At 47.2% G+C, this 104,625-nt stretch overlaps 4 protein-coding genes and 1 long non-coding RNA gene across 10 annotated transcripts in view; 4 read left to right on the top strand and 1 right to left on the bottom strand.

Annotated features, from left to right (window-relative positions):
- UNC13B (unc-13 homolog B) overlaps positions 1 to 6,622 on the top strand; it is a 121,150-nt gene extending 114,528 nt beyond the window's left edge. For 2 of the 3 annotated variants that reach the window (XM_053448412.1, XM_053448422.1), the window contains 9 exons: positions 1,279 to 1,367; positions 1,678 to 1,830; positions 2,272 to 2,395; positions 2,634 to 2,690; positions 3,133 to 3,213; positions 3,291 to 3,438; positions 5,283 to 5,375; positions 5,529 to 5,688; positions 5,913 to 6,622. In XM_053448412.1, the coding sequence (XP_053304387.1) occupies positions 1,279 to 1,367; positions 1,678 to 1,830; positions 2,272 to 2,395; positions 2,634 to 2,690; positions 3,133 to 3,213; positions 3,291 to 3,438; positions 5,283 to 5,375; positions 5,529 to 5,688; positions 5,913 to 6,198 (1,191 nt within the window). In that variant the 3' untranslated portion in view covers positions 6,199 to 6,622. Of the gene's footprint in view, positions 1 to 1,278; positions 1,368 to 1,677; positions 1,831 to 2,271; positions 2,396 to 2,633; positions 2,691 to 3,132; positions 3,214 to 3,290; positions 3,439 to 4,120; positions 4,178 to 5,282; positions 5,376 to 5,528; positions 5,689 to 5,912 lie in introns of all 3 variants that reach the window. The other variant, XM_053448431.1, reaches the window with a different exon arrangement.
- A 4,820-nt stretch (positions 6,623 to 11,442) lies between these two features.
- On the top strand, positions 11,443 to 53,294 carry LOC128466980 (phospholipid-transporting ATPase ID-like). Of its 2 annotated transcripts, XM_053448470.1 has the most exons (29): positions 13,466 to 13,539; positions 13,616 to 13,666; positions 23,201 to 23,279; positions 31,672 to 31,730; positions 33,525 to 33,638; positions 34,268 to 34,366; positions 35,178 to 35,239; positions 36,676 to 36,748; positions 37,034 to 37,104; positions 37,218 to 37,300; positions 38,851 to 39,009; positions 39,405 to 39,493; positions 39,860 to 40,056; positions 40,280 to 40,488; positions 40,683 to 40,726; positions 40,845 to 41,010; positions 41,458 to 41,646; positions 42,075 to 42,190; positions 42,355 to 42,519; positions 43,737 to 43,848; positions 44,839 to 44,944; positions 45,368 to 45,521; positions 45,926 to 46,109; positions 46,664 to 46,887; positions 47,948 to 48,031; positions 48,188 to 48,433; positions 48,643 to 48,781; positions 49,358 to 49,488; positions 52,540 to 53,294. In XM_053448470.1, the coding sequence occupies exons 3-29, from the start codon at positions 23,237 to 23,239 to the stop codon at positions 52,759 to 52,761; spliced, it is 3,540 nt and encodes a 1,179-aa protein (XP_053304445.1). In that variant the 5' UTR covers positions 13,466 to 13,539; positions 13,616 to 13,666; positions 23,201 to 23,236; the 3' UTR covers positions 52,762 to 53,294. The 2 variants fall into 2 exon arrangements, with proteins under 2 accessions (XP_053304454.1, XP_053304445.1); XM_053448479.1 differs by lacking the exons at positions 13,466 to 13,539; positions 13,616 to 13,666 and adding an exon at positions 11,443 to 11,547.
- A 6,185-nt stretch (positions 53,295 to 59,479) lies between these two features.
- On the top strand, positions 59,480 to 89,623 carry RUSC2 (RUN and SH3 domain containing 2). Of its 3 annotated transcripts, none has more exons than XM_053448444.1 (12): positions 59,480 to 59,671; positions 65,310 to 67,298; positions 79,258 to 80,052; positions 82,580 to 82,768; positions 83,522 to 83,656; positions 83,746 to 83,822; positions 85,589 to 85,763; positions 85,884 to 85,989; positions 86,201 to 86,247; positions 86,552 to 87,407; positions 87,914 to 88,069; positions 89,013 to 89,623. In XM_053448444.1, the coding sequence occupies exons 2-12, from the start codon at positions 65,393 to 65,395 to the stop codon at positions 89,161 to 89,163; spliced, it is 4,593 nt and encodes a 1,530-aa protein (XP_053304419.1). In that variant the 5' UTR covers positions 59,480 to 59,671; positions 65,310 to 65,392; the 3' UTR covers positions 89,164 to 89,623. The 3 variants fall into 3 exon arrangements, with proteins under 3 accessions (XP_053304419.1, XP_053304435.1, XP_053304427.1); XM_053448452.1 differs by lacking the exon at positions 59,480 to 59,671 and adding an exon at positions 64,425 to 64,568; XM_053448460.1 differs by lacking the exon at positions 82,580 to 82,768.
- Positions 89,624 to 91,146: 1,523 nt separating this feature from the next.
- LOC128467160 (uncharacterized) lies at positions 91,147 to 91,978 on the top strand. The gene is made up of 2 exons (XR_008345688.1): positions 91,147 to 91,190; positions 91,295 to 91,978. It is a non-coding gene; the product is annotated as an uncharacterized LOC128467160 (long non-coding RNA).
- Positions 91,979 to 93,344: 1,366 nt separating this feature from the next.
- Positions 93,345 to 101,614, bottom strand: FAM166B (family with sequence similarity 166 member B). Its single transcript, XM_053448648.1, has 6 exons — positions 101,468 to 101,614; positions 97,603 to 97,835; positions 96,347 to 96,522; positions 95,454 to 95,592; positions 95,023 to 95,241; positions 93,345 to 94,000 (listed from the first exon to the last, which is right to left on the bottom strand). The coding sequence occupies exons 1-6, from the start codon at positions 101,533 to 101,535 to the stop codon at positions 93,912 to 93,914; spliced, it is 924 nt and encodes a 307-aa protein (XP_053304623.1). The 5' UTR covers positions 101,536 to 101,614; the 3' UTR covers positions 93,345 to 93,911.
- Between the last annotated feature and the right edge of the window lie 3,011 nt (positions 101,615 to 104,625).

The raw sequence follows: 104,625 nt of genomic DNA on the forward strand, positions 1-104,625 counted from the left end.
GCCGTGGCCCCTCGCTCTTTCATGGTCTTTACCTTAACAGATGAATCGCGGAGCTATAACGGCCCCTCTCCGTTGTGTTCCTCTTTTCCTTCTGGCCCCGGCGCGCAGGTTGAAGTCAAAGCTGCCCTCGCGCCTCTCATGCTTCTGAGTAAAAATAAACCTCCCCGCGGGGAGCCGGCTTTCTTTATTTGGAAACGGAGATGCAATGTTCTGCTCCGGAGCTCGTTATTTTACCAGCGGGGGGCGCCTTTCACTTGGGTCAAACGTATGAATTTGCGTTCCTATAGAGGAGACGCCGGCACGGTTGGATGCTGCCGGTGCACCGGTGGGCGTTAAGGGACGCCGACGACCAGACGTTTGGATGATGAGCCTACAAAGGCCATTCCGGGTCAGCCTGGAACGCCACCAGCTCACCGGAGGCCATTATTCTTTCTCCAGGGATTGGCCTCGGTCTCCAGCCTGACCCCTCGTAAAGTCTATCGATGAATCGCGCTGACGCTAAACAGACCGAGGGGGCAATTCTATCGCATCCAACGGGGCTTTTAAGAAGAACGGGGCTTTATTTTAAAGCAGGAACGTTCCTGGTGCCCCACCTGCTGCTTACTATTTCTGCCGGACCCCAAATGATGACCCCGTCTCGTTACTTTGGGGTTATAGCGCCTGTAACAATAGGAATGTAAAACAAAGTATTAAGTAACCTCCAATCATACACGGCGGCGCATGCTGTGGAAGCTTTAATGCGCATGAAACGTTTGTCTCGAATCCTGATTCTTTATACAGACCGCAAAGCAGAACCCAAGTCTGTGCTCGTTGGCCACGTCTGTATAGTCTGTGCTCGTTGGCCGGGCCGGGTCTGTATAGTCTGTGCTCATTGGCCGGGCCGGGTCTGTATAGTCTGTGCTCGTTGGCCGGGCCGGGTCTGTATAGTCTGTGCTCATTGGCCGGGCCGGGTCTGTATAGTCTGTGCTCATTGGCCGGGCCGGGTCTGCATAGTCTGTGCTCGTTGGCCGGGTCTGTATAGTCTGTGCTCTTGGGCCACGCCACGTCTGTATCGTCTGCTCGTTGGCCAGGCCGGGTCTGTATCGTCTGTGCTCATTGGCCAGGCCGGGTCTGTATAGTCTGCTCATTGGCCGGGCCGGGTCTGTATAGTCTGTGCTCATTGGCCAGGCCGAGTCTGTATAGTCTGTGCTCGTTGGCCGGGCCGGGTCTGTATCGTCTGTGCTCATTGGCCGGGCTGTGTGGCGGGGGTTCTCACCGCGTGTCGCTTTCTCTTTCCAGTTGGATCCTGAAGCCAGCGACACGTTGAAGGAGCTCCAGGTGAAACTCAACAATGTGTTGGACGAACTGAGCACCGTGTTTGGGAACAGGTGAGTGCAAGAGTGAGTGAGGGCTCAGCTTAAGTAACCTACGAGTGAGTGGGTACTCACCTGGCCTGAGCAACCAGTGAGTGGGAGTCTCTGACCCCTAGTCCTGGCTCTCGGTAATATTTCTGTGAGACCACAAGGGCCACAGGGTGCCCTGAAAGCTCAGAAGGTGCTGAATATCCATGCGCAGACCCGAGGCTTCGTACGGGCGCTGTGATGCGGTCTCTGAAAGGTTTCTTTTCAGGCGTCTCTGTAACGTTTGAGTCGGTGACGCTCTCCGTGTCTCTCCCTGTCTCTCCCTGTCTCTCCGTAGCTTCCAGTTCCGCATCGACGAATGCATTAAACAAATGTCCGAGATCCTGGGCCACGTGAAGGGGACGGGGAACGTGGCGGCCAACGCGAGGAACACCGTGGCGCAGGATGCAGACAACGTCTTACGGCCGCTTATGGACTTCCTGGATGGGAAGTGAGTGAGAGAAGGGTCTGCGACCGGGACATTTCACCGCCTCCCCGGTCACTCATTGAGCGGCCACCGCAAGCCTATAGTGCCTACTCCATCTCACCATGCACTCTCGTATATGACAGTCTGCTACAGAGCAGCACTCGCTCCGTAGCCCTCCGTGCCCCCCTCTTCCCCTCCGCACGCCCGCTCTTCCCCTCCGTAGCCCTCCGTGCCCCCCCTCTTCCCCTCTGCGCGCCCGCTCTTCCCCTCCGTAGCCCTCCGCGCGCCCGCTCTTGCCCTCCGTGCGCCCGCTCTTCCCCTCCGTAGCCCTCCACGCACCCGCTCTTTGGATTTGGAGGCCGTGTTCCGTGTTTTCCTGTTCTTCTGTAATTGCCCCGTGATGTGATGGAATGACACGTGGGGTGAAATCGTGGCATGTAGCGGTTTTTGTTGGTGTCTCGGCAGCCTGACGCTCTTCGCCACGGTGTGTGAGAAGACTGTGCTGAAGCGCGTCCTGAAGGAGCTCTGGAGGGTGGTCATGAACACCATGGAGAAGATGATCGTTCTGCCTCCACTCACGGACCAGTCGGTGAGTGTGCGCTGCCGGTAGTGTAACCACGCTTATTAACGCGGCCTGGCGAGTGTCCTTTAGTGCGTCTCCCGGGCATCCCATTGATGCTAGTTTTGGTAAAAGGAGAGATTTCCAGCGTTTGCTCGGACGCTCTGCCTGTCGTTATAGAGCTTGACAGGCAGTTATAGAGCTCTGCTCCTCTCCCCGTAATGTCTGTAATGTCTTTTCTCTCTCTTTTTCCGCCCCGTGTTCTCAGGGGACGCAGCTGATTTTCACGGCGGCGAAGGAGCTGGGGCAGTTATCCAAGCTGAAGGTGAGTCCCCGCGGGTCGTCCCCTGCTTAGCGTGTCCTCCCTGTGCGCGTGAATCTCACCCGGCGCCGCCGTTCCTCGTTCACGACAGCGGGGGAGGTGTCAGGCGTGTACGTGGCGTGTACCCTGTATGTCGTCTGTCGTTTATCACACGCACAGAACGAGTATTTATCCGTTGGGTTACGAAGCGCCTGGCACAGTCTAGAAAATAAATCAAAGATTGAAACGCGCAGATCGGAAAGAAGCTCCGTAGCCGTTGAACGCCAATCCCCATCATCCTGCCAGAGGATTGTGTGACTTGTAGTTCCGGAAACAGAATGTGAAGCAGAGCCATAGAAACGCGTTATCCCGTACGGTTTATAAGTCGCCGGCGCGCACGCGCCTGCCGTCCCTCCGTTCTGCCAGTTCTTGGGGTGCTGATGGCTGATTCTGATTGGGCTTTCAGGATCACATGGTGCGAGAGGAGACCCGGAGCCTGACCCCGAAGCAGTGTGCCGTCATGGACCTGGCGCTGGACACCATCAAGGTACGTGGCGCGGCGGGCGGGAAGGACCTGGCTGTTGGCGTCCGTTCTGTCTGACGGGACTCGCTGTCTTCTTCCAGCAATACTTCCACGCCGGCGGCAGCGGCCTCAAGAAAGCCTTCCTGGAGAAAAGCCCCGAGCTGCAGTCTCTGCGCTACGCGCTGTCTCTCTACACGCAGACCACGGACACTCTCATCAAAACCTTCGTGCAGACGCAGACCGCGCAGGGTGAGTTACGGCTCCCCCTAGAGGCAGGCGGCACTGCCAGGGCAATGTGTGCCCCACCGCCGGCTTTTCCTATAACCGAGCGGGGCGTTTAGAAGAATAATGGGGTTCATTTACCCCGTTTAATTTATAAAGCCGTTTCCTGCTGTTTCTATACACATTATCGGGGCTTTTCAGGCAGTAGAACCCTGCGATCCCCTCATACCCCGCAAACATTCTGACCTCCTAGAAAAGAGGGATACGGACGCCCTATGAATTGTTTTATTATAATCTCCACACTCTAAAGTGTCAGGAAGTGACATCACTTGCGATATCTGTGTTACCTGGCAGGAAGTGATGTCACTTGCGATATCTGTGTTACCTGGCAGGAAGTGATGTCACTTGCGATATCTGTGTTACCTGGCAGGAAGTGATGTCACATGCGGTATTTGTGTTACCTGGCAGGAAGTGATGTCACTTGTGATATCTGTGTTACCTGGCAGGAAGTGATGTCACTTGCGATATCTGTGTTACCTGGCAGGAAGTGATGTCACTTGCGGTATCTGTTACCTGGCAGGAAGCGATGTCACTTATGATTACTGTCTGATGTGGCAGGAAGTGATATAATTTGTGCCGTCTGTCTCCTCCTGTTTGTAATTCTTTCTTCCTTTCTCCCCGCCTGCTCTCTGTTGGTTTCTTGGCTCAGTGTATTATGGGAAGGGTATTAGATATACAGCTAATGAGGACATTCTTCCCGACGTGGGTACGTTATATAGCGCTGCTTAGCTAGTACGGACCCTGCCCCCCCCACCTGTTACCCATGCGCAGCCAGCCGAGCAGAAACCCCACACGCTGGTGACATCGGAAAACAGGGCACTTTAGAAAAATAACCCTTTATACGCATTTTAAAATGTAATGAAAAGTATCTATTTTTATTTATCTTTATTTTATCTTTATTTTATCTTTATCTATCATTCGTGTGACGCGTAATTCCGCAATTTATCTATTTAAACTTATAGCTAAACATATATATTCTGCACTCAGCTTCGTCTCCGCCCCTGTATAATGTATAGATAAATCAGCGAGCCGGCCCCCTGTATAATGTATAGATAAATTAGTGACCGGCCCCTGTATAATGTATAGATAAATCAGTGACCGGCCCCTGTATAATGTATAGATAAATCAGCGAGCCGGCCCCCTGTATAATGTATAGATAAATTAGTGACCGGCCCCTGTATAATGTATGGATAAATCAGTGACCGGCCCCCCTGTATAATGTATAGATAAATCAGCGAGCCGGCCCCCTGTATAATGTATAGATAAATCAGTGACCGGCCCCCTGTATAATGTATAGATAAATCAGCGAGCCGGCCCCCTGTATAATGTATAGATAAATCAGTGACCGGCCCCCTGTATAATGTATAGATAAATCAGCGAGCCGGCCCCCTGTATAATGTATAGATAAATCAGTGACCGGCCCCTGTATAATGTATAGATAAATCAGTGACCGGCCCCCTGTATAATGTATAGATAAATCAGTGACCGGCCCCTGTATAATGTATAGATAAATCAGTGACCGGCCCCTGTATAATGTATAAATAAATCAGTGACCGCCCCCCTGTATAATGTATAGATAAATCAGCGAGCCGGCCCCCTGTATAATGTATAGATAAATCAGTGACCGGCCCCTGTATAATGTATAGATAAATCAGTGACCGGCCCCCTGTATAATGTATAGATAAATCAGTGACCGGCCCCTGTATAATGTATAGATAAATCAGTTTCTCCCGGTGTTGTCCCGGCCCCCTCGGCCCTCTCTGTGCGTAGCGGTGATTTGCTCTGTGGGTAAGCGGCTCTTTGTGCCCCAGGCTCCGGCGTGGAGGATCCCGTGGGTGAAGTCTCCATACAGATAGACCTCTTCACCCACCCCGGAACCGGCGAGCAGAAGGTGACCGTGAAAGGTGAGACTCGCTGCCGCGCGGCCACTAGAGGGCGCCGGCGCCACACGCACTCTTATTCTATACGCTTCGCTCGTTAACCGCTTTAATTGTCTGCCTCGTTACCGTCTTCCTTTTTCCCGCCATGTGATTGGTTCGTTCGGCTCGTTGTCACAGTGGTGGCGGCCAATGACCTGAAGTGGCAGACGACCGGCATGTTCCGGCCCTTCGTGGAGGTCACCATGATCGGCCCCCACATGAGCGACAAGAAGAGGAGGTTCACCACCAAATCGAAGAGCAACAACTGGGCTCCGAAGTACAACGAGACGTTCCACTTGTGAGTGAGGGGGGGGCTCGGTGCCACGTAACACTCAGTGAGACGGATAGATTGCAAGCTCCTAGCGCCAAATGTTCTGTGTTAATATTAATTGTTCAGAGGCCCCGGTAGAATCTGTACACACACAATATATATATATACGGTAAATGTTTCCGGCCCTGCGCGGCCCCCGCTTCATCTTTTGGCTGTAACCCTTTATTCCCCGTTCTTTTTTTCCTCCCCAGTATTTTAGGGAACGAGGACGGGCCGGAGTGTTACGAGCTGCAGGTCTGTGTCAAGGACTATTGCTTCGCCCGCGAGGATCACGTGCTGGGCATCGCCGTCATGCAGCTCCGCGACATTGCAGAGAAGGGCAGCTGCGCATGCTGGTGCCCCCTGGGCCGGCGGATCCACATGGACGAGACGGGCCTCACCGTGCTGCGGATTCTCTCCCAGAGGACCAACGACGAGGTGGCCCGAGAGTTCGTCAAACTCAAATCCGAGACGCGCTCCGCGGAGGAGGGGAGCTGAGCGGCCCCCGCGCCGAAACCAGAGGGGCCACGAGGAACGGAACGCCATCGCGGGATCGTCACGGAAACCGGTGAAGGCCGGTGTGGAAAAGGAGGATTTCCGTTGTGTATATAAATTATTTATAAGGAAAGCGGCCGGTGATGGAGGCCGAGGAGTCGTCTCTCGGAAGGACCCGGAAGCTTCTGGATCTCGTTTCTCTCCCTCTTCAGAAATAAGCTGACGCTCGGCGGCTCTCGCTGGATTTATGATATTTACGGCCACGCGAGGCCCCCGTTCACCAAGCCGAGGGCCGCTGCCAGTGAATTATATAACGGGGGTCCGCACCGCGACTGGATAACGTTTCGCTGACACGTTTATTTACGTTATTTTCAGAAAAAGATGCTTTTAACGATGTTTTAATTATTTTTTTAAATATGGAAATGTCATAAAAGGAAAAAAAAAAAAAAAAGGCTTCGTCGGTCGCGCGTGATTTTACGTTCGTGGGGTCCCCGGGGGCCACATGGTAGCTGCCGATACCCGGCTCTGCTTCACTGCGGACAACCTGACCGGGGTCCCTCTGCCCTTGTGGGGGTCCCTCTGCCCTTGTGGGGGGTATTCTTTAGTCCTGATGCCAGTATATGCCCCCCTCCATGTGCCATAATCTGCCTGCGTGACTTGTGTTCCCCTCCCCCACACTTTTTTGGGGAAATGTTGAATTTTCGATACTTTATTTTTTGCACTACGTGGGGGGATTCCTGCCCTCCGCCCCGGGAAATGGGTAGAACAATATTTTTATGATTTCCCCCCCTGGGGCATGTGGTGGGATCTGCCCCGGACGCGGGCATCTTGTGTGTTGGTGCAGCTGGACGATCCTGTGAGAGCCGAATGTATCATACAGGAGGATATAATGTGTCTGTTTTCCGGAATGTGCCATCGTTACGCAATAGTTTATCCCGTAATAAATGATCAGATAACCGCGCGGCGTCTCTGTCACTCTGTCAACTCAAGACTCCACGCCCAGAAAAATGCCTGTTGGCAGCTACTGCAGGTGCCCGGCTCTCAGGTTTAATTATCAAGATTAACATTAAAAGGGATCTCAATACCTCCGACTCGGGGAGAGAGACGAGGGGATGAGGAGAGGAGAGGAGAGGGGAGAGGGGAGGGGAGGAGAGGGGACGGGGAGAGACATTTCAATACATAAAGGACAGGAGGGAAGTTTAACTTAAAGGAGGAGAAAAGTTACAACAAGAGAGCGGAATCAAACACTAGAGAGTCAGAGACAGAGATGGAATGGGAGGGAGTTTTACTTTACTGAAGGGGTGGTGGATAAATGGAGCAGCCTCCCAGTAGAAGTGGTAGAGGGTAATACAGTGAGGGGATTAAACATGCATGGGATAGACATACGGCTCCTGAATCTAAGAGGAGACCGACGACTGATTAAGGTTTGGGTCTTTACAGCAGGAGAAACGGTGACTAGACGGGGGCCGGATGGGGCCGGATGGGGCAGGCTCTGGAATTCTGAAGGTCAGATTTTGGGCCCCCGCTCGAGTGTGGATGGGATTCAGGGATTGGGGCGGAATGTCGCTGACCGCCGGCTCAGTGTATAAAAGTCTCCAGATTGCGATGAGAATGGCCTGCTGAGGTTAGAATTTTACCACCTCTGCTGTGAAGCAGATGTTCCCTCTCTACTTTTTAATGCTTATAAAGCAGGGAGATCATCCATAACGTACTGGGAGCGAAAACACAGCTGGCAGTCTTATATATGATCAGTGGGGGGGGTTAACTCTAGACTGTGTGACCCCCTCAGATCATGACGGAGTCAATATGTTTAGAGCTAAAATACTCATTTTTATATATTTTCTGTATCTGACCCAGAAAGAGTCTCCCCGTCGGCTTCCGGCAGTAAAGTGACGATGAAAGAGCGGATAAGTAAATGGGGAGGAATAATACAGATCCTGAGCACAGGTTGAGGTGGCTTTATTATAAAATAGACAAAAATATCCAAACGCTAAAATAGTCAAAAATGAAGTGGGTGGAGCCTGGCCGATGAGCCCCTCCCCAAAGTGCTCTTAAAAACGTGATACTTTGGACACGAGCCGGCCCTGTATTCTAAAAACACCCAATGAGTGTAAAGCCCCCGAAAGGTCACCGAGTTTGGGGTCCCCACAATATTCCTCACCGAGGGGTAGAATCTTTATTAATATTAACAGCTGGGGCCCTGCAAACATGCGGTCGGGATCCAGTACTGGGTCATCACATGCCTGATACTGAGTGAAGTCACCTGAATTCAAGCAGGGATCCCAGCTGTGATATAGCAGGGAGAAAAGCACCAGTCGGGATTCTCAGATATCATTAAATCAGAGGATCTGCCCCATTCACCCCGAGACCCTGAGAATCTGCCCCAATCACCCCGAGACCCTGAGAATCTGCCCCATTCACCCCAAGACCCTGAGAATCTGCCCATTCACCACCGAGACCCTGAGAATCTGCCCCATTCACGCCGAGACTCAGAGAACCTGCCCCATTCACCCCGAGACCCAGAGAATCTGCCCCATTCACCCCGAGACCCAGAGAATCTGCCCCATTCACCCCGAGACCCTAAGAATCTCGCCATTCACCCCAAGACCCTGAGAATCTGCCCCATTCACCACCGAGACCCTGAGAATCTGCCCCATTCACGCCGAGACTCAGAGAACCTGCCCCATTCACCCCGAGACCCTGAGAATCTCCCCATTCACCCCGAGAATCTGCCCCATTCACCCCGAGACCCAGAGAACCTGCCCCATTCACCCCGAGACCCTAAGAATCTCGCCATTCACCCCGAGACCCTAAGAATCTCGCCATTCACCCCGAGACCCTGAGAATCTGCCCCAATCACCCTGATACCCTGAGAATCTCCCCCATTCACCCCGAGACCCTGAGAATCTGCCCCATTCACCCCAAGACCCTGAGAATCTGCCCATTCACCACCGAGACCCTGAGAATCTGCCCCATTCACGCCGAGACTCAGAGAACCTGCCCCATTCACCCCGAGACCCAGAGAATCTGCCCCATTCACCCCGAGACCCTAAGAATCTCGCCATTCACCCCGAGACCCTGAGAATCTCCCCATTCACCCCGAGATCCTGAGAATCTGCCCCATTCACCCCGAGACCCTGAGAATCTGCCCCATTCACCCCGAGAATCTGCCCCATTCACCCTGAGACCCAGAGAATCTGCCCCATTCACCCCGAGACCCTGAGAATCTCCCCATTCCCCCCGAGAATCTGCCCCAATCACCCTGATACCCTGAGAATCTCCCCCATTCACCCCGAGACCCTGAGAATCTCTCCCATTCACCCCGAGACTCTGAGAATCTGCCCCATTCACCCCGAGATCCTGAGAATCTGCCCCATTCACCCCGAGACCCTGAGAATCTGCCCCATTCACCCCGAGAATCTGCCCCATTCACCCTGAGACCCAGAGAATCTGCCCCATTCACCCCGAGACCCTGAGAATCTCCCCATTCCCCCCGAGAATCTGCCCCAATCACCCTGATACCCTGAGAATCTCCCCCATTCACCCCGAGACCCTGAGAATCTCTCCCATTCACCCCGAGACCCTGAGAATCTGCCCCATTCACCACGGAGACCCTGAGAATCTCCCCATTCACCACGGAGACCCTGAGAATCTCCCCATTCACCACCGAGACCCTGAGAATCTGCCCAATCACCCCGAGACCCTGAGAATCTGCCCAATCACCCCGAGACCCTGAGAATCTGCCCCATTCCCCCCGAGATCCTGAGAATCTCCCCATTCACCCCGAGAATCTGCCCCATTCACCCCGAGATCCTGAGAATCTCCCCCATTCACCACCGAGACCCTGAGAATCTGCCCCATTCACCCCAAGACCCTGAGAATCTCCCCCATTCACCACCGAGACCCTGAGAATCTGCCCCAATCACCCCGAGACCCTGAGAATCTGCCCAATCACCCCGAGACCCTGAGAATCTGCCCCAATCACCCCGAGACCCTGAGAATCTCACCCATTCACTCTGATACCCTGAGAATCTGCCCCATTCACCCCGAGACCCTGAGAATCTCCCCCATTCACCCTGAGAATCTGCCCCATTCACCCCAAGACCCTGAGAATCTGCCCCATTCACCACCGAGGCCCTGAGAATCTCCCCATTCACCCCGAGAATCTGCCCCAATCACCCTGATACCCTGAGAATCTCTCCCATTCACCCCGAGACTCAGAGAACCTGCCCCATTCACCCCGAGACCCTGAGAATCTGCCCCATTCACCCCGAGACCCAGAGAATCTGCCCCATTCACCCCGAGACTCAGAGAACCTGCCCCATTCACCCCCAGACCCTGAGAATCTGGTTGGCGGCTCTGTAAGCCTCGCCGGTGAATCCGCACGTGGAGTAAGATTGACGCGGAAGGAAACGTATATTTTGAGGGTGGATTTTTGGGCCGTAATTTAACAGCTGAAACGGACCAATAACAAGAGCCTCGGCCCCCTCCCGGAGTGCTACTCACTACTCATATACAGCGGATTGCTACTCACTACTCGTCTACAGCGGAGTGCTACTCACTACTCGTATACAGCGGAGTGCTACTCACTACTCGTATACAGCGGGCGCTCGGGAAGGCAGAGGAACCTGCCCGGCGTGTTACCTGCCTCCCTGTGTTTTGGGTTTCCAAGGAGAGACAGGAAGCCGGGGCGGAGACGTCTGTACCCCCTCTGGGGCTGAAGGGGTTAACGGTGCATCAGGTGGCAGCGCCCCCCCTCCTGCGCCCACCGCAGGCTTTGTCCCCCCTGTGGAGGCGAAACTCAATGCCTGCCGTAAAAGAGTCCAAAGGCCGGCTTCCTCTATTGACTCAGTGCTACCCTGCCCCATCCCTGCCTCCGCACCGCCCGCTCTCACTCGCCCAATGAGCTGACACTCGGCCTGCTGTCTGCCTGTCCTCGGCGTGTCACTCGCCCCATCCCTGCCTCCGCACCGCCCGCTCTCACTCGCCCCGTGAGCTGACACTCGGCCTGCTGTCTGCCTGTCCTCGGCGTGTCACTCGCCCCATCCCTGCCTCCGCACCGCCCGCTCTCACTCGCCCCGTGAGCTGACACTCGGCCTGCTGTCTGCCTGTCACTCACCCCAGGAGCTGACACTCGGCCTGCTGTCTGCCTGTCCTCGGCGTGTCACTCGCCCCATCCCTGCCTCTGCACCGCCCGCAGTCTGCCTGTCACTCGCCCCGTGAGCCGACACTCAGCCTGCTGTCTGCCTGTCACTCGCCCCAGGAGCTGACACTCAGGTCCGAGGACTATGCGCTGTGATCGGGACTGATGTGGATTTTGTGGTTTGGAGGAAGTGACTCCGGAGCCGGCAGGTAAGATTTTCCTAATCATTCCACAAGAGCGGCAAATCTGGGCCAAAGAGCTGACATTCTAACACGTGCGACAGCTCACCCGCTGAGAAGAAGTATTTTGGATTTGAGCCCAATTGCCCCAAATTTTAGCAGTATCTCCGGGGGGGGGGGTATTACGTGTATTTATGACCTGGCAACGCTGCTCAAAGGGTTAATAAGGCCTGGCTTGTCCCTGTTGCCCCTGGCTGGCAGGTTTAATTGCCCCGGGATAGTGAGAGTGACCCCTTTGGGCTGAGAATGCAGCGGGCGAGCGGGCGGCCCCCACAGGGGTATTTATTGTTATCAGCCCTTCTGGGGGGGGTAGATAATAATGATCCATTTACAGAGATACAGGAGGCCCGAGGAGCTAACAATCTAAACCCTGACCCGGCCATTAACCAATACGTTTACCGGCAGCTTAATAAGCACTTCGAGGGCCGTGGTCCGGGGGGCCGGAGGGGGGTCACGCCGAGCTGTAAGTATCAGGTGCCTTAGTGCATTTATTACGTTTATCGGGTGTTATTACCATGGAAACACAGCTTATGCCCCCCCCCCCGGTGCGGGGGAGTCAGCGGGGGTTCGTTGATTGTTTGTATAGCGCCGTCATACTCCGCAGCGATGTACGTTTTCTCCACGTTTTCAGATGGAACTTTATCAGCGGGGAGCGGCCGGCGGACTTTGATTCCCCGCTGCGGATCCACGTGGCACCGATTCGCTAAATCTAATGCAATGTGTAACCGAGAGGGAACAGCCTCCCAGCAGAAGTGGTAGCGGTAGTTTTATGAAGGAAGCCCCATCCGGCCCCCGTCTAGTCGCCGTTTCTCCTGCTGTAACGACTCAAACCTTAATCAGTCGTTGGTCTCGTCTTAGATTCAGGAGCCGTATGTCTATCCCATGCATGTTTAATACCCTCACTGTATTACCCTCTACCACTTCTGCTGGGAAGCTGTTCCACTTATCCACCTCTTGGAACGTTTCTCGTGCACGTTGTTGAACTCTCTATGGGTTGAAGCGTCTCGCCGGTGGCAGCCGGTGGGTCGGCTGGGAGTCCGCGTGGGGCGGTTGTGGTCTTGGTGCCTCTTATTAAAGTCATGTAAGGTTAGGAAACCTCAGAGGTCTCTTTGTGTGAGGAGGAAGTGGACGGCCGGGCAGAGCCGCCCCGGCACCGGCTATAAAGCCTTTTCCAGCCCCACTGCACACAACTAGCCACTGGCTACTGATCTACCAACCATATCAGTCTCTGGGAATCCAGGCCACTTGGCAGCTATGAAGTAAAGACTCCCATCCTCTGTGCTGGCGGGCCTGTTCCTTATTCCTCCCCACCATGAGTGCGACCCTGAAGCCAGAAGTCAAGGATCTGTGGGAGAGACCATTAAACAAGCCACAGAGTGGGAGTGTCCGTGGGGAGACGGGAGTGTGAGCTCCGCGAGTAGGAGTGGCCGTGGGGAGACGGGAGTGGGGGCTCCGTGAGTAGGAGTGGCCGTGGGGAGACGGGAGTGGGGGCTCCGTGAGTGGGAGTGGCCGTGGGGAGACGGGAGTGGGGGCTCCGTGAGTAGGAGTGGCCGTGGGGAGACGGGAGTGGGGGCTCCGTGAGTGGGAGTGGCCGTGAGGAGACGGGAGTGGGGGCTCCGTGAGTGGGAGTGGCCGTGGGAGGGGAGGGTCTGTTAGTTTCTGCTGTTTGTAAAGTTGAAGCCGCTCGTGTTCAACAGCAGAAAACCCACTCACTGGCCGAGGAGCTGACACTCACACTCCCTGCCCCCTGACCGAGGAGCTGACACTCACACTCCCTGCCCCCAGACCGAGGAGCTGACACTCACACTCCCTGGCCCCTGACCGAGGAGCTGACACTCACACTCCCTGCTCCCTGACCGAGGAGCTGACACTCACACTCCCTGCTCCCTGACCGAGGAGCTGACACTCACACTCCCTGCTCCCTGACCGAGGAGCTGACACTCACACTCCCTGACCGAGGAGCTGACACTCACACTCCCTGCCCCCTGACCGAGGAGCTGACACTCCCTGGCCCCTGACCGAGGAGCTGACACTCACACTCCCTGCTGGCTATGGCCAGGCAGCCCTGCGGAGGTGAGCGCTATACCGGGTGAGTACAGGGGCAGATGCTCCGGGGTAGTTGTTACAGGGAAGGCTGTCAGGGCAGGTCAGGCATTGGGGTTTGTATTATTAGCATTGTTTTATAAAGGGGCTTCATATGCCGTGGCGCTGTGCAGGACATGACAGAAAGAAGATGTCCTGGGGGCCCTGCGCACAGGAGCTTACACTCTAGAGAGCGGGGGACTCCCCGGCACAGAGGGGGCAGTCGTCATGGTAACGGGAACTTTCCAGCCAATCGCAGGAGAAGTGCAGCTCTGTGTGCATCGCCCAAAGGGTTAATGCTGAGCTCTGTGTGTTATACCCTGTATCATCCCGCGTCACCGGGTATTAATACCCCTACTTATTACCGGGTATTTGTACCCGTATAGCACGGTGTTATTACCCGGTGCCCGGTATTTATACCCGTATAGCGCAGCGTTTATTACCCGGTATTTATACCCGTATAGCACGGTGTTATTACCCGGTATTAATACCCGCATAGCATGGTGTTATTACCCGGTATTTATACCCGTATCACGTGGTGTTATTACCCGGTATTAATACCCGTATAGCACGGTGTTATTACCCGGTATTTATACCTGCATAGCGCGGTTACCCGGTATTTATACCCGCATAGCGCGGTGTTATTACCCGGTATAAATACCCGTATAGCACGGTGTTATTACCCGGTATTAATACCCGTATAGCATGGTGCTATTACCCAGTATTTATACCCATATAGCACGGTGTTATTACCCGGTATTAATACCCGCATAGCATGGTGTTATTACCCGGTATTTATACCCGCATAGCGCGGTGTTATTACCCGGTATTTATACCCGCATAGCGCGGTGTTATTACCCGGTATTTATACCCGCATAGCGCGGTTACCCGGTATTTATACCCGCATAGCGCGGTGTTATTACCCGGTATATATATACCTGTATAGCATGGTGTTATTACCCGGTATATATACCCGTATAGCACGGTGTTATTACCCGGTATTTATACCCGCATAGCACGGTGTTACTACCCGGTATTTATACCCCAATAGCACGGCGTTATGACCCAGTGCCCGGTATTTATACCCATATAGCGCAGCATTTATTACCCGGTATATTTACCCGTATAGCACGGTGTTATTACCCGGTATTTATACCCGCATAGTGCGGTGTTATTACACGGTATTTATACCCGTATCACGTGGTGTTATTACCCGGTATTTATACCCGCATAGTGCGGTGTTATTACCCGGTATTTATACCCGCATAGACCGGTGTTATTACCCGGCATATATACCCGTATAGCACGGTGTTATTACACAGTATTTATACACGTATCACGTGGTGTTATTACCTGGTATTTATACCCGCATAGCACGGTGTTATTACACGGTATTTATACCCGCATAGACCGGTGTTATTACCCGGCATATATACCCGTATAGCACGGTGTTATTACACAGTATTTATACACGTATCACGTGGTGTTATTAGCTGGTATTTATACCCGTATCACGTGGTGTTATTACCCGGTATTTATACCCGCATAGCACGGTGTTATTACCCGGTATTTATACCCGTATAGCACGGTGTTATTACACAGTATTTATACACGTATCACGTGGTGTTATTACCTGGTATTTATACCCGCATAGCACGGTGTTATTACACGGTATTTATACCCGCATAGACCGGTGTTATTACCCGGCATATATACCCGTATAGCACGGTGTTATTACACAGTATTTATACACGTATCACGTGGTGTTATTAGCTGGTATTTATACCCGCATAGCACGGTGTTATTACACGGTACCTGGTATTTATACCTGTATAGCACGGTGTGTGTTAGCATGTATGCACGTGTGTTAGTGTGCCTGTGTTGGAGTGTATGCGTGTGTTAGCGTGTTAGAATGTGTGTGTTAGCGTGTGGCATTCCAGGGGGCGTCTGGTTATTCCGGAGTTGCCGCTCCTGTTTCTGGGGGGCCGCCGTCCGGAGAGAAAGCAGAGCGGGGGCGGAGCTTCCAGGTCCAAATGTTAAGCTGTTAACCCTTTGTGTGCTGCGGGCGGGCAATTGGCCAGCGGGCCGGATACTTGGAGTTCTGTCCTCACTGGGGCCAAAAGAGTTAACAGTGTGACAGAGGATCTGCATGACATCATCGCTTAATAGGTTAATATGACTTCGCCAGGAGCCGGAGGGAGTTTAACCAGCAGAGCTGCTCTGTACACTGCAGACTCCCATCAATCTGAGCAATAAGTGCATAACCCCCCCATGTGTGCCCCCCCCACACCTTAACTTCCTGCCCTCAGGATCCGCAGGATTATTCCTCCCCGCTAACTTATCTCTCCCCTATTGTTAGGTTGCTGATTGTTTCAGGCAGCCGTTGTAAGTGGTGGGGGAGGGGAACAGGGAATCTATTATTATCACTATTGGTTTATGGCGCTATCATACGCCAGAGCGCCGTACAACGGGAAACCGCACAGAAACACGTGATCTCACCGTGACATCACGCCGGCCGCCTCACCTGGCGGGCTTCATCTACGCGTTAAGTTATGCTTAGTTTCAATTCCAGGTCATGGACGCTTGGCATGTTATTAGCATGTTTTTAATGTGTTATAAGCATGTTAGTGTTTTATTAGCTTGTTAGTGTTTTATTAGCGTGTTAGTGTGTTAGCATGTTATTACTGTGTTATTGGCGTGTTATTAGCATGTTATTAGCGTGTGATAGTCTCTGTTATTGTATATATGTGGGGAAAGTGACCTCATAAACAAAAAATTGTCACAGCGAGTGTGAAGAGAAGCGTTTCCTGTCTGGAGGGCCGAGCGCCAGGATCAGGGAGGAAGTGAGTGTCGGCGGAGTGAGGCGTTCGTTCAGGTGGGGAAATAACGTGATGTCACGCGGCCCTAAAGCTCTCCTAAAGCGCTTAAAGTCCGGGGGCCACTAGGGGCCAAGATGCTTGCGCAGGAAAATGGCGCCAGTGCGGACTGCCGGGGGAGGGGAGCTCTCAGGATACCTGGGAACTTTTGGGCTCCAGCTACCCGGAACCTACCCTCATGGGACATGGCCAGGACTACCCACGTCGGTGGCCCCCGCTGATATCAGGGGCGGACCTGCGGAAGTCAGTGACATGGCGGGAAACACCCCATTTAAAGGGGGAAATGGGCGGGGAGTGGGGCGTGTCCGGAGGGTTCCCCGGGTAAAAGAGCGTCTCTTGGCTGCAGAGTCCCTTTAAAGGTGTCGATCTACTTAATCGATATTCTAAATATATGGCAACAGCCTATCAGTGCAGGCTTTTCTGCCACATGACTGACTGGAACATAGGATCCGGCTCCTCATTGGTTCAGCTCGGAGGGGTTATAAAAAAAAAAACCCTAAATGATTTCTCTGTTGTGTCCGATTCACCTTCGGGTTCCTGCTTTTCATAAAATTATTACAATTGTATTTTTTTTTGTTTATAAAACTGGTTACTTTGTTGCAAAGAGACTGCTGAGGTTCCTGTAGAGTTTGGTAAACGTGAAGAGAATAACTTATTATGAACCATAATGGTCGCCCCCGTAATATAAAGTTTTCAGGCAGCTGCATATCAGCCATTTGTATGATTCTCGCTCTGTTATCTGACCCCCGATCTACTAAACACCCCGACTCCTTATCATACTGCCTGTGGGGGGCAATAGAATGGCTCAGTCTTAATCACCCAGTCTATGGAGGAACAGACTTCATTAGCACTGTATACAGCACTGGGGGTTATATTACTGTATACAGCACTGGGGGGTTATATTACTGTATACAGCACTGGGGGGTTATATTACTGTATACAGCGCTGGGGGTTATATTACTGTATACAGTGCTGGGGGTTATATTACTGTATACAGCGCTGGGGGTTATATTACTGTATACAGCGCTGGGGGGTTATATTACTGTATACAGCGCTGGGGGGTTATATTACTGTATACAGCGCTGGGGGTTATATTACTGTATACAGCGCTGGGGGTTATATTACTGTATACAGCGCTGGGGGTTATATTACTGTATACAGCCCTGGGGGTTATATTACTGTATACAGCGCTGGGGGGTTATATTACTGTATATAGCGCTGGGGGGGTTATATTACTGTATACAGCGCTGGGGGGTTATATTACTGTATACAGCGCCGGGGGGTTATATTACTGTATACAGCGCTGGGGGTTATATTACTGTATACAGCGCTGGGGGTTATATTACTGTATACAGCACTGGGGGGTTATATTACTGTATACAGCGCTGGGGGGTTATATTACTGTATACAGCGCTGGGGGTTATATTACTGTATATAGCGCTGGGGGTTATATTACTGTATACAGCGCTGGGGGTTATATTACTGTATACAGCGCTGGGGGTTATATTACTGTATACAGTGCTGGGGGGTTATATTACTGTATACAGCGCTGGGGGTTATATTACTGTATACAGTGCTGGGGGGGTTATATTCCTGTATACAGCGCTGGGGGGTTATATTACTGTATATAGCGCTGGGGGGGTTATATTACTGTATACAGCGCTGGGGGTTATATTACTGTATACAGCGCTGGGGGGTTATATTACTGTATACAGTGCTGGGGGTTATATTACTGTATACAGCGCTGGGGGTTATATTACTGTATACAGCGTTGAGGGTTATATTACTGTATACAGTGCTGGGGGTTATATTACTGTATACAGCGCTGGGGGTTATATTACTGTATACAGCGTTGAGGGTTATATTACTGTATACAGCGCTGGAGGGTTATATTACTGTATACAGGGCTGGGGGTTATATTACTGTATACAGCGCTGGGGGTTATATTACTGTATGCAGTGCTGGGGGGTTATATTACTGTATACAGTGCTGGGGGTTATATTACTGTATACAGCGCTGGGGGTTATATTACTGTATACAGCGCTGGGGGTTATATTACTGTATACAGCACTGGGGGTTATATTACTGTATACAGTGCTGGGGGTTATATTACTGTATACAGCGCTGGGGGGTTATATTACTGTATACAGTGCTGGGGGGTTATATTACTGTATACAGCGCTGGGGGTTATATTACTGTATATACAGCGCTGGGGGTTATATTACTGTATACAGAGCTGGGGGGTTATATTACTGTATACAGCGCTGGGGGTTATATTACTGTATACAGCGCTGGGGGGTTATATTACTGTATACAGTGCTGGGGGTTATATTACTGTATACAGCGCTGGGGGGTTATATTACTGTATACAGCGCTGGGGGTTATATTACTGTATACAGCGCTGGGGGTTATATTACTGTATACAGCGCTGGGGGTTATATTACTGTATACAGCGCTGGGGGTTATATTACTGTATACAGCACTGGGGGTTATATTACTGTATACAGTGCTGGGGGTTATATTACTGTATACAGCGCTGGGGGGTTATATTACTGTATACAGTGCTGGGGGGTTATATTACTGTATACAGCGCTGGGGGTTATATTACTGTATACAGCACTGGGGGTTATATTACTGTATACAGAGCTGGGGGTTATATTACTGTATACAGCGCTGGGGGGTTATATTACTGTATATAGCGCTGGGGGGGTATATTACTGTATACAGCGCTGGGCGGATGTTTTCAGGGGAAGGAAATCTGGAGCGAGAAACAAAAAACAAACAGGAGAGAAAACGGGTGCTGAAGGTCGTCTCGGCCCAGGAACAGGGATCCTCTGCCCAGCGGCGGCCGCTGCCTCGGGACATGATCTGAATATTTTCGGGATTCCCTAATAAACATATAAGAAAACTTTTAGATATCGCGTTCTGCTTCATTACGTCTGAAGAAAGGACCTCTGAGGTCTTGAAAGTGAATGCAATGTTATGTCTTCTCTTGGCCCATTATTATCTTTTATTGGTGGCCCCCGCGGACAGGGATTGCCCCCCTGGCAGATTTTCTCGGTGACATTCTTACTGGGAATCCGTACTCAGACTGGTTTCCTGTAGGACTCGCTCCAGACCGCTACACCCTCAGAAACCGAATAGCACATCTGGGCTTGAATGGAAGATCGGGGGAGGGGGTGTCATCCAGACAGAGCAATACTTATTCCATAGGGTGGGGAAGGAGAACTGGGGAGGAATAATTACCAACCATCCTATTTTACTTTACTCTAAAAAAAACAAATAAGTCTACAGAGGAAAAGCGAGATCCGAGAGTAACAGTAATACCCCGAGCGCTGTATACAGCATAACCCCCAGCTCTGTATACATCATAACCCTTAGCGCTGTATACAGTAATATAACCCCCCAGCGCTGTATACAGTAATATAACCCCCAGCGCTGTATACAGTAATAACTCCCCAGCGCTGTATACAGTAATATAACCCCCCAGCGCTGTATACAGTAATAACCCCCAGCGCTGTATACAGTAATATAACCCCCAGCGCTGTATACAGTAATATAACCCCCAGCGCTGTATACAGTAATATAACCCCCCAGCGCTGTATACAGTAATATAACCCCAGCGCTGTATACAGTAATATAACCCCCCAGCGCTGTATACAGTAATATAACCCCCCCGCACTGTATACAGTAATATAACCCCCAGCGCTGTATACAGTAATATAACCCCCCCGCACTGTATACAGTAATATAACCCCCAGCGCTGTATACAGTAATATAACCCCCCAGCGCTGTATACAGTGATATAACCCCCAGCGCTGTATACAGTGATATAACCCCCAGCGCTGTATACAGTGATATAACCCCCAGCGCTGTATACAGTAATATAACCCCCCAGCGCTGTATACAGTAATATAACCCCCAGCGCTGTATACAGTAATATAACCCCCCAGCGCTGTATACAGTAATATAACCCCCAGCGCTGTATACAGTAATATAACCCCCAGCGCTGTATACAGTGATATAACCCCCAGCACTGTATACAGTAATATAACCCCCCAGCACTGTATACAGTAATATAACCCCCCAGCGCTGTATACAGTAATATAACCCCCCAGCGCTGTATACAGTAATATAACCCCCCAGCGCTGTATACAGTAATATAACCCCCAGCTCTGTATACAGTAATATAACCCCCAGCGCTGTATACAGTAATATAACCCCCCAGCGCTGTATACAGTAATATAACCCCCAGCGCTGTATACAGTAATATAACCCCCAGCGCTGTATACAGTAATATAACCCCCCAGCGCTGTATACAGTAATATAACCCCCAGCGCTGTATACAGTAATATAACCCCCCAGCGCTGTATACAGTAATATAACCCCCCAGCGCTGTATACAGTAATATAACCCCCAGCGCTGTATACAGTAATATAACCCCCAGCGTTGTATACAGTAATATAACCCCCAGCGCTGTATACAGTAATATAACCCCCAGCGCTGTATACAGTAATATAACCCCCTCGGCGCTGTATACAGTAATATAACCCCCAGCGCTGTATACAGTAATATAACCCCCAGCGCTGTATACAGTAATATAACCCCCAGCGCTGTATACAGTAATATCACCCCCCAGCACTGTATACAGTAATATAACCCCCAGCGCTGTATACAGTAATATAACCCCCCCAGCGCTGTATACAGTAATATAACCCCCAGCGCTGTATACAGTATAAGGGCTGCTCTGTATAAGTTCGGGGGTCTCGTGTAGGTTATGTTAGGGTATAAATCTCGGGGGTCTCGTATGCTCCCCGTGTGTCGGGAATCTCCTCCGTTATAGTTGCGTTCCGCGGTTGGTGGTCCCGTTAGTTTTGTATCCGGTGAAAGTATCTGCGAGGCGTCCGTGGATAGGCATGATGGGAGTTTTCCCGTATAAATGGGCGGCCGAGCGTCTCCGGCAGTCTGATGGTTTTGGAGAAGCTGGGATGGGAGGAATAATCCTGCGCATCCTGATTTATTTAGTGAATCTTTAGTAAAATGTCGGATTTGGGCAGATTCGCTGCTCCATCTACCCCCCAAGTGTGTTTTTACCCCCCAAGTGTGTTTTTACCCCGGCGTTCTGATGAAATAATTATCCCTGAGCGGCAGGAAATGTGGTAAGCGTCCGTCCGGCTGCCTGAAGGAGAGAGCGGCTGGGGCGAGACGCCGAGGAGCGAGCGTGAGTCATCGGAGCGACACGTAATCAGATCAGCGTGGCTGGGAGCGGCGTGACTGGGGGGCGAGACTCGGGACTACACGGAAAATGACATCATATTAGCATTTAATTTTACTTCCAGCGGCTTTGAGGGATTTGCCCAAAAGCTGACAATCGGGTGACTTCATTGCTTAGGAATCCGTTTATATAAAACCTCTACCCGTTGTACTGCGCTGCGGAATATGATGGCGCCATATAAATCAATAAATTATTATCTATCTGGAAGCCGCTACAACAAAATCTAAATTTCAATGGATCGTTGTGTGCAGACCGGATTCTGCCGCCCAGCAGGGCTGGGATTTTCGTAAAATATTTTCTGTTCTTTACATTCTTCTGATATTTCAATTCTAAAACTTTTCATTTTTTTGGCATTAAAAAACCCAAGAAATAGGTCTTCTTAACCCACCTACTTTGCATGTCTCAGGAGCAGCCTTCTTAATTCCCTGCTTATTATTCCTCCCCATTAAGTTGTTTCTCCCCTTTTGTTAAATTTGCTGAAGGTGGTAGATAAGTGGAACAGCCTCCCAGCAGAGGTGGTAGAGGGTAATACAGTGGGGGTATTAAACATGCATGGGATAGACATACGGATCCTGAATCTAAGACGAGACCAACAACTGATTGAGGTTTGAGTCTTTACAGCAGGAGAAACGGGGAGACTAGACGAGGGCCGGATGGGGCCGATCTGCCGGCGGGTCCCTTTATACCTAATAGTAACTTATATTTCCAAAATAATCTCTATTTGCTGTTATTTATTGTTTTTATATAGCGCCGTCACATTCCGCATAATGCAAAAGTTATCTGAATTTTAGGAAAAAAACATATTTAACCCCTTAGGGACAGCGGGTTGTCTTTAAATCCCATAAAGGGCAATGCATTGTGAGCGCGTACATGTCGTAAAGGGGTTAAGAGGAGCTGTAACAACGAACGGTTAAGTAATAGTTTCTGCCCGCATCACTTAACCCTTACGTAGCTGACACACAGACCACCAGCGTTTCTGGAGCAGTCGCCACGGAAACCTTTAACCCTTTATACAGCGTTCTTCTGGAACGCGACCCTTTGGCGGTTTCGTTATTTTCCCTTTTTTTTTGATTATAAGCGCGTTTCTGGTTACTTTGCGACTCTTTGCGGGACTTTAAAGGGTTAACCGGGTTCCGAGTCTCTGTTTAGAATGAAATGAGCAGCCTGCGCTCGGCAGCCTCGGGGCCGGCACGGGGGGGGGAATTACTGCGGGAAGGAAGCAACCAATGAAACGACTGCAACTCCCAGCATGCGCAGCCGGTCTCCGGGCGAGGTGCGGCGTTACGATGTGGTGGTCTGCCGGCTGCTGAGGGTGCTGTGGGTGGGAGGGGGATTTAAAGAGACCGGCTCTCCCGTTGCCAGTCCTGACGTCTCTCTGTTTTGTCCCCAGGATTCTCATGGGATTGTAGCCTCAGACTCCTCCGCGATGCCTCTGTTTGGGTTAAACTGTGGCAAGAAAAAGCAGGAAGGTAAGTGTTAAAATAAATGCCCCACCCCCCCGTCTAGTCGCCCGTTTCTCCTGCTGTAAAGACGTCTCTCGATGGTCTCGTCTTAGATTCAGGAGCCGTATGTCTATCCCATGCATGTTTAATCCCCTCACTGTATTACCCTCTACCGCTTCTGCTGGGAGACTGTTCCACTTATCCACCACCACACCTGTGGAGAATTGGTTTGTCTCATCTAAAGTGTCGGCTCTTCCATCGCCGAGACGCCCCCGGGGTGCATCGTGATGATATAGCAGAAGAACGCGTCGGTCACATTCTAAACGGCGTCCGCCGCGCCTCGTCGTCTGGTTCCTCTTTGAGATAAAAAATGAAACTATTTATTTATTTATTTTTTGTATGTTTTCTGCCGAGTTTCCGCTGCAGCGAAAGTCCTGGAAACCCTCTGAATGCCGAGCGGAACGCTCTAAAAATATTAACCCCTTAATAGCCCATCAGGGAGACCCCGATGCAGCGGCTCACTAATGGTTCTAATAACGCTCTTGTCAGGAGGTGAAGCTATTCTCAATGAAATCACCTGTATTCAAGCAGGAATTCCAACTGTGTAATAACACGGAGAAAAGAGCCAATCGGAAGGCTCGGAATCATCCAATATGAGGGTATCGCAGGGCTCTACTGCCCTAAAAGCCCCGATAATGTGTATAGAAACAACAGGGAACGGCTTTATAAATTAAACCGGGTAAATAAAACTCATTATTCTTCTTCTAAATGCCCCCCCTCAGTTACACCAATAGCTACCAACAGGCCACAGTCCCACAAAAAGTCCTGATAAAGCCTCACCCACCCTCCGCTTTGGTTTGGATGTCGGGGTCTGTTACAGGGTCACCGTACCCAAGGCTGGGTCCCCCTGTTTGAGGGCTGAGGAATCACCAGTCAGTCCCTCATACGGATCGCACTCAGCTCTCCACGGATCAGTCAGACCACCATTCACAGTAAAACAAGAACTTTATTTACAAACACACAGAACTTTATATATAATCTCAATGCAATGTGCACCGAACCCAACCCCCAATCCCATCACTCACATCCCCTCACAAATCCCATCAGTATACAGGGGATGTATCAGGTGAGGGGATTAAGGGATACAATGGTTTCCCCCACCTGTGTTATCCCCCCTGTAGTGCGGGGGCCGGCGGGGCAGACAGGGCTGTGCTGGCTGATTAAGAGCCCCAGCCAGGTTATAGGATCGTCTCTTTGAAGGCCGGAGCTGCAGCCACATTCAGTCTCTGGGCCGGTAACACAATAATACACAATAAAATATATTACCGGGTCACGGGATACGGAACCGGACACAAAAGCGCTCCGTGACCCGGCTAAACTTCATATGACACATGAGCCAGCTAGCCTGGCCCTGTCACAGGGTCGCTGCGGGTTCTTATGATCCAGAGGGTCCCGATAAGAGCGTCCCGGCGGCTCCCGGAGACTCCCCCCCTCTGGTAATGAAGCGATGCGGATTTACCCATCCGGGGGTCCTTCTTCAGGTCGCCGGCGGACCGCCACACATCCGAAGCCCCCTCCAGCGGCAAATTTACTAAAACTGCTGCTTCTGCTGCCCATAACGGGATTGCACACAGATGGCAGACCCCCCCCCCATCCAGGTAATATTCACAATCCCATCCCGCAGAAACTGATACTGAAAGCAATTAACCATTTGTGTGCATCCACAGTACAATAAAACTGTCAAGAGTCGCAGGATTTTTACCCCAGTCTCGGTGGGGTAGGTGGAAGTGAATGGGGCAGATTCTCGGGGTCACGCAGTGTGGAGCCGACTCCTTCATATTCTGATTTAATTATATCTGAGCGTCCTGATCGATCACCCGGACTCTCTGACTAATGAAATTCTGTGGAGGATCGGACTTCATTAACATCACCATAAAGCATCAGCTCAGTGTGGGGTTTGAGCCGGGAAACTCACCCAAAATATCTCATGACTGACAACAATGGTGGCTTCGGGGGGGGGGGGTTATATTACTGTATACAGTGCTGGGGTTATATTACTGTATACAGCGCTGGGGGTTATATTACTGTATACAGCACTGGGGGGTTATATTACTGTATACAGCGCTGGGGGTATATTACTGTATACAGCGCTGGGGGTATATTACTGTATACAGCGCTGGGGGTTATATTACTGTATACAGCACTGGGGGGTTATATTACTGTATACAGTGCTGGGGTTATATTACTGTATACAGCGCTGGGGGTTATATTACTGTATACAGCGCTGGGGGGTTATATTACTGTATACAGTGCTGGGGGGTTATATTACTGTATACAGCTGGGGGTTATATTACTGTATACAGTGCTGAGGGGGGTTATTACTGTATATACAGTGCTGGGGGTTATATTACTGTATATAGTGCTGGGGGTTATATTACTGTATACAGCGCTGGGGGGTTATATTACTATATACAGCGCTGGGGGGTTATATTACTGTGTACAGCGCTGGGGTTATATTACTGTATACAGCGCTGGGGGTTATATTACTGTATACAGCGCTGGGGGGTTATATTACTGTATACAGCACTGGGGGGTTATATTACTGTATACAGCGCTGGGGGGTTATATTACTGTATACAGTGCTGGGGTTATATTACTGTATACAGCGCTGGGGGTTATATTACTGTATACAGCGCTGGGGGTTATATTACTGTATACAGCACTGGGGGGGTTATATTACTGTATACAGCGCTGGGGGTATATTACTGTATACAGCGCTGGGGGTTATATTACTGTATACAGCACTGGGGGGTTATATTACTGTATACAGTGCTGGGGTTATATTACTGTATACAGCGCTGGGGGTTATATTACTGTATACAGTGCTGGGGGGTGATATTACTGTATACAGTGCTGGGGGGGTTATTACTGTATACAGTGCTGGGGGGGTTATTACTGTATATACAGTGCTGGGGGGGTTATTACTGTATATACAGTGCTGGGGGTTATATTACTGTATACAGCGCTGGGGGTTATATTACTGTATACAGCGCTGGGGGGTTATATTACTGTATACAGCGCTGGGGGGTTATATTACTGTATACAGTGCTGGGGGTTATTACTTTATACAGCGCTGGGGGGTTATATTACTGTATACAGCGCTGGGGGGTTATATTACTGTATACAGCGCTGGGGTTATATTACTGTATACAGCGCTGGGGGGTTATATTACTGTATACAGCGCTGGGGGGTTATATTACTGTATACAGCGCTGGGGGGGTTATATTACTGTATACAGCACTGGGGGTTATTACTGTATACAGCACTGGGGGTTATATTACTGTATACAGCGCTGGGTGTTATATTACTGTATACATCGCTGGGGGGTTATATTACTGTATACAGCGCTGGGGGGTTATATTACTGTATACAGCGCTGGGGGGTTATATTACTGTATACAGCGTTGGGGGGTTATATTACTGTATACAGCACTGGGGGTTATTACTGTATACAGTGCTGGGGGTTATATTACTGTATACAGCACTGGGGGTTATATTACTGTATACAGCGCTGGGGGTTATATTACTGTATACAGCGCTGGGGGGTTATATTACTGTATACAGCGCTGGGGGGTTATATTACTGTATACAGCATTGGGGGGTTATATTACTGTATACAGCACTGGGGGTTATATTACTGTATACAGCGCTGGGGGTTATATTACTGTATACAGCGCTGGGGGGGTTATATTACTGTATACAGCGCTGGGGGGTTATATTACTGTATACAGCGCTGGGGGGGTTATATTACTGTATACAGCGCTGGGGGTTATTACTGTATACAGCGCTGGGGTTATATTACTGTATACAGCGCTGGGGGTTATATTACTGTATACAGCGCTGGGGGTTATATTACTGTATACAGCGCTGGGGGGTTATATTACTGTATACAGCGCTGGGGTTATATTACTGTATACAGCGCGGGGGGTTATATTACTGTATACAGCGCTGGGGGTTATATTACTGTATACAGCGCTGGGGGTTATATTACTGTATACAGTGCTGGGGGGTTATATTACTGTATACAGCGCTGGGGGGTTATATTACTGTATACAGCGCTGGGGGGTTATATTACTGTATACAGTGCTGGGGGGTTATATTACTGTATACAGTGCTGGGGGGTTATATTACTGTATACAGCGCTGGGGGTTATATTACTGTATACAGTGCTGGGGGGTTATATTATTGTATACAGCGCTGGGGGTTATATTACTGTATACAGCGCTAGGGGTTATATTACTGTATACAGCACTGGGGGTTATATTACTGTATACAGCGCTGGGGGTTATATTACTGTATACAGCGCTGGGGTTATATTACTGTATACAGCGCTGGGGGGTTATATTACTGTATACAGCGCTGGGGGGTTATATTACTGTATACAGCGCTGGGGGTTATATTACTGTATACAGCGCTGGGGGGTTATATTACTGTATACAGCGCGGGGGGTATATTACTGTATACAGCACTGGGGGGTTATATTACTGTATACAGCGCTGGGGGGTTATATTACTGTATACAGCGCTGGGGTTATATTACTGTATACAGCGCTGGGGGTTATATTACTGTATACAGCGCTGGGGGGTTATATTACTGTATACAGCACTGGGGGGTATTAATGTATACAGCTATATGAAGGGTTAAACGTGGATGTGGTTGGGGATAGAGTGGGGTTAGGCTCTCTCCACCAAATGTATCGGTTTGTCTTAGTCTGTCAGTTCTTGTCTTGTCGGACCCCTTGAATTTATGTATTGTAACAAGCGCTGCGTAAACTGTTGGCGCTATATAAATAAAGGATAATAATAATAATAATAATAATTTAATGGGTGTGGAGGCGTTTTAGGGGTTAATCGTTCAGTGAGAGGGTTCCTGTTATCAGCGGAGGAGGAAGCTGTGTGCGCAGCGCAGATGGCCGGGTATTTACATGGCTGAAGTGGCCGTTTCCAAGGCCTGATATAAATGCGGGGAGCGGTTTAAATATTTACACGATGCTTTCTGTTTCTCCATCTATGGGAAAACCCGATTCCCCGACCCGTTTCCTGCATTCGTGTCGTGTTTGGGCAGCGTGTTCCACCAAGGGGTTAAAAAAAAAAAAAAAAGCATTATTATTTGAACCTTGCAAGAAATGTCCCAATCTGTGCCAGTTTTACATGGATTGACATGGAAGGGAGTTTTACTTTACTGAGAGGGTGATAGATGAGTGGAACAGCCTCCCAGCAGAAGTGGTAGAGACTGATACAGGCATGGGTGGGGCACAGAGGAATGAGGGGCATCAGGGATTTGGAGAGGGACTGGTCAAACTAAACAGGGACACTTGGGATGTAATTGCCGGAATCTGCAGGGATTAAGGTAATTTTTATTGTGAAGCCCCCTCCCCTCCCCCACAGGGCAGCCGGAGCCCAGGAATAACCGAGCCAAAAAAACGGCACAAAAATAGAAAGACTTCGGAAAGAACAGCGCGTCCCCCCCCCCCCCCGAACGCCTCTCAGACGGGCCATTTTAGGGTTTCTTATTTTTTTAATCAATCGAACGTATGGCAGCGCTGAACTGGTTAATACGTATTATTAATACATTGTAACGCTTCGCTGCCTTACTGGCTGAAATACACCAACTCCCAGTAATAAAAGTCAGAAGCATACAGTTTGGGAGGAAAGCGGATCCCCACCAGCTTTTTATTCTTTTTACCCCAGTTGCAGTTTTTTTGCCCCGTAATATAAAGTTTTCAGGCAGCTGCATATCAGCCGTTTGTATGATTCTCGCTCTGTTATCTGAAACAATAGAATTGCTCGGTCTTAATTACCAGCCGGACTCTCTGACTAATGAACTTCTATGGAGCAACGGACTTCATTAGCATCGCCATAAAGCATCAGCTGATCTGTTCTGCAGGAGAAGCTGCCTGGGGTCAGTCCTTCATAACGCAGATGAAGCTGCAGCTCGCCTGCAGACTGCTGATTTAGTAAATAAAGCCCCATGTATTTTAGTAAATTACACAGACAGGGAACACCTGCAGAGATAAACGGTGTAAACTCAGCCTTTTGTGCCGATAGCGAAGTCATTAATATATAACTTTATTAACCCTTAAAATACATCATACAGAGCGCCAGGCGGCCGTTCAACCCCCCCCCCTCCCTTCCATGTCAGCCGTAAAGAGATCTAACAAACAACATGGAACAAGAGACCGGAATCTAACAGTAGAGGGTCAGAGGTTTAAATGGAAGTAAAGGTCGTTTTTTTTACTGAGAGGGTGGTAGATAAGTGGAACAGCCCCCCAGCAGAGTTTGTAGAGGGTAATACAGTGAGTAGTAAACATGCATGGGATAGACATACAGCTCCTGAATCTAAGACGAGACCAACGACTGATTAAGGTTGGAGTCTTTACAGCAGGAGAGACGGGGGCCGGATGGGGCCGATCTGCTGGGGGGGTTCTGGGTTTTCAATCTGATTGAATATAATGTGTTTTATGGACGTAAGGCTTTCTGTGACATTCTTATCACCCGACGACCTTCTGTCTCAGCTGCTGAAGCCACAATCTCGGTTTTGTGAACTTTTACCCCTTGCGTTAAGTAGTGTTTGTTTTAGAGAGATCCGTCGCCCAGAAATGGCTTCATTGTTAACGTCCTCAGAATGACTTCAGAAAACAAACAGCCGGCTCCACGTTTCTTTTTATTAACAATTAGAGTTTCTGGTTTATGCGGCTGGCAGAACCTCAGCTGACAGCCGTCCAGCCAAGTGCCGCTCTACAGAAACCGGCCCCTGTATAACATATAGATAAATAAATGAGCCGGCCCCTGTATAATGTATAGATAAATCATAGAGCCGGCCCCCTGTATAATGTATAGATAAATCAGTGATCCGGCCCCTGTATAATGTATAGATAAATCAGTGAGCCGGCCCCTGTATAATGTATAGATAAATCAGTGACCGGCCCCTGTATAATGTATAGATAAATCAGTGAGCCGGCCCCTGTATAATGTATAGATAAATCAGTGAGCCGGCCCCTGTATAATGTATAGATAAATCAGTGAGCCGGCCCCCTGTATAATGTATAGATAAATCAGTGAGCCGGCCCCTGTATAATGTATAGATAAATCAGTGAGCCGGCCCCTGTATAATGTATAGATAAATCAGTGAGCCGGCCCCCTGTATAATGTATAGATAAATCAGTGAGCCGGCCCCCTGTATAATGTATAGATAAATCAGTGAGCCGGCCCCTGTATAATGTATAGATAAATCAGTGACCGGCCCCCTGTATAATGTATAGATAAATCAGTGACTGGCACCCTGTATAATGTATAGATAAATCAGTGACCGGCCCCCTGTATAATGTATAGATAAATCAGTGAGCCGGCCCCTGTATAATGTATAGATAAATCAGTGAGCCGGCCCCTGTATAATGTATAGATAAATCAGTGAGCCGGCCCCCTGTATAATGTATAGATAAATCAGTGAGCCGGCCCCCTGTATAATGTATAGATAAATCAGTGAGCCGGCCCCTGTATAATGTATAGATAAATCAGTGACCGGCCCCCTGTATAATGTATAGATAAATCAGTGACTGGCACCCTGTATAATGTATAGATAAATCAGTGACCGGCCCCCTGTATAATGTATAGATAAATCAGCGAGCCGGCCCCCTGTATAATGTATGTTAAATCAGCGAGCCGGCCCCCTGTATAATGTATAGATAAATCAGTGAGCCGGCCCCTGTATAATGTATAGATAAATCAGTGAGCCGGCCCCTGTATAATGTATAGATAAATCAGTGAGCCGGCCCCCTGTATAATGTATAGATAAATCAGTGACCGGCCCCCTGTATAATGTATAGATAAATCAGTGACTGGCACCCTGTATAATGTATAGATAAATCAGTGACCGGCCCCCTGAATAATGTATAGTTAAATCAGTGAGCCGGCCCCTTTTATAATGTATAGATAAATCAGTGAGCCGGCCCCTGTATAATGTATAGATAAATCAGTGACCGGCCCCCTGTATAATGTATAGATAAATCAGTGAGCCGGCCCCCTGTATAATGTATAGATAAATCAGTGACCGGCCCCTGTATAATGTATAGATAAATCAGCGACCGGCCCCCTGTATAATGTATAGATAAGTCAGTGACCGGCCCCTGTATAATGTATAGATAAATCAGTGAGCCGGCCCCCTGTGTAATGTGTAGATAAATCAGTGAGCCGGCCCCCTGTATATGCTAAAGAAGTCTGTTCCTCCATAGACTTTCATTAGTCAGAGAGTCCTAATGGATGATTAAGACCGAGCCATTCTATTAAATGAATGGAAAATTAACTAAAAAAAGAAGGTGTTTTTCTCCCATAAATTAACTTTCCGTTTTTTCTCCCCCACAGAGAAAGAGAGGCGTCTGCGAGCGAACGACCGGGAGTTTAACTTGAAGTTTAAGTATGCGGTAAGATGCCTAACGCTGGGGGGGAATAATAATTAATAATAGTAATCAGAGGAGCAGTGAAACCGTTTAACCCCATCAGGGATTCATATTGACACAGGGGCCACAGTATAGACAAACCACTGATCCGGTAAGGGGCCCGGCCACGAGGTTCAAGCAAAGGCATGCTGCAGGGGATAAAACCCCGCCCTGGCCACACCCCAACCACACCCCAACCACACCCCCTAAAACCAAAAGGGTTCCTTCTCTACCCCTTTGAATTGTTGCTTCCCGGATCATTTATCTTTGGTTTCAAATCCAATAAATACTCCGGATCATGGGGGGCGGAGTTGTGGCACGCCTTACTCCCCGCCCCCTTCCTCGAGCCGCTTTAAGTTGGACCTCCCACCTGGAGCCTGGATGATGTTCCCAGTTATGACATCATTTTTATCTTTATGTCGTCATGGAGGTGGGAATTGTAAATACCTTTTTGATTATACATTTCTAAGCTGACTGGCCAGCACAATGTATAGGTGAGAACACGCCCTCTAGAAAGCGGTGACCGGTGCACTTTAACCCGCTCCACATCAAATCTATCCAATGCCGGTAAAGGTCGTTGTCGATCTCTGGTTACCACGACAGCCGATACTTTACTGCTCCGCATATCTATATCAGGCTCATTGATTATATAACGATGGGTTAACCACCCCCACGGGGTAGGCAGGACGGGCGTAGATGACTCATAAAGCGGATTATTTGGTTCATCCGACTAATGGCAGGTTTAGGAGCAAAAAATGTGCCAGGTATTCATGGACCTGGCACGTGCCTGCGCGGAATGCCATTCATTTCAATGGGAGCGCTTCCTTGTCAGTGATTGGCTGCAGAGCTGGCCTTAAGTGTTCTGGTGCCCTGTGCGGACTACTCCTCTGGCGCCCCCCATCCCAAAAAAAAAGAAAAAAAATCTTGTAACAAACAAGATTTGTTTGTTTTTAACTTTATTTAACATGGAGGATGTTAAATAAAGTTTTTTTAACTTTATTTAAAATCCTCCATGTTAAATAAAGTTAAAAACAAACAAAACCGCTGTACGTCGCGCCCTCAGATTGTGTCCGTCCCGCAGATATACGCTTTCATTTATCTCACATCTTTGAAACAATGTATATTAAATGACACATAAAGTTCTATCTTTTAAGGCCTGTCCATGACGTCCCTTTAAAGCAGCCAATCAGAGCCGTCCTTAGGGGTGTGCGGACGCACAGGGCGCCATGGCAGCAGGGGCGCCTGCCCGGGACTTAAATTAAAACATGGGGTTTTTTTTAAACTTTATTTAAAATTCTTCACGTTAAATAAAGCTTTACAAAAAAAAACGATGCTTTAATTTAAGTCCTGAGCAGGCGCCCCTGTTGCCATGGCGCCCTGTGCGGCCGCACACCCCTAAGGCCGGCTCTGATTGGCTGCTTTAAAGGGACGTCATGGACAGGCCTTAAAAGATAGAACTTTATGTGTCATTTAATATACATTGTTTCAAAGATGTGAGATAAATGAAAGCGTATATCTGCGGGACGGACACAATCTGAGGGCGCGACGTACAGCGGTAACGAGAACGTACAGCATGCGCAACGTACAGTGGTAACGAGGACGTACAGCGGTAACGAGGATGTACAGCGGTAACGAGAACGTACAGCATGCGCGACGTACAACGGTAACGAGAATGTACAGCATGCACGACGTACAGCGGTAACGAGGACGTACAGCATGCGCAACGTACAGCGGTAACGAGAACGTACAGTGGTAACGAGGACCTCTTTTGTTTTACAGACAAACGCAATCAAGACCTCGAAGTATAACGTCTTCACGTTCCTGCCGCTGAATCTGTTCGAGCAGTTCCAGCGCGTGGCCAACGCTTACTTCGTGTTCCTGCTGATCCTGCAGGTAAAGCGTCAAACTGCGGTGGCCGGGGTGGAATAAGGCCCCCGGGGGCCCCTAAACACATTCATTATCGGCACTATCACAGCATGCCACCGCCTTGGGAGGGGGCTGGTGCTAGCCCCAAATGCAATGTCGACAGACCGCCCACTGACATCAGGGGGACCGCCCAACGACTATAGGGGACCGCCCACTGACATGAGGGTACCACCCACTAATGTCAGCAGGACTGCCCACCGACCTCAGGAGACCGGCAACCGACATCAGGGGACCGCCCGCCGACATTGGGAAAACCATTTAAAAATTAGAGTCGTAAGAAAATAGGAGAAAAATTATTGGAAAAAAATATTTTCCCATTAAAAATTAGAAATATTTATTTTTTCTAGGCCTCTTATCCCCTATGATGCCCCCCCCACCAGAAATACGACTTTTCAGTAGAAATATTTTTCAACATTTTCCCCTAATATGGCTTCTCTGGTAGAAAGAAGACGTTTCATTGGAAATATTTTTTTCCAATTTGTTTTTTTTCTATTTCATTATGAAATGGCGTATTTTCCAATGAAGATGAAATTATAAAACTAAACATCCCGGGGTTGAAGTCCTTTCATCTGCTTTCTTCGTTCTTTCCTCCACAGCTGATTCCCCAGGTCTCCTCGCTCTCGTGGTTCACTACCGTCGTCCCCCTGGTCCTGGTGCTGACTGTATCTGCCGTGAAGGATGCCACCGATGACTTTGTAAGTGGCCAGATCCCCTCGGTACTACATTCTATGAGCCTCTGTGATCAGGTCTCCTCTGCTCTCCTGCCTGCCCCCTGCTGGTCATCCCCGTAACTTTCCTTCTTTCTTCGGATTCTCTCTTTTTCTGCAGCGCTCCTCCTGCCCGATTCTCTCGCTGCTCCCGCGCATGTGATTTATTAAAGGGGTAGGTCGAACGCCACCTCGGCTTCTATCAAATCACGCCAAACAAACTCATCTCATCCTGCCAAGACCCCCCGATCTGGCGTTTGCCATAACGCAATGACCCTCTTCACCCTACATTAACCCTACCATTACCTGGGGCATGATCAGCGAGGGGCAAGTCTTTAGCTGAGGTTCCAAGAAAGCCAGAAGCGCCCCCTCCAGTAGTTAAGTTACCAATTCCATGACCCTCAGCCAGCTCTGGGGCATTTGCATTTCCTAGACCAGCTAGATGGTCTTCTCTGCTCTCATGAGAAGAGCTTCACTATTATTATTATTATTATATTATTATTTATTATTTTATTATTATATTATTATGTATTATTATTATATTATTATTTATTTATTATTTTATTATTGTATTATTATTATATTATTATTTATTTTATTATTATATTATTATTTATTATTATTATATTATTATTATTAGAATTATTATTATTGTCATTATTATTTTTTATTTCTATAGCCCCACCAATTTCCGCAGCTTTTCTTACAGTCCCTACATTCAAAGGTTCTGAGCTTACAATCTAGATATCATGAATCTGTCGCTGTGATGTTTGTAAACGAACGGCTTTTCTTGTTCCAGTATCGGCACAAAAGCGACAATCAGGTCAACAACAGAACGGTGCAGGTGCTCAGCAAAGGACAGTAAGTGTCAGACAGCGGAAGAAACGCATCCGGATCATTCCGGGCTACATGTATGAAGAATAACGCTGCATTGTCTGACTGTACATGTTCTGTGTATGAACTCAGCGCTGTATATATAGCGCCGGCAGATTCCGTAGCGCTGTTACATTACATTTATTTATATAGCGCCGGCAGATGCCGTAGCAATGTTACATTACATTTATTTATATAGCGCCGGCAGATTCCGTAGCGCCGTTACATTACATTTATTTATATAGCGCCGGCAGATTCCGTAGCGATGTTACATTACATTTATTTATATAGCGCCGGCAGATTCCGTAGCGCTGTTACATTACATTTATTTATATAGCGCCAGCAGATTCCGTAGCGCTGTTACATTACATTTATTTATATAGCGCCAGCAGATTCCGTAGCGCTGTTACATTACATTTATTTATATAGCGCCGGCAGATTCCGTAGCGCTGTTACATTACATTTATTTATATAGCGCCGGCAGATTCTGTAGCGCTGTTACATTACATTTATTTATATAGCGCCGGCAGATGCCGTAGCGATGTTATATTACATTTATTTATATAGCGCCGGCAGATTCCGTAGCGCCGTTACATTACATTTATTTATATAGTGCCGGCAGATTCCGTAGCGCTGTTACATTACATTTATTTATATAGCGCCGGCAGATTCCGTAGCGCTGTTACATTACATTTATTTATATAGCGCCGGCAGATTCCGTAGCGCCGTTACATTACATTTATTTATATAGCGCCGGCAGATTCCGTAGCGCTCTTACATTACATTTATTTATATAGCGCCGGCAGATTCCGTAGTGCTGTTACATTACATTTATTTATATAGCGCCGGCAGATTCCGTAGCGCCGTTACATTACATTTATTTATATAGCGCCGGCAGATTCCGTAGCGCTGTTACATTACATTTATTTATATAGCGCCGGCAGATTCCGTAGTGCTGTTACATTACATTTATTTATATAGCGCCGGCAGATTCCGATCGATGAAAGAAGCCATATTGTTAGAGAAGCCATCTATAGGGGGCAGATCACCAGGATAGGACATCATATCCCAATACACCGCCGCACAGAACAGCCGCACAGAACCGCCGCACAGTGCGCAAATATAGGGACTGTCCCACAAAAAACAGGACCGTCTGGAGGCATGCGGCCCAACCATCGTGCCCCCTGTAGTCGCTAACTTATGGTGGAGAAGAAACTTGAATTTTATTGTCACCGAGGCGGGACGGTCGGCTGCGTTTTGTCCGAATTCATTCAGATAAAACCCGTTTTCTGAGAATACAGAATTTAATATTTTTTTCTTTAAAATGATCACAAAAGGCTGTTTTTTCAGAAATATTCTGTGTGGCTGGAAGGTTTAGGGGACAGAAATTGTCGATCGCTTTAGTTCTGCCTAATATTTTGCAGGTTCACCAATGAGAAATGGATGAATATCCAAGTCGGCGATATTATAAAACTGGAGAATAATAATTTTGTAACGGTGAGTTAAACGCCGTCTGGGGATATAGTAATAGAGTAATACCTACCCCATGCATGTTTAAATCCCCTCACTGTATGAACCTCTACCACTTCTGCTGGGAATCTGTTCCACTCATCTACTACTCTCTCGGTAAAGTAAAACATCCTTGCATTACATCTCAGCCTCTGATCCTCCCATCCTCCGATTCTAACATTTCGATTGGTGTGAGATATGATGCCCTCGGTTGTTTGTGTTATTTTGCCCCACGTGGGGTGTTTTTGTTTAAATGGCTCTATATGTTTTCAGGCAGATCTTCTGTTGCTGTCCAGCAGTGAACCCAACAGCTTGATCTACATAGAAACCGCGGAGCTTGACGGGTAACTTTCTCTTTTATTATTTGTCTGGAATCGGAGGCCCTGATGCTTTGTATCAGGTGAGCCACCATTCCCCCGAAGAGCTTACAATCTAAAAGATGCAATTTTCCCCCCAGGGAAACCAACTTGAAGGTGAAACAATCGCTGACAATTACAGGAGATCTGGGCGAGAACTTACAGCAGCTTTCACAATTTGATGGTAGGTTTACAACGGCGAAACAAAACCTTCAATAGAGTAACATATATATATAGTATTAGAGTAACATACAGTATATACGGAGTAACAGAGTAATATATATCCAGAGTAATAGAGTAACATATATGCAGAGTAACATAGTAACATATATACATAGTATTAGAGTAACATACAGTATATAGATAGTAATAGAGTAACATACAGTATATATATATATATATATATATATAGTAACAGAGTAACATATATACATAGTATTAGAGTAACATACAGTATATAGATAGTAATAGAGTAACATACAGTGTATATATATATATATATATATATATATATAGTAACAGAGTAACATATATACATAGTATTAGAGGAACATACAGTATATACAGAGTAACAGAGTAACATATATACATAGTATTAGAGTAACCTATATACAGAGTAACAGAGTAGCATACAGTATATACAGAGTAACAGTGTAATATATATACAGAGTAACAGAGTAAGATATATACAGAGTAATATATATATATATATATATATATATATATATATATATATACAAAGTAACATATATACATAGTATTAGAGTAACATAGATCCAGAGTAACATACAGTGTTTACAGAGTAATATATGTATATATATAGAGAGAGAGTAACAGAGTAAGATATATACAGAGTAACAGAGTAAGATATATACAGAGTAACAGAGTAATATATATCCAGAGTAACATATATACATAGTATTAGAGTAACATACATTATATACAGAGTAACATATATATATATAGAGTAACAGAATTATATATACAGAGTAACATACAGTATATACAGAGTAACAGAGTAATATATATACAGAGTAACATATATACATAGTATTAGAGTAACATATATATACATAGTAACAGAGTAACATACAGAATATACAGAGTAACAGAGTAATATATATCCAGAGTAACAGAGTAACATATATACATAGTATTAGAGTAACATACAGTATATATATATATATAGTAATAGAGTAACATACAGTATATACAGAGTAACAGAGTAATATATATCCAGAGTAACAGAGTAATATATATACATAGTATTAGAGTAACATACAGTATATATATAGTAACAGAGTAGCATATATACATAGTATTAGAGTAACATACAGTATATATATAGTAACAGAGTAGCATATATACATAGTATTAGAGTAACATACAGTATATATATAGTAACAGAGTAGCATATATACATAGTATTAGAGTAACATACAGTATATATATAGTAACAGAGTAGCATATATACATAGTATTAGAGTAACATACAGTATATATATATAGTAATAGAGTAACATACAGTATATACAGAGTAGCATATATACATAGTATTAGAGTTACATACAGTATATAGTATTAGAGTAACATACAGTATATATAGTATCAGAGTTATATATATATCTGCCTGCCCAGTTGGTGACATTGTAGCGTTGTATCGGTATTCTGATGACTGACGGGGGTATTAATGTCAGGTAACGTTACTGGTGACACTCGCTCTGCATCATGTAGGGGAAGTCGTCTGTGAAGCTCCCAATAACAAGCTGGACGCATTTACTGGGACGCTGACCTACCAAGGAGAGAAATACGCTCTGGACAACGGGAAGATCCTGCTGCGCGGCTGCACCCTGAGGAACACCGAGTGGTGCTTCGGGATGGTCATCTTCGCAGGTCAGGAGAACATTCAGCCTCGAATAACCAGAGTGACATGCGACGGAGCGCCGTCCAAGGATGTTTGTGACACCTTTTAGCAGTAAAATGTAGGACTTTCGAGGTCTCATTGGTCCCTTTTTCAGATGTAACAATTTGTGTAAGGCCTAGAGAGCTCATGAGACTCCTCTATGAACATCGGTCACTAATAATGGAGCAGCAAAGAGATATCCTTCTCTGTGTTCCACATCTTGGTGGGAAGATTAATGTCGCTGGGGTGATGATGATACTCGGAGAATCTCTTATAAGGCGTGAGGAGGGACGGAGCACGAAATACGAGTGATTGTGTTGTAGTGGATACACGGCTGCTACCACCCACCGATCCATTCACCATCCCGCCTGTGCTTCCCTCGTAGGGCCCGACACCAAACTGATGCAGAACAGTGGAAGGACCACGTTAAAAAGAACGAGCATCGACCGGCTCATGAATCTCCTTGTTCTGTGGGTATGTCTGAGCAAACAGGGGGCAGTTATAAGACCTTCTGGTCCTACATCAGCGCCTGACCTCACAACCGGCTGCATGGGCACAAATTCCCACAGAAACGCCCCAAAATCTTGTGGAAAGCCTTCCCAGAAGAGTGGAGGCCAACGTCGTATCAAGGCCCATGGTTTTGGAACAGGGAGCCCGAGCAGCTCACATAGGTGTGATGGTCAGGTGTCCGGATACTTTTGGCCACATAGTGTATGTTCTTATATTACATTCCGAGCTCTTTGTCCAGAAATGACCTTTTTTTTTTCTTCAGAAAATATGACATTTTCATCTCTCTCTCTTTTTATCAACATTCTCAGCTTCTATGTTCTGCTTTTGTAGATATTTGTGTTCTTGGCTGCCATGTGCATTATTCTGGCCATCGGGAACGGCATCTGGGAATCTAAGCAGGGATACTACTTCCAGGTCTACCTCCCGTGGCAACAAGACGTCCACAACGCGGCCTTCTCAGGGTTCCTCATGTTCTGGTCGTATGTCATTATCCTGAACACGGTGGTGCCGATCTCCCTCTACGTCAGGTGAGTCTGGTATTCACGGGGCTATCCTTTCGTTTAGGAGCGCACCGGGAAGGGTGTTTGGGGCAATAATCAGTAGTCGTAGGGGCAGGATTGTGCCAACAACTTCTATGATATATTCACTAACCAGGTAGTTTGCAGAAGAGATGAAAATGACTTTAAAGGTTTTTTTTCCTCCCCAGTACTTCTGACTGTGCTTTTGCCTCCTCTTTGATTATCTCACCAGTGTTGAAATCATACGGCTTGGAAACAGCTACTATATCAATTGGGACCGCAAGATGTATTACCCCAAGAAGGACACCCCGGCAGAAGCTCGTACCACCACCCTCAACGAGGAGCTGGGCCAAATCAAGTACATCTTCTCCGATAAGACCGGGACCCTCACCCAAAACATCATGACCTTCAATAAATGTTCTATTAACGGAAACTCTTACGGTGTGTCTCCCGAAGCTAAATATTACTCTTTTGGATGGGACCCCCCCCCGTTTCCGTGGGTCCTTATCACATACGTGTCCATTGCACGCGTTATAACCCGCGCTGAGTCTCCGGTAACCCAGCTGCCATTGGCAATCACACGCTACTCCTCACCGTCCACGCTAATTCCCACTCTCCCCTCTCTGCTCTTTCAGGGGAGGTGTTTGATTATGCCGGGAATCGGCTGGAGATTAACGAGGTAGGTGACAAGAATGGAGAAAAAGTAAACATTTTCAGAAAGATTAAAGTTATGGGAGTAATGTAATATTTTTACATATTGTATATATATTTTTATTTATTATTTTCTCTCTTGCCAGCATACGGAAAAAGTGGATTTCTCCTACAACCCGCTGGCCGACCCAAAGTTCGCCTTTCACGATCATCGCCTGGTCGAGTCGGTGAAAATCGGGGATCCGTCTACTCAGGAGTTCTTCCGCCTCCTCGCCCTGTGCCATACGGCTATGTCGGAGGAGAAGAAGCCAGGTAGGCGCGGAGTAGACGATGCTGAAAGTACCTGGCTATAAAAGTGAAGGGTAGTTTGTCAAAGGCCCAAGCGGGAATTTACTGTACGATGGATACTTTGTGTCAAATAAATAATATGAAGTGGCCCTAAGCGGAAAGATGTTCAGGGGGCGCCTCTCTAACCATGATGAAAAGAATAAACATCCATGAAATAAGTGAGGAGTATCCAATGACGGGGCCCTTAGACCAATGGTGGCCCTAGGTAGCTGTTAACCTATGTCTATGGTAGCATTGCCTCTCTGAATAGTATCTTATTGGGGGCATTTGTGCAGAGGTACAGTTCCCCATTACCCTCCCATGGAGGTGACCCTGTCCTGCTGACCCTGTCCTGCTGACCCTGTCCTGCTGACCCTGTCCTGCTGACCCTGTCCTGCTGTCCTGCTGACCCGTCCTGTCCTCCCGTCTCAGGTGAGCTGGTGTATCAAGCTCAGTCTCCCGATGAAGGCGCTCTCGTCACGGCTGCCAGGAACTTTGGCTTCGTGTTTCGTTCCCGTACCCCGGAAACAATCACTCTGGTGGAAATGGGGGAGACCAAGGTGTACGAGCTTCTGGCTATCTTGGATTTCAACAATGAGCGCAAGAGGATGTCTGTGATCGGTGAGCTACGTGGGATGGGGAAAACCAACATTCATCTGGATAGAGTGTCAGCTTCTGCGGGCCGTGGCCCATCTTTCTTTAAAGCTTCTGAAAATGTTGATGGATCTAAAATGTAGCTAATTTTGGTTATAGAATATCATCTGGTGGCCCAGTTGGCCAGGGCTCTAGAGAAGCCAAGCCAAGGGGTGGCCAAGCCAGCTTCAGGTTGAAAAACCATTAGAATGCTCGTAAAGACTAAAATATTGAAGCGCAGGATGACTTTGAGCTGGCTGAGGCTCCTCTAGGTTTGCTGTTCCAGGCCAAGCAAGTCCTTTGGACTGCGGCCCATGCTGGGTAACCCAACAATGGCCCATCGTGTGTAATGAGTCGTCGTGGTGTGTTATGACGCGTTATAATCTATAACGTTATCCCGTTCCTGCCGTTCCCAGTGAGGAGCCCGGATGGACGTCTCACGCTGTACTGTAAAGGAGCAGACACTATTGTGTACGAGCTTCTGGACCGGTCGAGCGAGGACCTCAAGGAAGTGACCACCGAGCATCTGAATGTAAGTGCGGCTTCAGTGTCCCCGGCCTGTCCGGACAGCGGCTGACCCACCAGACCGCGGGAAAGACGCCTCGTTCTTCCTCTAAAGCCCTCTCTATATCGAGGACAAAAATAAAGAATTAAAACATTTCCAAACGCGGTGTGACTGTTGCTCTCGCTCGGCAGGAGTTTGCCGGAGACGGCCTGCGCACCCTGGTCCTCGCGTACAAAGACCTGGACAAGCAATACTTTGCGGACTGGAGGAAACGTTACCACGAGGCGAGCACGTCCCTGGAGGACCGCGAGGAGAAGCTGGGGGAGCTGTACGAGGAGATCGAAACAGACCTAAAGGTTCGTATCCAATGCCTATTCATTGTTCCGACCTAATCGGGACAGTTGGCTACTATATAGAATGTATAGAATGGTGTTTGTTGAGCAGAAAAGGTCTCGGGTGAATGGGGCAGATTCCTTCATATTCTCCTCTCGTTTAATGATATCTCAGCGTCCCAACTGGTGCTTTTCTCTCTGCTATATCACAACTGGAATCCCTGCTTGAATACAGGTGACTCCATTCAGAACATCTTCACCTCCTGACCCGTCACGGTTTCCATAGAAGCATTTGGTTGCCACCATTAGCGAGTCACAGCGATGGGGTCTGTGTGATGGGATATTAAAGGGTTAATATTAGCATTCCCAGGACTGGATCATTTATAAGGTTCTTTGGCCGACCATGCAGTTCCAGTCCAGGTGTGATGGGAGTAGTAGAGTAGATTATACCCCCTGCTGTTAAAGGGCAGTTAAGTGGTAAAAAGGGGGTAACTTTCAGCAGCTCCCGGGTTTTACGTCATTTCTGTCTGTCTCGCCAGACGATGTAACTTGAGGACCTGGGAATTGGTTGCCATGGTTTCAATGATCCAGAAAGGTTATTGGCTTCCTAAGAGACCTAAACCAAAGGGGGATGGCGCGACCCCCAGGGGCTCTCGGCTGTCCGTGGAGTTTGTCTTGCAGATGACTTCCAGATAACACCGGGGGTCCCTTAACGGGATAAGACATATAATCCGCCGCCCCCCACCCCCGCCGCGTCCTCAAACCCGGAGTCTCTCTCCCCCGTCTATGCTGTATATTTAGACTTTTTTTTTTAATTTAAAAAAAGACTATTTTCCCACAGACTTTTTATATCACACATTACACGGAGGTGGCCAGGACTCCAGAACAGAGCAGACCCCCCCCCGATCCGTTCCTCTCTAGATGGAGTCTCTCTCTCTGTTACTTTGTAAATTATTTTACAATCTAGAACCGCAGGGTCCTATGTACCGTAAGGAAGTTTTACTTCGCTGAGCAGGTGGTGGATAAGTGGAACAGCCTCCCAGCAGAAGTGGTAGAGGCCAATACAGTGAGGGGATTTAATAAACGTTGCATCTTCATCGCCTCCTATGCGATCGCGTTGTCGGATTTAAAGGTCCCTCTCTTCTGTTTCCTGGTCCCCCGAGTTATTAAACGCCCCTCATATAACTATTGAAGATTCTGTAAATCCGGTTTAATGGAAGATTCTCTCTGTGTTTGTGAAGTTACTCGGAGCTTCTGCTATAGAAGACAAGCTGCAGGACGGAGTCCCCCAAACCATCGAGACTCTGACCAAGGCCAACATTAAGATATGGGTCCTGACAGGAGACAAGCAAGGTGAGACGCCACTGCATGCTGTGTAAATACACAGACACTCACTCACTCATACACACTCATACACACTTACTTACTCACACACTCACTCATACACACTTACTTACTCACACACACACTCATACACACTTACTTACTCACACACTCATACACACACTCACACACACTCTCATACACACCCACACACACTTTGGATGTACAAGGGTTTTCGAACCATCAATTAGCCTTTTAAACTTAAACTTGGATCAGCAAAAAAAAAGTGCCAATGGAACACAGGAGTGATGGGAGTGATAAAGGGCCATTGGAACACGGGAGTGATGGGAGTGATAAAGGGCCATTGGAACACAGGAGTGATGGGAGTGATAAAGGGCCATTGGAACACAGGAGTGATGTGAGTGATAAAGGGCCATTGGAACACAGGAGTGATGGGAGTGATAAAGGGCCATTGGAACACAGGAGTGATGGGAGTGATAAAGGGCCATTGGAACCCAGGAGTGATGGGAGTGATAAAGGGCCATTGGAACCCAGGAGTGATGGGAGTGATAAAGGGCCATTGGAACACAGGAGTGATGGGAGTGATAAAGGGCCATTGGAACACAGGAGTGATGGGAGTGATAAAGGGCCATTGGAACACAGGAGTGATGGGAGTGATAAAGGGCCATTGGAACCCAGGAGTGATGGGAGTGATAAAGGGCCATTGGAACACAGGAGTGATGGGAGTGATAAAGGGTCTCTGTACGCCTATGAAGAGATTCCATTCCAGCGACAATAGTCATTAACACCGTTAACCCTGTCTGCGCTGGATTTCTGATCCATTTCATGTTATTTTAATGGACAAAATCTGATTTTCTTTCAAAAACAAGGAAATTTCTAAGTGACCCTAAAGTTGTAATTTAGGTCAAAAAAGAAGCTACACGTCTATGAAGTTCACCCTCGCTGTTGATACCCCGGTGAATTTGGGGAATCGTCTCATTAACCGATCTCTTTTCCCAGAAACGGCAGAGAACATCGGATACTCGTGTAATATGCTGCAGGACGAGATGAAGGAGGTTTTCATCATTAGAGGTTGCAGTTCTGCGGAGGTGCTGGAGGAGCTCAGGTAATAAATGCCGGCATATAACTCAGGGGCAGCAGATGCAAATCACGGGTAGAGATATGACATCATCAGCGTGAAAATAGTGTCATATAACATGCATAACCCTGATTGGCAGGTGAACTGTCTCTTCGAGAGGCTCTTTGTGTTACTAATGGAGCGAGTAAGACCTCTCCGGTCCTACATTCCTTTATGGAACCTTCTCTGCTAGCTGAAGAAGTCCTTAGTACATAGCATTCAATATCATGTGTTATATACGAATTGCTACGTCCTGTCTACCCTTTGTACAGCGCTGCGGAATCTGATGGCGCTATATAAAACAATAAATAATGATAATAAACCAGGAATGGGGAGGTGGGCTTGCTTTGGTAGGAGAAACTTTCCTCCCTGCTCTTTAGGTCTCGCAATAACCGATGTGGTCTTTCATAGATCTGCCAGGAGGAAGATGAACCCAGAATCGTTTTCGGACAACAACGACGTTAACATTCAGATCAAAAAAGGTTCGAAGAAGACCCAAGTTATTCCGGACGATGACGTAAAAGGAGGAGACACCTACGGAATTATCATCAACGGTCACAGTCTGGTAGGTAGATACCTCAACGTTCTATGGTTTTTGGTCATTCAGAAGACTTTGTAGGTGGAGGACATAAAAAAACGGATGGGTCGTGGTCCGGAATTGAAGGTATGATTACCAGATAGGGAAAGAACAGGTATGGGAAATGCAGGGTATGGGCAGTAAGGGTTGAGCTACGAATCCTTTGTACTACTTGTGGTTTATGAAGGATCGGGGTCATGATGTCCACGTCGTCCGAGATTTTCATTAGACAAGGTGGACATTATGACCCTGATGGACAAACTAAATGGGACAGGTGGTTCTTACCGGCCATTGAGTTATCTGTTTCTATGGCTCAGGGGTTTGGTCGGTTGGGTTTCGGTGCTGATTGTCCCCGCTGTTGCCCGCTGATTTTTACCACCTTGACCCAACAGGCTTATGCCCTGGAGGAGAAAATGGAGGTTGAGCTGCTAAGGACGGCTTGCATGTGCCAGGCTGTGATCTGCTGCCGGGTGACCCCTCTGCAGAAGGCTCAGGTGGTGCAGCTGGTGAAGAAGTATAAGAAGGCAGTGACCTTGGCCATCGGAGACGGAGCCAACGACGTCAGCATGATCAAGAGTAGGTCCCGGTGGAATGTTCCAAGCGGGATATGTCGGGGGAAAGGGGGAGCGCGGGGGTAATATTTTGTGGTTAATGGCTCTAGGCACAACATGGCATTTACAAGTATTCATCTTGTTAGACAGAAATTTGTTGAACTTGCCCCTAAAAGAACTAAATGCTGGAGAAGGGTCCTCTTTATGGGGGGGGGGGCAAAGGAGTGGGTGCCCTGGGTCCAGGCTTCCCATAGGGACCCATGGCAGTTGTATCTTGGGCCTCCAACAGTCAAGATAGTCTAGAGGTCACTGCATCCCCGACACAGACCTAAATTATAAGCCCACCATATATGTATACCGTAGGAGCGGTCATCCTAACTTCCTGTTCTTACATGATTATTTCTCCCCAATACACTGATCTTCCCATTGGTGGAAGCAGACATGGAATTATTATTTTTTTTTAGACATAAAAGGTACGTTAGCATAATATTTTTGTTACACGTTTGGATTATGTTTGCGTTCAAGAGTTGTCTTTACAATACAGGCTAGGCTGAGGAGCTAACAATCTTTCCTTTGCAGCGGCACACATCGGCGTTGGGATCAGCGGGCAGGAAGGCATGCAGGCCGTCCTTTCCAGTGACTTCTCCTTCGCTCAGTTCCGGTACCTGCAGCGCCTCCTGCTGGTCCATGGCCGCTGGTCCTACATCCGCATGTGCAGGTTCCTGCGCTACTTCTTCTACAAGAACTTCACCTTCACTCTGGTCCATTTCTGGTACGGCTTCTTCTGCGGATTCTCTGCCCAGGTGAGTGAGTGCGAGCTCTGTGCCAAGGACAGGTGCTGGTGGACACTCGGTGAGTGTGAGAGGCAGTGATCTCCTGTACTGACAGGGGACAGCTGTTTTTGTGGTCCGGTGCTGCCACCTAGTGCCTGTTGTGGGCCCCAGCGTGCGGTTCTGTGATGTCCTGGTCCATGGACAGGTGGAGAGACATGAGGGAGGTTCCCGTCCTCATGGAGGGATTGTGATGCGTCTGACTCCATTCTGAAGTTCTGATGTCCCCATGTTGTGGTTCTGATGACCGGGCCGTGGTTGTAATGTTCTGGCATGTACTCCCCCACTGGGTGCTTCTGGTGCCTCCTGGTGTTTGGTAGTTTTGATGTCACGCAGTGCTGTTCTGATGTCACGCAGTGCTGTTCTGATGTCACGCAGTGCTGTTCTCATGTTCTGATGTCACGCAGTGCTGTTCTGATGTCACGCAGCGCTGCTCTCATGTTATGCTGTTCTGTTCTTATGTTCCTTTGTGTGATTCTGATGTCACGCAGTGCTGTTCTGATGCCACGCAGCGCTGTTCCCATGTTTTGTCTTGTGATTCTGATGTCATGCAGTGCTGTTCTCTTGTTCTGATGTCACACAGTGCTGTTCTGATGTTACGCTGTGCTGTTCTTATGTTCTGTTGTGTGATTCTGATGTCACGCAGTGCTGTTCTCATGTTCTGATGTCACACAGTTCTGTTCTGATGTCACGCAGTGCTGTTCCCATGTTACGCTGTGCTGTTCTTATGTTCCGTTGTGTGATTCTGATGTCACGCAGTGCTGTTCTGATGCCACGCAGTGCTGTTCCCATGTTTTGTCTTGTGATTCTGATGTCATGCAGTGCTGTTCTCATGTTCTGATGTCACACAGTGCTGTTCTGATGTTACGCTGTGCTGTTCTTATGTTCTGTTGTGTGATTCTGATGTCACGCAGTGCTGTTCTCATGTTCTGATGTCACGCAGTGCTGTTCTCATGTTCTGATGTCACGCGGTGTTCTCCCGTTGTGTGGTTCGGTACTAATGAACATGTCCTTCCTGTTTTTATGATCACAGACCGTTTATGACGAATGGTTTATCACGCTCTATAATCTGGTTTATACCTCGCTGCCCGTCCTTGGAATGAGTCTCTTTGACCAGGTAAATTCTGCGATGACCCCTTAGACACGAATCTCCCCTTATTCCCTCACTTCTATTCATTAACATTTAATACATATTGTAATATATCTTTTGTGTTAGAAAGAGAATCCTTAACCCTTCGTGTGCCCACGCCCCGATCTCTCTGTGTCTCCCCAGGACGTCGATGACCGCTGGAGCATGGAGTACCCGCAGCTGTATGACCCGGGACAGAGAAACCGCTACTTTAACATTAAGGAGTTTGTGAAATGCGTGATCCACGGGGTGTACAGCTCCCTCATACTGTTCTTTGTGCCGTACGGCGCCCTCTACGACACGGTGAGGGATGACGGGAAGGCCATCTCCGACTACCAGTCCTTCGCTCTGATGGCCCAGACCTGCCTCGTGCTGGTTGTATCTGCCCAGGTATGGCATCTAGTACTGAACAGGTTAATTTCACCCCATCCATGGCCATTAAAATTGATGCCATATGTGAGATTTTTATCTCATAGATAAGCCCCCCCAGCTTGATGATGGGTAATGCGTGATAGGAGTTGTAGTTGCTGTCCCTCGCCTCTCCTTCTTCTAGCCCTTACATTCTTGATTGTTCTAATCACCCCGTCTTTATGTTCTAGATCGGCCTGGACACGGGCTACTGGACGGCTGTGAACCAGTTCTTCATCTGGGGCAGTATGGCCGTGTACTTTGCCATCACGTTCACCATGTACAGCGACGGGATGTACTTAATATTCACCGCCTCCTTCCCGTTTATAGGTGAGCAGACACCACTTTCTATATTCTGCCCATTGTGAAGAAGACTTTCCAGCTAGAAAAGAGACCTCCGAGGCCTTGAATGCGCATGTGACTTCACATCTTCCCCTATGAACACTGGTCCACTAAGCGGTGTCACAAATAGTCAGTGCTGCCTGACCCAGGGCAACACGTCTAAGCTGCCCCTCAGGACCTACCTTTCCAGCCGCCATCTTTGTTTTGGGATGCGCATAGTGTAAATGGGCCGGTTTCAAGGGAGATCATTTGCCCCAGAGGAGCTGGACCCCCCACCTCCCTCCGGACCTGCCACCCTAGGCCAATCCGGACTTAAACCCAAAGTGGTGTCTTCGCAGCCCAGCCGGTGTTTCTGGGTAAATTCTGGTGTCTGTATATGATCGTCCAGGAGCCACGGGATTCTCTGTATGAGAGCTTTGGGTACATACGGAGAGGATGGTAGATAAATTGAGCAGCCTCCCAGCGGAGTTGGTAGAGACTAATACAGGGAACTCAAACATTCATGGGGTAGGCATACGGCTCCCAAGATAAGACCAATTATTTCCGTGCTTTTTGTTTTGCAAGGAACGGCCCGAAATACTCTGAATCAGCCCAGTATCTGGCTGGCCATCTTCCTGACCACGGTGCTCTGCGTCCTACCGGTGATCGCCTACAGATTCCTGAGGTCGCAGCTGAAGCCCACGTTCAGCGACAAGGTAACCGCTTACTGATTCATACGTCAAACCGGGTCACATGGAGTCTGGAGGGTTTAGTAACTAAGTGCATCATAACTCGTTTTGTTGGGGTTAAGGTATATGGTTGGGGTTTTTGAGGGTTGGGGTTGAGTTTTGGGGTATATGGTTGGGGTTTTTGAGGGTTGGGTTATATGGTTGGGGCTTTTGAGGGTTAGGTTTGATGTTTGGGGTATATGGTTGGGGCTTTTGAGGGTTAGGGTTGAGGTTTGGGGTATATGGTTGGGGCTTTTGAGGGTTAGGGTTGAGGTTTGGGGTATATGGTTGGGGTTTTTGAGGGTTGGGTTATATGGTTGGGGTTTTTGAGGGTTGGGGTTGAGTTTTGGGGTATATGGTTGGGGTTTTTGAGGGTTAGGTTTGAGGGTTGGGTTATATGGTTGGGGTTTTTGAGGGTTGGGGTTGAGTTTTGGGGTATATGGTTGGGGCTTTTGAGGGTTGGGGTTGAGTTTTGGGGTATATGGTTGGGGTTTTTGAGGGCTGAGTTATATGGTTGGGGTTTTTGAGGGTTGGGGTTGAGTTTTGGGGTATATGGTTGGGGCTTTTGAGGGTTAGGGTTGAGGTTTGGGGTATAGGGTTGGTATAATCTACCTTTCGCACGCACCTGATATCAGCCACATGGCAAAAACACCTATTTTCCTATAAATGCTACAGCACCCCCGCACCGTAACCCCCCCTACAGAATGCCTGGATTTTCTAGAATGTTGTCGGCACTCGTGGTGTCTGCGCTGTGAAGTGCGTCGGGCGGATCAGCCAACATTCTAACGATAAGGAGAAGCAAACATAACTATTTAATCATCTCTGGGGGTAACTAGCAAGAAAAAACAACTCCTGATACACACCCCGCACTCATACTCACTGCGCACTCACAGATTCCACACTAACTCACCACACACATCCCATACTCACTCATCTCACACACCCCGCACTCACAATCCTCGCACTCACAGATACCATACTAACACGCCCACACTCATACTAACATATCCCATACTCACAATAACACACCCACACTCACAGATCTCACACTAACTCACCCCACACTCACATATCTCATACTCGTGCTAACAAACACACCCCACACATCCCAAACTCATAACAATCCACACTCAAACATCCCACACTCACAATAATTCAATTCAGACTCACAATAACATACTCCACACTCACACTCAGATACCATACTCACACACACTCACAGATACCATACTCAGAGATACCATACTTACACTAACACACTTACATTCACAGATACCATACTCACAGAAAAAGAAAAAAAAACAAAAAAAAAACCAACTCCTGCTAACCTCAGCCGCGCATGAATCCGCTGGGTCTCGTGTCTGTGCTCTACCTGTATGTCTGTCTGGCTGTGAGCCTGGTAGCGGATCTCATGGCTGGCCGGGGGGGGGGGACATACTGCCTTCTATGCCCCCCCCCTTCACAAAGTGAGGCTCTGGATACCATGTATCCAAAGCAAACGTCCTCACTCTACCATCTCTTAAAACACATTGCTTGTGTGGGGGGTGTATATATATATATATATATATATATATATGATAGCCCACGACTCCCGGATCCTGTGCTATACAGTTATTTACACTAAATAGACCTATTTTATTGTATTTACAAATGAAAATAAGCAATAAATATATCCGAAACCCACATTATCAATATACCATGCGAACAGCCCAAAAAAAAAAAAACAATCACCCAAAAAAATAACAGCCACAAAAAAAAGCCATTTAAAAAAAAAATAACAGCCACTAAAAAAAATAACAATCACTAAAAAAAATAACAGCCACTAAAAAAAAAATTACAATCACAAAAAAAATAACAGCCACTAAAAAAATAACAATCACAAAAAAAATAACAGCTACTAAAAAACATAGCCATTAAAAAAAATAACAGCCACTAAAAAAAAATAACAGCCACTAAAAAAAAATAACAATCACTAAAAAAAATAACAGCCACAAAAAAAATTACAATCACTAAAAAAATAACAGCCACTAAAAAAAAACAGCCATTAAAAAAAATAACAGCCACTAAAAAAATAACAGCCACTAAAAAAATTACAATCACTAAAAAAATAACAGCCACTAAAAAAAAACAGCCATTAAAAAAAATAACAGCCACTAAAAAAATAACAGCCACTAAAAAAATTACAATCACTAAAAAAATAACAGCCACTAAAAAAAAACAGCCATTAAAAAAAATAACAGCCACTAAAAAAATAACAGCCACTAAAAAAATCACAATCACTAAAAAAATAACAGCCACTAAAAAAAAATAACAATCACTAAAAAAATAACAGCCACTAAAAAAAATAACAATCACTAAAAAAAATAACAGCCACTAAAAAAAAATTACAATCACTAAAAAAATAACAGCCACTAAAAAAAAATAACAGCCACTAAAAAAAAATTACAATCACTAAAAAAATAACAGCCACTAAAAAAAATAACAATCACTAAAAAAATAACAGCCACTAAAAAAAAACAGCCATTAAAAAAATAACAGCCACTAAAAAAAAATAACAATCACTAAAAAAAAATAACAGCCACTAAAAAAAATAACAATCACTAAAAAAAATAACAGCCACAAAAAAGCCATTTAAAAAAAAATAACAGCCACTAAAAAAAATAACAATCACTAAAAAAAATAACAGCCACTAAAAAAAAAATTACAATCACTAAAAAAATAACAGCCACTAAAAAAAATAACAATCACTAAAAAAATAACAGCCATTATAAAAGAATTACAGCCACTAAAAAAAAAATACAGCCACTAAAAAAGAATAACAGCCATTAAAAAAAAATAACAGCCATTAAAAAAAACAGCCACTAAAAAAATATGGACTAGATTTTCAATTTTGTGGCTTTTAGTTTTAGAAACAGATATTTATTTACAAATTTGAAATTTATTTTTTTTATGTAATTTTATAATTTTTGTGACGACTGTTTTTTAGGTTGTTTTTATGTCATTTATATATAAAATATTTTTTTTTGTTTCGATGCACAGGTGCAGAGTAAAATCAGAGAGGCCAAGAAGCGGCCCCCGCCTCCTCCGCACAGGGCCAAGATCCGCCGCACCAGCTCCCGCCGATCTGGCTACGCCTTCTCCCACCAACAGGGATACGGAGACCTCATCATGTCCGGCAGGAACTTCCGACCCAAGATTCCCTTCCACCAAACGGGCAAATTTACCCCGAGCGACAGGAGCCGCAACACAAACTATTACTGAGAGCGAAGAGAACCGCGGGCGATTCCCGGAGCCTTGGTTACTCTGCCGTTTATGCCTTTACCGCGGGTCCAATCCACTGCGAGAATAACGCAACGAGGGGCAATCTATATGGCGCCACTGTGTGGAAGTATTTCTCGCCGGTGGCCATCTTGGTTGTGGCATCATTCACTTCTGAAAATTGGTCCAAATCAACAATTCCATATTTAAATGGTCAGCCCAGCAGAAATGGTAAACGGTCGTGGAAATTTATATTCATATAAACCCAGGGGTATATAAAAAAAAAAGTATTAAACTGCGCTTTTATTGGACGTTTCTAGTATTCAGGCTCATCCTCCGACGCGCCATGTGAGACGCCGCGCCGGAGCGGAATCATAAAAGCGGAGAGACCGCTGTGACGCACGGAGACAGTCGCACTGATTTATTTTATAGTTGCCTTTAATTTAATTTCTTTAATTACGACTCAAAATAAATGTGAAGAATATTTGCCAAAATTTCTATTTAAACAAACCAAAAAAAACCAAAGCCTGTGGAAATATTTGTATCTTTTCGTATTTTATATGAATTGTTGCCGTTGGGTTAAAGCGGGTGGGGGGGGTTACTGGGCTGCGGAGTGGTTTTGGGGGTAACTTGGACACTTTCAGTAAAACCCCCTTCAGTTTGCCTTCAAAAAGTGCCACACGAATCCTTATACCGGCCGGCTAGGAAAAAGCTGGAATTTCCTGAATCCTTTCTGTATTATTTTGTTTGTCTCTGTGATATTCCAGTGTTTAGATTGCAAGCTCTTCGGGGCAAAGAGGGTGATTTTTATGTGCAGGTAAAACACCCTAAAGCTTTGACCCCTTAAAAATGTTTTCGTTGGTCTCGATTCAGGAGCCGTATGCCTATCCCATCCATGTTTACATTTCCTCACTGTATTACCCTCTACCACTTCTGTTGGGAGGCTGTTCCACTTCTCTACCACGCTCTCAGTACAGGAAACCTAATTAACTTACGTTGGTTGGTGCAGAGGAGATACATTTTATCTCACTTGATAAACCACGTGGGGCCGACATTATTTTTAAACTTGGCTATTGGATTCCCCGAATAGCCTCCAGCGCCTGTTCTCAATAAATATACAGAGGGGTAGACACGGCCGCGGGGGTCTTGCCGTTAACATTACATTTATTCATATAGTGCCAACAGACACTGTAGCGCAGTTACAATAGGGGACGGTAAAAATATTTAGAATTGGCAATGTGAGTACAGAAGGAGAAGAGGGCCCTGCTCCGGGGAGCTGACGATCTATTGGCTGATATTGTTTATAAGATACTAAACCCTTAAACTTTCTGGAATTTTCCCTGTTTGTAGAACGCGGATCCCACATCCCCAGATGGAAGCAAAGGAGGGTTAAAAACCGCCGGGTTACTAGCCAGCTTTTTTGAAATGTCATTTATTGCCCCCCCCCCTGATCTCGGTATCCTTCTCCCCTCCTCTCTCTCCTCCCCTGATGCCCCTCTTTTCTAGGAGGTCGGAATGTTTGCTGGGTATGAGGGGATCGCAGGGTTCTACTGCCCTAAAAAACCCCGATAATGTGTACAGAAACAGCAGGGAACAGCTTTATAAATTAAACGGGGTAAACACAATTATTCAGTTAAATGTTTCTTCTAAAATGGAAAAAATAAGGGGCACCAAAAAATATTCCTGCCTGGGGGGTATTTGGCCCTGAGCTACTTCATTCCAACATAACATTAATTACCCTGCCCCATATTCTTTCAGGTAGCCGATGCATCTACCCCCATATGCCCCCAAAAAAGTTACACGCAGAGCAGATCTGTGGGTTTCTGGACCAAAAGGGTTAATGTGTCATCATCGTTTAACATATTAATAGGGCTATTTTCTGGAGGAAAAGGGGTTTTCTTAATTTACAAAAACAGACTAAATACTAAAGTTTGAAAAGTGAAGGGGCCACAAAGCTCAGAATAAACGGTTTAACCATTTCAGTGCCATATTCTCTAAAAAAGATATGTTAAACAGTAGCCAATGAAAGAACTTCTCGGGTCACCGAAACAAACCCAACCAATCAGATTACATTTAAAGGGATTGAGCTGAAGCACTGAGGTATATTGTTTAAAGGGTTAACGTTTTTATGAAGGCGGTTTCATTAATAACGCGTTCTGTTCCTTTTTACCGAATGTATAAATTTGGAATAATTGTTTATCGATGAATAAATGATGTTTTAATAGATCATTTTTTGTTGTTTGTAAATTCATGGCCACTAGGGGGAGCCGGAGTGGGAGCCGGAGATGGATCTGGGCTGGGCGCTGCTACTCACTACCACTTACTCCTTACGATTAAATTCGAAATTTGTCCAAATTTTAATTTTAACAAAATTTTACGATTTCATTAAAAACTAAACAAAAACGAAGCAGAGGGCTCAAAATTTTTGTTTGCATTTCGTAGTGTTTTTACTTTCACTCGCGCTTTCACACACTCGCTCTCTTACACTCATTCATGCGCTTTCACCCTCAATCTCACTCTTGCTCACTCATGCTCTCTCTCACACTCATTCATGCTCTCACTCACTCACTCATTCATGCTCTCACGCTCATTCATTCTCTCTCACACTCTCTCTCTCTGTCTGTCAATATCTTCCTACTTTCTTAGCCGGTGTTTCTATGTCCCTGTCTTCTTTCTTTGTCCGCCTCTTCCTGGTTATCAGCTTCGTCACTAGGAATATTGGCGAATCTCCATGACATCCTTCTAGAATGTTCTGCCTGACAATATAAGAGGATCGGAGGCATGACGTGTGCAACATTTACAACAATCAGACAATTAAAGAGAATACAGGCAGAAGGATGAGAGTGTTGGGAGTTGAGGTTACAAGCTACCCCTTCCCCAAGCCCAAATCTCTATAATTTGGGGGGAAAGCAACCGCATTGTTAGAATTCTAGTAAAGAATTTTACTTCATGTTTTTACCCTTAACGCCACTAGGGGGCATCATCACAACCATTTCATTAATTACATAAAACCCAGAACCTGCCGGCAGATCGGCCCCCGCCGGCCCCCGTCTAGTCGCCCTTTTCTCCTGCTGTAAAGACTCAAACCTTAATCAGTCGTTGGTCTCGTCTTAGATTCAGGAGCCGTATGTCTATCCCATGCATGTTTAATCCCCTCACTGTATTACCCCCCTACCGCTTCTGCCGGGAGGCTGTTCCACTTACCTACCACCCTGTCAATAAAGTAAAAGATGGCTTCTTAAAACATTTCTTCTCTTTTGAAATAAACATCCCTCCTGTACTAAATTTCTTTACGTGTTTTTGTCACTGAAACAATCCAAGCGATCCCGTTAGAATCTCTTTATTATTTGAAATGAAAGGGGTTGTAAAGTGCAGACTGTGGGTCAGGTGATTCACAAAGCAGTCATTACAGTTACATTTTATCTTTGGCGGCTCAGGGGTGTTGCGCGGCTGTCTGTCAGTGAAGGGGTTAATCTAGTCGAGCGATAGAAGATGGAAAATGGAGCTGGCGGGGGCCGGGCAGGGCCGGGGGGGGGATTTGCACTAATGGTCTCTCTAATGGTTATAGATCAGAGAGGATGTGATAAAAGCTTCTCTCTGTCCCGGCCCTCGCTGCGCCGGCAGACCATACTGCGCTGCATACTCTACATACCTCGGGGCACAAAGAGTTAAACAGGAAAATGAAGCGGAGAAAATATACTTTTGTTCATGAAAAACTCCATGAAAATGGAATAAAAGAGAGATTTCCTCGCTGAGGAGCAAGCTTTCAGGGCACGGAGGTCTCTTCTTCAGGGAGAGTTAAGAGAATATTTTGCCTACAATGCAGCCTATATCGGGGCCCCTTGGGCACTCATCCTGGGCCGGCATCAAAATAAATGGGCGGCAGGTCCAGGGGGGCAGCATATTGGACCTCCTGGGGGCTCAGACCCCCATTGTGATGCTGCTCAACGGGCCGGATCTCCGAAACCCTGAAGTCATGGAGCCACAGTATATGATGTCATACCCCAGCACCCCGCGGTGAGGATGCCGGCTGGGGGCACTGGGTGAGGGGCACTGCGCAGGGGGCACTGCGCTGGCTGAGGCCTGGAACAACACCCAAGATAAATGCACCACAGAGTATGGAAGACCAGGTTGCTGCCTAGGGGCCTGAGCCCTTTTCTGCGCGTGCGCCAACGGGTGCCAGAAACATAGGTAACCCAGGGGCCCCGAACAGCCCTCACCTAAACCGAGCACCAGGGCCCTGATAGCAATGATAGCAACTCCCAGGGGCCGCTGTGTTCTGCTTGGCCACGATTGTCACGGTTGATTCCTTCCCGGGTGAAATGATATTAATGGATACATTGCGATTAGAACGCGATACGATGTAACACGCAGAGCTCCGGAGTATGCACAATAACGAGCCATCTGAGGAAGGGACTGCTGAGCTCCTGAAACTTCATATGACCCTTACTGTATGACAAAAATGTCCACTGAAAGCTACTTATTAATAAATTCCACGGAATTGTTAAAATTCTGTGAGAATTCTCGGTTCTTTTTACTGCGTATTCAGTCGACAGAAGAATTGGGCGCACTTTCTGCCGGCTACATTTGTCATTATTAATTATATTATTTATATATATAATGATATATTTGATTATGCTATTTATATATATATATAATGATATATTTTATTAATTATATTACTTATATATATAATGATATATTTGATTATGTTATTTATATATATATAATGATATATTTTATTAATTATATTATTCATATATATATTGATATATTTTATTAATTATATTATTAATAATAAATAATATTATCATTTTTATTGGGAATAATCCCCAAATTCATAGCAGTTTAGCGGAGGGATTATCATTATTAATTATTATTAATTGTTAATGTATTTATTATTATTATTATTCATTTAGGGGAAAATTGTTTTTTAGATCAGCTGATAAAATTATTTATTAATTTATTATAAAAATATGGCATTTAGAGCCTTTAAAGCTTAAGGACAGAAATTGAGGTTCTTAAAAGTTAAGGGAGCCTGTGCGAGGCTGGGCACTGAAAGGGTTAATAATGCAGCAGCCAATCACGGTTTGAGTTTTTTCCGGCACGATAATTCCGTCTCCGACCTGTGCAAATAATAACACGTATTTGAGGAATGTTCGGAGGAATTTTTAGAAGCCGGACAGGAAAATCCACCCATCCTGCGTGTGTCTGGAGGCCGACCGCGGAATAAAAGCATCACGTGATACGCGATATACCTGCCAAGGAACTTCAGAGAGGGTGGTAGATAAGTGGAACAGCCTCCCAGCAGAGGTGGTAGAGGGTAATACCGTGAGGGGGTAAAACATGTATGGGATATTGATTAAGGTTTGAGTCTTTACGGCAGGAGAAACAGGGAGACTAGACGGCCTTTTTACATTAAAAAAAAATAGGCCGCTGCGCTTCTGTGGAGTATAACTCCCATCAGCCTCAGCCAGAGTGATGATGATGCACATTTTGCATCTCTCAAAAGGGGTTGCCCCACAGTGGGCACCGTACGTGTGAAAATGTGTATTTTGCACAATTAACTTAATTTAACCCTTTCTTCTGTGTGTCTACCCTACAATAGGTCATGTACGGTCACATGGGCTGCCTGCAAATGGGGGCTTTTTTATGAAAATGATTACATTTTTTGTTGTTTTTATAATTTTTTGGGGCATTTGTAGGGTAATTGAAGGAAAAGGGTTTTTTCTGCCTTAATTTTTTTTTATTTTTGCTGTTTTGTGATTGGCCGCACGGTTCTGTAAATATGTATCGGTGTAAAGTGTATAACAAAAATCTAAAAACAGCCCCAGCACCGAAGGGGTTAAAAGGTGAGCTAAAAATGCTGGAGATTGATACCCCGACAGGGGCAATTTACCCGCCACCAGCATTAAGGGTATATATACTATAGGGTAATGTATAAAAAATAAAATATATATAATTCTAGTGGTCTAATCACCATAGCAACCAATAGAATGTTCCTTCTGATTGGCCCATTCCGTTTGCTGATGAGGTTATTATGAATTAAAGGGACAGGGTGACCTTTTATCTGTTCACTAAAAGATGATGTTCATCTGCATTTTGATTACAGTGCCGGGCAGGGGCCACACAGGGGCCACACAGGGGCAGGGGCATTATACCAGGGACGGGGGTAACATGCATCTCTCCTTGTGTTTTAAACCCTCCCTAAATCAGCCACTCACCCCCTGGCAACTTAACGGTTAATCCAGGTAGTCAGGAGGCGGCATCTTAGCCCTGGGGCCCTTCTGCAGACACAAAGGGTTAAATGTCCTTCGAGCTGCGGAGCCCCCGCCTCGGAGAGATGAATAAATAAAGAGGGGTTCGGTTACACTGACACAGCATGCAGGGGGTTAACAGCCTCTCCACACCGCCACCCCCTCTGTCCCCGCCCCTTCTCTCTGCCTATCCGGAGCTCCTGCATCCCTGGTACTCTGATACCCAGCGCATCATCTCTGATACCCTGCCCCGCCTGTCACTGTTACCCTGCCCCTCCTCTCTGATACCCTGCCCCACCTGTCACTGTTACCCTGCCCCTCCTCTCTGATACCCTGCTCATCCTCCTGATATTGCCCCTCCTGTCTCTGTTACCCCTCCTCCTTGGTACCCTGCCTATTCTGCCTCTGCTGTCTGTTGTCCCCCCGATACCCCAGGGGGGTTCTTTCCCTCCGCCCCTCCACTTTGTGTCTCTCCCCATCTCTCCTCTCTGTCTCTCCCTGCCCCGTGTCCCTCCCCCTGGTCCCCAGCCCCAGTGGGCAGATGCAGTGCTGACGTCACTCCAGCTGCACTGCCAGCGCTGTGATGCTGCCAGGAATGTGATGCTGGATCCGCACAGCCATGATCGGGGAGCAGCCTGCGAGCTGAGTGCGAGGAGGTGAGTGCCGGGGGTGAGTGTACAGGGGGTGGAGGATTGAGTGGTGGGGCTAGGGGGGTGAGAGCAGGGGGTGAGGGTGAGTGCAGGGGGGGTGTTGAGTTTAAGGGGTGTGGGGGTGAATGCAGGGGCTGAGGGCGAGTGCGATGGGTAGGGGGTGAGTGCAGGGGGGGTGGGGGTGAATGTAGAGGGTGAGTGTAAGAGGTGGGGGGGGGTGAGAGCAGGGGGTGGGGGTTGTTTTGTTGATGGTGTCATTTTGCTGTATTGGGCCCAGACTGTCAGTCTGTAAAATCGACAGTTTAATGCATCATTGTATGTGACAGCCCGCGGTGTGTGTCTGTGTGTGTGTGACAGCCTCCGGTGTGTGTCTGTGTGTGTGTGACAGCCTCCGGTGTGTGTCTGTGTGTGTGTGACAGCCTCCGGTGTGTGTCTGTGTGTGTGTGACAGCCTCCGGTGTGTGTCTGTGTGTGTGACAGCCCCTGGTGTGTGTCTGTGTGTGACAGCCCCCGGTGTGTGTCTGTGTGTGACGGCCCCGGTGTGTGTCTGTGTGTGTGACAGCCCCTGGTGTGTGTCTGTGTGTGACAGCCCCCGGTGTGTGTCTGTGTGTGACGGCCCGCGGTGTGTGTCTGTGTGTGTGACAGCCCCGTTGTGTGTCTGTGTGTGCGACAGCCTCTGGTGTGTGTCTGTGTGTGTGACAGCCCCGGTGTGTGTCTGTGTGTGACAGCCTCTGGTGTGTGTGTCTGTGTGACAGCCTCTGGTGTGTTTCTGTGTGTGTGACAGCCTCTGGTGTGTTTCTGTGTGTGTGACAGCCTCTGGTGTGTGTCTGTGTGTGACAGCCTCCAGTGTGTGTCTGTGTGTGACAGCCTCTGGTGTGTGTCTGTGTGTGACAGCCTCCAGTGTGTGTCTGTGTGTGTGTTTGTGTTGGGTAATGGTGTGTCTGTGCTGTGTGTTGTGTGTCTGTGTCAGGTCACTGTGTGTCTGTGTTGTGTGTCTGTGTCAGGTCACTGTGTGTCTGTGTTGTGTGTCTGTGTTGTGTGTCTGTGTCAGGTCACTGTGTGTTTGTGTTGTGTACCTGCTGTTTGTCACACAGGACAGGGTGTTAGTTGTGTTGTTAATGCTGATACATCAGCTCGTTGTGTGTTTGCTGGAGATCGATTGTAAGATGCAGCGTGCGAGGCCTGCGTGTCCCTGCTGTCTGTCTCTCAGATGTCTGTCTGTCTCTCAGATGTCTGTCTGTCTCTCAGATGTCTGTCTGTCTCTCAGATGCCCCGCACTGTCTCTGCCCCTGATAATGTACTCAGCGCACTGTGTTACCGTGGCACTGTGCATGTTGTGTCTCCCATGTTACACGCGTGGCTCAGAGGGACTGTTATTGTACAGAACGGGAGAAACATATAATAACTGATTCTGGAGCAAAATGTAAAAGATGGCCTTATCACCATGGCAACCAATAGAATGTTCCTTGCTGATTGGACTATTTTGTTGGTTTCTACAGCGATAAGACCCCTTCCCTAACTCATCACCAAATCATCACTGTGAGCAGAGAGCGGCCCCGTGGGAGGCTGTCTCGCAGGGGCGGGAGGGTGTCTCGCAGAGAAGGGAGGGTGTCTCGCAGGGACGGGAGGGTGTCTCGCAGGGACGGGAGGGTGTCTCGCAGAGAAGGGAGGGTGTCTCGCAGGGACGGGAGGGTGTCTCGCAGAGATTGGAGGGTGTCTCGCAGAGACGGGAGGGTGTCTCGCAGGGACGGGAGGGTGTCTCGCAGGGACGGGAGGGTGTCTCGCAGAGACGGGAGGGTGTCTCGCAGGGACGGGAGGGTGTCTCGCAGAGATTGGAGGGTGTCTCGCAGAGACGGGAGGGTGTCTCGCAGGGACGGGAGGGTGTCTCGCAGAGACGGGAGGGTGTCTCGCAGAGACGGGAGGGTGTCTCGCAGGGACAGGAGGGTGTCTCGCAGAGACGGGAGGTTGTCTCGCAGGGACGGGAGGGTGTCTCGCAGGGACGGGAGGGTGTCTCGCAGAGACGGGAGGGTGTCTCGCAGGGACGGGAGGGTGTCTCGCAGAGACGGGAGGCTGTCTCGCAGAGACGGGAGGGTGTCTCGCAGGGATGGGAGGGTGTCTCACAGAGACGGGAGGGTGTCTCGCAGGGACGGGAGGGTGTCTCGCAGGGACGGGAGGGTGTCTCCCTCTACTCTGATATAATGTATCTGTAACATAATACCCCTATATGGCCGGGCTGAGAACACACTCACCGGTTGTGAGGGGCAGTGAGTGGAGGTTGCTCCTGGACTCAGTGTTTGCTGGGAGTGGAGGCCAGGCTGGACACTCACCGGTTCTGTGGGGGGGGCAGTGAGTGGAGGTTGCTGGGAGCGGAGGTCCCGCAGAGCAGGTGCTCACACTATTACTGAACGTCTCGGCCCCCTGCAGGGAGGTGCGCCAGATACCTGCGATACCCTCGTACCCGGCACACATTCCACACCTCCCAACATTTCAAAATGTGAAAGAGGGACACTTTTTTTAATACACTTTATTGCACTTTAAAATGCCGCGCTCGCATCGCCACTTAAAACACACTTTATTTTTGTCAGCAGAGTCATGCATATTAAACATAACCAACACATTGAATTCCCATAAGGCTCAGCCGGACATACTACTTCCATGATGCTGGCTGAGCGTCATGGGAAGTGCAGTAACAGTAAAGCTGCAAATGCTAGCTGTGAACTAAAATTCCCATGATTCTCAGCCAGCCAAGTGTCCACCATAATGCTGGCTGAGCATCATTGGAAGAGTAGGACTCCCTCCCAGGACCCTTACACACACCTGCCCATAAACACACATATACGCATACACTGCCTTTACACACACACACACACACACACACACACACACACACGTATACACGTACACTGCCCTTACACACACCTATACACGGACACTGCCCTTACACACACACATACATGTACACTGCCCTTATCCACACATACATGTACACTGCCCTTATACACACACATACATGTACACTGCCCTTATACACACACATACATGTACACTACCCTTATACACACACATACATGTACACTGCCCTTATACACACACATACATGTACACTACCCTTATACACACACATACATGTACACTACCCTTATACACACACATACATGTACACTGCCCTTATACACACACATACATGTACACTGCCCTTTGATTTTGGAATTAAAACATTTGCTACTGCAAACATTTTTAGATGAAAAAGTTCCATTTTATTCAGTGGAACAAAACAGCGATCACATTATTCTTCACCATATTCTTGTAAGAAACTTTTCTTTATTAATTCATGTAAACTATTTTTTCATATTTAATAAAAGCTATGATTGAGAATTTTTTGTTTTTATTTCCTTTTATTTGCCAACCTGCCCCCCAGTTATGCACATCTGCCCCCAGGCTTGCCACTCTGCCGCCAGAAATGCCTTTTACTCCCCTATATGCCTCTCTGCCCCCAGAAATGCCTTTTACTCCTATATGCCACTCAGGGGGGTATAAGGCATTTCTGGAGGCAGAGTGGCATATAGGGGAGTAAAAGGCATTTCTGGAGGCAGAGTGGCATATAGGGGGTTAAAACGCATTAGGAGGGCTAAAAGGCATATCATGGGGCACTCTGCCTCCAGAAAAGCCTTATGCCCCCATTTAACAACCCCCCCCCCCACTTACCACTGATTTTGACTCCCTCCCTGATGTCTGGTGGGGGCAGCGGGGGGAGGCCGGCATTCATGAAATTAAAGGGGCCGGCATGCATGCACCGCGCCGCCCAATGGCTATGCCTCAGCACTTCGTCCCAAGTCTTAAAAGGGGGAAAGAGGGGGCATCAGGGGAGGGGAGAGGGGGGTATCAGGGGAGGAAAGAGGTGGCATCAGGGGAGGAGAGAGGGGGCAACAGGGATACCAAAGAGGGACTGGGCGAACTAAATCTAATTTGGAGGCATGTAAACAGGGGCTTTGGAGAGCAGCCGGTACATTGTTCGGAGAGTTGTGCAATACTCTGCAGTTTGTTACGCCCTCTGTTGGTGCTCAGATGGTTAATACAGACCTCTTGTTTTATTTACCGGCAGATCGGCCCCATCCGGCCCCCGTCTAGTCGCCCGTTTCTCCTGCTGTAACGACTCAAACCTTAATCAGTCTTTGGTCTCGTCTTAGATTCAGGAGCCGTGTGTCTATCCCATGCATGTTTAATCCCCTCACTGTATTACCCTCTACCACCTCTGCTGGGAGGCTGTTCCATTTATCTACCACCCTCCCCGTAAAGTAAATTTTCCTTACATTACACTACCCCCATCCCCCGTAGTATTTTTTCGCTGTCCTCTTTCCATGATGACGGCCCCAGCTGTGCCTGGGATGGGCTCGTGACCTCCACGGTCTCTTATTTCACTGTCTATTCCCAGGCGCAGTCTGTCTGCTCTTGTCATGACTGTCACACGCGTGTTGAGGACAGTTGGGATATTTTTAACACCAAGCATACGGCAGCAACCGCGGCTCAGTAAATCTACTAATGTTAGTATCGCAGCGTCTCTGGTACTCATGGGGTTAAGGTGTAAACGCAGGAATATTAGAGGCTGGATCACACTCCGGTGAGTCACACTCGCTGTCAGTGTCTGTGATTGCAGTCCCGTGACTCACACTTGCTGTCAGAGACCTCAGGCGTGGGCTGACACAGCCACTCCAGGCTGGACAGGAGTCCTAACAGTAACTGTCCACTTGCTGGACTCCGCTTACTGGACTCCACTTACTGGAGTGCCTGTCCAGCCTGTCCAGTAAGCGTTAGGATACCACAAGTGACACCTCCTCTCGATGACTTGGATCACACTCGCACTCCAGTAAGTGATACGCTGCTGTATTCTTGGATCACGCTCAGGGGTAAGTGAGATATGCTGAGAAGATGTAGTGAGTGACATTTGATTTGTGGCTGTCGCACGCCTTTACACTGCTGTGAGTGACATTATGACACACTCGCTGTTAGAAATCCCACTCACACTAAATTTAACGGCTCTTTAAGTACACATTTATCATTCGTACCCTCTAGTGAGTGTTGGCTCCTGGGTCCCCGCGTGTTTGTCTGTCTAGGGGGTCCTGCATGTAGATTATGGTTTTTGTGGCCCCCTTTCTTCATTGGAGGGGCTTCTCTGATTTAACAATTCTGGGTCACTGCCAGAATATTTTTTGTGTTTTGCTTGTAATTCCGAGTAACCAGAATGTTAAGCACATGTTAAACCAGACTGGATCTCTTCTAGGCTCCTTTTGTGTTTTTGTATGTGAATCTTGGACAGGATTGGATGATGTGCCTCCAGCGTGTATCGTATCCCCCTCCCCCGCCTGCGTTTTAATATTTTGTATGAATATTGTGCCGTAATGTTTCGCCTGACATGTCACATCAGTCTCATCTTCATTGTTGTTCCTCTCCACTCATAACTTGAAACAATGTATTTCTGATCGTTATATGGGTGGGGGAGGGGGGAGTAGGAGCCTGGAATCCATCCTAACTTTACTCTTTGGCAGAGAACTGGCCCTAAACGTTTATAGTAAGAAGTGCGGCCATATTGGTCCAAGAGACGACGGGGTCTGTGGCTAACCGGTCTCCGTGTCTTTTTGTCTCCTTAGATATCTCCTTCGTTGCCATGTTTTTCATTTTACCTGCTTTATCCTCTGGATTCCACCCAATGTCCTAAAAGGGAGAGCCCACCATGGATAGCCCACCCAAACTTGCCGGAGAAACCTTGATAGTTCATCACATCCCTCTGGTGCATTGTCAGGTGCCAGATAGACAGCGTTGCCCGAATTCCAAAAGGTCACATACTTATGGCCAGAATGATCTCGGAATTACAAGGACCACGTCTCTTCCCGAGAGGGACCTGGCGCAGGCTGACTCCTCGGTGTACAGCAGCTTAATACAGGCTTCCGAGCCGCCCATGAGAGAGAAGAAGCCCAAGAACGAGGAGGACTCGCAGGGGCCGACGACCAGGAAGCGCCACAACCCATTCCTTCCAAACGAAGAGGTGGAGAACAACATCCCGAGCGGAAATCCCGTGGAGGAGTCCTTCCATCTCCACCGCACCTCGGCTGGACCCAAATCGGCTTTCGGCATCCAAGAGCTGGCGTTGCCGCCTTTCCATCTCCACGATCATCCGCCCATCGCCAAGCCCTGGATGTTGTCTGAAAGGTCGGGGTTGGTGGAAGGTCAAGAAGAGAAGGATCCTCTTAATGGCCTACAGAAAGGAAGCAACGGTAATCAGGTCTCCGCCGAGCAGGCGAACGAGGAGCGGCAATGGCTTCAACATGGGGGTCCTAGCTTTTCTCTGGACTGGAACCAGAGCTCAGATTTGGGGAGCCAAGATCTCCTGCAAAGCAGAGAGTGCAGCTGTAACGGGTTTGAGACCCTCCGACACTGCAGGTGCTACAGCGCCTCGAGCCAGTCGGAGATGGACCAGCAGGTGAGCTACGTCAGCGACTCGTCTTGCAATAGTTCAGACGGAATCCTCGTTAACTTCAGCACCTTATACAATAAAATGAACGGACAGCCCAGATCCAACATGAATTCGGGGAGTCTGTCCTGCGACTCCTCGTTTTGCAGTCACCCCGACACAGGAGCCTTCTATCTTGACCTGCAGGCCTCACCCACCGAATCTAAGATGTCTTGCGACTCGCATATCCAAGAAGGCCAAGGAAAACCTTGCGGATGTTACCACCATGCGTCTTCTCCCGTGCTGGATGCCAACTGCAATTCTTACCACCTCCACTGCGAGTCAGTGCCGTGTCCGGCAGAAAGTTCGGACCTGACTTCCTGCTTTCAAAGCCAGGCCAGGCTGGTGGTGGCCACTCAGAATTACTATAAACTGGTCACGTGTGATTTGTCATCTCAGTCGTCTCCAAGTCCAGCCGGCTCGTCCATCACCAGCTGCTCGGATGATCACACCAAGTGTAGCCCGCCGCAACCGACGGAATATTTCCTCTTCCAGCAGCCGCAAAGCAGTTCGGACACAAACGCCCCCAAAGGACCCATTGAACGGTCAAAATCGGACATCATTGAAGGACAAGTTTATGTCAACGTGTCTCCTCCAAACTTTAACGCTGGAAGGCAGCGCTCCCGGAGTTACGACCGCAGCTTGGAGAAAAGCCCCACCAATCGGTTGGGATCTTTGGAACGTATGATGAGTTGTCCGGTTAAACTAAGCGAGGGCCAGGTCGGCACTGGCCGGGAATCATCGCCGAAGAGGGTCACGTCATTCCTGGAGCTAGCTAAGAGCAGAAAGAGGAATGGCACCAGCCCTCCGGTCAAAAGCAGCGGGGATTCCTCCTTGGAGTTCTCGCCTATCCCGGAATTGCGAAAGGATGGAATGTCGGAGCGAGGAGAATTCCGCAGTCACAGCCTCCCACCGATGTCCTTCATGCACTGCATGAGCCGTACGTGCGAGGGGTGCACGGGCGACGGCGGAGACGCCAAAGCCACCAACTCCAATCCGGCCCCCGGCGTCAGCCAGATGTCAGAGAGCAGCAGCGGAGAAACGGAACGGCCCCTGCTTTGTGACGTTCTAGAGTCTGCGGGTTCCGGATTCAATTTCCTACCCAGAGACCTGAGGATAAAAGGCGACGGTAAGTAAACGAGAAGTTATTGAGATATGAAAAATGATTCTAGAACTTATCCAGAGAACCGGACCTGGTAGCCAAAGGGCAAGACCTGGTACCCAAAGGGGAGGAAAAATACATGGTCTGTATTCTTCAATAATAAATAAATAAATAATGAAATAATGAAAAAATAATAATAAAAATTAGAATAATTTAATATGTTTCTTGTATTAATTATAATATATGATAAAATAGTTTCTACGGCAACAGCCTATGAGTGCCAGGCAATTAATGCATCCCTGGAAAATAGTGAATGAGCCGGTTTGACTTATAAATTATAACCTATAGCGATGCAGTGTTTAGAAAAGTGTTAAATTCAGCAGAGCAGATGGAACTGCAGCTTTAATACTCACTGAAAGAGATTACGGCTTCATTTCTCTGTGTTTTCATTAACAAATATTAAATCTTGACATTCCGTTCTATTGTTTACTTGATAATTCTGTACGGGGGATAGTGCCGCGCAGGCAGCGTTTTTTGGTGGATTACGTAAAACTGCTTAGTTTGCGTTTCTCGAGTGGAATGCGTCAAATGCGAGACCTCACTTTGCGGCAATTTATTAAAAAACCTCTCTTGTAAGGTTAAAGATGCATTTTTCTTGCTGACTTAATGCCTGGGAGCTCTCAGGGTTTTTGCCCCCATCTCAGGGTGAAGGGGCAGATTCTCGGGGTCACACAGTCTGGGGTCGGCTCATCAGATCAATTTGTTGTGTTTTTTGGCGATGTGGCACGGAGGCCGCCGTTTTTGCCGCGCATCGGAGGAATTCAGCGATTTTACGTCGGCTCGTGAACTCATAGAGGGGTATCAGAGGGGGAAGGAGGGTGGTCAGCGGAGGAAAGTGGGGCATCACGGGTTTGGTGAGAGACTGGCCATATTAAACAGGGACACTTGGGAGATATGGTGTTCCAGTGCTTTGAAGTAAAGCTACATTGTAAATTGTTTGTATAATTTATGTAAATTTGGGCTTTAATGGTTTCCGGTATTTTCCGCCCCGTGGCCGCCGTGTTATCCCATCGCCTGGCAGTGCTGTATTCTCACACGCAGCTGCCGAGTCCAGTTGCTGGCTGTGTGTCGTAGGAGTTGCAGTTGTTATGGTCCAGTTTGCATGTTGTCAGTTTTCGCCCTTGTAGCAGCGCTATGGCCTCTGCAGGCGCTCTATAAATAAATGAATTGTGTTCTGAGACCACGTGACCGGCACTGCTTCCTCGTTCCACCGCAGCAGCTCATCACACAGACATTCCTGGGCCGTCATCCCACAGCTGCCTCTCTGTGATGAGGAATGTTATTTATGGAACCGCACCTCGAACATGCGCGTCCTCGCAGTGCCAGGTGATCAAAGTGACGAAACCCGGCCCCGGGGCAAAAACACTGTCCAACACATGCACCTCCTCCTAATACACAGACACCGGGACAGGCACCCCCTCTTAATACACAGACAGCGGGACACAGACCCCGCACCCCCTCCTAATACACAGACACCCGGAAACCTAGCCCTCACCCCTCCTAATACACAGACACCGGGTCACGAACCCCGCACCCCCTCCTAATACACAGACCCCGGGACACGGACCTCTCACCCCTCCTAATACACAGACACCGGGACACGGACCTCTCACCCCTCCTAACACACAGACATCGGGACCCTCATCCCTCCAAGTACACAGACACCGGGACACCTACCCCTCACCCCTCCTAATACACAGACAAGGGACACGGACCTCACACCCCTCCTAATACACAGACACAGGGACATGGACCTCACACCCCTCCTAATACACAGACACCGGGACACGGACCTCTCACCCCCTCCTAATAGACAGACACCGGGTCACGGACCCCGCACCCCCTCCTAATACACAGACACCGGGACACTATTTAACCAATGGTATTTCAAACCCCATCATTCTCAGCCCAAGGCGGAAGGCACCTGCTTTAGTTTATCCATATCCTAATTTTAATGCAGATTTTAATGTTTTATCAGCAGAAAAGAATTTGCTGATTCAGCTTTTTCCGTATTTTTCTGCCCGGGTCACATTCCGCAGATGCTGCTAATCGCAGGCGTCTCAGAAACCGTTACTGCGATCGAGTGTCTCTTGTCATGATATCTCACCCCCCCTTACGCATTAAATATATACCATGTGCGTTTTATACGGAGTATACGGTGTCCTTCTCCGTGGGGCATTAAGGGGAAAATGACCGACAGGATCTGTTACAGCGGCCCCTGAGACCATCCGGCCGAATTACAGAAAAGCCAGAAAGTAAAAAAAACAAAACAATATGCCCTTTTTTTTATTTCAAATAATTTAATGAACAAACTGCAGAATAAAAAACTGAAAATTGACATTAACATCTGTGATTGGATCTCATTATGACACTGGCATTTCTCTAATCGCCTTCCTATTTTACTGACATTATAATAAAAGCTACATTTACCCAAACACCAGGGCCGGACTGGGACTGAAAAGCAGCCCTGGAAACATTTGGAGAGCGGCCCCATATAGTTTATCTCACGGTCGCGCTCTTATACCCACACGCACCCCTTATACACACCCGCGTCACACTATTTGGCGTACAAATAACTATAAAACATTATTTTTGTCACATTATTTCTATTAAAATACCAAAAAGCAAAAGTGTTAAAAGGCCTCTGCCCCTAGAAATGCCTTATACCCTCCTATATGCCACTCTGCCTCCAGAAATGCCTTATACCCCTATATCCCACCCTGCCTTCCCACCCCTTTTAAGACATGGGACGAAGTGCTGAGGAACGGCCATTGGGCGGTGCGGTGCATGCACGCCAGCCCCTTTCATTTCATTAGGCGCCGGCGGCCGGAGGAGCTGGCGGCTTTCAATCCCACTGATATCCCCTGATATGTCTTATACCCCCTATATGCCACTGTGCCCCCCTGATATGTCTTATACCCCCTGTATTCCACTGTGCCCCCCTGATATGTCTTATACCCCCCTATATGCCACTCTGCAGAAGGGATACACGTTATTTATAATATGTTATCGCAATGGCGGGGATTGGATACTCATATACCGGGCTGCATTAACTCACTTTCCATCGAAAGACACGTGACTGTACAACTTACAGGGGGTGGAAGGGGGTCGCCCCGCGGCTTCCGTCTCCCGCAGGCAGCCCGTCCATATATCTGTATGGATAAGGCAGCCTCAGTCATTTAGTGGATACAGCCCGCATACTCCGGGGCACAGTCTGTAACATATGACATTGATGAGTGGGGGGGGGGAGTGCTTTTTTCAATTTTTCATCAATTTTCATCATTTTTTAGAAAATTGTCCTGAAAAAAATATATATATGAAACTTGTGTGGGTTCACTAAATGGAAAAGAATTACAGCTAAACACGAGCGCCGCCAAAGTGTCAAAACATCCTCGGTCACGAAGGGTAACAAAAAAAAAACAAAACAGTCTGGTGCTTAACCCCTTCGCGACCTTTGCCGGTTCAGGACCGTCATGACATGAAGGTCGCTAAATGACCTTTGACGGTCCTGAACCGTCATAAAATAAAATAAGCTTAGAAAGTGATCAACGATCACTTTCTTCGCTTAAACGGCGTTACTGTAATGCCTCGATGTCGAGGCATTCAGTAACGCCGAGATCGGCATCGGGGGCCATGTCTGGCCCCTCCCCGGGGCGTCAACAGCCGCCATACATTGTATGGCGGCGGACGCCCGTTTTAAAAGCGTTTAGGAGGCGATCGACGATCGCCTCCTAAACTTAAATGGTGTCGCTGGAATGCCTCGATCAGGAGGCATCCAGCGACACCAAACACTTACCTTTGGATGGGCTGTGACCGCTCCGGAGAGCGGTCACAGCCGCAGCTGCCGGTGATCTTCGCCATCAAGCAAGATGGCGGCGGCCCGGGAAAATAAACAATAAAGATGATAGAGTTAGCTAGACGGTCTCCAGACCCTCTAGAGAACTCTGGCTCCACTTGCAGGTTGAATACAGGTACTGCATTCAACCATGCAAGTCAATGGAGCCCAGCTTTCTAATCACTATGTGATTAGTAAAATATTCAAAAAAAAAATTAAAAAAAATAAAAAATGGAAAAAAAATAAAAAAAAATGTGCTAACATTTAAAAATAATTATGCAGTGATGTCACTAGATGAACCATCCAGTACATTGCAAAATGTGTAAAAAAAAAATATAAAAAAAGTATTAAAAAAATAAAATAAAATAAAAAAATAAAGTTTATTATTTTGAGCAAGTGCTAAAATTTCTCAAAAATCTCAACAAAGAGTTAAAATAAAAGCACTTCAAATACCCAAGGGGTGTCTAATATATAAAAAAAATGGCTGATGGGGTAAATTGGAGTGGCCAAGCTCAAAGATAGGGCATAGGTACAGACTGACCAAAATGGAGTAAAAAAGCGCACTTCCCAAATGTGGCATTTTAAATCTCAAACAACCCGACAAACCCATGCATGTCGGGTATCACTGCACTCAGGAGATGTTCCTGAACACACATTGGGGTGTTGTTTGATAGTGACATATACCAGAACCTGTATATCTATAACTAAAGTACAATTTGTGTGGAAAAAAAATACTATTACAAAGTTTGACAACTACTACTTCTGTAGTTCTATAATTGGTGCATGGAAAGGGTTAAAATAACAGCATTTGGAATACCCTGGGGTGTCTAGTTTTCAAAAATATATGGTTTGAATGGGTTAAATTGAGTTAACCGGCTTCAAAGATATTCCAAAGAGGAGATGGAGGCACAATGACCAAATGACCACCTGGATTACGCATGCCCCAAAAGTAGCCTTTTACCAGCCAAACAATCTGACAAACCCATGCATGTGGGGTATCGCTGTACTCAGGAGATGTTCCTGAACACATATTGGGGGGTTGTTTTACAGTGACATATATCAGGACCTGTATATCTATAACTAAAGTACAATTTGTGTGAAAAAAAAATAAAAAAAATGACTATTACAAAGTTTGACAAAGTGTAGTTCTATAATTGGTGCATGGAAAGGGTTAAAATAACAGCATTTGGAATACCCTGGGGTGTCTAGTTTTCAAAAATATATGGTTTGAGGGGGTTAAATTGAGTTAACTGGCTTCAAAGATCTTCCAAAGAGGAGATGGAGGCAGAATGACCAGATTTGTTAAAAAAGATTTGGAAATCATAAAACGCTGCTTGTACTTATTGCCCTATAACTTACAAAAAACAGCAAAAAAACATAAAAACATTGGGTATTTCTAAACTCAGGACAAGTAGTAGAATCTATTTAGCTAGTTTTTTTACTTGCTTTTTTAGGTGAGTGAAAGATTTTTCAAATAAAAGTCATAAAATGTGTTTTTTTTCAATTTTTCACCATGTTTTTTTTATTTTTTTTATAGTAAATAAGATGATACGATCAAAATAATGGTATCCGAAGAAAGCCCATCTTGTCCTGAAAAAAACAATATATAACTTATGTGGGTACACTAAATGGGTGAGGAGAAAATTACAGCTGAACACAAGCACCACAAAAGTGTCAAAACAGCTGCGGTCCCACAGGGTACAAAACGAAAAATGAGCCCGGTCCTTAAGGGGTTAAAGGGTTAATTGCCTTTTATTACGTGTAAACAGTGTTTCTTCTTCTGTCCAAGTATCCTCAACATTGTATCTATTAACAAGTTACAAGTATTTCTATGAAGCCCTTACTTCTTAACACTGCAGAAAGTCTCTTTGGAACAAACCACTTCGTGTTAGGGGGGTGGGGGGTGGAATAAAACACTGTCATTTGTGAAAGCGGCAGCTGTATTGGCCCTGAGGATATTTGGAAGCAGGACAGAACACCCCTATGGTCTTTGCACTGTGGTACAGCCTGCCCTGACTGTGATGTCATAGTGCTGTGACATCACAATGCTGTGATGTTCTGTAAAAGCGCATCCAGACACTCTGGTTGTTTCAGATTGTGAGCAGTAGCAGTACTGAGCATAACAGTTACCTGTCCACGACAGGCAGCGAAATCGCCATTTCTATTGACTTTAAAAAGACAAAATAGGCAGAGATTAAAAGGCCTTCATTCGTGTGACGCAATAGCCGGCACATAGGCGCGAGTCTCTGCACCTGAACACCTTTGACTGACACCCGACAGGTACACGTTTCAGCCGTCATGGAGCGCACTTGCTTCGGCACTCCTGGCCCTCGCACAAGCAGCAGTATAACATTCACGCTGTTTGTGTTTGGCTGGGCGCTCTTATGCGGCGGATCTCTACTTTCTGTCTATGGGTTCGCGACATGCCAGTCCGACAGCTGTATCGCCTACAAGGTGACGGGCCCGGTACTTGCCGGGTTAGGGCTGGCATGTTTAATGATGGCAGAGTTTACTGCCAAACGAGACAGGAGAAGGAGGGAATTAGAAGGAGACCCGACGGATCCAGATAGCAGCTTCCTCTGCGGGAAAAGCCGGCAGTTTGTGCAGTTCGTAATACTCGGGATGCTGTTGCTGGCTTGCGTGGTACTGATTTGTATCCCAGGACTTGTGTTTCCAGCCTGCAAGCCGGTATCCAACACAGACAAACCCCCAAAAGTCTGTGAAACTCCCTTACTGCAGACAATCGTAATCGTACTGATCGTCTTGTGTTACTGCCTGGCTATCTGTCTGAGTAAAGACCGTCGGGACGGCGACTCTGAGGAGGACCCAGAAGCCTGCAGATATCTGCCGCTTCCTGTAAGGGTGGGTGACGAAGTCTTCACGTTCCCGTCAGCCCCACCTCCACACTTTGCAGGAGGACATGATCGGCCAATGAGCAGGGACCCTCCTTCCTATGACAGCATCCTGTTTGAAAGGGGCGACCGTGATTCCGGCGGAAGAGACGGGGAAAACGTACACACCGTTCCATGGCGATGGGGGCCGAGAGTAGAATACATCAACGACCCGACCCCTTCGGAGCCACCTCCAAGATATGAGGACATATACCCTAGTCAGCCGGATCCTGAAGAGAGTTCATCATCATCATCATCGTATTACTCGTTTTCCCAATCATCGGAGTCGAGTGACTATGAGCTCGCACCAGGACCCTAAACGTGGAAAGTCTGAACTATCGGGGGGTTTTTTTTTCTAACATTTCGACTCAGTACAGTGTTTGAGCCGGAAGCGTCACCCAAAACATCACATCTGACAATATCCAGGTCTGCAGATAAAGGACTGAAATCAGACCGGGTTTTTTGTCAGTGCCGGCACCGTACATGACGCCTGTTGAAATGTTTTTTTCCCCCCCGTGAGACTTCCCCTTTAAATAACGGATAAATAAAATGACATCTTTTCATGGTTGCCCCTCAAACAGTATCTGTGTGCGTTTGTGTGCGTGTTGGATATACCGCGTGTACGAGGTCACATATTCGTATGGAATCTATAAGATAAATCTCTTACGTGTGAAATCGATGTGTTATCTACGGCTTGGAGCCACCTCCAACGTATCAGACAGTTTCGGGTTGATACGAATGATCCTTGGGACCGCTAAGAATTGCCCTTGAGAAGTTGATCCCTCTTCCCCTCCCCCCCATGTAATTATTATGCTGCGGGGATCGTTCTCCCTGATTGTGTTCCCAAAAGTAGAAAAAAGTTTTTTTTTTTTCTCATTTCTTTCTTAAACTGTAATGCTTTAAAAACTAAAATGAAAGAAAAAGAAACAGAATTGTAACAAATGTAACAGCCCCTTGAATGTAAATCTTCTCTTTTCTCCGTAACCCGAGCGATCCCCCCTCCCCCGAAGAACTCCCCAGCGGAGCCGGATGGAAAGCCGTCTTGTTATTTCTAACCAGACAGAAAAATCCTCGCCAATGTCTCATATTATTATTCATAATTATTATTTATATCAGATTATTTGATACAGTGCCATCATATACCGCAGCGCTGTACAATACACGTGAAGTAGAATCAGCTCTTTAGGCATCCCGATTCCTTTTACCAGAGATTAGTTACTGTAATGTTAGTAATATTATAACTAATATATTATTATTATTATTTATAATAATACTATAACTAATAGTAATATAGTATTATTGTTATATTATTATAAATAATAATAACACAAACGCTATATTAGGTATAATATTATAAATAATAACAATAATACTATACTACTATTAGTTATATTATTATTATTTGTATTTATAATACTTTTATAACCAGTAGTAATATAGTATTATTGTTATTATTTATAATATTATTATAAACTAATAGCAATATAGTCTTATTACTATAAGTTATAGTATTATTATAAATAGGTTAATATTCTAACTAACATAGTATTATTGTTATCATTATTAATAATATGATAACTAATAGTAATATAGTATTATTGTTAGTATTTATAATAATATTATAACTAATAAAAGGCTCTCCTCCTCACTTATCACCTCTTCCTTTTCCCGTCTACAAGATTTCACTCGAGCTGCCCCCATATCTCTGGAATCTAAAAGCCACTTCTTCAGAGAAGCCGCTCCACCTTAGCTGCTAGAACTTCCTTGTCATTGAGACAACCACCACACCACCTCTCACCCGTCACTAATACCCCCCGCACCACCTCTCACCCTTTCTCTGTGCCTTATACCCCCCACACTACCTCTCACCCGTCACTAATACCCCCCGCACCACCTCTCACCCTTTCTCTGTGCCTTATACCCCCCACACTACCTCTCACCCGTCACTAATACCCCCCGCACCACCTCTCACCCTTTCTCTGTGCCTTATACCCCCCACACTACCTCTCACCCGTCACTAATACCCCCCGCACCACCTCTCACCCTTTCTCTGTGCCTTATATCCCCCACACTACCTCTCACCCGTCACTAATACCCCCCGCACCACCTCTCACCCTTTCTCTGTGCTTTATACCCCCCACACTACCTCTCACCCGTTACTAATACCCCCCGCACCACCTCTCACCCTTTCTCTGTGCCTTATACCCCCCACACTACCTCTCACCCGTTACTAATACCCCCCGCACCACCTCTCACCCTTTCTCTGTGCCTTATACCCCCCACACTACCTCTCACCCGTCACTAATACCCCCCGCACCACCTCTCACCCTTTCTCTGTGCCTTATATCCCCCACACTACCTCTCACCCGTCACTAATACCCCCCGCACCACCTCTCACCCTTTCTCTGTGCCTTATACCCCCCACACTACCTCTCACCCATCACTCATACCCCCCGCACCACCTCTCACCCTTTCTCTGTGCCTTATACCCCCCGCACTACCTCTCACCCGTCACTAATACCCCCCGCACCACCTCTCACCCTTTCTCTGTGCCTTATACCCCCCGCACTACCTCTCATCCGTCACTAATACCCCCCGCACCACCTCTCACCCTTTCTCTGTGCCTTATACCCCCCGCACTACCTCTCACCCGTTACTAATACCCCCCGCACCACCTCTCACCCTTTCTCTGTGCCTTATACCCCCCACACTACCTCTCACCCGTTACTAATACCCCCCGCACCACCTCTCACCCTTTCTCTGTGCCTTATACCCCCCACACTACCTCTCACCCGTTACTAATACCCCCCGCACAACCTCTCACCCTTTCTCTGTGCCTTATACCCCCCACACTACCCCTCACCCCTTACTAATACCCCCCGCACAACCTCTCACCCTTTCTCTGTGCCTTATACCCCCCACACTACCTCTCACCCGTCACTAATACCCCCCGCACCACCTCTCACCCTTTCTCTGTGCCTTATACCCCCCACACTACCTCTCACCCGTCACTTATACCCCCCGCACCACCTCTCACCCTTTCTCTGTGCCTTATACCCCCCCACACTACCTCTCACCCGTCACTAATACCCCCCGCACCACCTCTCACCCTTTCTCTGTGCCTTATACCCCCCACACTACCTCTCACCCGTCACTAATACCCCCCGCACCACCTCTCACCCTTTCTCTGTGCCTTATACCCCCCACACTACCTCTCACCCGTCACTAATACCCCCCGCACCACCTCTCACCCTTTCTCTGTGCCTTATACCCCCCACACTACCTCTCACCCGTCACTAATACCCCCCGCACCACCTCTCACCCTTTCTCTGTGCCTTATACCCCCCGCACTACCTCTCATCCGTCACTAATACCCCCCGCACCACCTCTCACCCTTTCTCTGTGCCTTATACCCCCCACACTACCTCTCACCCGTTACTAATACCCCCCGCACCACCTCTCACCCTTTCTCTGTGCCTTATACCCCCCACACTACCTCTCACCCGTTACTAATACCCCCCGCACCACCTCTCACCCTTTCTCTGTGCCTTATACCCCCCACACTACCTCTCACCCGTTACTAATACCCCCCGCACAACCTCTCACCCTTTCTCTGTGCCTTATACCCCCCACACTACCCCTCACCCCTTACTAATACCCCCCGCACAACCTCTCACCCTTTCTCTGTGCCTTATACCCCCCACACTACCTCTCACCCGTCACTTATACCCCCCGCACCACCTCTCACCCTTTCTCTGTGCCTTATACCCCCCCACACTACCTCTCACCCGTCACTAATACCCCCCGCACCACCTCTCACCCTTTCTCTGTGCCTTATACCCCCCACACTACCTCTCACCCGTCACTAATACCCCCCGCACCACCTCTCACCCTTTCTCTGTGCCTTATACCCCCCACACTACCTCTCACCCGTCACTAATACCCCCCGCACCACCTCTCACCCTTTCTCTGTGCCTTATACCCCCCACACTACCTCTCACCCGTCACTAATACCCCCCGCACCACCTCTCACCCTTTCTCTGTGCCTTATACCCCCCGCACCACCTCTCACCCTTTCTCTGTGCCTTATGTTTGTCACCCCATTCCCTCAAGATTGTAAGCCTGTGAGCCAAGTCTCTCCACCTAATGTATCGGTTTGTCTCAGTCTGTCAATTCTCGTCTTGTCAGACCCTTTGAACTTATATATTGTATTAAGCGCTGCGTAAACTGTTGGCGCTATATAAATAAAAGATAATAATAATATTATATATGAAGACATAAATATATATAAAACACAAACTAATAAAAAGATATATTTACTTGGGAAAGTTTCCTTGCCTTTTACAATTGCTTTAACCTTTTTTGTTTTGGACATGCCAAGTTCCCCTATTTAATTTGGCCAGTCCCTCTTTGGTCCCCTATCCCTGCGCCCCTCTTGACTCCCCTGTAAAAAACAAAGTGTCCATATGGAGTTTGGGTAAAAGAAAGTGATTTAGGGTAAAACACTGCAGCTTATTCACTAATTCCCAAGTTAAGCAGAATTCAAACTTGGGTGATTTGCGAGGGTTGGGGGTAGCTTAGTGAATTCACTGAAAGGCTGATTTCCGGAAGGTTCGGACCGGGCTGGCATCCCAGTTCCTTTAGGAACAACCCGGCAAGGGTTGCAGTGGAGTGACTGTAATAGTCTGATTTAGTGCCGGCCCCTGCATTGGATGAGTTGGGCCCCTCAAACCCAAGAGGAACAGTTTTATTCTGTTTGCCTCCGCGATGCCCGTCGCTGCGTCGGATGTGCAGAGAGCGGTGCGTGCGCACAGTGCGCTCTCCTCCGATACTTCCCAAATATTACACTAACATGCCGATTTTCTCCACCGTTTCTCAGCAAAGCTAAACCTGCCGGCGGTCAGCACCCACATTTTTAACTAAAATTCAACATTAACAATAGTATAATTTTCTGCCGTGTAATGTGTTATTGACCGTGAGAAGTTTGTGATTCCGGGGGGTATTTGCTTGGTACATTTTGTATCTGGAAAAATCTACTCGAGGTCTTGAAAGTCTATGTAACTACAGTCTGTGACTGACGGTGAGGAAACGTTATGACGATGTTCTTAAGGTTCTATCGTGTAGTTAACGAGGTTTCGTCGATCTGCAATGAGCGATATCTTCACCTCCGTATATAACCCTGACCTCTCTGCCTTCACAGGAATCGGTGCCGATGTCAACCCCGTTTTCCGCTACAGCAAGGATCAGCGTCCCACCACATTGCCCATCCAGCCTTTTGTGTTCCAGCATCACTTCAGCAAGCCCAAGACACGGCCTCTGCACAGCCGCTTCACCGCCAGCCTGTCCCAGCTCTATGGCCTGTCCGGCAGCCGATCGTCCAGCCAAAACAATGTCTGCGACACACAGTCGTCGGCGCCGATGTCACTTTCGGGACCCAAGGAGGCAACCGGCAGCCATGCCAAGGTGATCAATGTACCACGGAAGCTGTGCCTGGATGGGGTGAGCACCAGCGTCAAAGAAGATCAAAATAAGAAGCCGGCTCCTGATACGACTCGTCCGTCTCCTTTGGGCAGTTACTCTCCCATCAGGAACAATGCCATGTTTTTCCAGAGCATGGTCTCTGGTTCTTCTAGTTCTCCTTCCCCGGAGAAAGCCAAGGAAACACTACCCCCCCGAAGCCAGTCTTGTCCCCTTTCTGCCAACCTCTTGCCCTTCAGAGCATCGCCTGCCAGAGGGACTACCCTCCCAGGGGCTGCCAAACCAACTCGGAAGTACGAAATTTCCCCCAAAAAGGAGGTTCAGAGGTCGGTGGCAAAGCGAGAGCCGCTGAAGGAACCGAGCACACAAGTGTCCAAGCACGGACTTCCTCCGATTGCCTCCTTGCCTCTGCTGAACACAATCCTGCGCGAGAGCAGCCAGAACTTGCCTGCCAAGAGCGAAGAGCAAAATTCCAAACTGAGCTCCGAGAATATCGCTCTGTTACGGCCGGTTAATGGTATGAGTTACTTCACCATCATTATATAAATATCAATTTGTACCTCGAGAACAAAAAGCCCCAATTTTGCCTAATTTTTGTAAAATACCTTTGGGTGGCTTTTAACATAGCCCCCTAAGCCTCTTACATGGTACATTCTGTGTGATCGCTTTCATTCTGAGTGACATACAGTATGACATCATTTTTATGGAATTGGTTTGGGATTAAAATCTCAAAGTGGACCAAAAAGACCCCCCCCACACACACACACAGTACTCAAGAACATGTGAAAATAATGGTGATATGCTTTGTTTTATTGTTATATTGGTTCACCAAAAAAACCTGCAGTTACTTGAAAAAAATAATAATGATTAAAAAATAATAATAATTATTATTATTATTATCCAATATAGATAATAATAACAATAGTCTAAATACATAATTGTAATCTAGTAATATTCATTCTTCCTTTATTGTTATTATTAATAATATTATTATTATTAGTAGTAGTAGTAGTAATACTACTACTATTACTACTAATAATAATCATCATCATGAAATTCATTGTATTGTATAATTTTTATTATTAGTAGTATTATTATTAGTAGTAGTAGTAGTAGTACTACTAATATTGCTACTAATAATCATCATCATCATTATTACTACTAATCATCATCATCCTTAAATTCATTGTAATGTATAATTATTATTATTATTACTAGTAGTAGTAGTAGTAATACTACTACTATTACTGCTAATAATAATCATCATCATCGTAGAATTAAGTGTAATGAAATGTATTATCATTATTATTATTATTAGTAGAAGTAGTAGTAATACTACTAATAATCATCATTATTACTACTACTAATCATCATCATCCTTAAATTCATTGTAATGTATAATTATTATTATTATTATTACTACTAGTAGTAGTAATACTACTACTATTACTGCTAATAATAATCATTATCATCATAAAATGAAATGTAATGTATTATCATTATTATTATTATTAGTAGTAGTAGTAGTAGTAATACTACTAATATTGCTACTAATAATAATCATCATTACTACTACTAATCATCATCATCCTTAAATTCATTGTAATGTATAGTTATTATTATTATTATTACTAGTAGTAGTAGTAATACTACTACTATTACTGCTAATAATAATCATCATCATTATCATAAAATTAAGTGTAATGTATTATTATCATTATTATTATTACTAGTAGTAGTAGTAATACTACTAATAATCATCATTATTACTACTACTAATCATCATCATCCTTAAATTCATTGTAATGTATAAGTGTTATTATTACTACTAGTAGTAGTAATACTACTACTATTACTGCTAATAATAATCATCATTATCATCAAAAAAAGAAGTGTAATGTATTATTATCATTATTATTATTATTATTAGTAGTAGTAATACTACTAATAATCATCATCATTATAACTAATACTAATCATCATCATCCTTAAATTCATTGTAATGTATAATTATTATTATTATTACTAGTAGTAGTAGTAATACTACTACTATTACTGCTAATAATAATCATCATCATCATTATCATAAAATGAAGTGTAATGTATTATTATCATTATTATTATTAGTAGTAGTAGTAATACTACTAATAATCATCATTATTACTACTACTTATCATCATCTTCCTTAAATTCATTGTAATGTATAATTATTATTATTATTACTACTAGTAGTAGTAATACTACTACTATTACTGCTAATAATAATCATCATTATCATCATAAAATGAAGTGTAATGTATTATTATCATTATTATTATTAGTCGTAGTAGTAATACTAATAATATTGCTACTAATAATCATCATTATTACTACTACTAAATCATCATCCTTAAATTCATTGTAATGTATAATTATTATTATTATTACTAGTAGTAGTAGTAATACTACTACTATTACTGCTAATAATTGTAATCATCATCATAAAATGAAATGTAATGTATTATTATCATTATTATTAGTACTAATACTACTTCTACCAATATCACTACTACTAATAATAATAATCCTAATCATCACACAAATCATTGTAGTGTATTAATATTATATTATTATTATTATTATTATTATTATTATTATTATGTCACTTGTACAGCCGAGTACTGAATGCCAGTATTTCTGTATGCGAGGTGGTGTGAAACAGTCTATGTTACCATTAAGATGAATCTGACTGTCTTAAACATCATCGGTCCTCTCTTTGGACCCACATTGTTTCTAAATAGACAGCCAAGAAAAATGTGAATAGACCTGAATGGCGGATGGAGTTTATAATCCGGCTGTAAATCCGACACGTTTTAGTAATTACTCGCTCCGCTAACAGTCACGTCCCGCTGTACAGCATCTATATCCTTATGGGCTGCATTCACTGCTTCACCTTCACGCCTCACTAACCTCTTTCTCCTCTCTCCTCTCTCTCTCTCTCCTCTCTCTCTCTCTCTCTCCGCTTCTCTCTCGTTCACTGGCCACCTTTTTTGGGGATGATCTAGCCAATCACCTGTCCCCCCAGGCTTTGAAATGGAGGGAGTATAGACGCAGGAACCCGCTGGGGCTGGAGCGCGTTCACGGGTTAGCCGGTCTGTCCGGCAGCTTGGACAGGAAGCAGGACTCCAAGATAACGCGCCGGGGCCATTTCTTCGACGGGCACAGCGGGATCAACCAACATGCGCGACTCAACGGTGCGAACGGCCTTCCTCCGCCTTATCCCTACGTATAGGCTCCGTGCGAGGGAATGAAATGTGAAAAATCATAAACATTCTACAGCGGCGTTAGCCTTGGGCCGATGATGGGACTAAAGCGTAATTGTGCAAAGTTTAGGAAATGGTCTTATCACCATAGCAACCAATCAAATCAGCAGAAACATTTGCTTTAGTGTTAAGTCTACATCTGAAACCCTCCAAAAAACCTTTTATTCGCAATAACTAAATACATGTTCCCCGGTTGGGGCGAAGCTGACAGCGCCAACAGCTGGTTAGAGGGGGGGCGAAGCTCCATAACTACTTTATGCCCCGGGGGTAACAGACAAGGCAGAGCTCGCTGCATGCGTTTAGAGGATATTTTGAGCTTCACATTCTCTTAAGGCTTATATCTCCCTGTATGAACCCCAAGGACACCCCAAGGACATTTGTGATACTTTTAGCAGACCGGTATTCACGTAAACCGATAAAACCTCAGAGGTCCCCTCTTCAGATGTAAACTGTAAGGATCCGCGTATCCAAAATAAAGCAGCCGTAAAACTCTAATCTCCAGAACTACCAGAACAGATGGGTTAACTACAATTCCCATGATCCTCCCCAAACCATTGAAAAAGCCCTATGATCAGTCAAAGATTATGGTTGGATCTAACTGGAATCATATATTTAAGGGGTTAAACACGGTGTCTCCTCTGATATCCAGAAACTATTATTTTTACCTTTCATTCCTTTCACCAGGGAAGCCATCAGCGCTCAGCTCCAGTGACTTCTTCCAGGACTACTTCTCTCTGACGGAGCGGCCCCCGGCTGAGTTCTGCCTCTCCCCGGACGGGAGCGCCGAGTCGGTGTCCATCGATCTCGTACAGAAGAGAGGTCAGAAACGCCGTGCTTTGTGATTAAACCGGATGCGGCCCTCGCGGAGTCCGGTCATCCGGTGGTAAACGTCTTCTCTTCCTCCTCAGGGCTGGTGAAAGCTGTCAATGTTGCCGTCGACCTGATCGTTGCCCACTTTGGAACAAGCCGAGACCCTGGGGTGAAGGTATGACCCATTCATGCTGATAAGCAGGGCCGGTCTTAGGGGTGTGCGGCCGCGCAGGGCGCCATGGCAACAGGGGCGCCCGCCCGGGACTTAAATGAAAACATCGTGTTTTTTTTAAAACTTTATTTAACATCCTTCACGTTAAATAAAGTTTTACAAAAAAAAAACCAATGCTTTGATTTAAGTCCCGGGCAGGCGCCCCTGTTGCCGTGGCGCCTTGCGCGGCCGCACACCCCCAAGGCCGGCCCTGCGCACACTAACATTGCCACTCACACTAACATTCCCACACACAGGGCCGGCAATAGGGGTGTGCGGCCGCACAGGGCGCTATGGCAACAGGTGCGCCTGCCCGGGACTTAAATTAAAACATAGGGTTTTTTAAAAGTTTATTTAACATCCTTCACGTTAAATAAAGTTTTACAAAAAAACCGATGCTTTAATTTAAGTCCCGGGCAGGGGCACCGATCGGTCGCTCGTGAGGTTTTAAGCAACCGCTCGGCGCCCCTCACTCTCCTTGACTCCGTCGCGGTGCCGGCATTTCATGTTCATCATATTCCGGCGCTCAACATGAAATGCCGGCGCCGCGGCAGAGCGGGAAGACAGATGCATCCCGCTCCCACTCCGGCATCGAGGTAAGTGAGGATAATGAGAAGTAGAGAGAGGGGCAGATAGTGAGAAGGGGCAGGGGGGGTAGTGAGAAGGGGCAGGGGGGGTAGTGAGAAGGGGCAGGGGGGGTTGTGAGAAGGGGCAGGGGGGGTAGTGAGAAGGGGCAGGGGGGGTAGTGAGAAGGGGCAGGGGGGGTAGTGAGAAGGGGCGGGGGGGTAGTGAGAAGGGGCAGGGGGTAGTGAGAAGGGGCAGGGGGGGTAGTGAGAAGGGGCAGGGGGGGTAGTGAGAAGGGGCAGGGGGGGTAGTGAGAAGGGGCGGGGGGGTAGTGAGAAGGGGCAGGGGGGTAGTGAGAAGGGGCAGGGGGGGTAGTGAGAAGGGGCAGGGGGGGTAGTGAGAAGGGGCAGAGGGGGGGTAGTGAGAAGGCTTGCTGATAAGTATTGCTTGTACCCCGATACCCCTCTAAAAGGAGTTGTGGCCAGAGGGTGACGTGCGAATCGTGCCCTTTGAACTTTACTTCTTGAAGATTATGGAGGAGACCTGGATTGATATGTAGACTTTCAACCCGATGGGACCCTCAAATTCAACGCTTTTAGCCATTTCCCTGGTTTTTGGGGTAAGAGACAACTTGAGTGATAAAACCCCAATAAGTGTTAGGAGCGAAGCAATTGGGATTTTTTTTTAAATTAAATATGGGGCTGTGTTTTGATTTGGTTTACAGATAATTATTCTTTTTTCCAACAAAAAAAAATCTATATTTTTTGCATTATTTAGTTAATATTTTCCAGCTCTGATGTCCACCAAAAAAACCCAAAAATCCACTTCATGTAAATATTTCCATTTGTTTCCCATAATCCCTCAGTGCAGATAGAGTCGCAGCACCTGGGGGACTCTTCCGGGCTGGGGAGGACTAAATCATCTCTATGATGCAAGCGCCAGAGCTTCCTGCGAGAGCATTTATTTATAGAAAATGTCAAAAAGTACATTTTTGGAGAGAACTAGAGGAGACGAAGATTCTCTTGCAACCTGCGGCCTTTTACCAGCTCAGGGTTACCCTAGTACCATAGAGGCAGCCCGTCCCCCCTTACGTTGGCTGCCGCCATCTAGTCGACGGTTGGTATAGCTGTGGCTCCCGTACTATCATTCTTGCTCTCGTTTGCCAGGCCAAGCTGGGAAATAGCTCAGTGAGCCCCAACATCGGACACCTGGTCCTGAAATACCTGTGTCCAGCGGTCAAGGACATTCTGTGTGATGGGCTGAAGCCTTGGGTCCTCGACGTCATCATCGGCCAGAGGAGGAACGTGCCCTGGACGGTAGTGGAGGCGTCAACGCAACTGGGTATGAACTGGGCATGCTGGACGAATCTTACATACATGTGTACATACGTGTGCTTCTCACTGCGAGTTTGACATGTAACCTTGGATGTTCATCTTCAAGTGTTCTCATTTTCTCCCCAAGGTCCTTCCACCAAACTCCTGCACAGCTTGTGCTGTAAAGTGAACCAGTACTCCGAGTTATCCAACCACAGCCTGAGATTCAACGCCTTCATCTTTGGTCTTCTCAAGTAAGCACTTGGTTTAATAAGTCCAAGATTCATTAAAAGTAAAGTTATATAAGCTGTCAGGACCTCAGAGGTCTCTTTTTCAGATGGAATCAAGGCCTCTGAGGTCCTATAAACTTAAGTTTGAGCGCAGAAACCCATCAGGGTTGATTGTACCGGGAAACCCCTCTCTATTACATCGGTGACAGAGCTTTTCTCTCTCTCTCTCTTTCAGTATCAGGTCACTTGAGTTCTGGTTTAATCATCTGCATAACCATGAAGGTAAGTGCCACGGAATGCCACGAAAGCAATATACTGGTGTTATAGAGTCATGGAATAGTCGCCCAGCAGAGCTGGTACGATCAAACACAGGAGAACAATCCATGGACTCTTAGAATAGGGAATATGAAATTAAAATGGAGACATTCCAGATATTCCGTGTTTAGAAGCAGCAGGGAATTATCGGGTGTATAAGTTAAATTGTATCAATCACTGGGTTACATAAGAAAGAAATGGACAGGTTACAAACTCACACAAAAGACGCTGCCCGAGACAGATTTTTATTCTGTGTTTTTCCTTCCCGCAGATATTATCTGGGCTCACTACGAGCCGGTGGGTTTCCTGTCTGTGTCCCATGGGGTCTGTCAGCCTCTGTTCGAGGAGCTCTTGCTTCTTCTGCAGCCTCTGTCCCTTCTACCCTTTGACCTGGACCTCCTGTTCGAGCACCACCTGATCCAGATGAGCCGAGAACAGCAGCAGAAGAAAGAAATGTTACGGGTGAAACAGGACCTGATGCAGTCGGTTCACTCCACCATTCAGCTGATGAGAAGCCGGGAGGAAGAGGACCAGGGCACCCCGGAGAAGGGGAGCGCGCCGAGGGAAGCCTCAGATGTTCTGGGAGTCGAGAGACCGACGGGAGAAGGGGCTGCAGCTGCGGAGAGTGAGGAAGACCACAAGAAGGACAATAACGTCGAGGTGAAGAAAGACAGACAGGCAGGATGGTGGTACCAGCTGATGCAGAGCTCGCAGGTCTACATAGAGGGCTCGACGGATTCAGCCAGGTTTACTCGCCAGGAGCGGAGAAGGTTGGGAAGCGTCGGGACACCCAAGAAAGCCCCACCGCCCCGGGAAGGAGTGGTGGAAGGGGCAGAAGCCTGTCCCAGCCGGGAAGCAGCAGAAGGGGAAAGGCTCAGTAAGAAGGAGGTGGCCAGTGACGGGCAGAAGGACGAGAAACGCTCATGGATGGGAAGTCCTCCAGAGTCGGTGCTCAATGAGCTGAAGGACGGAAAGGAGAATGGAAGCCCACGAAGAAAGCCTGGGGTTCCGAGTGCGGAAGCCGACGCAAAAGAGGACACAAGGCAGGCACAGAGCAGCCCGGCCAGGAAATGGGGCCACTTATTTGGGTCCCGGAGACAACCGAGGGAAAGCAAACCGGCTAACAGGTGAGGGGGAGAGGACAGGTGCGCAAACTCCGGACTAGGACGGTGTTCCACCCCTGCTTAATACAATGAGAGCAAATAATGTAATTCAATTAAGCAATAAATATATATATTTACATGTACAGCATGTGAGCAGCCATCTGAACTCCCTGTTCTCAGGATCTGCATGATTATTCCTCCCCATTAAATTATCTCGGCCCTGATATTAAGCTGCTGATTGTTGGCGGTTCAGGCAGCTTTTGTAATGATGGGGGGAAGGGAGAGGACTTCAGTACAGAAAAGTGATTAGATAATGCTGGCCCTGCCACAAGCTGCTGCCAGTCTGGGTGCGTTAATGTTTTAATTGTATTATCTTTAAAGCGATTACACTGATAGTTTTAATTGTTGAATTTAGTTATGATAAAGGCATGGTCGGTGGCCGTTCCCTCCTCGCTTCCCCTTCCTTTTTGGCTGCTCTCGCAGATGCGTTTTAAATGTTTTATAAGCCCGCGCTCGTGATTTCGCTTTAGGCTGCCCTCCGGCTGGCTGAGCCTTGATAAATCTGTCCTTCACATGGTGGCTCAGACGGTGAGCGCAGGGATCTGGGGAGAAGCCGCTCCAGAGACTGAAGAGGTCCGAGCCCAAGAAGGAGCGACGTCGGAGTCACCGTGTTCCCAGAGTCCTCGGTAAGCAGCCCGGCTCCCGGCAGAGAAGCTTCCCCCGCCATCTTTACTTTACATAGTACAAGGGTACAATGGCTGCCATGATCCTCTACAACACATGGGTGCAGGGGTTGGCATTGTGCCATCCAGTCAATGGCTGACGGGTCATTGATGGGTGACGTTAACCAGAACTCGCACTCCGTATGGTTTTTCTGAGCTCGTTCCTCGTGGATTGATGCTCAGTGAGTAGATAATTAGGTAATTAGTGGTATGATGGCTCTTAGGACTAGTTACCGTTTACTTTGTGCATTACGTTACTTACTACCGACAAAATCCACAATCTACGCATTACAGTGTAACAGATTGCAAGCTCTTTAGACGGAAGCTTTGTTATGTGGGACGCTTGTATCCTTATTTCATGGTGCCCTGCATGGTACATTTTCTGCAACCCCCCCCTCTCTCTTTAGAGTCAGGCTGATCAATCTGTTTTATTTCCTAAAATCAGAGCTTTTGCCGCCTGCTTGCCAAAATACCTCGGCTGGGGGTCACCGCGGGTAGACGGTTCCTTGTCCCGCAATCTGGACCTAAAGGTTTTTAGCCGCTGTGCTAACGAAGCATGTGCCATATGGGTCCATGATTATTAAAGAAACGAGGCGGTGACATCATTACGTTACATTTATTTATACAGCCCCAGGAGATTCCATCAGCCACCTCCGTGCTCCACACAAACCTCTCCATTGTCCCAACAGCTCGGTTTCCTTTCTGAAGGCTTTAGGTTTCGGCAAAAATCTCTTATTTTATTGCCTTTGACACAAAGTATCAGAAAAGTTACAAAAGAGACGCACTCCACGTGATTTAAAAGTAACCCTTCCCATTAAGTGTAGACCTCTGCCTGTCTCTCATGACCGTTGTCATTCCAAAACCATCGATAAGATCAACGTTCTCCTCTCTCTCTCTCTCCTTCCAGACAACTTCAGCCTCTACGTCCTCACGCCGAGCAGAGACATCTGGATTTTGCCTACCACTCACACTCGGAGCAGCTTCGGTGCGGCCCCGGCAGCCGGAATAGGCTGATGCCCCTGAAATACGTTCCTCACCCTCACCAAGCGGACACTTAGCGAGGCGCGATGGAGGAGTGAGAGAGACGTACGAAGACTGTTGGGTCTGTTGTGACAGCGGCACGAAGGACACGCCAGGCTCTTTCTGGATCTTCAGCAGGGCTTCTAACCATTCGCTGGCTCAGAGGCAACAAGGATCATTGCCCACTGACACACGTGGGGTAACATAGCATTCATACAGTATTCTTTCTCCCCGGTCCCACGTGCACGTGTGCTAGCCGTGATATTGACGTGAGCTGTGCATGCAGACAACTTAAAGAGAAATCCTGTGGCTCTCCCCAATCCTCCATACTTTGGGACTCCTAGCGTATGTCCGGACATTCTTGACCTGCCTCTTTAGAGATTCCCCGGCCATTTCCCCTGTGTCTAGCACTTAACCAATCAGCACTTCAGAGGCTATCCAGAATTATTTTAGGCTAGTTTACGCTACATTATAGGAATGCACAAAAAAAAACAACAATTCATTTGCCCAAAGAACTTACAATTCAACTCTTGCTTACTTGAACCACTGGGAACGGTGATATATATATATATATACAGTATATATATTTTGGGTTTTTTTAAGCAGCACCTTATATGTGCTTTTGGCGTGAAGTTTTATTGCATCGGAGGGGTATCCACTCCTCACTCCGGGGGGCCGATGCACTTGCGAAGACGATAGGCTTCTTCCATCGTAATAACAAAGCTTGGTGGCGTCGCAGAAACAATTCTCGTTAACCTCTGGGGGGATTTCGGACGGCGGGCGCTTTTTAGTGATCGGGTTTCCGTCTTTGAATGCGGTCAGAAGGAAGGGACGCTTTCTGCCGCAGGAGATCCAGATGGACCTCTCGATGACTCTTGTTGGACCTTCTATACTGAGTGAAATAATTGGGTTGGAGAGAAGGATGATGAAGGTAAATGAAGATATTGGGTGACGTAACAAGTGGTCTTTACCAGGGCCGCGGTTCCACGCGGGGTATTTAGGGCCCGGTCCTGGTGATGTTTGGGGTGGTAAGAGAATGGAATGATGGAAAATAGTTTGAGGAGCCTTTGATCGAGATGAAAGGTGCTTGTTGGAGTTTATGAACAGTTAGACATGATTTAGTTGAGGGCCATAAGCACGAAGAGCTGGGTGGCAAGAGCCTCTTCGCTGAGCCTGTCCAAGCCTAATGCGAGGACATTTTGGGGTCAGGGGGTGACCGGAGCTCCAGTTTGGGAGAGGAAGACTTTATTATCTGTATAGCTGTACGAGGGTCCAGCTGAGAGTCAATTATATTAAAACCTAACCAGGAAATGTGACCGTTGGGAATCAGCGACGGCCGGCGGTCTGGGACCCGGGATTCCATTCTCGTGGTCCGTGATGCAGGTCCGTGGTGTCCGCGTTACGGCTTGGTGTAGAAGTAATCTTGGCATCTGGATAAGCACAATAACCGTTTTTTTATATCGTTTGCCTCTTCTACCTATAACCAGATCCAGCAATATGTTACAGCAATCGGAATTAACTATTTAGATCCTGTATGGGGTAGCGGTGCACGTACGGGGTGCTGTCGGGGGGGGCGTTTAAAAACGTTGGAACTGAATAGAGGTTTTTTTTTCAGTTTTTTTTTCCACAGCACTGCTGAATATGATGGCGCTGCGTAAATTAATTAATAAAATACCCGAAATAAAGTAATTCAATAAAACTAGGAAGTACCCATCTGGCCCATGGGCCACCAGCTGGATAGCCCTTTGTAAAATGGTCACATCTGCAATAAATTAAATCCAACACTAAAAGCAATCCATCGCTGGTTATTATTTTTATTTAACATGTTTTTAAGTTATTTTAGATGTATATTTTCCGGCTGTGATATCCACCAAATGCAAAACTAGGAAATTTTATGCAAATTCCCCTCCGTTTCCCATAATCCTCCCGTCAGCCCGAGCAGGAAGTTGTAAGCCGCTTCCTGTTCTCTCCCTGCATCAGCCCGAGCAGGAAGTTGTAAGCCGCTTCCTGTTCTCTCCTGCGCCAGCCCAAGCAGGAAGTTGTAAGCCACTTCCTGTTCTCCTGCGTCAGCCCAAGCAGGAAGTTGGAAGCCGCTTCCTGTTCCCTTCCTCCGTCAGCCCAAGCAGGAAGTTGTAAACCGTTTCCTGTTCTCTCCCCGTGTTGTTTTAGTGGACGGCGCATGAGCCTCTAGCGCTAGAGATTGTTTCCAGCCGCGCAGGTCCCTCCATAACGCTATTATCACAGATATCTCAGGGCGACGGGCGATTTAACCCTGCGATGGGGCAGTAAGAATGTCTTATACAGCACAAGTCTCATCTCGTGGATAACAGAATAGATACATTCCGTTACATTAAAGTGCGTCTCACATTCTTTTTTATTCCTTTTGAGTCTACGGAGGGAACGCAGGCGCTGCTTATCCAGGTGCTTCGATTATTTTTGGTTTTGGGCCACGTCTTGCTTGTTAAAAATCGGTACAAATTAAACGAGAAGCAGACCGACGAGCTGAAGAGACCACTTTGCTCTCTTTAAGTTGGGTAATTCTGAGTATTGGGGAGGAAAAAACAATCTTGATATCCCGAAGGGAGATAAGCACATTATCATGGATGTTTAGCGGCGTCCCCTATATATTCTGAGAATATAGCGACGGGGCAGTTTGTGCGCCGGCCGGGGACTTTTTTTTTCCGCTGCTGTCCTTGATGTATATTCTGTGTATAAATGAAAGGACACGCGGCTTATAATGGAAGGAAAAGCCAGCACGTCTCGCCTCGCTGGGAATCAATGAACGCCAAGCTCAGCCGAAGACAAAGTCAGGAAGTTAGTATTTAAATGTATGTAATAACTAATCTATGAATTTAAATCTGTTTAGGAAAAAAATCGTCCAAGGGACTCTGTCAACTAAACAGTGTTTAACCATATTCGGCGGGGTATGTAGAACAAGCAATGCATGCGACTTGCAAGCCAATGTATAGATCAAAATCATGCAGGTAACACGAAGCGACCGATATGCAGGCCATCCCATCCTGGCGGACGCTTGTTTCAATGCGGGGCTGCGTAGCGGGAAATCTGCCCCGCTGTAAAACTTATTTATTTTATTTTTTTTAGAATTCTTCTAATACGTCATTTCGTGGCACGTTCGATACACTGTTACCATCTGCTGTAATTAACCTCCCGGCAATGTTAACGCTCTACTAAATATACAAAACAAATGCACTCAATCCAATCTGCAAGGTGCTTCTGCCACCTCATTCACCAGGCTCCCCCTAATGGCCAGTAGTTGGAACTGCACATAAATAAAAGCAGCCGCTTGAATGGGTATTTTATTTATTTATGAATAGAACAGATAGTATTTTACTATTTAGCCCCCTTCCTTCCTACCTTTAGCGTTTCCTTAGAAGAATCTCCCGCTGTTGCCGAGGTTCTAGCACCACAGAGCCCCCCCACAGACTGTTAAGGGGTATCGTTTTTAAACGCCATTTGCTCTTGCTGGAAATAAGCCTTGTCTGTTATGTCCGCGCCCTCTCTCTCTCTCGGTGTACTCGGCCATATATATGTATATTTATTGCTTTGTTTATTTATTATGCATATTAATAAAAAAAGGTGCTGATTAGAATTGCTGATTCGTGGCTCATTTTCTTCGTGTTGTCGGATTATTACTTTCAGAGTCAGGGCTGGATCTACAGCGCAGGGACTTCTAGGCATCGCCCCCCCTAGATGTAAAGCGTAGTGCGCTGCCCCCTAGTGGTCCGATAACAAGACTCTTACTAAATAATCAATACTTGGACTCGAGTCGCAATTCTAAAAAGTCATTTATTGCAATCTGTGTGGTCAATCTTTAATGTTTTTTTTTATTATCTTTTTTTTATGCATTTTATTGCTTTTTGGCACAAAAATAGTTCATGTACATTCACAGATCTAGATCCAGAGGTTACCGAACGTCACCAGGTGAAACAAGAACCGAATCATCGTCATTTGGTGAGATTATGGCTTTTATCCTCATGGAACAGAGCGGGTCATGTATAAGAAGTGATTCGGTCTCATCCCTTTGTACAGCGCTACGGAGTTTGATGGCTCTATATAAAATAAATAATAATAATAATCACTGTAGCTGACGTTACATTGGTTGCTATGGTGACAAAACCACTTTCCAAACTTTGCACTAGGATCGTTTTTAACATTTAACCCCCCCAAGGGGGTAAACAGACAAAGCCATACCGGGGGAACGTTCTAAGTGAGTTGCCCCTGGGACTCTTTAAATGTTAACCCTTTAATAGCTTATCATGTATATTCTATGTAGCGACTCATCAAATGTGTAACCCAAATGCCTGTCGCCATGGAAACCTTGACTTTATTTGAAGATGCACTTAATTGAGTCACCTGCATTCAAGTAGGAGTATCAACCATAATATACTGGGGGCAAAAGCACCAATTGGAAGCACCGGATTCCGTAGCACTGTGAAGCGGATAAGACCGGGTGTCCTCACTTGACCACAGGTGAGTTAATCAGTCCATGAGCAAAGGTCCCGCTCAAATGAGATGAAGAAAGGAGAATGTTTGCTGGGAACCCTGATCAGGACTTTTACTTGCGCAATGTACATAGAAACAGAAAAGTGGGGGAAGGGAACTAAATTAGAAATTAATTTAAGATTCTCCTTGAAATGTGGATTTGATAGAAGGAAGAAGTCATTAATTTGCTGTGATTTCCATCCCTGGAGCGTTCCTGTCTTGGACACTGAATTGTGTTTCCGAAGAGGGAATTATAGTCACAACTGGAGATGTCTTCTGGCTTCTAGTCCAGAACTTGCTTCTGCAGAGTACTCTGCCCCAGGGCATCTTGGGTAAGTTGCCCATAGGTGTGCCCAAACTGGAACTTGTAACCTGAGGAGGGGATATAAGACAAGCACTCGTGTTTAATGACTCAACTCCTATTGGTCGGAGATGACGGCAGGCAACTCCATTCATGCTTCTATATTTATTCCCAGAGGAGGCCAACGACTGATTAAGGTTTGAGTCTTTACAGCAGGAGGTTCTAGGTTTTTATGACTTGGTTCTAGGAAACCTTCTTTGGAGGAGCTCTGTTTTACTTTGACAACCTTTGGTTAACCATTTATAGCCAAAAGCAATCCGGCAACAACAGCCAGGGACCCTACGATCGCCCTGGTTACCGTTACTCGTATCATTATTGCTTGTGGAGTGTGAGTTCCCTGAATGGTATCACTGGGATGAATGGTAACTGCTCGGGTGTGCCAATGGACCTTTATCACTCTCATTACTCCCATCACTCCTGTGTTACAATGTCCCTTTATCACTCCCATCACTCCTGTGTTCCAATGGCCCTTTATCACTCCCATCACTCCTATCACTCCTGGGTTCCAATGACCCTTTATCACTCCTGTGCTCCAACAGCCCTTTAGCACTCCCATCACTCCTGTGTTCCAATGGCCCTTTATCACTCCCATCACTCCTGTGCTCCAACAGCCCTTTACCACTCCCATCACTCCTGTGTTCCAATGGCCCTTTATCACTCCCATCACTCCTGTGTTCCAATGGCCCTTTATCACTCCCATCACTCCTGTGTTCCAATGGCCCTTTATCACTCCCATCACTCCTGTGTTCCAATGGCCCTTTATCACTCCCATCACTCCTGTGTTCCAATGGCCCTTTATCACTCCCATCACTCCTGTGTTCCAATGGCACGTTGTGTTCACTGATCCAAGTTTAAGTTTAAAAGGCTAATTGATGGTTAGAAAACCTTTTTGTAATTATGTTACAGACAGAAATTTCCTTGTTTTCCATAAAAACAGTTCTGTTTGGTGAACGGTGGTGTACATGAAAACAGCAGCCATATCCATGTATTCTTTTTGTCAAAACTCTTTAGATAAAAAGGAAAAGGCCCTGACCTGGCACGTATCCGGTGTAACGAGGAAGCAAGCCCAGCTCCTCCAAGTAGATGTGGCTCTGGTCTGGCTGCAGCCCATTCTTCTGGGGTTCTTGGCTGGCAGACGGTCTTATATCCTTCTTCGAGTTCATTCGCTCGAACTCCACCATGGCTCTGTTGGTGGTGACCGGATACCCGGTTCCAATGAGGAATCGGGACCGAGGAACGTATCCCATGTAACCTGGAAGAAGAGCAGATAGAGTGAGAAGCACCTACTAGCCCGATGGCCTCCTGCCAAGGAAGGAACTTTGGCTACAGCCCATAAGCTCACCAGCGACGGCGAGACATCCCGTGGGACCCGAGTCCCGACTATCGTTCCTTAGCTAACGTGGAACCTAATGGCGGCCCTGCTCCCCATATACACGGAGTCCATGGAATGCACGGCGTCGTTACCTGAGATGAAATACTTGTTTGGGTTTTCCTCATCCATGTAGTAAGGAGACATCTGGGATTCGAAGGGAGTTTGGGAGCAGTAGAGCGCCGGCTCTTTAGACAAGGCTGGGAGTGGCGTCCGGTATTTGGACCTGAGAAGCTGAAATATGACGTATGGTTTTAGAGCGACACCCGTCAGAGGCTGGAAATCTTAGTGAATCTCTGGCAGGGCGACTGATGTTTTGGGGTTAATCAGAATATTAACTGGGTGGGAGGCTCTCCCCCATTCCTCGCGCTTGGTCTGCGGCCCGCGCTCGGTGTGAGGCTCTCACCCGTTTCTCACACTCGGTGGGAGGCTCTCGCCCGTTTGTCGCGCTCGCGCTCTGTCGGAGACTCTCACCCATTTCTCGCACTCGGTGGGAGGCTCTCGCCCGTTTCTCGCGCTCAGTGGGAGGCTCTCACCCGTTTCTCGCGCTCAGTGGGAGGCTCTCGCCCGTTTCTCGCGCTCGGTGGGAGGCTCTCGTCCGTTTCTCGCGCTCGGTGGCAGGCTCGCGCTCGGTGGGAGGCTCTCGCCCGTTTCTCGGGCTTGGTGGGAGGCTCTCACCCGTTTCTCGCGCTCGGTCTGCGGCTCACGCCCGTTTCTCGCGCTCGGTGGGAGGCTCTCGCCCGTTTCTCGCGCTCGGTGGGAGGCTCTCGCCCGTTTCTCGCGCTCGGTGTGAGGCTCTCGCCCGTTTCTCTCGCTCGATGTGCGTCTCTCCCCTGTTTCTCGCGCTCTGTCTGCGTCTCTCGCCCGTTTCTCGCGCTCGGTCGAGGCTCTCGCCCGTTTTTTCGCGCTCGGTCTGTGGCTCTCACCCGTTTCTCGCGCTCGGTGTGAGGGTCTCGCCCGTTTCTCTCGCTCGGTCTGCGTCTCTCACCTGTTTCTCGCGCTCAGTCTGCGGCTGCTGTTGTCCATTCTGGAGTTTGGTGGCCAGGGTCTGCTCCTGCCTCTGGGCTTCCTGCCGCTGCTGGTCTTTCTGGAAGTCCCCAAGGGCGTCCTTACTGGTTTCTGTGTACGTCTTAGAAAAGAAATTCTGAGACTTGGGGATAAAACCTGAGGATTATGAAAAACGATCAAAAAGAAAATCCAGAACTAATGTACATTACAGGATCTAGAACCCAGACCTAGAACCGGACAGCAAATAAGAGCCATCGCCCCTTGGTCTTGCCTTATATTTAGGATAGTCATATACCTATCTGCCTATACCACTTCTGCTGATGTCATAGGAGATCGCGCCCTCAGATTAACCCCTTCACCTCCCCTTCTGCTCAATTCAGACAAAATTCATGCGCATCTGCAGACTGGCCCAGTAAATGGTGCATTTTACGGGAAAACCGGTAAAAAAATAACCCTACGCGTGGAATTCTGGAATGTTCTGATGCTTAGAATGTAACACGTATGATTATAGATAAAAAAATAGTGATTTTCTTCCCCTTAATAATAATAATAAAACATTAGATATTCCGATTCGGACAAATTGTAACCATTATTTAATTTTAACAAAAATTTGCCAATTTCATTATTTCGTTACGTCGTACGAATGTCTGAAAACGAGGAAGAGCCCAACGAAACAAACGAAAACGAAGCAGAGAGCTGCGAATGTCTGCGATTCATTGCAAGAGGCCAGAATATTCCAGACAGATTCACGGAGAAAGGGAAGCGTTTCTGCGAATCCGTCGGCATTATCCAAGCTCCTTGGAGGATTTCCAATCGAGGGAGAGGGTGTGTGCAACGGCGCCGCCCTTTTGCAAAAGCTCTCCGGGAGGCCCGGAGCTTGGACGGCAGAGGAGCGGACAAAGAAAGAAGACAGATGAGCAAGAAGAGGAAAGAGAGGAAGCCGGGGTGCGAAATAGCAGACACGGACATGGAAGGGGTCGGCAGAGAATGAAGGGAGACATTGAAAGAGTGAATGAGAGTGTGAGAGAGCATGAGAGAGTGTGAGAGAGCGTGAGAGAGTGTGTGCATGAGTGAGTGACAAAAATGTTGTTTCCGAATGGAATAAAGCCCTCCGAATTCCGTCCGAACCAAAAAACAGGAAACGAAATTCGGTGCCTGGAAACGAATAAAGCAAAAAATAATAATTTTTGGTCGGCAGTCTAATAGACATGAGTAGAGTGCAGGCGCGTCTCTTACCGGTGTATCCGGGGATCATGCTCCAGTTTAACTTCTGGTCCCCCGAGCGCAGCCTCCTTCTCCTCGTTGGTGTCTCGGGGAGATCCCGATTAATGCGAGGGGGCGGGAAGGGGCAGGACTGGAGCACTAACTGCCCCGAGTGATGAATGTCGGGGCAGGTCAGCAGCTGCGAGGTGAGCTTCCCGTAGGTTCTCCCGAGGTTGTATTTGTACTGAGGGCAGAATCCGCTGTACCTGCACCGGGGAGACGAAGAGCATGAGGCGCCAATCTAGAACCCGTCTAAACCTGAACAGGTGAAGTCGCCAAACATCTTACCCAAATGGCTCTAATACAGGTCGTCATGGAAACCTTGACTTGTCATTATTTAAAGATACATTTACGGTAATTGAATCACCTGCATTCAAGCAGAGCTATCAACCATTATATACTGGGAGCAAATACACCAACTGGGAGTCCTATATATGATCACAGCAAGGAGAATAGGAAGGGGTTAACTCCAGACTGTGTGACCCCGAGTATCTGCCCCTTCACCCTGAGATTTGGGCAAAACCCCTGAGGGAAGATATTTGAAAGCGCAGCAGCGAGCTGTAATGTGCATGCGCAGAGAGGCGAAAGCACAGTATAGGAGTAACTATTTAACCCTTTCAGTGCCATCACATGGACTGTACCATATGAATAAGCCACAATACTATAGAATATGCCACTGAATTATATGCTATGCGATTTATTACATAGGGATGGCTTCTTAACTTATATTTTCTCAGCCATCCCAATATTTGTCACAGAAATGTAATATTTTTTAATAAAATGACTGTATTGGTTGAGTGACAGCTTCATCTGCCCTGAATGCCCAGAGCAGTAAAGACCACCAGGGGATCTGTCCCCCTGCTGGCCAACAGAACACACTGCGATCAGGAACGCCGAGCCACACGGGGGAGTCCAGCGCATGATAATGAAGTCTCACTTATATGTATGGAGCCCCTGTCACAATAGACCATCTTAATCAATCAGAGGGTCCCTTTGGGTGATTAAGACTGAGAAATTCTATAGCTCGCTACAAGGCAGTATGATGAGCGATTGAGTGGGGTTTGTGGCCAGGATAACAGAGACAAAAAGAAAGAGGAAACGATGTATTTGGATCCCAGGAGGGACTGTTCCTCCTAACCAGGGACACTTGGAGGGTATGCTGTTTAAGTTGGTGGAGGGGATTTTTAGGATTTCATACAAAATGTCTTTTATCTTCTTCATTGTAGCCTGTAAACTACTAACGCTTACGCCTCGGAGTCTGTGACCTGTTGCCATGGAGACGTGTACACACAGTAATAAGCCTCACAGGTAACACACAATACGCGTGTGCACAGCCTGCTATTCACCAAACCAGATCAATGACACTGAGCCTTTTCCTGCCCCGGAGGCAAATACAGAGATACGGATACCTCACATTCACTCAAGCGGCAGATCGGCCCCCATCCGGCCCCCCTCTAGTCGCCCGTTTCTCCTGCTGTAACGACTCAAACCTTAATCAGTCGCTGGTCTCGTCTTAGATTCAGGAGCCGGATGTCTATCCCATGCATGTTTAATCCCCTCACTCTATTACCCTCTACCACTTCTGCTGGGAGGCTGCTCCACTTATCCACCACACTCCCAGTAAAGTAAAACTTTCCTCCGTTCCATCTCAGCCTCCATAAACTCCCCTCCTGTCCTTTGTTAATCCCTGTGTTTTGTACACCTGCCATGGCCCTCACCCTAGGCTGTCGGACAGGATTCTGGGCCGGTAACGCGGCTGGGCGTGGGCTGGTGCTGAACCCAACTGCAAGAGCGCTGGTTGTATGTATACAGTAACCAGGAGACCCTGCACATTAAACTGCTACTCAAACTATAGTTACCAACAGCACTGAATTTACTGTGACTGTCCTGACATAGATCCGCCTACCAGCTGTCCCAATTTTCTGTATGGCTGATGACTACACGTATGAAGTGCCTGCCGCAGGACCTATGCCTTACCGCAAGTCCCAAGTGAAGTCATAATCCCCCTAGCAAATGGCGCATGCACTGTATTTACATTCATGAGAGTGAGTGTGAGCAGAGGCGGGTGTGATGTCAGGGTAGTTTCTGGTATGAGATCAACCTCACCGGAGGCGGCCTCACCTCCTGCCTCCTGTATAATGGGGCTCAACCCCAAAGGCTGCCCGTAGTTTGTGAAGAGCAGAGCCGCCTCGACAATGCTACTCCGGCCTAATTTTCGATCCTCTCTGTGGTCCATATCAATGGCTTCCCTCTCTTTCCAGATCAGCCCTGGCTCAACACCTCAAGTGCAATGGGCTTGTCCACCTCACATGGAAGGTCCACCCCACATGGAAGGTCCACCCCACATGGAAGGTCCACCTCACATGGCAGGTGTTTACCTCACACCATAGACGTCCACCTCACTCGGTAGATGTTTGTACCGGGGATGTACAAATGTTGGTTATTATAAGAATGCATCCAGGGGTCTAACATCTTAAAATAAATACCCCAAACATATCACAATACAATTATAGCACCTCACGTGTTCCACAGTGGCCCGTCCCGGACATCTAACTATCATCATCATCACGTTGTTCCATCATCTACTGCCTGTGTTACGGAGGGCTGGAGGACCTCCACTACCACCTGGGCTGACCGAATCCCTGACAGCAAACACCATAGAGAGGAGCCCTGGAACTCCATCACTGCTTTATGACATCTCTATGGTTTATCTACAGCGACTTTCAGTTCTTCAGGATGGAGTAAAAGGCAGCCCTTCACCATTACCATAGCAACAAGAACCATCAAAGAAAGTGCAGATACAATGGAGTTTCCCTCTTTTTAAGGTGGCATAGTGGCATGGCTGGGGCAGGTTCCTGCCACCATATTACCCCCGGGGCATCACCGGGCCTTTCCATCTCTGTAATGTCACCCACTTTCCAACATCCTCACCAAAAATGAAAGTTGGTCTTTACTTATTACATTTGTGGCAACACCCCACCACCACGGGCAGATAGTGGGGCAGATAGTGGGGCAATGCCCTGTTATCTACCCACGGTGGTTGCCAGGGTGGACATCAATTGCCCCCTTTCCGGTATGTTGAGCAAATAACCCTCGACCAATCTGTTATTTCATCCTTTCCTTTGAAGTTTTAATCACCATAGAAATAAACATAGGAACTTTTTAGAAGTGTTTTCCGGTTTCTATGACAACAACCTATCAGCGCCTGCCTTCGTGTCACATGACAATTAAGTGTTCCCGGCAGAAATGGCTTTGAAAATCCATGTGTGGTCAACATCTGCCTATAAATTTGCCTGCAGACCTTTGCAAAGCGTATAAAACCAGAAGCTATTAAATGCCAAGTTACATGAGCTTTTGGGACCTCAAAGATCCATCTGAAAAAGAGACCTCAGAGGCTCCAGAAAGCTTTTGTAGCTTTATATATTTTTCTTTGTTGGACCAATAAAAAGTAACATACATTTTTCTCACTAAATGTCCAAAAACTGCCAATGTGCCTAAAAACATCTGAATATTCTGCCTAGATAATATAAATTGTTCTGTAAAATTGCATATATTTGATGCAGGTAGAATATTAACCCTCCGCGGTGCGTGAATTATATTTTGCGCCCGTCATCATCTGCCAATCCTAATTATTGATGTTTTTTTTAGATGGATTAAACTGATTTAGATGAGTTCTGATGCCACGGAATTCCAGGGGGCCGCGTTTGGTGTAAGAAATCAAAGATTTATCTACAGATCATTGATGTTTCTTTAAGGAAGCAGAAAATGTTACATTTTATCCGATTCAGTAAAATTATTGCGTGAAAAGTAACTTTTATATAAAAAAACAAACACTTACCCGGGAATATAATGGGGATCCGGGGTCATTAGGATGGGGCTGATCTTTTTGGGAAAGGTCGCCGTCATGTTCACGCCTGGACCCCCTGCTCTCTGTCACCGGCTCGGGCTGCGTGTGTCGCCGTGCGTGTGTTACCGTGTGTGTCACCGTGTGTGTGTCGCTGTGTATTGTTGTCAGGGATAAGGAGACACTTGTTTGGAGGAGGAGTGTCCGGGATCCAAGGAAAGAGAGGAGGGGAGGATCAGGCAGCAGACGAGCTACTCTCACCCCAGAAATAATCCGCCACCCAGCCATGGTACACAAACACCCGGGCACACTCAGATACCAGAGACTGGCACACAACAATCCGGGTCCAACAGAGTAGTAGATAAGTAGAACAGCCTCCCAGCAGAGGTGGTAGAGGGTAATACAGTGAGGGTATTAAACATGCATGGGATAGACATACGGCTCCTGAATCTAAGACGAGACCAACGACTGATTAAGGTTTGAGTCGTTACAGAAGGGGAAACGGGCGACTAGACGGGGGCCGGATGGGGCCGATCTGCCGGAGGGTTCTGGGTGTTAATATTATACGGCTTCATGTTGGTTGGAGGGACAGAGATCTGTGTACACCGTGTATATATACACTGCCAACAACTTTCTGCCTTACTTTCTGCAATACTAGTGAAAAAAACCATTCTTTTCATAATATCATTAAAGGATACCTCCCAAGTGTCCCTGTTTATTCTGGCCAGTCCCTCTCTCCTCCCCTGATGCCCCCTCTTTTCTAGGAGCTCAGAATGTTTGTTGGGTATGAGGGTATCGCAGGGTTCTACGGTCCTAAAAGCCCCAATAACATACAGTTGTGTCTTCTTAGGCATGACATTTTATGTAAATAGCGGCTGCAGAGTCCGTAGCGCTGCTACAACAGTGATTGACAGTGACGTTAAAACTGACAACGCAACAAATGCACAATCATTTTTACCCGTTCTCACCGATTAGGACGTACCGGTAAAAGCCGCGCCAAGAAGCCCATGAGAGCGGTTCAGCGGCAGGGACGTCTCTACTGATCGTGTGTAACGGCTCTCGGCGTGAACGTCACTACACCTTTATACAAGGAGAGGACAGGAGAGACTCAGCACGGAGCCCTGCTTACTGATCGCAGCGTGACCAGCACAGACAGATCATAACCAAAAAATAAAAAAAAATTAAATAAAATAAATAGAAAAATAAATAACATGTATTGGGAGTCCAGTGATGTCACCATGACATCACTGGCATCAAAAATGTATGGGAGTTCCCCAAAGGGATCTCGCGCCTCACAGCATTGGGAACGGTGCGAAAACAGAAAAATAAAGAAATAAATAACGTATATTTTAAAAAATCACTACTCCCAAACTGTTTAAGCCAGTAATAGAAAAGAAAAAGATGTAATACGGCGGTCAGCACCGTACGGCTCCCTGTCTGGAGAAGGGGAGACTGACTCGGAGACCCAGTAAAGCAGGGCTTCACGCGGAGACTCGGGAGTGTTTGCAGGTATGCCTGGTGTGTGCGTATCATACTTTTTGTTCCATTTTTTTCTTTTTCGGGTCATTTGTGTCACTAAGTAAAGCGGGAGCCGCGCTGCGGAGCCTCCGCTGGCCTCTGAGCCGTTACTGCACAGAATCTAGAAATGCAGGTTTGTGAATAGATCAGCGAGATCCTGCGGGAAGCGCGGCCGTCACAACGCGTCACACCAGCCATTGTGTCGCTTCGGCACTTGGAAGTTCGGCAGCAGCCTGATTTTGTCCGTTTCCTGCCTGCCCCCCCCCCCCAGCGGAGTTCTGAGATATTTGCTCCTTGCGGCGACAATGCCTGATAGACCGTTATTCCCACCTACATTCAGTATTATTACATGAACAACGTCCTTGGGCCATAATATGTCAATGCAAACAACAGTCTTTATACTTTTCTGAAAGGGTGGTAGGTAAGTGGAACAGCCTCCCAGCAGAAGTGGTAGAGGGTAATACAGTGAGGGATTGTAAACATGCATGGGATAGACATACGGCTCCTGAATCTAAGACGAGACCAACGACTGATTATGGTTTGAGTCTTTACAGCAGGAGAAACGGGCGACTAGACAGGGGCCGGATGGGGCCGATCTGCCGGCTGGTTCTGTGTTTCAGTGTCTATGTTTATATGTATCGGAATTTTCCGCCCATCGCTACATTGGCACAATCTTAATTACTTTATCATTTTGCCTGTTTTTGTCCCCAGGACTCGGCGGTGCCTTTTTTACTGAAGTTTGAGGGTCGCAGAATAACAAAAAAGGAGGAGAAAGGTTTTATAACCAAAAAAAAAACAGATTTTAACAACTCTGTAGCCACCACCCCACTCACCGCAAACCTCCATCGTGCTGCTATCAGCGGGGGCAGGTAAATTCGGAAATAATGGGAAAAGTGAGGTCTTATAACACAAATATGTTATTTTTGGCCGTCGCTTCTTCGGAAAGAACAAAGGTGGATGAGAACAGGAAGCCGAGAACAAGTGAGGAGCCCCGCGGGGGTCCTTTGCATTGTTTGCCAGCGAGGGGCGCCGGGTCTTTGCTCTTACTGTAATTATTACTGTAAAGCGCGATAGAAAAAGTCATTATCACGCATCCTGTTCCACCGACGACCTCAGCAGAGCCTCACTCTCCCTGCATCATATTCACCAAAATGTGGTGGCATGTGTAGGTGCCAACTGTCCCGTTGGCAGAGAAGCTAGACTGGTCTTCTGCTTCTCCTGGTTGTCCTCAGGTTCAACCGCTGCGCGGGAAATGCTTATTTAGCAAGAAAACTAAACTTTAATATGATGTCACCTGTGTGATGTCACAGCAACATTTTGTCCTGAAGAAGGGGGTGAGTGTGAGTCGCATGGGCTTTAATACTCAAACATCATTTCTGGGGGTAGATTGTGAAGGACGTGCGTCTGGAGTTCTGCCTGTTTCCAGTCTGGGGCAAATAATCCCCGCTCTGCCCATCTGGAAAGGGAACTTCTCTGTTACAAAGTATCAGTTAAGGAAGACAACGAGATACAAACAGCTGGTATTCTAGGTTCCAGAGATGTTCTTCTACGATGGAAATCCTCAAGACTGATGACATCAAGGAGGTTAAGCAAATGATGACATCATACCTGGGAATTGTGATGGTTTTCTCACT

Source organism: Spea bombifrons, chromosome 1, assembly GCF_027358695.1.
Source record: "Spea bombifrons isolate aSpeBom1 chromosome 1, aSpeBom1.2.pri, whole genome shotgun sequence".
NCBI classification, from domain to species: domain Eukaryota; kingdom Metazoa; phylum Chordata; class Amphibia; order Anura; family Pelobatidae; genus Spea; species Spea bombifrons.

Bases quoted from the DNA above. Each gene is read 5' to 3' on its own strand.
- FAM166B (XM_053448648.1), bottom strand. From the start codon at position 101,535: ATGACGGCGACCTTTCCCAAAAAGATCAGCCCCATCCTAATGACCCCG. The intron at 96,523-97,602 runs GTAAGAGACGCG...CATAATCCTCAG, and splicing joins CATGATCCCCGGATACACCG to GTTTTATCCCCAAGTCTCAG. The intron at 95,242-95,453 runs GTAACGACGCCG...CTCTTCTTCCAG, and splicing joins AAACAAGTATTTCATCTCAG to GTTACATGGGATACGTTCCT.
- RUSC2 (XM_053448444.1), top strand. From the start codon at position 65,393: ATGGATAGCCCACCCAAACTTGCCGGAGAAACCTTGATAGTTCATCAC. The intron at 82,769-83,521 runs GTGCGAACGGCC...TCCTTTCACCAG, and splicing joins CCAACATGCGCGACTCAACG to GGAAGCCATCAGCGCTCAGC. The intron at 83,823-85,588 runs GTATGACCCATT...CTCGTTTGCCAG, and splicing joins GCCGAGACCCTGGGGTGAAG to GCCAAGCTGGGAAATAGCTC.
- LOC128466980 (XM_053448479.1), top strand. From the start codon at position 23,237: ATGCCTCTGTTTGGGTTAAACTGTGGCAAGAAAAAGCAGGAAG. The intron at 37,301-38,850 runs GTAGGTTTACAA...TGCATCATGTAG, and splicing joins GCAGCTTTCACAATTTGATG to GGGAAGTCGTCTGTGAAGCT. The intron at 48,434-48,642 runs GTATGGCATCTA...TTTATGTTCTAG, and splicing joins TGCTGGTTGTATCTGCCCAG to ATCGGCCTGGACACGGGCTA.